General features: G+C 37.6%; 1 protein-coding gene and 1 pseudogene across 3 annotated transcripts; one reads left to right on the top strand and one right to left on the bottom strand.

The window, feature by feature from the left end:
• The first annotated feature begins 18302 nt into the window (after positions 1-18302).
• LOC122226038 lies at positions 18303-19075 on the top strand (annotated as a pseudogene).
• Positions 19076-26407: 7332 nt separating this feature from the next.
• On the bottom strand, positions 26408-142523 carry ITGAV (integrin subunit alpha V). 3 transcript variants are annotated; one of them, XM_042949391.1, is made up of 30 exons: positions 142354-142523; positions 108708-108835; positions 83339-83430; positions 80821-80935; positions 75686-75747; positions 73237-73282; positions 70059-70184; positions 68001-68045; positions 67168-67211; positions 67020-67076; positions 63170-63222; positions 62613-62815; positions 57596-57787; positions 55029-55074; positions 53567-53674; positions 51740-51798; positions 50080-50234; positions 48225-48362; positions 44288-44355; positions 42330-42477; positions 41707-41799; positions 39292-39371; positions 38832-38912; positions 37994-38099; positions 37218-37376; positions 36411-36521; positions 31815-31928; positions 31606-31713; positions 30886-31008; positions 26408-30164 (listed from the first exon to the last, which is right to left on the bottom strand). In XM_042949391.1, exons 1-30 carry the CDS (start codon positions 142368-142370, stop codon positions 30069-30071), a joined length of 2973 nt encoding a protein of 990 aa, XP_042805325.1. In that variant the 5' UTR covers positions 142371-142523; the 3' UTR covers positions 26408-30068. The 3 variants fall into 3 exon arrangements, with proteins under 3 accessions (XP_042805325.1, XP_042805326.1, XP_042805327.1); XM_042949392.1 differs by lacking the exon at positions 142354-142523 and adding an exon at positions 119176-119375; XM_042949393.1 differs by lacking the exons at positions 75686-75747; positions 83339-83430; positions 108708-108835; positions 142354-142523 and having other exon boundaries at positions 80821-80922.
• Positions 142524-144179: the final 1656 nt, after the last annotated feature.

Below are 144179 nucleotides of genomic sequence, written 5' to 3'. Positions count from 1 at the left end.
AATTAACCATAGCAGGTTTTCTTAACATTTCTGGGGTCAAGGATTCCTTTGAAAATCTTACAGATACTCCGAATACAAGATAATTGCAAACTACATAACTAGTTTCAGGGTGTTCATAAACACCCCACACCCTTCCACTGGCTGCCTAGAACCTCTATCTTAAAAGGTAAAAAGGACAGTGAGTCCCTTATACATACAGGAAGGAAAAAACATTCACAACTTGTAAGTGCTTTTCACTCCCATGAAATTGCTTACTTGACCCCCTCTCCTACTCATCACAGTGAGCTCTATTACTTCTGACTTCTTTTCTCTTCAGCCTCAGCCTCCAGGCTTCACTTCCTACATTTTTACATCCCACACCTACCAAGCTTTATTAATTCACAAGACTTCTTCCCTACTTGAAATACTATGATTCAGAAGCAATTTTAAAATACACATCCTTTTGATTCTTCTCATTCACAAACTTGAGTCAATTGATAGAGAAAGTTTAGATTATAACAAGGATCACTCGACTTAGTCATATTTACTATGAAAGAAATCATCAAATCATTAACTATCAGTTTTTATCAGACTTTGTAACTGCCAGGTGGTACCACAACATCTAAGATGTGGAAGTCTTCTAGCTTATGTCATATACTTTTCAAACATTGCCAGGGCAAAGCACTTAGGGCAAGGTCATTTCTACCATTCTAGTTCTAAGAGCATGGGATTTCAAGAAGACTTATTATAATCTACAAAGTGAAAAATTTTTAATTTTTAATTATTACATATTTTCATAGATATTAGACACTGCTCCATTATAAACAGCACTGGAAGATCAGATTAGTTGTTTCATACATTACTATCAAATATTTTTCTTGTTTGTGATCATGAATGAGAGTTAAACTCTGATTTAGGAAGTATTAAGACAAAGCTTTTCTGCTAAAAGTCCAGAGTCTAATAGATATATATCATACACTGTACTTTGGAAGGTACTTGTTTTATGAAGAGAAGTTATCTGTCTTTAAATGTAAATACTTGGAATACACTAATTCATTTAATATAAATAAGTAGGTGGACTTTTTTTTAACTTCAGGTATATAAATTGAATTGAATATCATCCGTGTTTCATGACACACTCTCATCACTGATCCATGCCTAGTTCCTTTTACTTAGTGAAATATTTTTTAAAAATACAACTATACCCATTACTCTTGGAGGCATTTTTCCCCCTTACATAAAAAGCACAGCCTCCCTGTATTTTATTTTTACAATAAATTCATTTTACAATTCTTTTAATTGTAAAGTGTTATTGTAATCATTTTAAATTCTTGTGGTACCTTTGGTAATCTTGTCTCAGTCACCCAGACATTTACAAACAAACTCTACTCATACAAACATGCAGCATGTTTAAAGTTCTGAAGAAACATAATCCATTTAACTATATAGAGTCATATTTTGACAACTTAATTTCTACCCTTTCCAAAAACATGAGAGCAAGCATGAGCGGAATGGGTGACAAAATCCAGTAAGTCACAAACCCCGAGACACTTCTATTCAATTCCTGGTTATAGTTAACCTGGTAGGAAAAACAAATCATCCATCTATCCATCCTGTTTCTATTTCTGTTGTAATAAAAGAGAGGAATAGGTAGGTGGGAATAAAACTATGGATGGTGGCTTTATTTTAGTTTAGAAAAGCCAATCGATATAGGATTATACAATATCCCTAGAGGACTTACCCCAGAGATAACCCAGGGACCTCAACGCATGAGCTCTGTCTGGTTTGAGCTGGACATTCTACCAGCTTCCAACTAACTGGTCACCTAAAACCCAACTAGCATTTAGGTCCATAGATATGAATCGGTATTGGCTTGGCTATAGAAGTGTTTTACATTTCAACAGAGCTAACAAGTGAATTAAAACTACATACTTTTTAAGTAATTCTCTACTGAACAGAAACAAAACTGGACTAAGTACAATAACTGATAATGCGAATGAATGTTTAATTTTTCAATTATTTTCTAACTTGTTATGATATAGAAACTTACTTCAGAAAGAAAGCACACTAAATGGAAATTGAAATCTCAGTCATATATAAACGAAATTCATTTTAAATCTTAATTTCTGTGCAAGACATAGAGCCCTAACAAGGAGATCTTAACAGGCATCATCAACTGAAGCTTTCGAGAAGCGTAATACAGTATCAAGGCATGATACAGTCTGGGTTCACTAGACCAAAGAAGCAGATTCGACATGTTAGTAATGGCGGCAAATGATTACCACTTCCTTGACACACTCTACCCTACATGAAATGAAATCACACATTTCAGGGGCGCCTGGGTGGCTCAGTCGGTTGGGCGTCCGACTTCGGCTCAGGTCCTGATCTCACGGTCCATGAGTTCGAGCCCTGCATCGGGCTCTGTGCTGACAGCTCAGAGCCTGGAGCCTGTTTCAGATTCTGTGTCTCCCTCTCTCTCTGACCCTCCCCTGTTCATGCTCTGTCTCTCTCTGTCTCACAAATAAATAAACGTTAAAGAAAAAATTTTAAAAAAAAGAAAAGAAATCACACATTTCAGGCCCAAGTAAAGTGGCCTTTATACTCACAGACATCATCGGCAAGTACTTTAAGAATACTGTCTGGTCCCGATGACACAAACAGTCATAAGAGAATTTAAAACGCAAAGAATCTTGTATGTTTTAGACATATGGATTATGTGTACACAAAGGCCAATTAAAGAGACCTCTCCAAACAATCTTCAGAGCAAACAGAAGCTATTTCTTAAGCTTATGATGTATTGCATTACAACACATAGTTTTCAAAGTTTTAGAATTTTCCAGGTAACTACTATAAAGTATACTTTTTAACAATAGCAGATGGAACATATTGTATCCATTTCCAAGCTAAGGCAATTTGGACAAAAAGAAATTAAGGCACATTACACTAAGCCAAGTGAATGAATGACAATACTGTAGCTAACCTAGTCAGACAGAACATTGAAAGAGAATCCAGTTCACTATTTATACACTTGGCTGTGGAGGTGTGGCGGGAAGAGAGTTTCGTTTCAGAAAAATATTTGGTAGTTTTTGTTCAGTCACATTAAAAACATTAGAAAACCACCACTAAAACAAACTGGACTCAAATTCAACACAATGGCCTGTGTTTTTCAACCAGTAATCAACACCAAGATATAGCCTTGGTTACTAAACCCTTTGGTTTACTAAAATCCTGGAAAGAAATCATAATTACCCCATCTGGGAACATGGCCTTTAAGGCATGAGTACTTTAGATAGAACAGTCAATTTCTAATCCCATTTCTCCTACTGATTTTTAAATTCATTGGAAGAGAAAAAAGTAAATAAATGCTTTCACGGATAGATTTCCATCAGGTTGCTTAAGTCAATAAGTTTTAAATCAAGTTATTGAATTTAATAGAAAGTATATAGTAATAGTCTATATCAAAGTTCAACATTTTTAAGTTGATTGTTATTAAGTGTGAGAGTGCCTGGGTGGCTCAGTCGGTTAAGCATCTGACTTCAGGTCAGGTCATGATCTCGCGATTTGTGGGTTTGAGCCCTGCATCGGGCTCTGTGCTGACAGCTCAGAGCCTGGAGCCTGCTTTGGATTCTGTGTTTCCCCCTCTCTCTGACCCTCCCCTGCTTGCTTGCTCTCTCTCTCTCTCTCCCTCAAAAATAAACAAACATTAAAAAAAGGTTAAGTGTGGTGGGTTCCAGCTATACAGAAGTGTGCTGGGTTTCAGCAATTCCACTCTGAGGCATTTACATAAGTGATATGAAGACATACCCATACAAAGATTTGTCCAAGAATGTAGCAGCTTCATTTACAATGGCTAAAACTGGAAATAACCCAAATAGCCATCAATAGAAAGAAGCAATAAACCAAAATGGAGTAATTCATACAATGGAATAAGGCCCAGCAGTAAAAAGAAATAAGCTATTGAACATTCAACAATATGGATGAAACCGATGGAAATTAGACTGAGCTAAAAAAGCCAGATACAAAAGAGTGCCTGCTATATGACTCTGTTTTATGAAGCTCTAGAAAATGCAGAATTGATCTATAAAAATAATTAGAACAGTAGTTGTCTTGGGGTGCCTGGGTGGTGCAGTTAGTTAAGCGTCTGACTCTTGGTTTTGGCTCAGGTCATGATCTCCTGATTCATGGATTTGAGCCCCTCTAGGGCTCTGCACTGAGGGTGTGGAATCTGCTTGGAATTCTCTCCCTCTCCCTCTCTCTCTCCCACTCTCCCCACTCGTATTCTCTAAATAAATAAGCAAACAAACAAAAAAAGAACAGTAATTGTCTCTGGATAAGGGGCAGGGATTGCCTGGGAGGTGGGCAGGAGGGAACTTTCTATGGTGATGTCAAGGTTCTATATCTTCACAGGGGTGATGATGGTTACATGGGCCTATCCATATACCAAAAATACAAAATAGTACAGTTAAGGTATGTACATTTCAATGTATGTACATCCCCCCCCCCAAAAAAAAAATCCCACATAGTGGAAATGGGTGGAGGTGTGGGTGAAACAATAACAGCAGAATTCAATCACTGTTAAAGCTAGGAGACAGGTATGGGCTTTTTTTTAATGCTAGTCTGTTTACTTTCTATATATTTAACACTTTCCAAAATAAAAAAAAATGCTAGAAATATATATCAGTGAAATGTACAATCAAAATTTTATACCATGAAAATATATCTCTCAAGAAGCTTTTTCTGTATGCAGAAGACATTTATAAAAATTCACAGAGGTGCCCTGTGTCTGTGCTTCACGTGGAGAATTTGAAATGGAGCTCATTATTTTCTCCAGCTCACCTCGTCCCCACCCCCAGCATGTCTCCCATCTAATGGACCATCAGAGTGAATATGATATGGTTTCTCAGCTACCACCAGCCCCCAAATTAATTCTCCACTGGTCTCTCAAATATTTATTTCTAACAAATACTGGTGCAGATGGAGAAATTCGAGCTGCTGCATACACTGGAGAAAACAATGGATGTGACAGACCTCGACCTCAGTCTTTATTCTCACTACTCTCTGAAGATGGTGTTTCAGAAGTCAATGAGAAAATGAAAGTTCAGGTTTTTTACATCCTGATTATTTCAATCTCATATTCAACTTCTTTAACCTTACTTCCTAATTTCTCAGCAACACAAAGAGACATAAATTTTCAGAATAACAAAATCCAGAGAATACTAATCAAGGACAATGCTTAATTTCTCTATTATGGACTGACAAGGCTCAGTCATATACCAGTCACTAACTATGCCTTATTAGATTTCCAAATGTTGCCTGTAACAAGTTCTATAGTCCCAAGAATCAGAAGCACCAGAGGCAAAGAATAAACTCAAGCTCAATCACAGCTATATAAAGGTATATAAATACCCTCCTAGGTCATAAGAGGATTATAAGTGCACTTGGGTAAAGAATCTTGAGTCCTCTTATTATGTCTTGTCAAGTATTAGTATCAAACAGTTCTCTATGGTCAGAATAAGATAAACACTGAAATTAGCTAAAGATCTAAATTTCATAACCTCTACTTACAAATATTTCTACCTAACATTCCTTTATTTTTACATATCCCCTGTTAAATTCCAGTGAAGAATTTCACAAGGAAATTAAATAGCAAAACACTCAAAAGATCCTTGATGCCAGCATTTTTGTTTATTCATTAATTCATTCATTCATTCATTCATTTAACAAATTTATCTATGCCTGTGGGCAACAGATGCTCTTCCAGGTACTAGAAACGTGTATAATAATTTAATAGCAAACAAAACAAGGTTGATGCCCTCACAGAACTTATGTTCTAGTAAGAGGAGGCAAGCTTATAAGAAGGGTTGAGGGTAATAAGTGCACGGAGAAGGATCAATACAACAGGGCATGCAGATTACTACTTAATATAGCTGGTTAGGAAAGGCTTCTTTGTTACAGCGATGTGCAGCAAACCTGAGGAATGTGAAGTTCCAGAATTCCGGGCAGAGAAAATGGCAAGTGCAAAGGCCCTATCCCAGAGTGGCACTTGGAAAATGAAGAAACAGAGAGCCGGTGTGGCTACAGTGGAGTGAGTTAGGGTCAGAGATGTGAGAGATAGGAGGGGGAGGGGCACCGAGACGATCTAAGCCTTCCTGGGCCATTTTCAGGGTCTGGGCATCTAGTGTGAAAGAGATGGGAAGCCACTGGAGCACTGTGAGCAGAAAACAGTCCTATTTAATGTTTTTAAAAAGATCAGGAGTTGCGAGAGGAGAACAGGCAGTAGCGGAACAAAGGTTGAAACAGGAAGACCAGTTCGATCCAGAGATCACAACGCGCTCAGAGGAATATTTTAACTCATTTGTTTTTTGGTTGTATTTCGTTATACTCAATATTCCAGTAACTAAAACTGCAATCAACTGGACTGCTCTCTTGTTTGCCACTGGCTTTGAGGAGTTAGTTTTTGAGGGAAAAGCAAAAGTTAAAAGAGACTACTTTTCAGGCTCTCATTTGACCTACTAGTGATTCCTTTATTTCAATGGACCTAACAATAGGTAAGTAAGACAAAAACTGCTAGTTTGCAAAATAACCTTTTTCAAAAATATTTTCAAAAATATCAGGAAACAGATTTTAATTTGCAGCTACACACAAAAGTTCTCATATTATTGCAGTTTTTCATAACCTTTATCACAACATATATCATAGTAGTCAAAACCCCCTTTAACTAATTAATATTCCTGAAATAAATATATAATTTCAATAAATATATTGAAATAAAAATACGTGTCAAACCACGGAGTCCATCAACGCTTTCTCAGAATTGTTTGGTGGTTAGTTTGTGAAATGACCCTCATAATGAAGACAAGCTCTCAACTGTGCTTCTACGTCTAATTTCTGTAAGTTTAGCAAACAGCATGTTTAACAGCCTCGCCCAAACCCTGTTGGTGGCACTTTCAGTTATAAAAAGCTAGGTAGGAAAACCATCATACAATGCATACCCTTCAGGACTTCTAGCCACGCTTGAGTGTTATTAATTGGTTTAAGAGGGTGTGAGAAACACAAGCTTTCCTGCACACTTCGGTGATTTCATCCTATGTTCCCAGCACTCTGATAAATTAAATCATCCTGTCTGTCATGAATCGCAGCTGGCATGCCTGAGTATTGCTCTTTGATGATGAGCAAGCAGTACAAAATAAGATGCTGATTCCACTCTTCAAAATCTCATTTTCAGCATTTCATAGGTTACCAAGCAGGATTTTAAAAACAAAAACAAATGTCAAAATACGGTTCACTTTGGTTTTGTGGGAACCTAGGCCCACTTGCCAAAAATATCGATAGCTTTTTTCCTTTCTAAATAGCAGGCAGCATCTACAGCAGGGAAGAGCACTGGGGTGGGGGGTGGGGAGAGGCTATTAAAATGGATAATCCAGCTTTCTGTTTACCCATCGAGCTTTAATGGGGGGAAACCAGCCAGGAACTGAGGGATTGTTAGAGCCACACAAACTAGAGTGCATTTCCTCACCCTCATGAATAGTGTCAAGAATCTGCCTCCTTAAGTTCCACTAACAAGTAAGGAGATTCCCCTCTCTGGAGGCAGGCTTTGCTGTAATCACATCACTACTGACTTATCGTATCGTTCCACCTCCCCTTTACCCTTTTCCTTCAACTACAAACTCCTATTCCATTTTGTTTTATTTCATCCTAGTATATTGAAGGCATTCTTGCAAACTGACTTAAACCATTCCTGGGCTAAGAAGAGACAGAAATAATAAAATAAATCAAGATTTCTTTCTCCAGATCTAAATTTAAATAAACCAGGCGGGGCGAGATGATGAAAAGCCGTGTGGGTGTCTATTGCAAGATTTTCCCGTCTCTAGGAAAGAAAAGAATAAAGAACAGAATGCTAAATGGATTTGGGAACGGAGTGTGTGTGTGTGTGTGTGTGTGTGTGTGTGCGCGCGCGCGTGCAGTCATTCTCAGGGCAAAAGGAAGAATTCAGGAAGAAGGAAGAGAAAAGAAAAAAATCAATCGAGGCAGTCATTCACCCCTACCCCCTCCCGACCCCTCCCCACCCTACTGCAGTGCTCTGCGCTTCCCAGAAAGCTCAGCACCCCAAAGGGCAGTTTCCCGAAACCGGAGCACAGCTCGAGTCCTGGACAGACAGTCTGGGGAGATCGGGGAGGTGGGGATGGGTAGGGACAAGCGATTGGAAGTGAGCCGGCCACGGGAGAAGCGAGGAGGCCAGCGACGCCAGCTGAGATCCCCCGCGGCGATGGAAAGGCAGGGCCGGGCTACCGGGACCTACCTGGAACAGTGAGGGTGGAGGATGCCCCCGGCACCTCTGGCCTCTCCTCCTCAGCCTCCTCCCGCTGCCTTTGCTGCTGCTGCTGCTGGATGAGGCTGAGGTCGGATCGGCCGAGCTCGGCTCGAGCGGCCGCGGGGACCAGCCGCGCCTTCAGCAGCACCGCGGCCAGGCCGAGCAGCAGGGTACAAGAGACGCGCCGGCTGAGCCTCGCCATGGCCGAGAGCCAGAGGGCAGCGGCGGCATATTGCGGGGCTCCCGGCGGCGACGGACGCCAGGGCTGCGGGCTCCGGCGGCGCCCGCTCGCTCGCTCCCGCTCGCGCGGTCTGCCTCGCACGCCCTCGCCGGGAGGAGGAGGCCTGGGAGGCGGAGGGGACGGGGGTGGAGGAGGAGGGGAAGTTAGCATCCTCGCGCACGTGATGCGCAGGGCGGGGCGAGCCGGGAGCCGGCGGCCGCGGCTCAGCTGTCACCGGCGGCGGAGCAGCTCGGAGGGCCGGGGCCGCGCGCAGCGCTGGGGCTCGGGGCCGGGCGGCGGCCTCCGAGGGGAAAGGAGCGAGAAGAGCCTTTTGGGGGGCTGGTCGGCCTTCAGATCCTCCAGCCTTACGGAAACACCGGGGAATTTTGCAGAAATGGGAATAAAATTGCCCCCACCTGGACCCAAAGTAGAGGAAAAGGTGGTGTATTGATTACTCTCCTAAAACACTTAACGCAGCACCCACCCATCAATTAGCCAGGATCTGTGGCCATTCGGGCTTTGCCGCATCACAGCCATCATTGGTTATCCAACACTTAAACTACAGTTCTACCAATTTTAACTGAACTTCCTCTTTCTGCTCAAGTGGGAATTTCTTTCTTTATTACAAAATATTCCTGATTACATTTTGTGTGATTGTAGCCTACACTTCTCGCTTACTAAAAAAACATTTATTAAATAAATGCGCACTAGGTGCTTACTATGTGTCAGCATTCACTCAGGTGCTTGAAATAAGCAAGATACAGTCTTCCTTGCATTCTAAGGTTCGCTACCTGTTAGGGCAGGGGAAAATACAAGCAAATTATAATCCAAGGTGGTGGTTACCACTGGAGACGGACGTGCAGAAGGTTGCGCTGAGTTTGGAAGAAATTAACTATGTGGTATATGGAAGTCGGCTATGAAACACCAGAGGACCTGGGGTTTTAAGAAGAATAAGAGTTCCATACGTAGATGGGTACAACCAGGAAGTCTTAAAAACAACGGGGCAGAGGCGCCTGGGTGGCTCAGTCTGTTAAGTGTTGGGCTTCGGGTCAGGTCTTGATCTCATGGCTTGTGAGTCTGAGACCCCACCCGGCTCTGTGCTGACAGCTCAGAACCTGAAGCCTGCTTCGGATTCTGTGTCTCCCTCACTCTCTGCCTCTCCCCCGTTCATGCTCTGTCTCTGTCTCTCAAAAATAAATAAACGTTAAAAAAATTTTTTTTAATGGAGCACCATCTACGTGTGTGACGCCCAGAGATGTGTAATAGTACCATGTGTTTGGAAATTTGAGCAATGATTGTGACAGAGTCGCAGTGTTTTAGATTGAAAAGGAGAGTGAAGATCAGGTCATTAAAAAAAATAATAGCAGACACCTCTATAATATTTACTGTGTCCCATGCACTGTTTAAGCACTTCATATGTGCTAACTCCTGTAATAACCCTCCAGATGTACATAAGGACATTGACATACACTGCAAGTGATTAGGAAGTAGTGAAAGAAATTAATCAGGGAAGGGACTTGACACCAGTCTATCTAGCAGGGTCACTTTGGTATCAGTATGAAAGTAGGATTACTGAAGGATAGATTGAAGGAGAAGAGGCCAGTTCAGAGGTGTTTCCAAAAGCCGGTGAGGAGATGCAGAAGTCTTGTGACACTGGAAGGGAGAGGAAAGGCATGGGAGATTCAGTTCTTAGGGCTAGAATCAACAGAGTTAGTTGATTGGGTGGGGAAGGGAGATATGTTCAGTATGACACCCAGATTGTCAGACTGAGGATCTTGAGTGGCTGCTTATGTCATCATCAAGATTGACTGGTAATATAGGCTACAGAATAGATGATAGGCTGTGTGTTCAGCTGTGGTCTCTTTGCATTTGGAGATCTCCTAATATAATACAAATGTTATTTGATCGTGACATCATATCATTTTCCATCATAGTTGATTCAGCTGTTTTGGTTGATTGGATGTCCCTTTCCACCCTCACCATTTTTATGTGTCTTCCTCCTAATGTTTCCAACTTCCTGGAAAAAAAAAAAAAACAAACTCCTTGGTAGTGGAAAATTATTCTTTGCCCAAGGGCATGAAAATAATACCTGTTTAACCACAAAGATAATAATAATAATAATAATAATAATAGGCATGTTATATATATTATCTCACTGTATCTTTAGAGCAATCCTACGAATTAGTTTTCCTTATCCTGTTTATCAAATGGAAACACTGAAGATCAGAGAGGCTACTTACCGTCTTGCTCAAGGCTGTACTAATAATATGTGACTTTGTCTTTCTGCACTTTTTGAAGCTACATGAGCTGTTTAGTGATTTCTAGACAAAAATAAACTATGTGAGCTATGTAAGTTTTGGAAAACAGATGTCAAAGTGAGGTCCCTCACATTAAACACTATTGTTCCACCCCTGCTTTGCCCTGCCTGTGTGAGCAGGAGCTACTGGTGGGGGGCAGGGTGGGGGGTGGAATGCAGGGAGCCTTTATCAGCCTCATCAAGCTGTTTTTGTTGCATTTTCTTCCAAGTTACCTCTGCTCCTGGAGAGAGGAAAGGAGAAAATGGAAACGGCTCCAAAAACCTGACTGGCAGATCAGAAGGGAAGGAAGACTGCCAGGATTTCTGTCATCTGCCTTATGGTGGCCAGATCTTCTTTAATATGTTAAAAGCTGACCTTCCAGAGGCAAAGCCACTGATTTCATGGCCCCAGTAGAGGGTGGACATCAAATCCTTCAATACTGCGGAGTGTTTAAAGAAAAGCTTTGCCTATCAAGATGGTTTTTAGAGGATTTTTAAATGTTCCAATACTCATAATTTATGCCTAATTTCTGCGTAATATACAAAAACCATATTATCTCATGCGATCAGGGCTAGTATTTAGCGAATCAAAAAAAGTTGGTCAAGAGACAAATCAATAGATCTTAAATATGTTTTAAACTGTTTTATCTTAAAATAAGTAAATGTACATTTATTTACCACTCTTTTGATATAGGGCCAAGATATTTTTTAAGTATCTAACCACAACCTAGGGTTTGAAGTCATAAACCACAATTATAATGAACCTCTATGATTTGCAGTTTGAGTTTAAGTGGAAGGAGCTCTTAAAGACTCCTGACAAGCAAGCTGAGTGCCAATTCATTCTATTTAATTTTTTCCCAATTTTTTACAATTTTTTCACCTACTTCGTGTTAAACTTTGTTTTCATAGAAAAATACACTTTGCTCAAATTTATATTTCATCCATTCCTTAAAATACATAGCAAAAATAAGTTTCAGAAGAGACATAACTGAATTTTTGGCACACATGCAGAAAGCAAAACCAAGCAGACTTTCCGGAAGGTGAATCCTGCTAACTCCATGTGGGTTACTTGTCAGTCAGTGTGTTTTACAGAGGAATGGAAGCTGCCAACTGATGTAGGAAGTTATTTTCAAGTTCATAATCTAGGATACTGTTCATGCTTGATACAATGTAACTATTAGTGTTAGAAATTCTTCATTTTTATTTAAAAAAAATACTGCCAGAGCCATCAAAAAGCAAATTATACTACCATACATATATTATATAACTTTTCACTGCCTAAGATCTACTGGTACCTCCCAATTGCTCTTAGCATAAAGTCCATAATCCCTAATAGACTTACAAAGCCATTTACAATCTATCCTCTGACTACCTAGGCTCATCTCTGAATATTTGCTACATAAACACACTTTGCTAGGCACACGTGCATACACACACAGACACACACACACGCACACACACACACAGAGCGTGTACAGAGAGAGACAGATAGCACCAGCGAAGAGACAAAGCATTTCTTTTACTCCCTGAAATTAGACTTATTTGAGTTGCCCCTAGACCTTCACATGTTGATTTCTTCTGCCTGGAACTCTAGTCCTTCACATCTTTAATTGGTAAGCTCCCATAGGGCCCAAAAGGTTAGTTTAGATATTCCTTCCTCCAGAATACATTTCCTAACACCCTTAGCTTTGATTAGGTGCCCCTCATATGAGCTTTCACATCACCTCATATTTCCCCTTAGAATTCTATTATTTAAAATGGATTGCTCCTAAGAATAGGGTTAGATTCCTGTGAGTCTCTGGTTCACATTTTTATCAACTGATCAATGCATAACTTGTTTTATGTGTGTCTTTGTTTAAAGACACCTTATTTATTACATTTTGTTAGTTCATTAACATTGAGCTCACAGCCAATAATACTATAACTCATGCCTGAAAGAAGTTTTTCTAACACATGTACTTTCTCTGTAAGAAACATCACAGCCTTCTTGGGCTTAGGAACACTAGACAGCACTTCAGCACTGTAATTAAGGGCCATTTTAAACAACAGAATAAATAATGGAAAGTACAAAACTGAAAAAAAAAATTGGCACTGAGTAGACCACCAAAAGGACACTTATTATGAGAGCAGAAGGAAGAAGGAAGAGCATCACCTTGCTTGACTTCAGCTGGGAATGTGAATGCTGTGTAACTCAAATTTTTCACTGATCTGCACATTTCCGTGAATAACCATGAAAGTACTGATTTGGGGGCGACAAATACATTTCAGCAAACAGGCAAATTCAGAAATATGGAATCATGAATGAGGAGGAACTACTCCTGTGTGTGTGTAATCTATATAATACATTTCTTTTGGTGTAAGTAAGAAAGATTGGATAAAAGAAATTATAGGGAAGTCAAATGATTCTGAAAAAAAGATGAATGCTATCAAGAATTAAGAAAGAATCTGCCCCTGCAGTCCCAGAATCCAGGCATGCCCTAATGCAAGGCTAGCCCCCTATATACCAGGCCAACACCTTCAGACTCAGCGTCCAGTCTAGCTCCTATGGCCCCAAATTCCAGGCCTGCTCCACTGCCTGAATGGCCCCTATGGCCCCAGTCTCTAGCCCACCACAGCACTAGACCAGCACCCATGCACCCAGGCTCAAGTGGACTCTGTGTCCAGGACTTCCTCCTCGATTCAGGCACCACGCTTGCCTCCATCAACATCCATCAACATCCAGAAATCAGTTGTGATACACCACAGTAACAAAATGAAGGATAAAAGTTTAATAGTTTAAAAGTTCTCAATAGTTTCAGAAAAAGCATTTGACAAAACTTAACACCCTTTCATGATAAAAAACATTCTCAACAAATCAGGTTGAAGAAATGTACCTCAACATGAAGGCAGATATGACAAGACCACAGCTAACATCATGCTCAATAGTGAAAACTGAGGAGCACCGGGGTGGCTCAGTCAGTGGAGCATCCGACTTCGGCTCAGGTCATGACCTCACAGTTTGTGGGTTTCAAGCTCTGCTTTAGGCTCTGTGCTGACAGCTCGGAGCCTGGAGCCTGCTTCAGATTCTGTGTCTCTATCTCTCTCTGCCCCTCCCCAGCTCGTGCTCTCGCGCTCTCTCTCTCTCTCTCTCTCTCAAAAGTAAATAAACTTAAAAAAATCTTTTTTAAAAAGAGGGAAAACTGAAAGCTTTTCCTCCAAGATCAGGAAAAAACAAAGATTCCCACTGTTACCACTTTTAATAAATATAGTACTAGAAGTTCTAGCCAAAGCAAATAGAGAAGAAAAAGAAATAAAAAGCATCGAAGCCATAGAGTAAGAAGTAAAATTGCAGATGACGTGATCTTATATATAGAAAATCCTTAAGACTCCATCAAACCTATTAGGACTATTAACAAATTTAGTAAGGTTGTAGGATACTAAATTAACATACAAAAATCAGTTGCATTTCTATACACTAATAATGCACGATTCAAAAAAAAAATTAAGAAAACAATTCCCTTTACAATAGCATCAAAAACAAAAGCAAACAAAAAAACCTTAGGAATAAATTTAACCAAGGAGGTGAAAGACCTGTACACTGAAAACTGTAAAACACTGATAAATTAAGACACAGAATTAATGAATAGAAATCCCTTGTTCATGAATTGAAAAAATAATATTGTTAAAATGTCCAACTCCCTATAGCCATCTATAATTCAATGCAATACCTATCAAAATTCTAGTGGCATTTTTCACAGAAATAGAAAAAATAAGACAACATAAATAAAAGGCATCCAAATTGGCAAGGAGGAGGTCAAACTTTCACTGTTAGCAGATGACATGCTACTCTATGTGGAAAACCCAAAAGACTCCATCAAAAAATTGTAGAATTGATCCATGATTTCAGTGAAATAGCAGGATATAAATCAATGTACAGAAATCGGTCACATTTCTATACACCAATAATGAAGCAGCAGAAAGAGAAATCAAGGAATCGATCCCATTTACAATTGCACCAAAAACCATGAAATACCTCGGAATAAACCTAAACAAAGAGGTGAAAAATCTATATGCTGAAAACCATAGGAACCTTATGACAAAAATTGAAAACGACACAAAAAAAAATGGAAAAAACAATCCATGTTCATGGATTGAAAGAACAAATATTGTTAAAATGTTGATACCACCCAAAGCAATCTACATATCCAATGCAACTCCTATCAAAATAACACCAGTATTCTTCACAGAGCTAGAACAAACAATCCTAAAATCTGTATGGAACCGGAAAAGACCCTGAATAGCCAAAGCAATCCTGAAAAGGAAAAGCAAAGCTGGAGGCATCACAATTCAAACTTCAAGCTTTATTAAAAGTTATAATCATCAAGACAATATGGTACTGGCACAAAAACAGAAACATAGGTCAATGGAACAGAATAATGAACCCAGAAATGAACCCACATGTATATGGTCAACCTGATCTTTGACAAAGAAGGAAAGAATATCCAATGGAAAAAAGACAGACTCTTTAGCAAATAGTGTTGGGAAAACTGGACAGTGACATGCAGAAGAATGAATCTGGACCCTTTCTTATTCCATACATAAAAATAAACCCAAAATGGATGAAAGACCTAAATAGAAGACAAGAAACCATCAACATCCTAGAGGAGAACACAGGCAACAACCTCTTTGACCTTGGCCACAACAACTTCTTACTTGACATGTCTCCGGAGGCAAGGGAAACAAAAGCAAAAATGAACTATTGGGACCTCATCAAGATAAAAAGCTTCTGCTCAGCACCATCATTAGGAGCAGAAAAGAGTGAGACTACATCATTCGTAAAAGCTTCTGCACAACAAAGGAAACAACCAACAGAGACAACCTATGGAATGGGAGCAAATATTTACAAACCATACATCTTATAAGGAATTTAAGCAACTCAATCGCAAGAAAACAAATAAACCAATTTTAAAATTGGCAAGTAGAATAGAGAGCCCAGGAATAAACCCATGCAAAAACTATTTATGACAAAGAGGCAAGAATATACAATGGGGAAATGACAGTCTCTTCAATAAACGGTGCTGGGAGAACTGAACAGCCACATGCAAAAGAAATGAAACAACTACTATTTTACACCAAATACAAAAAATAACTCAAAATGGATTAAAGGCCTGAGGAGCAGCTGGCTGACTCAGTAGGCGAAGCATACAACTCCTGACCTCGGGGCTGTGAGTTCAAGCCCCACATTGGGTGTAGAGATTCCTTAAAAATAAAATCTAAAATAAAAAAAAAATGGATTAAAAACATGAGTGGAAGATTTAAGCTATAAACTTTTAGAAGAAAACATAAGCAATAAACTCCTTGACATCCACCTGGACAGTGAGTTTTTATTTTTATTTATTTTTCTCTAGAATTTTTTACTTTTGTACATTTGCCTGATTATTAATTTCCCATAATAGACTCTTAAAGACAGTGAGTTCTTAGATCAGACTCTAAAAGCAAAGGCGACAAAAGCAAAAACAAAGAAGTGCAACTACATCAAATTAAAGAGCATCAGCAAAACAAAGGAAACCATCAGCAAGATGAAAAGGCAAGCCAGCGCATCTGGGCGGCTCAGTCAGTTAAGTGTCCGACTTCAGCTCAGGTCACGATGTCACTGTTTGGTTTGTGGGTTCCAGCCCCGCATGGGGCTCTGGGTTGACAGCTCAGAACCTGGAGCTTGGAGCCTGCTTCAGATTCTCTGTCTCCCTCTCTGTCTCTCTCTCTGCCCCTCCCCTGCTTGTGCTCTGTCTCCTTCTCTCAAAAATAAATAAACATTAAAAAATTTTTTTTTCAAAAAAAATGAAAAGGCAATCCATGGAATGGGAGAACATATTTGTAAATAATATATCTGACAAGAGGTTAATATCCAAAATATATAAAGAACTCACACAACTGGACAATCTGATTAAAAACTGGGCAAAGGACTTTGGTGGGCATCTGATTGGTTCAGTCAGTTAACCATTCGACTTTTGGTTTTGACTAAGGTCATGACCTCATAATTCATGAGATTGAGCCCCAAGTCTGGCTCCGTGCTGAGAGCATGGAACCTATTTGGGATTCTCTCTCCCCCTCTCTCTCTGCCCCTCTCTCTCTCTGCCCCTCTCTGTTCATGCTCCCTTTCTCTCTCTCTAAATAGCTAAGCTTATTTTTTAAATAAACTTTTTTAAAAAATTGGGCAGAGGATCTGAAATAGACATTTTTCCAAAGAAGACATGCCAATGGTCAACAGACACATGAAAAGATGCTCAACATCACTCATCATCAGGGAAATGCAAATCAAAACCACAATGAGATACCACCTCACTCACACCTGTTACAATGACCAGAATCCAAAAACAAGAAATAACAAATGTCGATGAAGATGTGGAGAAAAGGGAACCCTTGAGTCCTGTGGTGGGAATGTAACTCTCCAGCAAGGAAAACAGTATGGAGGTTCTTCAAATAATAAAAAATATAAATTCCATACAATTTAACAATTCTTCTTCTGGATATTTATCCAAAGAAAATGAATAAACTAATTTAAAAAGGTATCTGTACTCCCATGTTCTTTGAAGTGATTTTTTAAATAGCTAAGATATAAAAACAACATAAGTGTCCTTCAGTGGATGAATGGACAAAGAAAATGTGTTACACAGACACACACACACACACACACACACACATATACACACAATGGAATACTATTTAGCCGCAAAAAAGAATGAAATCTTGCCATTAGTGACAACACGGATGGAATTGAGGACACTATGCTAAATGAAATAAGTCACACAGAGAAAAAAAATACCTATGATCTCATTTATATGTGAAATTAAACAACAACAATAACAACAAACCAAGCTCAGATACAGAGAATGGATCGGTGGTTTGCCAGAGGCAGGGAGTGGAGGGTGGTAGAAATAGGCAAAGGGTGTCAAAAGTTATAAACCTCCAGTTATAAAATAAATAAGATACAATGTGCAGCATGGTAACTAATATGAAATGCTGTATTGTATATTTAAAAGTTGCTGAAGAGACCTTAAAAGTCCTTAAAATATATATATTTATGTAAGTAAAATATATATATTTATGTAAATATATAATATCTATGTAAATTATATATATATATATATATATATATATATATATACACATATAGTAACTGTGTATGGTGACAGAAGTTAACTAGACTTAGCATGATGATCATTTTGCAATATATACAAATATCCAATCATTATGTTTTACACCTGAAACTAATATAATGTTAAATGTTAATTACACCATAATTTAAAAAATATATTTTTGAATGTTTATTTATTTTTGAGAGAGAGAGAGAGAGAAGGGCAGAGAGGGAGACACAGAATCTGAAGCAGGCTCCAGGCTCTGAAGGGTCAGTACAGATGACTACTTTGTAGAAATTGACACACTGATTCTAAAATTCATATGAAATTGCATGGGACCGCATATAGCCAAAACAATCTTGAAAAATAAGAACAAAGTAGATGGCGCTCACTGGTATCCCAGCTGGCTACTTCTCTGTAGAAAGCACAGATTTGGCCACAGCTAAGAAGGGTTTGCATAAACTTAATGGGATACTTCTCCAGGAGCCACACTTGCAAAACGTTTTAAACTAAACTATGCCACTTATGGGAAATAACCAGATAATAGCCCTGAGTACTCCCTTTTTTGAGGGGGGAGGGCTGACTCCAGATGTTGATTTTGGCAAGTTGTATGTATATGGTTGACTGTCAACATCTGCCCCTCCTGTTGAGGAGGCAAGGTGGTTTTGGACCAGGCAGGCAGGTGTGACTAAGGGTTTTGGTTTTATGGAATTCACAGATGAACTGGAACAGAAGCAAACCCTGATAGAATGCCAGGGAGCAGTGAGACTGGGGTCTAAACCAGTGCTTTTGAGCATGACAATGGCTAAAGTGAGCCATATGAAGCCAGTGGAATATAATCAGATGTGTCTTCATAGCTACAGCCAGTGTTACTAGCAGTACCAGAATTACCATGCCTAGTGGAGCTATGACCAGAGAACACAGGCAGCAACAGCTATAGTTACTCCCAATATGGCTACACCCAGAGCACCACATAGACCTATGAAGAAGTTGGAGATAGTGCACTGAATGATCCCTTGCCATAGCTGGATGTGACTAAGGCCAACAAGGAGTTCATGGAACAGAGGAAGGAGCTGTATGATGCACTAATGAACTGTCACTGGCAACCTCTGTACATGGTGTCTTCAGAGACCCCCCCCCCCCCCGCCCCATGACACAGCCAAGACAAAGGAATAGCCAGAATGAACTATGTGAGGGAGAAGACAGAATATTTTGCTTATTTTTTTTTTCTTCCAAGATTTTATTTAAATTCAAGTTAGTTAACATATAGTGTAGTACTGGTTTCAGGAGCAGAATTTAGTGATTCATCGCTTATATATAACACCCAGTGCTCATCCCAACAAGTGCCCTTCTTAATGCCCATCACCCATTTTAGCCCCCATCCACCTCCTCTCCAGCAACCCTCAGTGTGTTCTCTGTAGTTATGAGTCTCTCATGGCTTGCCTTCCTCTCTGTTTTTATCTTATTTTAATTTTCCTTCCCTTCCCCTATGTTCATGTCTTGTGTTTCTTAAATTCCACATAGGAGTGAAATCATATGGTATTTGTCTTTCTCTGACTTATTTCATTTAGCATAATGCACTCTAGTTCCATCCACATCACTGTAAAAGGCAAGATTTCATTGTTTTTGATGGCTGAGTAATATATATATATATATATATATATATATATATATATATATATATATCACTTCTTTATCCATTCATCAATCGATGAACATTTGGGCTCTTTCCATAATTTGGCTGTTGTTAATAGTGTGGCTATATACGTTAGGGTGTATATGCCCCTTCAAATCAGTATTTTTGTATCCTTTAGATAAATGCCTACTAGTACAATTGCTGGATCATAGGGTAGTTCTAGTTTCAACTTTCTGAGGAACCTCCATATTGTTTTTCCAGAGTGGCTGTACCAGTTTGCATTTCTATCAACATTGTAAGAGTGTTCCCCTTTCTTCTCATCCTCACCAACATCTGTTGTTTCCTGAGTTGTTAATTTTAGTCATTCTGATGGGTGTGAAATGGTATCTCATTGTGGTTTTGATTTGTATTTCACTGATATTGAGTGAAGTTGAGCATTTTTTCATATGTCTGTTGGCCTTTTGTATGTTTTCTTTGGAGAAATGTCTGTTTATGTCTTCTGTCCATTTCTTCTTAACTGGATTATTTTTTTGGTGTTGAGTTTGAGAAGTTCTTTATAAATTCTGGATACTAACCCCTGATCTGATATGTCATTTACAAATATCTTCTCCTGTTCCCTAAGGTGTTTTTTAGTTTTGTTGATTGTTTCCTTTGCTGTGCAGAAGTTTTTTATTTTTTTTTTTTTAATTTTTTTTTTTCAACGTTTTTTATTTATTTTTGGGACAGAGAGAGACAGACCATGAACGGGGGAGGGGCAGAGAGAGAGGGAGACACAGAATCGGAAACAGGCTCCAGGCTCTGAGCCATCAGCCCAGAGCCTGACGCGGGGCTCGAACTCACGGACCGCGAGATCGTGACCTGGCTGAAGTCGGAAGCTTAACCGACTGCGCCATCCAGGCGCCCCAGAAGTTTTTTATTTTGATGAAGTCCCAATAGTTCATGTTTGCTTGTGTTTACTAGACGTGTCTAGTAAGAAGTTGCTACAGCCAAGGTCGAATAAGTTGTTTCTGTGTTCTCCTCTAGGAATTTTGATGGTTTCCTGTCTCACATTTCAGTCATTCCTCCATTTTAAGTTTATTTTTGTGTATGTTGTAAAAAAGTGGTTCAGTTTCATTTCTCTGCATGTTGCCATCCAGTTTTCCCAACACCATTTATTGAAGAGACTTTTTCCATTGGATATTCTTTCCTGCTTTGTCAAAGATTAGTTGTAGATGTGGATTCATTTCTGGGTTTTCCATTCTGTTCCATTATTCTATGTGACTGTTTTTGTGTCAGTACCAAACTGTCTCAATGACTATAGACTTTTAAAATAGTTTGAAGTCCGGATGACTACAGGTTTGCTGTTCTTTTTCAAGATTGCTTTGGCTATTCAGGGTCTTTTCTGGTTCCATACAAATTTTAGAATTGTTTGTCCTGGCTCTGTGAAGAATGCTGGTGATATTTTGATAGGGATTGCATTAAATGTGTAGGTTGCTTTGGGTGGTATAGACATTTTAACAATATTTGTTCTTCCAATCCATGAGCATAGAATGTCTTTCCTTTTCTTTGTGTCATTTTCAATCTCCTTCATAAGTGTTCTACCGTTTTCGGAGTACAGATCTTTTACTTCTTTGGTTAGGTTTATTCCTAGGTATCTTATGGTTTTTGGTGCAATTATAAATGGGATCGATTCTTTGATTCAGAAAGAATCCTTGGGTACCTGTGTGGCTCAGTCAGTTAAGTGTCTGACTCTTGGTTTCAGCTCAGGTCATGATCTCACGGTTCATGAGTTTGAGACCTACATCTGGCTCTATGCTAACAACACGGAGCCTGCTTGAGATTCTCTCTGTTTCTCTCTCTGCTCCTCTCTTGCTCACTTATGCATGTGATCTCTCTCTCTCTCTCAAAATAAATAAATAAACTTTTAAAAATTTTTAGTTAAAAAAGACAGAATCCCTTTTAAACAAATTATTGCAAGAACTTTTACTTTTGGAAATACGATTTTTAAGATTTAGTAACCAACTATTTCCTTATATTATGAATATTCCTGCAATACTGCTGTCTTCATTTGACGGTGAACCATTTCATTTGAGTTTTAAAACCAAGGGACCAACTGTTGAAGAGGGCTGAACAAGGTTAACATTTGTATTTCTTTGAACAAACATCATTTACTCAGGTAGGTCTATCCACACTCCTGGAGATAAGGACAGTTTGGGATTATTAACCAAAGCGGATCATATGATTCAAACAGTTACTAAATCCCAGTTTTAGAGGTCTCCTTAGGTAACAGGCATGTAAGTCACTGAGATTATAGTCAGAATATGTAGATTACCTGCTGTAGGTCAAAGAGTGGGCAATTTCATCTATGGAATTTCAGGTAACCCTCTCCACCCACAAGTTTTCCCAAGTCTGGTGGCTAGGTAGAAGAGAATTCATTAGCCATTCTAGCTAGGATGGCCCAATGTGTAGTAGGAAGTGATGGAGCCAGATAAATATAGACCAAAGTCTTAAGATATGGAGTTTGTTAAAAGACCGGGTCCAGATTTTCAAAAGCCTGCATTGTTTTAGGGGCAAACCTGTTGAAGAGCATTACCGGGCCATCTATGTGAAAGCGCTCCAACCTTGACCTTAATTATATAAATTCCATTAAATAGGTACACATTTTTAAAAAAGAGAACCCAGGAAACTAGGACTTTATGGTTTGGAAAATTCTTAACATATCTAGATTGCAAAAGATGCAAAAATTAAGAGATTCACTGTCAAAAGAGTTTGCAGTAAGGAGAACACAGAGATTGTGCAAACTTCTGCTAGTATCTCAGAAAGTTTTCTTTGAAGAGATTAAGCATGTGACTCATTGATCCCCTCAAACATCTCAAAAGTAGCCAAAAATAGAGATAGGATCATTCAGCGAAGATATGTAGAGTAGCATCTGGTATGATGGAGTCTTCTTGATGTACACAGGAGATCCACAAGGTTCTTGAAAATTTTACATCAGCAGAAGCACTGCCAGATTTGTCTAAAAGGGCTGAAGTTCAGAGTGAAAAAACATATGGGGCCCACAAAGTGTTCCCAGAAGAAATAGGCTGATAACAATACAGTACTCAGCTGCAAACATGTGCTACATTTCATGGTGGTGGTTGGAGGGTGGGGCAGGGGACGGTAAGGACCACTCAGGGTGTTGGGGCCATGAGCCACAGAGAATTATTCACAGACTTTGAAACCAAATGGAGTTTCCCAGCTGGATTTTTAAGTTGCTTGGGACCAGTGACTTCTTGTTTTTCCTTCTACTTTTTTTCTTTTTTGAACCAAAATATCTCTGTTAGATGCTTGTTCCACCATGATATGTTGGGAACAGATAACTTTATTTCCTTAGTTTCACAGGCCCACACATAGGGAGAAATTGTATCCCAGGATGGACCATAACTCAAGCCTCATTCATACCTAATTTAGATGATTTAGATGACAAGATTCCGGACATTCAGGCTAATGAGATTAAGGAGGGATTGGGGACTTTGAGTTGCTGCTGTGCCAGTTTGGCTTTGGGTGACTTTGAGATGGGTTTAATGTATTTTGCATGTGAGACTGAAGTAAATCTTTGAGGCCAGAGGTGGACTGTTGTACACATAATGCAGCACTCCTCCCCACCACCCACGAAAGATGTCCGTGGCCTAATCCTTGGATGCTGTGTATATATTACCCTTCATGGCAGAAGGGCTTCACAGTAATTTAAAGCTAATTTATTGTCTAGGGCATGATAAAGGATTGATGTTCATCCAATGACCAAGATTGCATAGACCTATGAGAGGATACGGAGTGGGTAGGGTGAAGAACTAGATTTGGAAAATTAGAGGTGAGAAGAAGAGACCGTCTCTCCCATGGTGTGCAAACCAGATTCACAGGTCTGTTATTGAACCACTGCTATACTGCATGCAGCTGCTTTACGGTTCTCTCGAGAGACTAGGACTGTCCAATGGGAATAAGGTGAATTTAGTTACTGCTATGTCATGTCTGTTCCTAGGAGTCACTGAGTACCTGTGAGATGATTGAGAAAAAAGTTCATTTTTTGCTAGTAATTTAACACCACTTTGTGGTGAAATGCTTGGCTTTGGTTCAGGGGTAAAGTCAAAATCAAAAAGTCAAAGCCAAATACAGTACTCAGTATTGTACTGAGTATTATGGTTTGATGCAAAAATTAAGAGATTCACTGTCAAAAGAGTTTGCAGTAAGGAGAACACAGAGATTGTGCAAACTTCTGCTAGTATCTCAGAAAGTTTTCTTTGAAGAGATTAATTATGGATATACAAATGAAGTTATTTACCCCTAAAAGGTACATTCTACATTTTATTTCAAGCTGGGCATGAACTATTCCCTACTAGTTTTGAAATTCTTTGAAATATCTCAAAGTAACTTGGAGTATTTTGAGTATTACTCCAAGTAATTTGGTATTACTACAAAGTAGGAAATTTGCATATTCTTTAATAAACTCTTCCCTTTCGTTCCCTCACTAAAGTACACTGAGAAGTTCAAACTCATTTACTTGTCTTCTAATTAGGTGATAATCTCTCTGAATTTTGAAGGTGTTTGTGTCACTTTTAATCTCAAAAACAACTTTGCACTGCTCAAAGATGAGAAAATTTATAAACCATCAACTTTTTATCGCTCATGGGAAATTTAACACGTATCCTACACAAGATCAAGAATAATTTCTATTACCCAGGTGGAGACCATAATTCTCCAAATTAAGTACTAATAATTATATACAGCATTTAGTACTTTTTATGAATAACTTTGTAGTAACTAATTAATATTCTAACTACAAAATTGGCTAAAAAGTAATCCCTAAAGATTCCATTTTGATACCCTAATTTCTGAGAACTGGAACAGAACTTTGAAAGAAATTAGGGTTTTGTTTTGTTTTTTTAGTAACATGAAGGTAAATTACTGAGTAAAGCTCAAGTCCAAAATCTAAATGCTCCTTTTATTAAAACAACACCAATATATATTTGTTACTTTTCAGGAAATAGGGCTGATAAGGGAAGTGAAGCAGGGTGCAAAAGGAAATCTAACCATATAACTCTCTAGGCAATTCAGAAAGTTGAGAAAGTGAATAAAAATATTACTTGGAAAAGTATTGGTGTCGCACCAACTAATGTGCAGGCATCTCAGCCTATTCACTAGATAGTAACAAATCTATTTATAAGTGGTGACTAGTAATCTAGGCATTGTGGCATAGCAGAAAGCATAGGGAACTAGGAGTTTGAATATATAAACTGTAGCCCCAATCCTGCCAGTAAAAATTTGGACATGAAATCAACTCTGGGCATCGTTAACAGTACGAAAGGGTGAGGTAAACCCACTCCAGCTTGTGATTTTTAGCTGTTTGACCATGATGCACATAGTGTTTTTTTGTGATTGTACTGTTTGGGGTTCATTGAGCTTCCAGACTGTAGGTTGCTACATTTCATCAAATTTAGCAGCTTTTTGGTTTCAAGTTAGTCTACCCCATTTGCTCTCCTGACTCCTTTTCTTTCATGCCTAGATTGACTCATGGATCAGGAAGGCTATTTATTTTATAATCCCTCCTCCCACCCACTGTCCACCTGCAGTGCTTCAGTTTAGATGAATCCTATTCATCTCCAAATTCAAGGAGTCTTTCTTCTCTTTTGTCCACTTTTAATCCCCCTGATTAAAAAATCCCCCTGAAATTCTGATTTCAGATATTGCATTTTTTAGTCCTAAGATTTCCACTTGAATCTCTCGTTAATTTCCAAATCTATTTTGAAATGCCCATAAACTTTCACGTTTTTCTAGAGTCTTTAACATATTTTTTATAGTTATTTAGTCATGTCTGCTAAACTGTTTGTGGGTCTCTTTCTACCGACCCATTTTTTTTTCCTTCAAACCATGGGTACATTTTCCTTTCTTCTCATTTACACACACATGTGACATTGCAGATAAGACATGGCAGTCTTTATAGGTTATCTTCCTCTCAAAGAAACTGCCTAAATAAGCAAATAACTCACAAATGAGTCACCTCAGATTTGTGGAAGCTTGATTTTTATGCTTTGTTAGGGTCGGCCATTGGCTTTGCTCTTCCTCCTAGGGCCAATTAATCAAACTTGGGATGTAGTATTTATTCCTAAGGCATAGGAGTTTTCAATGGAAAGAATGGGTGTTTCAAAGCTCCTGTCACTGGGTAAGACATGAACTCCAATCTTGTTTCTCCTACAGCAGACAGAGCTAAAATAACTGTGTAGCTCTTTCAACCTTTTGTTTGTTGTTTCCTTTTGGGCTCCTTGGAGTTTCACTAGAGCAGGGTCAGAATCAGGGTCGGAAAAGGATTTGAAGCGTGGCTCCTTCTTTTCCTGGATTTCCCCCTGCACCTTTTAGCCATGATGGCAATACCATAATTGCAGGAAATGAGAGGGCCCTTTTCTGCTTGCATTCTACCCACACAACAGAAAGTAACTTCCAGGAAAAAGGTGGTTCCCCACTTTAAAAGTCAAATCCCCTTCACTTTCTGCCAGCATTTGGTAACTTCAGTGTTTTCAAAAAGTTTTTTTTTTTCCTTTTTCCTTTGTTCATCGTTTACCATTGTTATCTGATAAAAGCCACCCTGCCATTATTGGAATTTGAAACCCATTTTAAATGTTCAAGGTCTATGATTCTGTGATCTGTAATAGGTGTCTTTTAACATTCAGTTCCTTTTGCTCTTTTGTGTTACTTTTCTTCAAATAAATAGCACTCTTATAGAATTCAGACTTTTAGAGATGTACCTCTTTGACGTCATCTTTTTAGTGCATTATTACTGGCTTATGTGATTAAAAAACAAAACATCACAGAAGGAAAATATAAAGTCCATACACAAAAGTGGCACCATATGCTCAAGTTTATTGAACAGACACAAGTTACACATTGGAAACTAAGCAGAACACTGTACCAGTTTTCACTAACTCAAGTCAAGTCAGCAAATGACAAATTTTAGAAGACGCTCATTTTATGTCTCACCCAATGTGGGTGATCATAAGAGAAGCTTAACAAAGAAAATTACATTCTATGTTATTAGATAGCAAGTTAATTTGATATACATAGCTTCCAAGTTACTTTGAGATATTTCAAAGAATTTCAAAACTAGTAGGGAATAGTTCATGCCCAGCTTGAAATAAAATGTAGAATGTACCTTTTAGGGGTAAATAACTTCATTTGTATATCCATAGCAGAATCACTCCTTCCCACTAATCAAAAAATTACTAAGTCTCTATTTAGATTAGGTTCACTAAATTAACAATGACTCTGAAATTATCTAGGTTTGGTTACATTGTTATATTGCACTTGAGATCAATAATTCAAAAATCCAGGACTTGGTACCTCTCCCAAGAAGTTCATTATCAATCAGAAATTACAATGAAATATATGCATATACGCATGCTACATGTCGATAGGTTCATTGTTCAACCTAGCCTACCAACAAGTTAAAAGGGATACTCTCCAAAAACCAGAGCATTGAGTTATTTCATTGGCCAATTTTGATCCTTTATTCAATTTCTGAATTTTACATTTTTTAATTTACCAAACTACCCCATATACACACTACCTAAGAGCACTTACAAAGTGGCATTAAGATCGGCAATGGTCCTACACACATATTCCAAGAATGACTTATTCTTCTTCAAGCTTGGTGTTACACTCTGCAACACAGAAATCTCTATCAACTTACAGATCATTTGCTTTATAAAAAGCAGCTGAGGAATTACATACTGTACTTTTGCCACTTACATCTCTCTTAGGGTCATCATTAACCATGAAAAATCGTCCACAGTTCTCTTAAGGAAGCCATTATAAGTATAGTCTCTTTTCCTAACACTTTAATTTTCTCTTTATATGAAGTATTGATGAGAATTTACTATGAAGTAGTAGTTTCATAACACAGGTAAAATTGTGGCACTAATGTTTTAATTGTTTTACACTTCAGAATTATTAAGAAATGTATCAGAATTATTACCATAATGATTCAGCACAAGAGAAAGGGAAAGGGGAAAAAAGGAAAGGGGAAAAGAAAAAAGGAAAGAATGTCCCCCACGCAAAATGTTTCTCAAAGTATCAGTTCTAAAATAAATGCCTAAATAAGAAATCAACAACAGTATCAATATTTCTCACCAATATGAAATGCTTTAAATATCCTCTACCTCACTCATGTTTTAAAAAACTGATCAGATTATAAAAAATTTACACTCAAGATGGAAATCACAAACATAGCAGTATTTAAAATGTTTGCAAATTAAAACAGCTTTCATAGAACTATTGTTTGACACTTTAACCAAATACATTCACATGCTGCTTTAGGGTAAAAAGAATCCCAACATTTTCCCAAACATTTTCCTCGAAGAGTAAGCTTCCAAATTATACTTCTACCATATGTTTGTAAAGATATACATTTTCATTTTTTAAAATACTATTGCTTAAAACTACAATTCATAAAGGGAATTTAAAACATCATACTTCCAACAACAACATCCTTCAAGCTCCCATACAAGATTATACCTTGAGAAAGAGGCCATAAAAGGAACAGAATGTGCAAAAGTAAACAGTAACATTTTTTTTTTTTAAGAGTGAATTCCTATCCAACATATACTTTCAAGGATGACTATTATAAGGTGGGAAAACAGGTAAAGTGAAAGTTGTCACAGACCAACTTAGTGCCTGGTGGCAGACCCTAGGATAAAAATATTTTTTTCTTAAAAAACTTTAGACTTACTGGCAATAAAAATACTTACTGAATATGACTATGACCTTTTAAGCTACTAATGAAATCTATACTACAAAACCTATTAATTTTGAAATTCATTAAAGCTAAATACAGGGTCTTGTCATGTTCTAACATATATAACTCACGTACCTCTGTTTTATGAATATATTCTGGCTTAGCCACTTGTGTAGGGAATTGAACACAAGATAGGGCAAAGTAAACCTCAATTATATTTAAAGCATAGAAAAATATTCAATTATTTAAGGGAAATATTTATCATTGCCTAATGAAGACAGCAGTTAAAAACTTATTAAACTCACAATTTCTAAAGCACAACATGATGTAATTGCACAAAAATAGGTAAAATTAAGAGTCATTCCCAGACCTTGAGGAACTGTGAATAAATCACACATTCCTCTAGAAGAAATCATCACCCTAGAGGCATATAAAACTATAACATGCCACCTGTGCAGCTTTTATATAAAAATTCCTAGAAAAGTAATTTATGTTAATAAAACTACAAAAGTTTTAAAAGGCTCCCAATAATTTGAATTGCTTATAAAAGTAACTTTTAGAAGTCATTTCAATAGCGGAGACTGCTTTTACCCGTGATACCTTGCTTACATAAGGTAGTATCCACAGGAGTAGAATCATGCTGTTGCTAAAAGCAAACTAGTAAGCTACTTTAAGAATTTCAACTCCAAACATTTCTCACGGGGTTGGGAGTTTAGATGCAGGTTCCTGCAAACTGTAAAAATCCCTCATTAATCTCAACCTATTCTTAGTAACAGTTTGGGAAATATAAGGAAAAATACATATATAGGAAGAAAATAAATTAATCCCAACTAAAAATTCTTGCTCTAAAAGCGTACCATTAATAAGTAACTCTACCAGAGAACTACAAACAGAATCTTATAATTTAAATGCTTTCTTTTGTTGTTGTATTGTAAATATCCAGGCATATACATTGGAACACATGTACTTTGGAAAGGATTCCCAACTGCATATGGCTTTAAGCATCATAAGATCAGGGACAATTAAACTATTACACAAAAGAGGCATTTTTGATTATAAACTTTTTAGTACAGATTGGCTTAAAGGATCTGAAATAGAACCTAAACTTCAACAAATTCAAATGTACTGAAATGGACTGTGGAATAAAACAAAAATAAAAATGTAATAGCATCTACCCAACTGTCATATTAAAATACTACACTTTTGCTATTCCAGGAAAGAATTTTGATGGATCTGCTTTTTTTTTATTAAAGTTTATCATGTAGGTTTAATATTTTAAAATCCAAGTTCATGCAGTTATAAAGTTAGAAGCTTAAAAACTCAACTGTAGTGTAATGTATATTAACATTAAGTTCCTGCACAAAAGATGTGGATCCGAAGGTCCAAATATGGATTGCTTTGAAACAACAAAAACAACAACAAACAAAACCCAACATACAAAATCAGAAACAGTAATTGTAGGAGGTACTATTTTGTATAAAGTGGTAACTCAGGCACTACCTGTCTTATGTACACAGAAGAAGAACTATCACTTGAAATTTTATTATTTAAATACCTAAAAAACACAAGTCAGTGGATGTGCATTAAATGTATGTCTGAACTTAATTATTAGAAAAAGGTTGACAAATATTGCTCTTGTTTTGTGGTTAATACCAACAGGCACCATCAGCAGTACAGTCTTGGAATTTTATTCCTTGTGAAGGAAACTGAAACCTATGATGAAGGTGGTAATTCTCATGGGTCAGGATGTAGCATAACTTAAAAATCACAGTTAAGTTTCTGAGTTTCCTTCACCATTTTCATGAGGTTGAAGCTGTTCCCTTTCTTGCTCTTCCTGAGGTGGCCGGACACGTTTAAAAAAGCCCATCTGTCAATTGAGGAAAAACTAACATTACTGCCACATCAGTGAAGAATATTACAAGTATTCTGAGTGACTATATTATCACCAAGAAAACTTAAATGGCACGTCGTACAACTTCCTTAAGATATGCGGTGCTCCTCTCAACAATAGCCAAATTATGGAAAGAGCCTAAATGTCCCATCAACTGATGAATGGATAAAGAAATTGTGGTTTATATACACAATGGAGTACTACATGGCAATGAGAAAGAATGAAATATGGCCCTTTGTAGCAACGTGGATGGAACTGGAGAGTGTGATGCTAAGGGAAATAAGCCATACCGAGAAAGACAGATACCATATGTTTTCACTCTTATGTGGATCCTGAGAAACTTAACAGAAACCCATGGGGGAGGGGAAGGGGAAAAAAAAAAAAAGAGGTTAGAGTGGGAGAGAGCCAAAGCACAAGAGACTCTTAAAAACTGAGAACAAACTGAGGGTTGATGGGGGGTGGGAGGGCGGGGAGGGTGGGTGATGGGTATTGAGGAGGGCACCTTTTGGGATGAGCACTGGGTGTTGTATGGAAACCAATTTGACAATAAATTTCATATACTGAAAAAAAAAAAAAAGATATGCGGTGCTCCTTATGTATCATTAAAGTTCCTTCTCTATTCTTCCTTCTTTCCCTTCTCCCTTGCCCTTTTCTTCTGCTTCTCCCCGCTCCTGCTCTTCCTAAGTCCATTACTTACCCTGTACATTACAAACACCAAAACAGCCAGCAACAGCAATCCTGCTAACACTGCTAAAATGATCACCCACACAGGCACGGGCATGGGTGCGGGCTGAATGCCCCACGTGACGTTAGTGGTAACCTGGTGGGGGCAAAGAGGTTTTGAGTTTTAAAAATAATTCACCGAATCATTCAACAAATGTCTAAATGCCTACTACATTTTGTTTTAATGATACTCACATTATTTTCTTTTGTTGTATATGATAATTTGTGATTGATTACATATTTGGTATCAGTAGCATGCACATACACACATAAAATTCCCAACAACAGGTTAACTTCAGAAGTGATAAAGTGATTTTTAAATAGTTAAATCCATCTTTGATATATTAGTCCCATTTTTAATCCTTAAATTAAAGATCTTTATAATATTTAGCCTTCACCTATTATAGTTAATTTCCGACTTTCTAACTTTGTGGGGAAAAATTCCCCAAATTTCCACCCATGAGATTTGTATAAGGTAAGAATCTCTTACACAGGACAAGATGCTAAAGTAAAAGGTCAACCTTTAATGTTCTGGGGTGAGGGAGTAAAATAATATTTAACTAGGTTATAGACCTATCAACCAACTTTTAAATCACCAAAACAGTGAAGGTGCCAATATTTAAAATAAAATAAAAAATATCTATGGCATTGGACTGGGTGCACTTAATTGCATTTCCCCAAATCGATGACTTACTAATGTGGAGTTGAAGATATCCTCAATTGGAAGGTTCTTATAAGGAAACTCAATGACATTAAAAGAAGCAGATGACTTCAGAGAGTATGAATGATTCTGGTTTTCTTTCTGTATGGAAATAACAATGAAATGATTTCCTAGATGGGAGGCCTTTTTCATGTCTTTGAGAAAATGGATAAACTGGCTGAATGCTGCATCTGTCCACTTACATTCATAAAGGTCTCAGTCCACAGCAGGGACTTTACATACAGGATTGCACTCTTTCCTCTGTCTAGTCGTCCAACCTGGCAGACAATCTTCAAGCACTCAGCAATTCCACAGCCCTGCCAAAACAAATTCTTTACTTATAAAAAAATGCCTATCATTTCTTCAGCATATGAAAATTGGACATTTTAGTTGTTTTATGTGAAAGCCAAAGAGATAATCCAGATTCTTTTGCATTATAAGAAAAATGTTTAAAATGCATAGGCTAATAGTGGAGTCTATGAATGCTTTTGCTAAAGGGGTTGGTTTACAGGACACCTGGGTGGCTTCGTCAGTTAAGCGACCAACTCTTGATTTCAGCTCAGGTCATGATCTCATGGTTTGTGAGTCTAAGCCCTGCATCGGTTTCTGCGCTGACAGCATGGAGCCTGCTTGGGATTCTCCCTCTCCCTCTCTGTCTGTTCCTCCCCTGCTCCTTCTCGCTCTCTCCCTCCTTCTCAAAAATAAATAACAAACAAACAAACACAAACAAACAAACAAATACAGGGGTTGGTTTTAGTGCAATGTGGTATAAAAGGATAAGACCTACAATATTATTAAAATATATATTTTTTATGGCTAGTATTCAACATCCTTTAGGTAAACCCAGAGCATGATCATTTTAGTAAGACATGAAAATCAGATTAACAATACACCTGTAGAAAAGAAAAAGAAACGGAATGAATCTTGAGCAGCTATTCCACGTTTCTGCTACATTCAGTGTTTTTATCAGTAACTTGAAGGCAGGCAGTCAAAGATAGCAAATATTCACCACCTTCCATGTGCTGGTCAAATTGCATTAGACATGTCACACGCATAGTCACAACGCTACCCAGCAAGTGAACTTGCAGTCTATGACAAGGAATAGCTTCTTTGATCTGAGGAAGGACATCCGTGAAAAGCCTGTAACTCACATCACACTTAATGGGGAAAGAACAAATGCTTTCCCCTTAAGGTGACAAATAAGACAACAATGCCCACTCATTGACACTTTTATGAAAGTTGTTCAGAAGGTTCTAGCCAGTATAATTAAGCAAGAAAACAATCAAATAAAAGGCATCCAAATTGGAAAAAAAGAAGTAAACCTCTCTCTTTTCAAGATGACAGGATCTTGTATACAGAAAACACTAAAGAATCGACAATAAAATGATTATAGCTAATAAACAAGTACAGAAAAAGAACAGAATACAAGATTGACAATTAAGTTGCATTTCTATATACCAGTAATGAAAAATCTTAAAATGAAATGAAGAGAACAATTTTATTCAAAAGACCACCCCGAAAGAATAGAATACACAAAAGTAATTTAACCAGGAAAGTGCAACACTTAAACACTTACAAGTACAAAGTATTTTGAAAGAAATTAAACATTTAACTAAATGGAAAGATATCTCATGTCCAAGAACTGAGAGACTTAATATTATTAACATGGCAATACTCCTATATTGATACAGATCCAATAAAATTGCTATCAAAATTCCAACTACCTTTTCTGTAGAAATCATCAAACTGATCTTAAAATTCATATGAAATTATAGAGGACCCTACATAGCTAAAACAATCTTCAAAAAGAAGAAACTGTTGGAGGGCTCACACTTCCAATTTCAAAACTTACTGAAGAGCTATAATAAACAATTTGGTACCGGCATAAGAATATGTATACAGACCAATATTAAGAGTCGAGAGTATAAAATTTAGAAAACCAAAAAACTTAGGTGTAAATTTTCAGGATGTCAGGTTTGGCAATGGTTTCTTGACTGTGACAGCAAAAGTACAGGTAATAAAAGAAGAAAGACTTGACAAATCTGAACTTCTTCAAATTTGAATACTTTTCACATCACAGGGATACTATCAAGAAAGTGAAAAGACAACTAACAGAACGAGAAAATATGTGCAATAACAGCTCTGAAAAGGGAAGTATCCTGAATATATAACGAACTCTTCATGACCTAACAACAAAGGCAAACAACCCAATTTAAAAATGGGCAAAGGATTTGAATAGACATCTCTCGAAAGAAGATATACAACAGAAAAGATGCTTGACATCATTAGTGATTATTGGGAAGTACAAATAAAACCACGATGAGATACCACTTCACATTGACAAGGATGACCATAAAAAAAAAAAAAAAAAAAAAAAAATTAAGGCAATAGTAAGTGATGGCAAACGTGGAGAAGTTGAAAAATTCATATGTTGCTGGTTGGGAATGTAAAATGGCACAACGACTTTGGAAAAGTTTGGTAGTTTCTGAAAAGTTAAACAGAGTCCCCGTATGACCCAGTAATGGCATCTCTAGATTTACTCCCAAGAGAACTAAAAATATATGTTCACACAAAAATGTGTACAAGAATGTGCACAATGGCACTATTCAAAATAAACAAAAGGCAGAAATAATCTAAATGTTCATCAACTAATGAGGAAACAAACAAAATGCCCTATACCCATAGAACGGAGTATTATTCAGGCATAAAAAATGACTGAAGTATTACTGCATGCTGTACCATGGCGAACCTTAAAAACATTATGCTGAGTCAAAGAAGCCAGACACCAAGGCCACATATTTTATGACTGTCCAGAACAGACAAATCTTTAGACACACAAAGCAGATTAGTGGTTTCCAGAGACTGATAGCAGGGAAGAATACGTAGTGACTGTATAATGGGTACAGTATTTCTTTCTGAAAGTGATGAAAATATTCTGGAATTAGATAATGGTGGTGGTTGCACAATGTTGTGAGTATACCAAAAATCACTCTGTTGCATACTTTAAAATGGTTAAAATGGTGACTTTTATGTAAGTTTTATCATAAAGTTTTTTAATGTCGTTCTGTAGGAGGATAGAACACACAGGATCAAAAGTAGGGTGGGGGTTAAAAGTAATTTCTATTTCACATGGGTTGGTCAGGGAAGTCCTGTCATAATCTGACATTTAAAGACATAGAAGGAGATGGGGAAATAAGCCACAGGGAAATCTGGACAAGGAGCATTCCAGGAAGATGGGAGAACAATTTTCAAAGCTTGGATGTAGAAACATGCTTGGGGATGTCTATTCAATGAAAAGCAAGGTAGCAAAAACAGGAGGTAGAGAATTAGGAGAGGAAATGCAAATAGCAAGGCAGAAGGGCCTACATTTTGTTGGGCCTAAAGGCTTTACATGCTCAGGCTTCCTCTCTGACTTAGCTGGGAAGGCACTGGAGTAACATGACCTGATCTCCATTTAAAAGGATCACTATGGCTCCTGTGTGGCTAACTGTAGTGGGGGAAAAGGCAGAAATATGGAGTCCAGCTAGAGGTTTGGCAACAGTCCATGTGAGACACAAAGGTGGCCTAGGTGAGGCTGTGGCAGAGGTAAAGTTGCTGAGAAAGGACCAAATTCAGGGTCTTTTGATAACAGATACTGAAAGAATTTGCTGATACCCAGGATGTGAGGTTTGAGAGAAAAAGAGGAGTCAAGGTGTCCAGGTTTGGGACAAAGAAGGGAGTTGACACACTGTAGAAAGAGTAGAGTTGGGAAAACATTCTTAGAATTAAGTTTAAGATTCTTACTAACTATTTAAGAGAAATTCCAGTAGGCAGTTAGATAATGGAGCTTGGAGTTCAATGCATAGGATCAGCTTTGAAATGTAAATCAAAGTCATCCAGAGATAGTATTTATAGCCACAAGAGTGAATAACATCTCTCGTATAGCACTATCTGATTCGAACTTCCTACGATGATAGAAATGAGCAGTAATGGACATATCTCTACGTCCCAAAGTAGAGTAAAATGTGGCTGATGTCTATAATATTAGACAGCACAGATCTAATCAATGAATACATGCAGAGCAGACAAGAAATCTGAGGTGTAAGCCCTGGAATACTCTACAGAGGTAAAGGTCTGGAAACAGAGATTAGGAAGTAGCCAGTTGATGTAGGTGAAGTACTAAGAGAGCAGAGTCCTAGAAGAGAATGAGGAGTGTTCCACAAAGGAGGAAGTGATAAATTATGCCAAAAGCCACTGAACAGTTGAGGCGGATGAGAACTAAGAAGAACTATGGAATTTGCTGATGTAAAAGTAACTGGTGTTCGCTATTGAACATAAACACTATACAAGGTTCTCTGCTAGTGGATGGTTTGAAGATCTGTTAAACTTCAAAAATTTAAATGATTAGCCCTTTATAACCTTATAGTCATTATACTGGCTGACTCAACAAAAGTTAATCATAGCGCTAATTATTCTTGTAATATATTTTTGTTGATGCCTCCTGGGTTCTTCTTCCAATATTGCATGAAAGCCTCCAAGATCAGGATGAGGTCAAGAAGGAGGTCAGTTAAAGGAGTAAGCCAGAAAAATAAGCTGGAACATGAAATATTTTTATTAGCAATTTATAAAGATAGATCATTTGAAGAAACTCTGGTGTTAATTTGAATAGGAACATGGAAAGTAAGAGGAGTGAATAGTATAAAAATATATGTAGTTCTTCCAAGCACAGCTGTTGTTATTTTTGAAATGTTCTTTGGCATCAGTTCTATAATCACATATTTTTAAATGTTTAAAGTGCTTGTTGTTGAAATGGCGCTTACCAAAGTGTGAACATCTCCTTCACTGAGGGTGAGATCCCGCTTAGTGATGAGATGGTTCCGGTCACCTTGCCCAGCAATTGTGTCATTCTTTTCAGTTTGTGAACTTGAGATCTAGGGTTACAGAGAAACTGGTGGTACATAATATTGGAAAACATTCTGCACTGACATTTTGGCATAAACTGCTACATGTGATTAAAACATGATGACTAAAAATGTGGCATGACAAATTCACCACTTAATATATGGTGGAAAGTAAGCACAAAGAATAAAGACCAGAGATTCCCTAATATGTGGGAAAACGTTATCTCCACCGAGCAGTGATTTTCTCCCTTGCACAGCTAGAGGGGAAACTGATAAGACACATGGAAACAGCCTGAAATGTCACGGTACATATCTGTGATAAGTGTCAATCATGAGTATATATTTTTTTTGTTCTGTTTTCTAGTTAAGAAAAGAGCCAGGGTAATTAAAATGTTAGATCTTTCTCCAAAGACAAAAATTTCAACAACAAAACACCCCTGACACAATATTGTATGTGGATAAACCACAGTGCAATGGAACCACAGTCAAATTAGGTCACTACATAAATAGATGACTCATTAGGACTTCACAGAGGAATGAATCAATCCTTTCTCATTATACAAATAAACAATTTAATCCTTAGTATACTGGTTATGAGGTAAATTATTTCTGTGGAGTAGGTGTGTGTATTAAAATGGTTGTTTTATTTCATGCATTTCTTTCACAGATTTAGAAAGGAAAGCTTTAAATATCATCATAATAAAGAGTTGCTATTAAGCACATTACCTTAATTCTCAAAGGGTTGATCTCCATATCTGAAGTACAGTTCATAGGTCCATCAATATCGTATTGAAGGATGTATAACAGAGTGTTATTGTTATATTTGTAAGGCCACTGAAGATTTAGCATTGCCTTGCTGAATGAACTTGGACCATTGTTTCTCAGCTAATGGGGAAAAGAAAATGTAAATACTTTGAGCAAAAATCAATTCCATAATCCCCCTCCTACATCAACCTTAGAAATCATTAGTGATAGGATTTGAATAACGGCAGAGTTTCCAGTTATTCTGACGTTACAACATGATCATTACGAGGCAAAGGAGATCAAACTCAACATTTACCTCTAGTGTAGTGCAGTATGTGTCAGAATGAAAATATAAACAAAAGAGGAACGTATGGAAAAGTTTTTGATGAAAGATGGCATAGAAAATCTTGATGATCTGCTACAGGCACTTTCAATTTTTAGGTAGAGCTGCAAACTGTCCATATGCAAATACTCAGCAATGACCTAACGGCTGTTATTCAAGTAGAAAATAATTGGTTTTGGACAACAATTTGTATGAAGTGCATTCTTTAATCACTTGAAGCTACTTGTCTTAAAAAGAGGAACTTCTGAATAGGGAACAAATTCAAATAAATCTCTGGTACATCCTTAAACTATGCAGAGTTTACATAAACAGTAAACAAACTTGTTTTGTTTTGTTTTGTTTTAACAAGTAGCCTATCTGTTCTTCTCTTTAAAGGCTCTCCACCAGGTATCAGTTAAAGTCAACAACCGCAAACCTCATAGATGTGCTGGACAACTGGCCCAACATCTTCTTCAGTCTCTGGGTTCTCCTTATGCTCCCAGTTTGGAATTGGAAGAAAGATATGATCGGGACTTGAGACTCTAAACAATGACCAAAGAAAACCTACCATGAATACCAAAATGATATGGTCAGTTCATTTTCAAAAGTACCCTGTATCCACGTGAATAAAATCAGAATCAACAAAATATATATATTTAAAAGGAAGAAAAAGCTGTATGTATGTGAACACACACATCCACCTACACATAAACTTCTCTGTATTGAATCTAATGTAACAGGTGTATTGATAAGTCAATCTGCATGCAAGTTCAATACACTTATTTTGCGCCTGCTATTGCCATGTCTGATTTATTTCCAGAGGGTTACCAAGTAAATATTTGGAGCTTTGGAATAATACAGCTAGGTCCTTCTTTCTACAGAAGCTCCAGCTCTAGTAAAAGTATCATGAAATATGAGTGCTACTCCCCAAAAGAAGTTACTGGGCCTATTAGTTGCTTTTTAAAAGTAACTGCATTTTAAAGCAGTTTAGGGGCACCTGGGTGGCTAAGTCGCTTAAGTGTCTGACTTCAGCTCAGGTCATGATCCCACAGTTTGGGGGTTTGAGCCCCGCATAGGGCTCTGTGCTGAGAGCTCAGAGCCGGGAGCCTTCTTCAGATTCTGTGTCTCTCACTCTCTCTGCCCCTCCCCTGCTGTGCTCTGTCTCTCTCTCTCTCTCTCTCTCTCTCTCTCAAAAAATAAATAAACATAAAAAAAAATTTAAGGCAGTTTAAATCTCGTAAAAATATGACACTCAACTTGGTAATCATACTGACCCTCTTATCTCAACAGCAGCTAAGACAGCGAGGTCAACCTTGTAAGATACAACTGGGCTTACTTTGTCAAAGAGATTGGAGCTGAAAAAGAAAAAAATATAGATATATTTAGGCCTGAACTGAGCATAATTTTCATCTAAGACGTACAGGGGCAAATGCAGTGAAACTAAAAATGAACATATTAAAAGTAAGAAAGAAAAAAACGTACAAAAATAATTTTCATTAGCATTTAATTCCAAAAAGATGATCAAATTTTACTTCTTTTACTTCTGTTTCACAAGCTCAAAACTAACAAAATTATTGTTGTGATAGGAATATTTATTTAAAAAATGGTATAGTCAAGTACTGGAATTTTAGCCAGTTTTATTCCATAACATTTAGAATATCTTACATAACATATTTATGACAAAGAATATTTCCTCAATAGTTAATATGAACTGAAAACAAGTTGTTTTCATACCTTTGGATTTGTAAATCAAATTTCACGGAAGTATCCATCTCTGATTGCTGGTGTACATTGAAACGAAGACCAGCTAGGAGCTGGAGGGGGAGGAAGGGATAGTAACGTTAATCAAAACAATGTCTCATCAGTGAAATTTAAATTCCAATGTCCAAATCAACGAGTTTTTCTAAAATAGGGTTTTTCTGAGCTTATAATAAAACTGAAAGTACTCTAACAAAGATAATTAAATCTGATCTTCTATTAAACCTTTTATTTCATATACATGGGCCAATCCACAAAGGAGCCTATTAAACAATTACTAACATAATTCTATCTCCTCATAATACCTGATATTAACTTCATAAAAATGCCAAAGTAAATATCTGTTGATTCAATGAAAATACACTGACTTGGTGACAGGAAGTTAACAACTGAACTTGTAATGGATCAGGAAGCAAGAAGTGAATGGGTTTTAAAGAGCAAGAAAACCTGGCCACCAAAGGCATGAGGGGCGGGGCCGGACCCAGAATTTCCCCACCTCTCTCACAACTCCATTGCAACAATTATCCTAAGTTTCGCAGGGGGGAAGCTGTTACCTTAAAGAAAACAACGGAGCTAATAAGGTAAGAGAAAGCAGACTTCTTAGGGAATCATTTATCATACATAAAAACAAGACTGGGGGACTTCCATCAAGCTGCCTTTCACTTTACAAAGCCTGATGCTGGCCACCTGAAATAACCTGAACTTATCCACACTGCATGAGCTGTGAGTGAGAAGGCCAGAGAGAGTGAGAACATAGAAAAATAAACACAGAAAGCACAGAAATAAACACAGAAAAATAAGCAAAGAAAAATAAAAAGCATTTCACTTGTTAAACATCATTATATACATGTGGAAAAACGCAACTCAGGGTACTTTGTTCGAGGCGTCTTCCCTAAGAGACCATATATTTAGAAATAATAATGACTTTTAATGTTAAATATTCTTAAAGAAATGTGGAACTTTTATTAAAATATATTTGACATATAACATTGTGTAAGTGTAAGGTGTACAACATGTTGACTTGATACATTTATAAACTGTAATATGATTGCCACTGTAGCTATAGTTAGCATCTCTCCATGTCCCATAATTCCCATTCCTATTTTATGGTTATAAGGATCTAGTCTCTTAGCAAGGTTGATGATTATAATACAATATTGGGTTTTTTTTTTTTTTTTTTTTTTTTTAATGTTTATTTATTTTTGAGAAAGAGAGTGAGTGCACGAGTTGGGGAGGGACAGAGAGAGGGAGACAAAGGACTGGAAGCAAGCTCTGCACTGACAGCAGAGAGCCCCATGCGGGGCTCGAACTCATGAACCTGCAAGATCAAGACCTGACCCAAAGTTGAATACTTAACTGACTGAGCCACCCAGCATTGTTTATACAATATTGTTTATATTCACTATGCTGTGCATTAGATCTCTAAGACTTATTTACCACTAGATGCAAGTCTGTACCCTTATACAACATCTCTCCTGTTAGATGTTGTTTAAGGATAAATATGGAATATGTAGCCCCATATTATCAGAGCTCTTCAAATTACCAAAGTCTTCGTGCTATTAAAGTAAATCCTATTGAAAAAGTAACATGAAATACATTCCCATTTTCCTTTGATACTAAGAATTCTACAAGACACATTTTTGTTTACTTTTTACAGCATTTGGGAAGCGACCCATTGAGCGCATCTTTTCAAGCTCCTGGGCTCCCTTCTCTACCACCTCAAGGGGAGCCTGATCCAACACTAAGGGCTTCTTTGATTCTATTCAGTTCAAAGATATAGGCTTCCAAATTCATGAGATAATTCTATCTCACGTAATAATGACAGTCTTAGTATTTGTCAGAGTAGTTCTAAAGATTCGTTAGGTTATGGGGGCGCCTGAGTGGCTCAGTCGGTTAAGCATCCGACTTCAGCTCAAGTCATGATCTGACAGTTCATGAGTTTGAGCCCCGCATCGGGCTCTGGGCTGACAGCTCAGAGCCTGGAGCCTGCTTCAGATTTTGTGTCTCCCTCTGTCCGCCCCTCCGTTGCTTGCACTCTGTCTCTTGCATGGTCTCAAAAATAAATAAACATTAAAAAAAAAAAAATTAAAGATCCGTTAGGTTAAAACACCAGAGTTACAATTTGAGTCCTTAGTTATTAACCCATGTTCTCATCCATTTAGCAAACTGAAGGCACTGTAAACACGGCTTACTGACTACAGTGTAGCAGCACAATCCATTATTTTATTATCTTGCTCAAAACCCGACAAAACTCTGCTAATCATTACATTCTAAATCAAAACCAGTTTAAAGATATTATTCTGAAATATTTATTAAAAATGTACTATGAACAAACCCATTTTGCTATTTTCTTTAAAGAAAAATAAAATCCATTTAGCTAAATCATCTTACTTGAGTTCCAGCCTTCATTGGGTTTCCAAGGTCACATACCACCTGGCGGGTTTGGTTTTCTGTTTTAAATGCACAGGAAAGTCTAGCTAAGGCCTTTGATAGGTCAAAGAAAAAAAAAAAAAAAAGATTGGAAAGATTATAAATTAGTGACCAAAACAAACAACAAAAAAAGCAGAAGCCATAGACTATGGAGTTCCTAGATGACATCATACAATTGGATAGTTAAGTTTCTTGTTTCAAAAATATATCCATTTGAGCAAATGGGGGGTAGGTATTGTGTACAATTGCCACAGATGCATGTAAAGATGTTTCTGAAGGATCCCTAGAGGATTTAGATACATAACCTTATTACCCCTAGCAAATTATTTGATGAACAGTCTTAGATACTTTATCTATCTGACCTTGTTTCAGGCCTTTCGCTAGCAATTCTAAAAATGTCCTATCAGTGCCTTATGCAAAGTACTGGGCTTGAAAGGAATTATGTAAGACAGGCACTCTATTGCCTAGCAATGTAGCCTTAAGTAGAATGGCTAAGCTCATACTACACTAAACAGGAGAGTAACTTATTAATGTTAATGAGACCTATGAGTGCATTTCGATTTTTAAAGAGGCAGTTTGCTTACTTCACTATTACGGACAACCCCGATGAAATCAGCCTGGGGTGGGATGGAAACGATGAGCTCAGCTTCATAGGCACCTTCTCCTTGATTCTGAGCCTTAACAATCAATGTCAGAGGATTGTCGTCTCCAATATAGATCTTCTTTTGATCACTACAAGTTAATACAAATATAGACAATGAAAAAAGACTGCACGGGGAGAATATGATTGTTCCAAGAAACAAGAGAAACACAAGACAGCACTGACATGTTCAACAGTGTCTCAAGATATTTTAAGACTCTTTCACAGCTCAATAGGAAACTGGAAATAGCACATTGGGTGCAAATCCAATGCTTCTCTCAGTAAAAGAAAGCATTAATGTCACTAGCATATTGCTACCAGTCATATCTATTACTGAGGTAACTTTGTATCTCTTTGTAGTACTTTTTAATTCCCTGATTTTTTTTCCTTAAAAGCTGAATAAGGGCCACTTGGATGGCTCAGTCAGCTAAGCATCCAATTCTTGATCTCCACCCAGGTCATGATCTCACGGTTCATGAGGTTGAACCCTGTGTTGGGCCTGAGGTGACAGCACAAAGCCTGTCTGGGATTCTCTTCCTCTCTCTCTGCCCCTCCTCAGCTCACTCACACACACTCTCTCAAAATAAATAAACTTAATAAATAAATAAATAAATAAAGCCGAATTAATCACTGTCATGATTCTCACAATATTCTTTAAAATTCTGGGGCGCCTGGGTGGCTCAGTCGGTTAAACGTCCGACTTCGGCTCAGGTCGCGATCTCGCGGTCCGTGAGTTCGAGCCCCGTGTCGGGCTCTGTGCTGACAGCTCAGAGCCTGGAGCCTGTTTCAGATTCTGTGTCTCCCTCTCTCTGACCCTCCCCCGTTCATGCTCTGTCTCTCTCTGTCTCAAAAATAAATAAACATTAAAAAAAAATTAAAAAAAATAAAATTTATATATCATTGGGGTGCCTGGGTGGTTCATTCAGTTGGCCATCCGACTTCTGCTCAGGTCATGATCTCATAGCTTATGAGTTTGAGCCCCGCATCAGGCTCTGTGCTGATGGCTCAGGGCCTGGAGCTGCTTCAGATTCCGTGTCTCCCTCTCTCTCTGCCCCTCTCCCACTTGCACTCTGTCTCTCTCAAAAATAAACATTAAAAAATTAAAATATAATAATAAAAAAATAAAATGTATATATCATTTAAAATACTAATCAGAGGGGCATCTGGTGGCTCAGTTAGTTGAGCATCTGACTTCGGCTCAGATAGATCTCACGGTTCGTGAGTTCGAACCCCGCATCAATTGGGCTCACTGCTGTCAGTGCAGAGCCTCCTCAGATCCTCTGTCCTCCTCTCTCTCTACCCCTCCCCTGCTCACACTCTCACTCTCTTTCTTTCTCTCTCTCAAAAATAAAATAAAACGTTTTTTTAATGTTTGTTTACTTTTGAGAGAGATACACAGAGTGCAAGTGGGGGAGGGGCAGAGAGAGGGAAGGAGATACAGAATCTGAAACAGGCTCCAGGCTCTGAGCTGTCAGTATGAACTGAGAGATCATGACCTGAGTTGAAGTCAGATGCTTAACCTACTGAGCCACCCAGGTGCCCCCAAAATAAAATAAAACATTTAGAAACGTAATAATAATTTTTTTTACTAATAATCAGAATCCTTTAGTTAACAGGGTATTTACAATGAAATATATCTTTAAGAAGATATACTGCTACCTTGTAACACTTCTCATGCTGAATGGAAATAGATCTGTCAACCAAGGCAAGTAGTGAAAACAGTGCATATCTTTTTAAAGTTCAATACTGATAGTTTTACTATTAAAGAAAATCGTGAATTATCCTTCAACATAACTAGTTCATGTTAAAATATAGAATAGGATATTCTATATTTGGATAGAAGAGTGTGTTCGTCCATTTAAATTTCTTGTTAGGCTCTTTATTGTTTGGAGTAACACTTACCTATCTACAGAAACTTCCAACTTGGGTTTGCAGACATTGTCTTCCCCACAGTCAAGCAAAATATGGGCCTAGAAAAAAGCATTTTATTTTTTCTATGTGAAAAAACACCAATACAGGATACATCTGCAGTGTAGATCAATATACGTGGATGTATGTGAATATACACATACACACATATATTTATATACACTCATCAAGTTATTTGCATAAAAGGTGTCATGGCTGCTTATTTTTAAACAGGTTGGTGTAGGTAGTCAAAAATGAAAAAGAAGAAAAACATTCATAGGATATAATACAATTAGCTGGAACCTTTCAGTTCTATCTCAACTGAAGCTGTTATGGTGTGGGAAGGAAGTGTCGTGTAGAGAGAAAGTAACAGTCAAGAAGTGAGGATTCAAAAAAATGAGAAAGAAATGAAGATTCAGCGTGAACCTGCTGCTACTAGCTAACTTGTGTGATCGTGGGCAAAACAAATTTCCCTTTTAGAACTTCTTGTTGCAGACTATGCCTCTGCCAGCATCCTGGAAATATGGGGGCAGAGTGTCAAAGAATAAGGAGCTACGGGTGCATGGCAGCAATTCTGACAGGCAGATCAAAGGGAACAGAAACTGGACAAAATGAGGCCAGAATATATGTGGCCACTTGGAAGGAGGTGAAGGAGAAGGGACTAGAAGCACTGAAGCCAATCCAGGAGGGGTGACATAAGCAAAAACTGAATTTTCTCCTTTCAGATCTGGCTGTGAGAGTGTGGAGGCTAGAGCTGTACGGAACGGCACGGAACACCCAAAACACAAAAACAGTGGGAAGTAGCAGAAGAGACTGGGTAGAGTGTGAATGAAGGAAATATAAAAACTGTAAAAAGAAGAAAGAGAAAAAGATGAAGCCATTCTTGGTTTGTCTAGTGTTAATATTCAAAGAGCTTCAAGCCCAGGGGCAGACAAAAAGAAGAGAGAAAATGACTTAAAGGGGGAAAATAATGAGAGGCTTCCTCTTCCAAGTCACAAGGGATAAACAGCCACACAGAATAAAATTACATGATACAGATCTTAACTGCCAATTTAATTGGAATGAAACAACAATATACGTGAATTAATTAAATGACACAGACGTAAGCAACTGCTATGCGCTTCAACAAAGGGGAAAAGGGGGAAGGGCTGGGACTATTACAAGAACTTTGTGGTGATTCCATAAGTCATACCAGATACAGTCATTGCCAAACTCGTTTAGGAATAAAAAGTAGATTTTGTAGATAATAACAGTAACTAGTGATATGGTGAGTATTAAGAGACCCAGTCAAAATGATGAGTATGTTAGGTCTGGAATAAGAAATATGTATGAAATATTAATAATACTGTGGCAAAGGGATATTTGCCTAACTGCTACCATACACTGAAGAGAAAGGATTTAGCTGGCATTGGTGTAACCACAGTATTAAAGCTATTAGAAAAATAAGTTTCAGAAATGGAAAAGCACACAGCAATGCCTTCCATTCATAGAGAACTAAATCTCTCTATATTTAACATCTTGCACAGGGTAAGAACGTAATCTACAATTGCACAAATAAATGGAGGGCAGGAAAAAAAAAAAAAGCCACTCTTCCTACAGAAAGCACTCTGGTCTCTTAACTGCAAAGGATTAGGCTACAGAAAGGGAAACTCAGCAGCTGCCCTGTCCATTACAATAGCCACCAGTGAGCCACATGTGGCCTCTGAGCACTTGAAAGGGGTCTCGGGGGAGCTGAGAATTGATTTTCAAATTTTATTCAATTTTAATTAATTTAAATTTAAATTTAAAAACTGATACTTGATTCCATTACTGGAAAACTGTTAGTATGTTAAAACAACTTGGGTATGTGAATCTACTTCTTCAACTATAAACCATATGAATTCCAAATACAGAAAAAATATTTAGCATCTGAATTGAGATGTGCTATAATCATATAATACATTCTGGATTTTGAAGACAGCAAAAAATAGAATATAAAATATTTCACTAACAATTTTTAAATGGATTATGTGCTCGAATGACAATAACTTGGATATTGTTACGGGCTGATCTGTGTCCCCCCCCAAAAATTCACATGCTGAAGTCCTGAGTGTGATTTTACCTGGAGATACGGTATTTAAAGAGGTAATTAACGTAAAATGATACCATCAGGGTGGACCCTAATGCAACACAATGTATAAGGAGATTGGGACAAGACACACGCAGAGGGAAGACCGTGTAAAGACGAAAGGAGAAGGTAACCATTTATAAGCTGATGAGAGAGACCTCAGAAGAAACCAACCCTGCCAGACACCTTGGTCTCAGACTTTAAGCCTCTAGAACCATCAGAAAATAAATTTCTATTGTTTAAAACAAGCCACCCAATCTGTGGTTTTTCATGACAGCAGTGCTAGCAAACTTTATATTATTAAGTTTAATTTCATCTGTTTTCTACCTTAAGAAAATGTTGCCAACTAACAAATTTAAAACCACAAATGTGGCTCATGTTAGTATTTGTATGGAACAGTAGTACTCTATGGAGAAAGTGTGGTAAAACAAGTCTGTAATATGACCAGTGAAATGAAGGACCCATCTTAGAAAGAAGTAAATAATGGGAACAAAGGATGGATAATTAACATAGAAACAAGATTATATAATAAAGCTAAGCATGCATAGAGAGCATGCCTCTCTTGTGTACACAGGCACTGCTGAAACATACGTAGGACGCAAAGGACACAACAATGAAGGAGAGCAGGAAGAGAAGGAAAGGAAGCTAAATATTATTAAAGTTATTATTTCTCTCCAAGGGTTTTCAAAAGTTATCCTACTTACTTAGGTAACTTTAAAACTGGATTGGTATTAAAGAGACTGGTGATCTCAGTAAGCTACTCAAAAGTAATGTTAATGCTAACAATTCTATAATTATAAAGAGAAAATAATCATAACTCCTATATCAAAACACATAATGTAAAAGGTCAAGTCACAACTTTTTCAAAAAGTATAAAACTGAATGACAGATCCTAAAAGGCTGAGATGTTCATTATTAAATTGTTAATTAACAAAATACTGTATATCCATTAAAAATAAGAAATATACACAATATGAACTAATAAAGAACTACATTTTCAAGTTCTATATTGCTGGTGGCAGAAAGTATATATATACATTATATATGATACAATGTGTACAAAGTAAAAAATATAAATTGTTAAAATATAAAAATAATTGTTAAAATATAAAATATAATAAAAAATAAATATAAATATATAAAAATTGTTAAATAATAAAGACTTAAAATATATTTTAATTCGCTTTATGTTGCCTTACACAGTCTTCTCAAATTACAAATAAAAAAAAAGCATGAGACCTTAGTAACTTAGACAAAGAAGATATAACAACCTAAATTTAGGGTAAAGTATTCTGTGGGAGTAGAACTATTAATCTAACAGTATAAATATGCAATAAAAAAGCGGAAGAAATAGGAAATGCAATATCTGAATACATGGGTTTTACACAGGACTTTCTTAAAAATATTGTAATATAGTTTTTAAGAAATTTTGTTTGATTTGATGAAAAGAATGACTTCCATACTACATATACATATGTGTATACATATGCTATTTTTTACAATTAAAATGTAAATCAGAGAAAACATATATATAAAACTTACTCAGCAAAATGCTAAAAGAGTATGTAAATACATTGGCACTTTGTTTTCCTTGAACTATTTTACTGTTTTATGAATATGACCCTGTCTTTCTCTGCATATAACTAAGTTCTGAGTGGCTTCAAATATCTCTGACCTGAAAATTCAGATACCTTCCCCTCTGACTCTGACTAGAAACCAACATTTAAAAAGCCATCCCTTATGATATTTAAAAATATGAAGTGTAAGACTTTAAAAAAATTAAAGTATAAAATTAGTGATAAGTGGAGACAGTACATACAGTACCTGTCGACTAATGTTGGCAGGAGTGAACTGGTTAAGGATAGGTTGCAAGCCTGTCACATCAGCAGCTGTTCTGTAATCCAACCGATACTCCATAAAAACAGTAATCGGAGTGAGTTTGTCTCTAAATTCAGATTCATCCTAGAAACAGAAAAGCTTCCAATCAACGATAACATCAGTCTACAACATCAAAGTATCTGGAAAAATCTGTTAAGTGCACAGTACAAAGGCAGCCATGTCCGACCTTGATCCAATTCTACCAAAACTCTGAAAAACTACAAATATATAAGAGTAAGAATAGAATGTCCAAAAAGACTGGTTATTCAGCAAGGACGCTTAATCAATTTTTGTTTATAATACTTGATTCATACAAAAATATACAAGGGCATGTTAATAAAACAGGCACTCCACAGCCAATAGAATTAGAACATTACTAATAATTTTTCTAAGTTTATTTATTTATTTTGAGACAGAGAGGATGAGAAAGGAGGGAGAGAATCCCAGGCAGGCTCCACATGGCCAGTGCAGAGCCCAACACAGGGATCGAATCCATAAACCAGGAGATCGTGACCTGAGCCGAAACGAAGGGTCGCATGCTTAACTGCCTGGGCCACTCAAGGTGCCCCAAATATTACCAATAATTTTTAAGTTACCCATGTACTCCCTTCTCATTTCTTCCCTCGGCCTTTCTTCTCAGAGGTAACCACCATTCTAAATTTTAAGTACACCATTCTCATTTATTTTCAGTAGTTTTACTACACTGTATATGTCCTTAAACAATATGTTCTTCTGTTTGCTTTTCCTTTTTTGTTCACTTAAAAGTGAGGTCATATGCATTTTTCTGTAACTTGCTTTCTTTTTAATAAATTTTTTAAATGTTTTTATTTATTTTTGACACAGAGAGAGAGACACAGAGAGAGACAGAGCATGACTGGGGGAGGAGCAGAGAGAGAAGGAGACACAGAATTCAAGGCAGGCTCCAGGCTCTGAGCTGTCAGCACAGAGCCCGACACGGGGCTTGAACTCACGAACCGCGAGATCATGACCTGGGCCGAAGTCGGACATTTAACCGACTGAGCCACCCAGGCGCCCCTCTGTAATGTGCTTTCTATTCAACATTCTTGTTAAGGTTTATCCATCCTGTTGCAAGTAGCTGAGGTTAATTTTTACTGTTGAGTAATATTCATCATATGATAATAAAACCATAATGTATTTATCTATTCTCCTATCAAAGGTTATTTGGATTGTTTTTGTTTTTGCTTTTACCAAAAAAACAATGAATATATATAGATATAGTCACATATACGTGTGTGTGTGTGTGTGTGTGTGTGTGTGTGTGTGTGTGTGTGTGTGTGTTCTTCTATATAATGGCAAGTAGGAGGCTCAAGTCAGACCCCTGGCTTGCAAAAGTCCCAGATGAGTCTGAATTCCTGTGCCAGCGGTATCCGCAATTACTGTTCATCCTTCCCCAGACACTCTGGCTCACGTATCTGCACACAAGTCACAAGTCAAATTTTGCCAATGTAGTTTTTTAACTGATTTTTTATTTTTTTTTTTTTTGGACCGTGGAGATTTATTTTATGTTTTGAGAGTCTAGCAACATTTAAGAAATAGGTTTGTTATAATTTATTCAGTAGCAATGTCGCAGAAAGACCAGTTGAAATATCCAGTTTGTCAGGAACAAAAATCCATTACTCAGGTTTGATACATTAAAAAGCTAAACTTCCTCAAGTGTATTCTTCTGTGTTTTCCTTTCGATTTAATACCCAAAAATTCACACAAAGTGAGAATCATTTAGATGAAAAGGAAAAAAATTAGTAAAAAGTAAAAGACGATGAAGGAGAAAAGTATCTCTTACCCGCAGATATGCTATTAGTTCCTCACACTGCATCTGTCCCCCCCTTGAAATAGTCATGTTCTTGGAGTGACCTGGGGACCGGTTATGGAGAAATAGTGCTCGTCGAATTGCTCCTTTTTGCTTGAGTTTATCCAAAAGAAGCTCCACCTGGAAATCTATACAAAGGATTTATAACTAATATAATCGTTATGAACACCTATCTGTCCTAGATAGAGTTTTCATGTAAACAAAGATATTTATTCCTTAAGAAGCAATTTCCTTGTAATTCACTAAAAATGTGTATACATTGTAGTGAGACTACAACATATTAATCCTGAATATTTGCTAATTAATAATTAATCCAACTATCCCCAAAGTAAAGCCACATATTAATTCATACAATAGATAATGATGGTAGTAAAATAACTATCAGATGCAAGGGGAATTTTTTCTTTTAATTTAGGCAGAGAGGAAGAAGTTCAGAGCACGAAATATATGTGAATTACGACTCCCGCCATTAACACAAGTAGCAGCAATTTCCCACTGACTGCGATTAATATTTACTAATATGCACCCATATTATTCTATTAAACACTATGACAAATAAACAGTTTGAATCACCTGCAACTACTACTTTTAATGAAGCTACCATATCAGACTGTCAGATAAATATGTCCCTCGTGAAGCAGGTGACCTAATATAGTTAACTAGATCAAGAATTCTATTAAAGCAAACATGCAACCAATAGCCTGAAGCACGGTATTAGGGTGACTTCCTTCTAAGATTCAGCTCTTCTTTAAGTAGTTTCTTCAACGTCAAAACCAAGTTTCTAAGTTTCTCTAAATGTTGAACCTCATGTTAACTTTGGGTTAAAACGCAAGGTGATTTTGCTTCCAATTCTGTTCTACCCACCCACACCACTCTCCTTGTGTCTCTCAAACACACTAAGCATGCTCTTGCCTCAGGCCTCTTGAAATTGCCATTTCCTCTGTGCAAAATACCCCTCCAGACATTCCCTACAGGTCTTTAGTCATCTTCCAGGGACCCCACCTTGCCACTCTATGTGAACTTCCATGCACACACACACACCCAGCAAACTCAGTCCTCTTCCTCTGCTTTGCGGTGGCTTCTCAGCACTTGTCACTAACAATGACCAATCTTGGCTACAATTACTTAGCTCTCCTGCCTTGCTCTCCAGACCATATAAACCATATGTTGGAAAGGAAGAGTCAAGTTAGGAATTTGCCGTGTGGGTAAATTGGATGGCCCAAACTTTTTCTCCGTCTTCCACTGTATCTAAAGCATTTCTGCTGCTTAGATTGCTGGGGGTTTCTCTGAGACATAAAATACGAACTTTTCAGTAGATCATCTACTTATATACAATGATACCTATTTCCCCTAGAATTCATTTATCTCTCATTGGTAAGTGTTTAACTTTCTGAAGGCCATCTTTACCATTCAATGGGCTATTCTGTTCACAATGTCAACAAATAAATATGTATTTATATCTGAATTAAGAGTCAACAAGGTAATCATGTTGCAATGCTAGGTGCCTTTAAGCATACATATTCAAATAAAGAACAAAGATAACAACTATTTGAGTAACTATTCAAATATCCTGAAACATTTTTAAGTGCTGTATATGCAGAATCATTCTGTAATTTTTCCATAGAATACTTACTAATTTTCGTGGGAAGTGCTCCTTTGCCATCTGCCTTTAAGCAGAACTTGACATTAAAACTGTAGAGAAATAAAAATATATACAAATCCTGTAATCCAGTTTAAACACATTGCTGAGTATCGCCCCCAAATCTCATATTTCTAATGCACAGTTTATATAGTGAAGCCTTTTATATCTTTCTTCATGTCATAATAACATTCTTGAAACATGAAACACAAAATACACAGAATGTCCTAACTCATCCTTCAGTAATTTAAGTACCTTTCCTTTCATGGTATCTTCATTTCAAAAAAAAAAAAAAAAAAAGAATCTCCGAACCTCCTCTCAAGTTTATAGAACCTGTTGATAAATCTAAGTGAGAGAAAGGATGGGCCAGACATAAAATAATCTCATTTTTTTTTTAAAAAGCCCCCACCAAGCTTCCTTTAATTAGAAAGCTCCTCTAGAACAGTGTTCTTCATGATTTCTTAATGGGTCATGAAATCAGTTCAGTGGGTTGTGTCAACCAATATCTTAAAAAAATAAATCAAATAAATAAAACTGACTGAAGGGTAAGATTTCATGGAACTTTTGTTTTAATTACACACATGTATTTACTGGATTATGATGCAAAATGTATTTCATACAATGTGCCATAACCAAAAAGATACAAAAGCTACTGCTCTGGTTAGTATATTCAAAGCTTTACAGTTATCAGCATACTTTTAAATATATTACTAGCAATTTCACAGGGGCAGGCAGGGTGAGTGAAGGGAAGGCCATAAAACTTAAAGCTAAAATCTTGAAAACTTCACTGCCAATCAATATAAGATAAAATGTTACTAAATTTTTAATGCAATCCAATGAAAGAAATAAAATTTTGAAAAATGTTTTCTAATAACTATAATAATTTGAAAACAAAATCAGAATGATTTTTTCATTAGCCTCTTAGAAGTAAAATTTTCCCAGCTTCTAATCATTCCTCACCGCATCTGTAAAAGTTCTTTGATTTTTGAGTAACCAAGGAACTTAAAGAACAGTGTTCCCCAAAGTGAGGTACTCTTGGTGATTTTACTAGTATATGGGCCAAGGTTTTTCTTAATTTTATATTTATTTTGACATGTATGAGAAAGGTACTGGGGTTTCTCCATATTATTTTTAAATATTTTTAAGTAAAACATGAATTGATTTAAAGAAAAAAATTCTTTTAATTATAAATACAGGTAGAATGAAAGTATAGCAAAAATCATACACTAGCAGAAAATAGCGTACAAATAATGAAGACTTGAGAAACACTGGACTAGAGAAGAATTCCGATATTAAACTTACAAAAAATTATATTTTTCTTTAGAAACTAGTTAGGGGACAAGTAGAAGAACAAGAAGAACAAGAAGAATATTATATTGGTAATATACTACTTATAGATTTAATATTATTTAACATTTAATAATATTTCATAATAATAATTAAATAATGTATTTTTCATACAACTATTCACAGATATTAAATCTGGAAAAGATCATCTCCTTTAAAAATAAAAATGTTCATGGGTCTGTTTAGAATCAAATAATGAGTTCTGAGATCTAATTAGCTTTTTCGTCTTTTTGAATATATTCATTGAGCATGCATCATTTTTTTTAATGAAGTTTATAGTAGTTTGTAGCATATTTTTAGAGCCTTCTACATATCTACTCTGGAACAACATTTCTATAATCCAATCTATGAAAAGAGAGTAATACACATAGAAACTGTTCTGCAATATTTCAGCCCCCCCTTCATTTTCAATTGTTTTCATAATGACTGTACCAATAATCACAATAGTAAATATTATTAAACTAATGCCCTTACCAGGAAACTTTGAGATCTGTCCCAGGCAATGGGCAGGTTTTATTGTCTTGATTTAAAATGCTAGGGTACACTTCAAGGCCAGCATTTACAGTTATAACTGGTCTGGCCCTGGTTTAAAAAAAAAAGAAGAAAGAAAGAAAAAGAAAAGAAAGCAAAAAGTTATTTACAATATTAGATTGATCTAAGCATTTTAGGTTTACATTTTTTGTATATATAACATTTTCTAAAGCATTGTTTATAACAGCAAAAGGAATAAAAACAATCTAAACACAGAATGACAAACTGTCCCTGTTTGCTGAAGACCATCCTGACTTTAGCACTGACAGTCCCACATCCTGGTAAATCCCGCAGTTCCAGGCAAAGCGGGACAAGTGGCCATCCTATCTGAACTCAGTCCACGAAAGCAGAATGGTTAACCACGTTGTGGGGTATCTACCTAACGCAATGCAATACAGTAGGGGAAATGAGTGACATAAATCCATCTGTGTGGATACGAGATGATCTCTATGATATATCCAATATAATTTTTATATGACAGGAAAAAAACCCACCATGTACAAAGGATGCATACGCAAACACATACACATAATTTTTTAATGCACAGAATAATTCTGGTAGGGTATACTCAAACAAGTAACTGGCGTGAAAGGAAGTATGTTATTTTTGTTTATGTCCTTTCTGATTGAGTTTTTACTACATGCATTTTACTATATGTATTACCTTTTAATAGCAATTTTAAAAACTGAAATAATAAATTAAAATAAATAGTTTTCCAAAGTTCAGATGTACAGGTTTAAGCCCTGTATAAAAATATAGTAGGCTCACGGCACTGTGCCTACTCAGTCATGATAAATGATTGGGCACACGTGGCCCCAAGAGCCACAATCAAGTTGACCCAACATAAATTCCATTACACAGAACTCAGGTTAGTTATTCTGGCATGTATAAACATAGCCCATAAAAGTGTAAGCATCTTCATCTACTTGGGATGCCAGATGATAGTCTAAAGCATGAGGAGTTGATTAAATATAGAGAATAACTGAGAATATGGATGAAGCTGAGAAATACAGATTATGTGGATTTACATATATTGCTCTAATAAAAATATTGATTTGGGAAGTCATTACATACTGCCCTGTGGTCACAGAATGCTGTGGCATAAACATCAAGTTAACTTCTTGCCTTTTAGAGGAAAATGTAAACTCACATAAATTTTAAAGAGAGATTTAAAACACAGAAGAACATCTTTGAACATAATTTAAACAACAAAGAGAGAAAATTCTGAATGCGTTTCTAAATAAAAAAATCTACACCTTCTTCTGCTTTGGGATTTCCTTGTATAAATGCTGACTGAGCAAGGCTTGACTAGAAAGAACAAATTTTATCATTACTTCAAGAAAATTAAACTGAAATTCAAACAGTGGTAATATTCCTATATTACAGGATATGGAAACGTGCTCACCTGTATAATACAGCTCTATCTACACCAAAAGCTCCTACAATTAAGTCTTAAAAGAGAGTAGAAAAACATGTAAATAATAATAATAATAATATTTTTAACTCATATACCATTCTATAAAACTTTCAGTGCATGTGATAAAGATTTAGACATAGTCTCAAAACTATTCTTCATTAAATGGTTGTAAGATAGTATCTCAAAGGCAAAAACATATGAAAACTCTAAATAAGGTATCAAATGGCATACACTCCACATGAAACTAATCTTTCATCCAGGGAGACAAGCATATTTTTAATGGATACTTTGTAAAGATGAGAATCTTTTTAAAGGGTACTTTATAAAAATTAGCAATAATAAGGAAGTGTATATCACCCAAATGCATATACCCCTCAAAGGAAAAAGTTTTATAAGTGCCTGTGGATTTTACAATTTCATTGCAAAGTTTCATTACAAGTCTAAATTTCATTATAAATTTTCCCCTTTGTTACAAAAACAAAACAAAACAAAGCACATTACATATACATAGAATACTTAGAAGGACAGCAGATAGCATTCAAATTAACAAGAACAGAATGCATTAATTTTTATATGCAGCTGGTACAATGGGTTCGTGATTAAGAAAATATGAAATAAGAGCTCTATTTCACAATATATCCAAGGTAAATCTGAGGAAACCCTTTCTAAGCAGACAAGTACATAAGGAACCAGAAAGATGGGTAGATTGGATTACCTAAAAATTAAGAACTTCTTTATGCCCAAAAAGCAAATACGACAAACTGAGATGTGTGTGTGTGTGTGTGTGTGTGTGTGTGTGTGTGTGTGTGTGTGTGTGTGTTAAGGGGTTACTATCCACAATATTTAAGACACTGTCCTAAGGAAAAAAAAAAAAGAAAGGAAAACAACATCCCAATAGAAACAGAGCAAAAAAAAAAAAAAAAGTAAAAAGGGAATTCACAAAAGTAAATACATATAAACAAAAATGCTTACCCTCCCTGATAATTAAAAACTATAAAGTAGAACAAAGTAACATTTCTACCTATCATATAGTTTAATATTATTTTTACAAAAACAACAGATGACCCTCAGTGTAGGCACCCATGTGGGTAAATGATTGCTCATTCTGGTGAATGCTTAAAAAGAGCTGCAAAACCTTCTTTTTGAGGGCATGGGATTATAATTTGATGACATGTATCAACAGATTTCTTTTTTTTTAAAGTGCCGTATCTTTGACACAGCAATTATAGAATTTTGTCCTGGGGCGCCTGGTGGCTTGGTCGGTTAAGTGGCCAACTTCGGCTCAGGTCATGATCTCACGGTCAGTGAGTTCAAGCCCCGCGTTGGGCTCTGTGCTGACAGCTCGGAGCCTGGAGCCTGTTTCAGATTCTGTGTCTCCCTCTCTCTGACCCTCCCCCGTTCATGCTCTGTCTCTCTCTGCCTCAAAAATAAATAAACGTTAAAAATTAAAAAAAAAATAAAAATAAAAATAAAAAAAATAAAGAGAAAAAAAAAAAAAAAGAATTTTGTCCTAAGGAAATAATCAGAGGTATGCACCAGAATTATATGCAAGGATATAAATGCCGCAAAATAAACTTAAGTAAGATCTGATACAGACATTTGATAGAATGGGAAAAATATAATTCATATTTAGAAGAATAATTAGTAATATGGGGAAACATTTCTGATACTTTGAGTGAATAAAAAAATATGCTATTAACAGTGCCTAAAGTATAATTCTGTTTTGTTAAAGAACTATATATGAACGCATTGGAAAAATGATTGAAAGATATGCTTTGCTGTATTTTCTAAAAGTTCTATAACAAATATATTGCATTTATAACCAAAAAATCTCCTGAAATAACAGTAACAGACAAGAATCACATTCCTGTCCTATTTCCAAAAGCACTTCAACACACTTGTATATTGGGCTCATACGAACTGTTTCAATAATAAAGGTAAACCAAGTCTTCTGCATTATGTCTCATTTAAAGAATGGACCCATTATGACCAGATCCATTATAATACTCCAAGTATATAACTGCTAGAAAAAGGCCTCTGTTCCTGTCCTGGTTCAAACCAAAAGGCGACCTCAGGCAAATTACCTTTCTCAATCTTTTCTCATCCATAAAAATGGCATAATAACAACCTAAGCTAGCCTATATGCTTCACCAGCCTTACTGGGAGAATTAAATGAGATAATGTATCTTTTAACAATCACAATGATTAGTCAAGTCCATAAAAATGTTAGATGATTAAAAAATACAGGAGACATTTAAAATGCTAGAATGAACATTCAAAGTTTTGTCTGACATTTCATTACAGAGTTCAGGACAACAAAAGAAGAAACTCAGAGTATATGTTTTATATTGGAAGCTCCCAGGAAATACAGCTGTCTTTGTCTCATATCCCCTTCGGTGATGAGAACAGTGCCTTAAAGTACATAGCAGGGGTATGAACAATAACTGAAGTACTGAACTGAAATAACTTATGACATAAATCAAGAGAGCAGTAACAAACTATTCGCTATTAGGACTGAACAACCTAAGAAATTGTATGTATTTCTAGGAAAGCACCTGGATATCCATTTCTGTCTATATCCGTGGCTCCTTTCATTGAATAGCCAAAGCTTGGTGGCATGCTTCGGGCAGCCCACTTCCCTTCAAGGATTTGAGACGGTACTGCATTCAAGCCTGTTAATCTTCCATTGAAAATATAAACAATTCCTTTTTTATCTTCGCCCCCATAGGGAGCAGCAATGGCAATATCTGTGGGGAGGAAGGAAGGGAGGGGGGAGTTTGGAGAGAAACAAGAAGGAAGAGAAGGAGGAGGAGGAGGAAGGGAGAAGGAAAGGAGAGGAGGAGAACAAGGGCAGAGAGAGGGAAGTCTTAGTGTTACTATTTATATGGCAAAGATCTTAATGCAGTTATCTTCCTTTCAAAAGTTCCCCTTACAGCACTTTGCTTTTAGGGAAGACCTACATTAGTACCTGTTTTTGCCAACTGAAAAAAATCTGAAGAGGATTCGCTTTTACAAAGAAAAGCAAAACTAGCATTCAGCGTTTGTTTTACAATGAACCGTTCTAAGAGTTGCCTGCTCCCCGAGCAGCAGGAGGCGCACCCTGAGCTCCTTCCCTGGGAACCACAGCCCACTTCTCAGCATCAAGCTGCCCGTAGTGCTCAATGGTGCCTATGAGCATCTATGCTTTATCTCAACTTATTCTTTGCATCCATTAGCAAGATGTGTCCTAAGGTATCACAAAACCCTGAGAGTGGTTACTTTTTGGGTCTGGGAAATTTGGGGGGTTTGGAAAAATTTTCCATATACATCACATTAATGATAATTGCTTCTTTGCTTGAATACCACTTCTGCTAATGAAAGTTTTCATGGGAAGGCTCCACTTTCGGACAGCAGGGCGAAACCTGTATTCATACAACCCACTTACCACAATAAATACTGATTCAAAGTTTAGCAGAATACTCTTTATTCCAAAGCAATGATCTAATTCAAGGAGATTCAAGCAAAACTATGTCAAAATGACATTAACTTGGAGCCAGATATTCTGGGTATGACCTTGAACAAATCACTTAACCTTTCTGGACCTCAAAATACTTCATCCTTAAAATGGAAGGGAGGGGACACGTCAAAAGATTCATCTAAGGTTCATTCCAGCTCTCAAGACTCTAATTTAGGTGGGCATGGTTTTTGTTTTTTGAAACTGCAGTCTGGCTCAGAAATTTGAAACTTATGACTTCATCTCCACCTTGCTCAACTTATATTAAGATAACACAAGCAAATAAGAAGTTTGAAATTCTTCCAAAAAAGAAAACAGAGAGAAAAATGGTCACTATCACCTTTTGAAACTCTGAAATACATTACAAATATGCTCACTTCCCTGTCTCTGCTGGTAGCATCCTAGACAAGCCATTCTCATCCTTTCCCTGGAGCCCTAAAGCAGCCTGAGTGGCTCCCACTTCTGTTCTTGCCCCTAAAATCTACTCTCCTCAAAACGGCCAAAGGTTAATATGCCACCTTCGTTCTTAAAATCCTTCATTTCCCAAAGCATTTAAACACTACCTGATTTGTGTAGTCATTCCACCAGTGCTCCCCACCCTCCCCTACCACCCCAGTTCTAGCCCTCACTCACCCTTCCTATCAATCCTGACCTTTTCCTCTGTTCCTTAAACACACCAAGCTAGTACCCATCTTTGCATTTACACTTGCTGCTCCCTGTGCCTTAACAGCTCTTGCTCCAGGGTTTTCAAGCTCTGCTCCTTCTGTTTATCCAAATCATAGATCAAATGTCATCGTATCAGAGAGGTTCTTTTTCCCTGACAACAAAGTCATGCACTCTCCCTTCTCACTGACACTGTCTAGGCACTATCACGTTAACCTGCCTTTTTTTGTTTTAACCCACAGCCTTTATCACTACCTGAATTCCCCCCATTATGTATTTACTTTGTGGGTCTTCCATGAAACATAGGCTTCACAAGAGCAAGGATGTGTCCATCTTGCCTGTCACAGCCACTATGCGCCAGTCATTCCAAACTGCCTCGGTTATACCTTCCCATACACAAACTGCTTCCAGCCTCCGTGATGCTGCATCTCCTGAGACACCAGAGACCTTGATCATTTATCTTTAATGTAAGAGCATTATGCCCAGCATTATCCCAAACACGGTGATGATTGCCTTCTAATGTTTACATAAAAGTTGCCCCTATTGATGCTAAATTCCTTAAGGACATGGATGGGCTCTAATTTATCCTGTCATTTTTAGCACTTGGAATAGGGCATGGTGTGCAGTAAGGACCAACTAAGAATTTGTTATTCTTCAAAAAAACAGTAGTATTTAAATTATATAAGAGTCCTTCTTTTCTCTTTTTTAAGTTTCAAAGGTAGGCATAACTTCTAAATTGACACAGGCATTAAGAACGCATTTATCAAAGCACCTGGGTGGCTCAGTTGGTTGAGCGTCCGACTTTAGCTCAGGTCATGATCTCATGGCTTGTAAGTTCGAGCCCCGTGTTGGGCTCTGTGCTGACAACTCGGAGCCTGAAGCCTGCTTCAGATTCTGTGTCTCCCTCTCTCTCTGCCCCTCCCCACACATGCTCTGTCTCTGTCTCTCAAAAATGAGTAAACGTTCAAAAAAATTTTTTTTAAATATATATTTATCAAAATATAATTTCCCAACAGAAGACAACTCTAGTGTTGAAAAACCATTTAACAAAAATTATCTTTAACTTTTCCAAACTTCTCATTATTTTATATATCCTAATTATCTTCTTGTTTTCTTGGCTGGCATCTGTCCAGTCTGGAAAGCCCTACTTTTTCACACAACTGATTTCTTCCTTTAATCATTTTAGTTGCTCTTTTCTGTGTTTTCTTCCCCTCTTTCTGGAGGAGTATTGACAAAAACTGCACCTTATACATAACGTATACAAAACATAACTTCACTGTTTTGTTTTCAGTGTCCCTCTTAATGATACCTAAGGTTTTCACAGTGGGTGTAGGTAGAAATGGGGGAATATAGGATGAACAGCTTAACAAAGGGTTAATGTCATCAGGCTTACACAAAGAAAAGATCCAGGTTATAACTAACAGTTCATATTATATATATAAAATATAGATACATATAAACTGTAAGTATATATAAATAGTTGCATAAATACAGATCAGATCATTTTCCACTCAAGATACCATCATTCACAAGCCACTATTTGAGGCAATAAGACTCCAGGAGAAACTTGGGGAGAACAAAATCATCCTTTCTGGTATCCATTTCTAGAAGTAAAATCTGTTTGTCAAATCTCTGTAAAACTTCATTATTTTTTATCTGTTGTTTATAATTATTGTATTCACTGGTAACAGTTTGATAAAAATATAGAAAATGGAATGAGCTGTTGGCCAGATCATAATACTGAGGAAACTTCCTTTTAAGTGGCTGGATTACCCTTAAGACAAGGTGATGGCAAACATGCCAGGCTCTCCCCGAAACCCCAGAGACAGCGGCCCTGCTATAGCAAGGCAGAACCTCAAATTTGGCCCTGTGTTTTCTAAGTCGTTTTGCTATCAATAAGTAATAGCTTGCTCTGTTCTACAGTATTCTTTTCAAGTTCTATTTTAAACTTTATACCAGAGTTCCTTTGATTTAAGTTCTCTTGGTAGTACAAATCTTTAGGACTCTATTTTAGGCAGCAAGATGTTTCTGTGAACAGTTCTTACTAACACTGAAAACATCTAGAGCTAAGGTTAGAAATGACACTCCCAGTCATGACACAGAACTACCCATGAGGTAGGAGTAGAGTAGTCTTGAAGCCTAAAAGGTGTTTTCTTTTTCCACCACAACTTGGAAGATATAAAATTCAACTGTATTTTCGAAGTTTTCTCTTTAACTTATAACTTTAAATTTTAAGGGGCATATCCCTATATATGATCGATTATTCAAAAAACCAAAAGTTCAACTTTCTAATCTGAGAGTTTTGTACCAGTATTTCTTTTTTTAAGGGGCGCCTGAGTGACTTAGTCAGTTAAGCGTCCAATTTCAGCTCAGGTCATGATCTCACGGTTTGTGAGTTTGAGCCCCATGTCGGACTCTGGGCTGACAGCTCAGAGGCTGGAGTCCGCTTCAGATTCTGGGTCTCTCTCTGTCTGCCCCTCTGCTGCTTGCACTCTGTCTCTCGCATTGTCTCAAAAATAAATAAACATTAAAAAAAATTTTTTTTTAAATCTTGATAATTTATAATCTATATTTTACTCTAGGTTCAAAGCCACTTTGATTTTTAAAGATATCTACAGATATTGGAGTGCCTGGATGGCTCAGTTGGTTAAGCAACCAACTCTTGATTTCAGCTCGGGTCATGATCTCACGGTTTGTGAGATAGAGCCTTATTTTGGGCTCGGAGCTGACGGCGTGGAGCCTGCTTGGGATTCTTTCTCCCTCTCCCTCTTCCCCTGTCCCATTCTCACACATGCCCATGTGCACACATGTTCTCTCTCTATATATAAATAAACTTAAAAAAAAATAAAGAAATTATTAAATGGGACTATTATAAAACAATGAGCTTATATTTTTTACTTGCCCTCAAGAAGGGAGTTATAACATCCTTCAGAACTCTCAGAACTTCTCAGATAGCCACAACAAAGTTATGGCTTTAAAAATATTAAAGGCAAATCGTACCTCTAAGGGATGCAATTAGAATCCACATTGCCTTGACAATGTGCCTGGGTGCGTTTTTTACATTTGTATCCAAATGGACAGTAGAGGGCACTGCTGCTAAGCAGGACAGAGACAACAAATCACCAGCTTACTCTGGGCTCCCTGGGAATGCAAATTTCCTTCAGAATTTAACCATTCCAAAATTCTAATTTGAGGCTGTATGAATAATAACTTATGAGAATAATTTTTTTTAAAGTTTGCTCAGATTTTTAAGGAAGAAGAGCAACTGTCGTTTAACCTGGAGTCACTATCAATCCAGTGCTTCCTTCCAGGAAGGAGGTTTGCTCGTATGAACAACCACAGAGGAAGGTACAAGACTTTTCCAGGTAGACACAGAAAATTATGGACCCACAATTACTGAACTTTGTTGATCTTACCATTGAAGCCATCCTGGTCCAGATCCCCCAAAGGTGCTATGGCACTGCCGAACCTCGCAAAGACCTCAAACCCATTCAGCTTGGTCGTCTGGAAGTCTCCTGAAGGTCTTTGCAGGGACACTGAAACCTGTCCCACCTCTTGGAGTTTGCCATCTGAGCCACGATCCATGAAGAGAGGGGCTCCAATAAACACATCTGCGTAACTAAAAGAGCAGAACCTCTTTCACCAACGCAAGATCAAATTCCACCTGTTAATAAAAAACTCAATTTCCCTCTTTCCACATCTCTCATAACCAAACTGAAGCAAAAAATCATTTCAAATTCAAATCTTCCTTCAACTCTTTTAAGAAACTATGAGTAATTCATAAAAATTACTTTATTCCTTCATATCATAAAAGCTACTGAAAGAAATTATGAACATCATGGAGGTTTTCTCATATTCACGAGAAACAGATTAGAAAGGGGACAGAGAAACAGAAGAAAAAATGTTTAATTTTGGCAAAGCATTCATAAACATGAGAGGAAAACTGTTTCTGGAAACATCTTTTTAAACTTACTCATCCCCATTAATGTCAGTGGCAGCGACAGAAAATCCAAAATATGCAGCCATCTGGATAACAAAAAGAAAATGAAATGTTTACTTTCATCCAACTAGCTTTGACAGTTAATATTTATTGTATATTTAATCAAACGGAAAAGGTTTTTTTTTTTTTCTCTCTGCACATAGTTTCAATCTAAATTTCTTCTCTTTTGGGGGCACCTGGGTGGCTCAGTCGGTTAAGCGTCTGACTTTGGCTCAGGTCATGACCTCACAGTTTGTGAGTTTGAGCCCAGTGTCAGGCTCTGTGCTGACAGCGTGGAGCCTGGAGCCTGCTTCGGATTCTGTGTCTTCCTCTCTCTGCCCCTCCTCTGCTCATGCGTGCACATGCACGCACTCTCTCTCTCTCTCTCAAAAGTAAACATTAAAATTAAAAAATAAATAAGTAAATAAATAAATTTCTTCTCTTTTGTTTATTCTACCCTAAGTCTAAGCATAACTAATGCTCCTTCCCAGGCCTAACCTATTATCACCCTTCTTCTCCACTGCCCCAAAAATGTCATACATACACCATCAGAAAGATAGTCACAGACAGAAGTTTTAATTGAGCCCAAGAAGTTATCAGTGGGAGTCTATGCAGTAAAGATAATAGATAATAATTATTAATAGATCATAACTGGCTCTCCCTATGTGACCACTGCTACTCTCAAGAAATTACTGTTTAGAAAGATATTGGAATGACTTTGTTCTTGTCTCACATCTCATCTGATTACTTGCCAATAGCTTTGCTTTTGAGTTATACACAGTACAACTAGTTTTGGGTTTATTACAGGATTATGTGAAGGGAGAAGGAATGTCCTTTCCTCTACTACAGAAGACTGCTAGACATCACAGACAGAGCAGACTGGCTGGAAATAAACCTGAAAAGAAAAGTTCTAAACACAGCCCAACATGCAAAGCAAAACTAGGAGAGATGACATTTTAAAGATGAACTAAGGTGAGGAATGAGTCAACAAACCACAGACAGGAAAGTTAGCAAAAGCTTCCAAATTTTGACTGGTGGAGATATCAGGAAGGAATGATATGGGAGATTCCTGCATCATCTATTTTGGGTTGACAGAGTATAAGTGAAGAAAATGAAAGGTGCAGTCTGTATCCAATTGCAAGACCAGAGCATGTGTAATAAAATGTATTGTATTTACAGTGCAATTTAAGAGAATACTATTTTGGGGTCTTAACCTTGCAAGGCGCTTGGCCTGAAAGTGTAAAGAAAGGGCATTTACTTAGACAAGTTTTTTCCTGGGCACTAGGATTAAAATGTTTTCATTTGATTTGTTACTACAACCCCATAAGAAAGTTACCAGTACCCCTATTTTTACAAATGACCCACCAGATTTACAGTGGCATATACCTTGTCCAATGCAGTTAAGACTGAGAATGAAGAGCCCAGGTCTGTCCTAAAGCAAAGCCCATGTTCCTCCCGCCCCACAGCAATAAAGAAAGCATCATGGACTGCGTACGTGATCCAGAGACATACACAGGCATCTAACAGGAGAAGGTGCTTGAGGTCAAGAAGTCAAAACCTCACAAAGGGATAACCACCCCCTGCCACGACTCTAACGGGCTGTCAACTGCGGGCCGTTTGTTCCGTGCTGTGAACCAACACTGACCGCTACACGTGGGATGAGGTTTCTGGGGGCTGAAAGTCTACTTCCTCATCCTATCAATCCTCTTGCAAAGCCCAAAAATCTCTACTGAATAAGAAGTGGGCTTGAATCCCAGATCTGCCACCTGGGATATAATTATTTTTTCTGTAGCTACTGATTTTTCCCTTGCCATTACTAACTGGGCATTGAATTCTCTGAGATATACGAAACAAAATGTTATAAAATGCCTGTACCTGCAGAGAATGTCTAGTGCCTAATAGTACTACTTTTTAACTGAAGAATGTTTTATTTCTTGAACTACAAATGAAGTTTACTGATGACATCTATAATATACACATCTGTGCCATGCTTCGTTTTGCATCGAAAAAAAAAAAAAAATGAAAGGGCATAGATCATTCCTTAAAGGAGAATTTAATGTCATCAGCAAAGAAAAAGGAAGTTTTTGTGGTTTTGTGTTTTTGACATGTATGTGTGCAGTTTGTGGATTTCCTTAAAAAACAAGCCATCACAGACACATAGACCAATGGAATAGAATAGAAACCCCAGAACTAGACCCACAAACGTATGGCCAACTCATCTTTGACAAAGCAGGAAAGAACATCCAATGGAAAAAAGACAGTCTCTTTAACAAATGGTGCTGGGAGAACTGGACAGCAACATGCAGAAGGTTGAAACTAGACCACTTTCTCACACCATTCACAAAAATAAACTCAAAATGGATAAAGGACCTGAATGTGAGACAGGAAACCATCAAAACCTTAGAGGAGAAAGCAGGAAAAGACCTCTCTGACCTCAGCCGTAGCAATCTCTTACTCGGCACATCCCCAAAGGCAAGGGAATTAAAAGCAAAAGTGAATTACTGGGACCTTATGAAGATAAAAAGCTTCTGCACAGCAAAGGAAACAACCAACAAAACTAAAAGGCAACCAACGGAATGGGAAAAGATATTTGCAAATGACACATCGGACAAAGGGCTAGTATCCAAAATCTATAAAGAGCTCATCAAACTCCACACCCGAAAAACAAATAACCCAGTGAAGAAATGGGCAGAAAACATGAATAGACACTTCTCTAAAGAAGACATCCGGATGGCCAACAGGCACATGAAAAGATGTTCAACGTCGCTCCTTATCAGGGAAATACAAATCAAAACCACACTCAGATACCACCTCACGCCAGTCAGAGTGGCCAAAATGAAGAAATCAGGAGACTATAGATGCTGGAGAGGATGTGGAGAAACAGGAACCCTCTTGCACTGTTGGTGGGAATGCAAATTGGTACAGCCGCTCTGGAAAGCAGTGTGGAGGTTCCTCAGAAAATTAAAAATAGACCTACCCTATGACCCAGCAATAGCACTGCTAGGAATTTATCCAAGGGATACAGGAGTACTGATGCATAGGGGCACCTGTACCCCAATGTTTATAGCGGCACTCTCAACAATAGCCAAATTATGGAAAGAGCCTAAATGTCCATCAACTGATGAATGGATAAAGAAATTGTGGTTTATATACACAATGGAATACTACGTGGCAATGAGAAAAAATGAAATATGGCCTTTTGTAGCAACATGGATGGAACTGGAGAGTGTGATGCTAAGTGAAATAAGCCATACAGAGAAAGACAGATACCATATGGTTTCACTCTTATGTGGATCCTGAGAAACATAACAGAAGCCCATGGGGGAGGGGAAGGAAAAAAAAAAAAAAAAAAAAGAGGTTAGAGTGGGAGAGAGCCAAAGCATTAGAGACTGTTAAAAACTGAGAACAAACTGAGGGTTGATGGGGGGTGGGAGGGAGGGCAGGGTGGGAGGGAGGGCAGGGTGGGTGATGGGTATTGAGGAGGGCACCTTTTGGGATGAGCACTGGGTGTTGTATGGAAACCAATTTGACAGTAAATTTCATATATTAAAAAAAAAAAATAAATAAAAAAATAAATAAATAAATAAATAAACTCTAATTAAAAAAAAAAAAACAAAAACAAGCCATCATGTGCAATTACAAAAGGCTTTGTATACACAAATTACTCTGGTTGAAACAAAGGTGAATTCTTTAAAGCCTATTTTACATTTACAACATTGAATATTAAACCAATATTCATTACATATTCAATGTAAACCATTACGATACTTACAAGAAAAGTTTTAAGACATTGTTACAAAATGCTGATGTGGGGAAAAAAAAAAAAAACATTTTAAAAGCATACCTGCTCACCAGTAAAATTGTGTAAGGAGGACATGTTTTTCCCATCATAAATATAAACCTGTGGAGGAAAAACAAAAGCATATGAAATATAGTAAAATATAAGATAACCTAGAGATTTTTTTTTTTTAGATTCCTTTTAATTTTCCTACCATTCCCAAAGTCCTTGCTGCTCTTGGAACGCCTGAAACAAAGTCTGAAACAAAACAAAACAAAACAAAACATAATAACTCATATTTAAGACCAATACTGAAAACTGCAGGAGGAAATGGATATCTCAGAAAGCTTTAAGTTCTGTCTTGTTATTTCAGTAGAAAACAACAACAACAAAAATTCTTTAATGGTACTCCATAATAAATGACCATAGTATTTTTTAACAAGATCAAATCCTTACAAAATACAGAAAGATTCTTGAGAACCCTCAAAGAAATGCATGTGGGCCCTCAGGAATTTGTAATCTTATTAAAAAGAGAACAGCTAAGATCAAGTGACCTAAGAACAAAGGAAAGGCAGTGACACCGAAATGTGGTCAAAATCAGGTGAAGTCTGTGATTCATAAATTGAGCTCTGAAGGGAGATGGATGGACAGACAGAGGATGAGGTAACAATCTTATATACAGAGCCCAGAAAGTTACAAGTTATGTCTACAGGAAGAAGGAACTAAGACCCTCCAAGAGGACCAAATCTGCTGAAATGCAAGAAGGAAGGAGCTGAAGAAAAACTGAAACGCCAAGGGCGGGAAAGGAGTGGATGGGGGAAAACACAGGGGCACTCAGCAACTGGCTGGTTCAACTTTCAGCAGCTGCAGAGAAAGTTTAATGTAGACCAACCTTACATCAATGTACTAACATCTCCCCATTTCTGTTACATTCTATAACAATGGTTTCAAAACCCTTTAACTGCTGAGGTTTTTCAATGTCACCTGTTTTGAATGTTTAGTCTATATTTTTTAAGAAGGGGTAAATATAATTCAAGTGCATCATACCATCGATGCCATCACCATTGAAATCTCCGACAGCCACGGAATAACCTGAATAGGAAGAACAAAATGTGAAACTCCATCAAGGCACAGTCACCTACGGCATACTTGCTGAGTAGGCTTCCCTTGAAAATATTTTCAAGAAGGATTGACCCTTGAACAATGGGTTTGAGCTACACAGGTACACTAATACACAGGTTTTTTTCAATAAATATAGTGCAGTACTGTAAATGTATATTCTTTTCCTTATGGTTTTCTTAACATTTTCTTTTCTCTAGCTTACTTTGTTGTAAGAATACAGTATATAATACACATGACATACAAAATACGTCTTAATTCACTATGTCATTACTAAGGCTTCCAGTCAACAGTAGGCTATTAGATTTGGGGGGAGTCAAAAGTTATATGTGGGGCTCCTGAATGGCTCAGTTGGTTAAGCGTCTGACTCTTGGTTTCGGCTCAGGTCATGATCTCATGATTTGTGAGATCAAGCTCCACACCAAGCTCTGTGCTGACAACACGGAGCCTGCTTGGGATTCTCTCCTCCCCCGCCCCACGCTCCTCCCTTGCTCGGTCTCACTCTCAAAATAAATAAATACATAAACATTTTTTAAAAAGTTACATGCAGGGCGCCTGGGTGGCGCAGTCGGTTAAGCGTCCGACTTCAGCCAGGTCACGATCTCGCGGTCCGTGAGTTCGAGCCCCGCGTCAGGCTCTGGGCTGATGGCTCGGAGCCTGGAGCCTGTTTCCGATTCTGTGTCTCCCTCTCTCTCTGCCCCTCCCCCGTTCATGCTCTGTCTCTCTCTGTCCCAAAAATCAATAAAAAACGTTGAAAAAAAAATTATAAAAAAAAAAAAAAAAGTTACATGCAGATTTTCGACTGTGCAAGGGATTGGTGCACCTAAGTCATACAGTGTTCAAGGGTCAACACAATTCCTTTAGTTATGCAGTATTTTGTTCTCTAGAGGTAATAGATGCATATGTACATGCTAAATGAATCTAAAGGAAATAGTTAAACCCTAAAATAGTATTTTTCTATTAGAAAAATAAGACGTTAATCAACTTTACAAAGGAGTCAGTTAAAAATGGTAAATTTCTCATAGATACAGAGTAGAGATTGGAGGTTAGCAGAGGCAGGGGATAAAAGGTGGGCAAAAGGTACAAACGTGCACTTATAAATAAGTCATGTGATATAACCTAGAGGATGGTGACTGTAACTAATACAACTATGTTGTATATTGAAAGAGTAGAATTTAAACGTTCCCATTACAAGAAAAACATCTGTAGCTGTGTGTGATAATGAATATTAACTACACTTATTGTGAGCATCATTTCACAGTATATAAAAGTATCAAATCATTATGTTGTATACCTAAAAGTAATATAATATTACAAGTCAACTGTATCTCAATTTTAGAAAAACAGGGTAAATCTGTAATTTATCTTAAAGGAGCAAAAAATAACATATTTTTTTTAATCAGCAAACTACTACTGCTGTCCTAAGTCCTTGGTTTAAAGAGTAAGAGAAACCTAAAGGGAGAAAACAAAACTTAATAAACTTTAAAGACCAAAGTTTAACACAGTGAATAACACAGAGAATAGAAGCTTAGGAGTCAGACTGCCTGGGTTTGAATATTAGAACAGCAAGTTACTAAGTGAGTGACTTCAGGCAAGTTATTTTGCCTTTTTTTCTTTACCCACAAAGTGCCTGAATTTCTTTACCTACAAAATAGGGATAATAGCAGTACACTGTCACAGACCTGTTGTAAGGATTAAATAAATTAATACAGATAAAGCATACTTAGAACAATGCCTAGAATACATAAGCATACTTTAAAAGTTATCTATTACTATTAATTGTTGTATAAATAATCACTCTTAAATTTCAACTACTGAAATATAACATAACCTAAGTATTCATTAACAATTTGAAGTTATGTTCCTGTTCCTTATATTTAAAAAAAATTCAACATAAAAGATTGTCCTGCTTAAAGCAGCATATGCAAATACAGGGCAAATACACTGCAACTCCATATAATGAATCCATATTTTGGTTTTACTTACCCAAGTAACTGTCATCAAAAATAGCTTGAGCAGTCCGAGTTGCCAACTGGTTATTATACTGGATGCTGTAAACTTTGGGGTCATATTTAGATACAATTTCTGCCACTTGATCCGAAATGAGCTGACCTGAAAAATATATATATAATAACTTTCTAATGGGAATTTATGATGCAGATGATGGATGGCACCAGCACAAGAGTAAATAGCATTCAAGGGGTGCCCAGCTGGCTCAGTCGGTGGAGCATGTGACCCTTGGCCTCAGCATCGTGAGTTTGAGCCCCACACTGGGTGTAGAGATTACTTAAAAACAAATATAAAATCTTTAAAAAAAGAGAGATTGGTATTTCTAATTATTAGCCTTAAATAACTCTCCATAATGCTCAATCTGAAAGTTGATGTTCTGTTCAAGCTAGTTCTTAAAATTAGTCACTGCTAGGAGTGCCTGGGTGGCTCAGTGGGTTAAGCATCCAACTTCAGTTCAGGTCATAATCTCAAGGTCTGAGAGTTCAAGCTCAGCGTCAGGCTCTATGCTGACAGCTCAGAACTCGGAGCCTACTTCACTTCAGATTCTGTCTCCCTCTCTCTGCCCCTCCCTCACTCACCCTCTGTCTCTCTCTCAAAAATAAATAAACATTAAAAAAATTTTAAAAAAAGAGTTTGAAAATCTACTGAAATAATTACCTTTACTGTTATAAGAAGAATGAATCGATTGTTTTTTTCCACAAATTATTTGGATACCTTTATGAAGAGGCGTGAATGGGTGAGTTCACTTTTCTTCACAACCTTAAGGTAGACAAGAAATCTAAAGCACTACACAAAACTCAGATTGTTCCTGACCCCAAGAAAAGTTGGCTGACTTATCAAAATGCCATCTCCATACATGAAGAACATAATCTCCTCATTTCTGCTGTTTCAGAAAAAAACCTCATAGCCAACATTTATCAGTCTGTTCCAATCTGTCCAGTCACAAAGGTTTAGTTTAAAGGTAGGAACACTTTCTGTTTGGGTCAATAATTTATCCTCTGTGCCTAAACAGACCTAACACATAGCAGGAATTCAATAAATATTTCTTGAATCAAAGAACACAGGAAAATTCTATCATCTCTTTTGAGTAAAACATTACAATTTTCTCTATTCGTATAGAGATAATTCTGAGATCTGTGGAAAAATTCATTCTGACATACCTATTAATTCAGGGTAAAACTGGATGATTTTAATCTCATTAGAACAAAATATTCTCTGCCCAGCTACTGAGTCTTTCAGTCACATTTCCTAGACCATTTACTAATAAAACTCAAATCAACATGGTATTGATTGTATCTGTCCTAATTTTTAAATAGGAATGAATACAGACCCTGTATAATACTCAAGGTATTAAAAAAAGTCGTCATTTAAACATGTTCACAGCTGTGTCTCTTAAAAAGGCAGAGATAACTATCAGTCCTGACTGAGAATTACAAAATCAGTCTCTGGTTCCCAGGCATCCCAGCAGACACTTCCCTCCCCTCCACCGAATTACATAACTAGCAATGGAGAAGAAAAATAATTCCATGTTTTTTCTCTTACTAGAAAGTATTAATCTCATATGCGATTAGAGTTATTTTTGTGTTCATTTTAAAACTCAAAAACTCTGTTTTAATCTCATATGCGATTAGAATTATTTCTGTGTTCACTTTAAACCTCTAAAACTCAATTAGAATCTTCCTAAATCATTTCATTTTTCAATAAATGCATACAGTTCACAGGAATCCAAATTCTTTCATTTAGTGTGTCTCACATGCTGATCCATCTTTCCCCGATTTTTCTCTTTTCTTCATTCCCTCCTTTGTCATCCCTTTCAACTTTTCATTTATTCCTATTTCTCATTCCTTCTTATTGTTTTTCTATCCTATTTTCCCCTTCAGTAAATCTCTTTCTTGAGTTTCCCTTTCTGTGAAACAAAAGCAAGTGTGGGTTTTCCTATGGAAAAGCAAGTAAGGAAAGCACAGTGTAGAATACAGAAGTAAAATTCAGAATTAGAAAGTAACTTGCACATCCATGCAGTCACAGGTTTTTCCAGTTCTTCCAAATACTGATAATGCTTAAATGTCAGAATGCCAAGAAACAAAAGTTCTGACTCTGTGAATAGCATTTGTTAGCAGAAAACAAACGTGAATAAATTAAATATATAATTGTGTGTATATAATCATAAATGAAACATAAAGCAAGTAAGCAAATTTAGGTACCTGTTTTCAAACTTCCAGCAAATAATGATGTTATGCATTTGTTCAAATAGTAATTTTATTGGGCCTCCCAGAATGACTGAAGAATGCAGTGTTTTATCTATGTATTGACACCAGTTTAATTACATTCTTTTGAAACTTCCTAAGACCCACTATTTTAAAAGCTCCCCAAAACGAAGAAGTCATTCATGATGTCAATGGTTAATGAGAAAATAACCATTTAAATATTCTAATGAACAAATTGGAAATACTTTAAAACCATGAGCTTTCAGAATACCACAATTTGCCTGCATAGATCAGTTCCACACACTTCCTAATGTTTACACCATAGACGCTAGAGTACAGAGACAAGAAAGCATGTATCACAAACAATAAAAATAAATTGTTTTAAATTACTTTGTAGATTTACTTTATAATTTACTTTAAAAATATTGTTTACTTTCTACTAAAAATATATATAATATATATTATGTATTATAATATGCCACAAATTTTCTATATATTATATTATATATAGGATGTTACAGTGCTTTTTTTAAAAAAAATACTGTGAAACAGATAGCAATTACACATTTAAATTGTATTTCTCAATTTCTTTCTTTAAAATAATTCGAAAAATCGTATAGGCACATGGTAAGCCAAGCAAGCATTAAACACAATCATTACTGAGTAATTTAAAAAATATTATCCTAGGGGTGCTTGGGTGGCTCAGTCGACTAAGCATATGACTCTTCACTACTGATTTCTGCTCAGGTCATGATCTCATGGTTAGTGAGATCGAGTCCCATGTAGGGCTCTGCACTGACCATATGGAGCCTGCTTGGGATGTTCTCTCTCCTCTCTCTCTGCCCCTCTCCCTACTCATGCTCGCTCCCTCTCTCTCTCGCTCTCTTTCTCTCTCTCTCCCTCTCTCTCTCAAAATAAATAAATAACTTTTAAAAAATATATCAACCTACCTTGCCAATAAAAGCTACCAGGACCACCAAGAAGTACTCTGTCAGCCTAGATTAAATCAAACAACAAAAAAATACATATTTAAAAATAGGTAGATTTAAAAACTGAAAGCAATGTAATACCCACAAAAGCCATATATATATATATATATATATGATATTTAATACACACAAAAGCTATATAAACATAAAACAAAATCACAAATCTCAAACTCTCCTAACTCATTTTCAGTAAATTTTCATTGTACTTTTCTAAAATACAATAAAAATGTTTTAAAAGTTATGACTATTAATATATGAAAATATACAAATATATACACACATTGGTTCTATAGATCTGGCTGGTTCGCAACTTGTTAGGAAGTACTACTATAAAATATTTTTGAGTTATAGTAAAACAAAAAGTCATTAATTTTGTATATTACATTTGTGACTATATAGGCAAATTTTCTTTCTAGTAATCATTAAAATTTTTTTGGCTAGAGATGCCTCGGGAAGCTCGGTCAAGTATGTGACACTTGGTTTTGGCTCGGGTCATGATCCCAGGGTTGTGGGATCGAGCACCATGTTGGGCTCTGTGCTGGGGATGGAGCCTGCTTGGGATTCTCAATCTCTCTCTCTCTCTCTTCCTCTGCCCTCCCCTGCTCACACACTCTCTCTCTCTAAAATAAAATTAAAAAAAAATTTTTTTTTAATGCTTTGAGAGCACCTGAGTGGCTCAGTCAGTTAGGCATCTGACTCTTGATTTCGGTTCAGGTCATGATCTCACAGTTCATGAGTTTGAGCCTCGCATCCAGCTCTGTGCTGACAGTGTGGACCCTGCTTGGGATTCTCTCTCTCTCACTCTCTCTCTGCCCCTTCTCTCAAAATAAATAAACTTAAAAAAAATAAAAATAAATAAAAGAAAAAAATTTTAAATTCTTTGGCTAATGAAAAATTCTTTTTAGTGTCTTGCAGATCTAAACAGGAATGAAGTTAGAAGGTAAATTTTTCAGGGTATACAATATATACAGTTTACACTTGACTAGCATTTCTTGTATCTGTAACCAACTATAAGTATCTAATTCAAAATAACTGTATTTAGTGTTTGAGCATAATGTTTTGGACATTTCTTCCCCCCTGCAGACAAAAAACTAATTCTTCCCCTCCAAACATACATATAGTCCTTTCAAGCTTTCAACAGACAATTTTCTGTCCTGGCTATGTAAAAGGTACTTCTAAGTTGTCTGTTGTAAAATGACACCTTTTTTCCAGAAATGAGTTAAAGAAAGTAAATAACTAATTTAGTAGTGAATGGTTGCTATATGAGAGTATTTCTGGGGTTATAGTTGCATAAGCATAGGTACAGAAAACATAGGGACTTTTTAAAATATAACACCTCTTTGAAAATATATCATGGAAGTTTCACCTAATATTATTAATATACTTTACCTCTCTTTGTTTTGCTTCCTCAAATTTTGAATTATGAGTAATTATGAGTAAATTTTGAATTATGAGTTTCAAATTGAATGACTTAAATCAATTATGTAATAAGGAAAGTTAACTATAATTATAGTCCCAGTCTAGAAAAAAAATTTTTTTAAATAAAGATAAAATATAAATTAAAAAAACAAGAAAATGCTTTACTAATTTTCTGAATTACACGATTGTAGTTTATATCATTTTAATAAATTTATGGCATTTGTTGCTCACACTTTCTAAGAAAGCCATATTAAGGTTTCTAAGGCAGCTCTATTTTTAATTAATATATTTGAGACTTCTATCTCAAATAGAGAAATTAATATTCTCAATTTGATATTCAATATTTTCACATATCTCACCAAAAAATTCCCCACATACACAAAAGAAAATGACATAAGGAAAAGTATTTAAGAAAAATTTCCTTTGAAAACATAAACTGAATTGTTATTTCAGGAAAACAGATAAAAACTGTCAACTCTGGAGAGCATGCTCGCTTAGTTAAAAATACAGAGTCACGCATCTGAGATGTTTCACAATAATTAAGCTGCTTCAGCTTTACTTGGTGCCTGTAGGCACATAATAGATGGCAAGCATGCATGTTTCTGAGCTTTTATGTAACTAAACTCTAATTCTGTAATCAAGCTCCCAGTGACAGCTTTTGTGAATTTCAATCAAAAAGACAAAACTTTAGTACTATATAAATTTATCTAATTAGAAATTTTAATATAAAGTCGTAATAGTTATCTGTCATCTACTGAGATCTTTTAAGTGTCCCCCACTCTCATTTTGATGTCTATTTCAAATAGGCAACGTCCACTAGGGAGAGAATATGAGGCAAAGAATATCAAAATGCATGGGACATTTTTATTAGGTGTTTTCATAGAACAGGTAATAATTATAAAGAAGCTGAAGTATTGAGCAAGTAATTTTTAACAGTGGTTTAGATAATGAGGTAGATCTGAATCTCATTCAATCTTAAATGAGAACTTACTTTGGTAAAATCAATGCTGAATCCTCCTTGACAAAATCCCTGTCCATCAGCATCAATATTTTCTAAAATAAAAAGATTGGAAATATACACAAACCCAAAAACAAACAAATGACATAAAACAAAACATGAGAAAAATCTGTATCACTGTAATCATAAGATAATGTATTGTTGAACTGGGAGTGTTCATTCAATGTGGCATTTAATGAGTTATCACACTCTAAAAAAGTTACTATGCATTTTTATCAGCACCATTTTCTCAGATAATGGCAACAGAGAGAGATCAATGTATCTGGAATGGTCACCAGGAAATAGAAACATCACCTAAGATGGTAGGTTTCAAACTTATTTTTAACCATAACCCACAGCAAGACTGTATTTTATACCACAGTCCATATAACCCAACATATATGTTATTGTATGTGTGTATAACAGATACATGAATCAGACCAAATTCCATAAAACTATCACTATTACCATGGACAATATATTCTAATACTTTCTATTTTATTTCATTCCTTTTAAAAAAGAATTACTGGTTATGATCCACTATTCTGATTTCATGAAACAAAGATGAGTTGTGATCTACAAGTAAAATTCCAGTTTGAATTTGAAATTCCAGTTAACACTCTAGAAATTTATTATGAATACCAGTAAAGAGATACATACACTCCTAATACATACTGACTACACATACATTTTACAGGCAACAACAACAACAACAACAACAACAACAACAAATCTATTAAAAACGTACTTCAGGATTTTGGGAGAGGGCCAGACCCTAACTTAATATTCAGCAAAGAGCAAAATACAAAACTATCTTCACAACATATTTAGAACTGCAGTCTAATGAAAGTGAACATCTTTAAACACGACACTGATTATTTTCCAAATGACAACAGATTCAACAGTTTGACTCTTTTGTAGTTACCCTTTATTTTGTAGTTCTCACAAGGGGACAATTTCTGGACAAGTAGCCAGTTCATTTAGATTAACTCTAATCATGAGTAAAACTGGACCTAGAGCACAGGTAAGGATGAATCTGAAGGCTCTCCCTTGTTTTATTTCGAGGATAACAAGGAACAAAAATACTGCTCTTTAGTTATCAAGCATTTCCTATAGACAATTACAATATGTAAATAATTATGCTTTCGTATTACTAAACTTGCCACCCAAACACAGGAACCAAAAATGTCTATTTTCAGTATAACTGAAAGGACAATTTCCAAATATTCCCATCAAAATTTTTGAACCCATTTTAAAACCTGGGAACTGCCCCAAGATTACACACTTAATAACTAAATTTAGAAGTTGTTTTATTAAAGGCCTCAAGAGTGTAATGCTGCCCCAATGTGAATTTTTTTTAACAGGAGGGAATGGGAGAATGTGGGGCTGGGGTTTCCAGTGTCTAGTGAATCATACTGAGGAAGTCTGCTCCGACCTCAAGTTGGCTCTTTATTTCCTTTCTTCAAGTTGTATTTAGGGAACTATTTCAGGCTATTTTTAGAGACATCCCTTTTTGATTATCATACTGTACAGTTATCTCCTTTATTTGGTTTCTCAGAACATCCCAGCAAGAAAACATGACTGTCCTTTAAAATTTTATTAACAGGTACATATTAAACTGAATGTTTATGACAATGTGAAGAATTTTATGTTAACTACAACTATTTCCGTGAAGGCTTTTGTTTTTATTTCTACAGATGAATAATATTTCTCCCATTCATCAAGCCTGACAGCATTATAAATAATATTACTGATTATGACAGTAAGAGCAGTTAATGTTCACAAAGCCCCTTCTGTGAGCCAGGTACTGTATGAAAGCATTTTCCAAGGTATGATTGTTTAAATCCTACAGCAATCCTATGAGAGATACTAGTATTATGCACAATTTACAGATAAGGAAACTAAGACTTACAGAAACTTAAGTAACTTGACCCCAGTCAACCAGCTAGTAAATAAGAAAGCAAGGATCTGAGCCCAGGTGTGTCCACACCACTAAACTGCACTATCTCAAATCAGCAATGTGCTTGTAATTTCCTGAGTTAACAATCAAGGGGAAAGAAAAGCCAGCTCATTATCATTACTGAGAAAAATCTATGTACACATGTCATCAGAAAGCAGAAGGAACAAAGGACTCAGTCCGATCACGGAATTAAGAGCATGTAAGTTAAATGATTTGTGGGTCAGGCACTTTTGGAACAGAAAGTCATCTGGCCTATTGTATAAAGCCATTAGGTCACAGATAGTTATGAAAAGCCAAAAGCAAACATAATCAGGAACAAGGAAAATTTTTCACAGACAATGAAGTTTCATGTCCAGCGTGCCCACACAGGTCATGTTGAAAACAAAAGCAAACAAACAACAACCCCCCCACAAACTACCACTACCAAAACAAGCAAAGTTACCAAGAAGTTAGCAACTTAGCCCTTCAAAACTGGCACCCCCATGCAAAATCAATCACTGGTTGAACAATCTATGGAAACACGAAGAAGATACAAAATACAAAAACTCTATCTCTGAAGTCTTTTAACCAAATTAGTGTTTTACTAATAGTGAAAACAAAGGCCCAGAGTGGTTAAGTGTACCACCAATAGCTATCGCCAGGTTGCTGACAAAATGCTAGAATAAACCCAGGTTCTCAGATTCCCACTCCTGAGCATTTCTTCACCTCTCGTCAAGTTGCTCTTTGTAATTTGGGTCTGTACATAGCTTCATATTTCAAAGTTTGAGCCAAAAAACATGTACAGTGGTCAATGGATACTGAAAGCCAGATTTATTAGGATGAAAGGCACTCACTTTGATGTTTTAAGGTTATTCTTTTGCTTTTTCTAAGATTTTAGGTTTTATTATTTGATTAACGATCAGCAAACTTTCTGTGAAGGACCATATGGCAAATATTTCAGACTTAGGGGCCAGCCAGTCTCTGTGGCAACTATTTAATTCTCCCTTTATAAACAACATGTAAACAAATGGGTGTGGCTGCTTTCCAATAAAATTTTATTTACAAAAAGAGGCTCACAAACCAGTTTGCTGACCTGATTTGGATGTTAAATAATTTAGAAAATAAGGGTTAAAATGAGTTTATAATTTTTGTGCCTATATTTACAATTTCTGTGCCTAAACCAAATAAGCAAAAGCATTATGTAACAGATACATCATGCAAATACTGCCTTCATCCTTTAAATACATGTTGAGAAAAAAAAAATGGTCATTATAGAAAAGTCAAAATGAAAAAACAACACTAGCCTAATCTAACAGTATATCCACATGAATGGATCATTTCTAGAATGCTTGCTTTCAGAAGGGTACCAAGTATTTCACATACCCAGAATTATCCAAACCTGTATTCGTGAAAGCACAACGTATTCTTTAAGGAAAAGCTGTGGTTAACCCTGAGGCAATTGAAATGGAAAACATATTCCATTGTTAGTATTTACAAGGGAAGGGCTCGTTTGGAATAAGACAGAACTGGGTTCAAGTCCTCATCAGATCATTCACTACTAAAAGATGTAGGAAAAAATTACTTCCAACAATCTGAATCTCAGTTCCCACATCTATCATGTGAGAATAGGGTGATTTTTACCTTTATGTCCATCACATAAATGGTAAGTTACAAACCTGGCGGGCAAGAGTTAGCTCATTCCTCATAGCTATAAAATTACCTTCTCACAATAGCAACATTTTTGCAATACAGAAATTGCAAACACAAATTTAATCCTCACATTTTCCACATACCAAAAAGACGACAGGACTCTAACCCAAACAGCAACATAAAGGTGGTGATACAGCTGGCGTCAAACACGGAGTATAAACCTGCCAGCCTCCTCTGTGCTGTGATGCGTTGTGCTTTCTGACCAACCCAAATAAACAATGCACTTCTAGGGAGGTACCATTCTTTTGATGTTTACTTCTCACAACATGCAGGGTCAAGTTGGTGGGTGAAGAAATAAGTGTTAATAAAACCATCTGCAGCTTCTTGGAAGTTCAACTGCTTAAAATTTTAAGGACTGAACAGTTCCTTTGGCCTGGTGTCCCAAGTCACCTAACACAGATGGAAAGAATCTAGCAGTTAACAGTCTTACATGTTAGACTTCTGTTCCTGATTCTCTCTACTAAAGTATCTGGTGACCAATGGAACATAAAAAAAGAAACAGCCTAAAAAGTGCTCTAGATATAAATACCATAAGGCACTTCAGTAAGCTATTTTTACATTTCTTGTAGAAAGAGGATCTGGAGTGGTGGCCACTGACCAAAGACGGGAAGGCAAAAGAACTGGAATCTCCTTTGGAAAAGCACGATCAAAACTGTAAGGACTCAAAATCACCTGTAGTCACCACATGAATTTCATTTGAAATTTCAAATAGTGTGAGACAACAAAGTGAGATCTTTTGGATCATCAAAAGAAGAGTAAGGTTGATAATAGACCGACAAAGAAACTGACTTAAGAGGAGTGCCTGGCTGGCTCAGTTGGTGGAGTGTGTGACTCTTGATTTCAAAGCTGTGAGTTCAAGCCTCATGTTGGGTGTGGAGATTACTTCAAAATAAAATCTTAAAACAAAATTTTTTTAATTAAAAAAATAATAAAAGGAGGCAAATTCAGACTCAGAGTCCTGAGCTCAATGTTTTACCTTCCTATATAAACTCTGGCTGTTTAAGACATATATATGTCTTAAAGACATACATACATATATATATAATATGTGTGTGTGTGTGTGTGTATATATATATATTTTAAACATTATACATACATACATATATATATACACATATATATGTATATATATATATATACATATATATGTGTATATATATATATATATTTTTTTTTTTTTAAACATTATTAATATAAAGCTCTAGTTCTTAAACTCTGGTATCCATCAAATCGCCTTGAGGAGTTTTCCTAAAAATGCGGGTACACAGGCCTGAGGTAGACCCACTGCATCAGCTTCTTTTGTTTTAGGAAGTCCCGCATCTGTGTTAGAGAAGGTCAATGGAACATCTTTTGACTAACACAACATGTCTACAATTTTTAGACACACACGCGCGCGTGTGCGCGCGCACACACACACACACTTTTAACAAATTAGGCTTCCCAACCCTCATTTAAAAGTTGGTACGCTTCTTATACATACTTGATCTGCATGGAGCATACTCTACAGTCTTTGCTCCATCCTGAAGAAAGCATGTTCCAACTGGCTCTCTCTCCTGTTTCATTTCAGTCCTCCAGTGGTACAGTGGGGCACAGGCCTGAAATCAAAGGTGGTGGTCCACAACATAAAAATTCCCTGAAAAGATTAGTGTTTCAGACAATCTACACTACCCCAGAATTGAACAACACTTTCTAAGCATTAATAGAAAGTAACCACACCTATCCTATACTATGAATTCCATATCACAACAGTGATAAGTACCTTTTTCACATATTTCATTTTCAAAATGGCAAAATTATTTCATGTAGCACTTTTTTGATCAGCACTAAGCTGATCGAATCAACATTGTAACTAAATAACATTCTTACACACGTAGACTACACCCCAAATTATAAAGCAAATAATTTATTATTAAGAAAAAAGTAAAAGACTTTGCAGTGCTCATTTGATCTACTTTCCAAATAAATTGTGACCCTTCTGTTTTCAGAGTTATGGATTTTAACGCCATGCACGAGCAGTAGAATAATGTATGCTTTAATAACATAGTAATCTACCAAAATGTAACAGTTTAACTTGCTGGCAAAAAAGTTCAATGAACTTTCTGTAATACTTTTTGAAGCAAAACATTAACACAAATGTTGCAGACTTCAACAGTGGGTTACTCTATATTTACCCTGAAAAAAGTGAAAGGAGATGATTGTTGCTACTTCTCTATATGTACTTGATGTTTCGTGTACAAGGACTATTTGCACCTGCTTACTTCTGCTTCTTTGCTTTGTGCCTAGAATGACCCACTCTCAACCCCATCCTTGACCTCCAATTAGACACATCCTGTAGAGTTCCTTTGAAATTTCAGCTCCTAAACAAATTCATCTCTAATGCCCCACCATCATATTTTAAAAAACAGCAATAAATACTATGCAGGTAATTACAACAGGGAAGGGCTTTCTGGGGAAAAGAAATGAAAGCTGAAGTCAGAATGACAAGGAGCTAGCCAAGTGAAAATCAACAAGGTGAGCATAAATCAGGGACAGGGAACAAACACACTAAGGTACTAACTGCAGTGACCTGGCACATGGAAGGGATGAAGATTAGTGTGGTTAAAGGCTGCAAGACGGAGTGAGATGATGCCAAAGAGACAAGAGCCAGTGACCTGGTTGTGGGGATGCTTATAAGCCAGGATAAGCAGGGATTTGAACTCTATGAGTGATGGAAAACCACCTGACGGTTTTAATTAAGAAGATGAAATGCTCTGGTTCACTCTGGGCCTCCTCTGGAAAAAGGATTGCAGAGGAGGAACCACAGAGGATGGACTGCAGGAGAGGAAGCAGAAAGAGGAGATGCGCCACTGCAGGAACCCGGGGAGGTTACAATAGTGGCTGGGTACAGGGTGGAAACAGTGCAGGTGATGATTTCTAGATGGATGTGGGATACATTCTGGAGGCAGAACTGATAGGGCTTGCTGGTGGAGGGGATAGAGAGTCACGGCTGTAAACAGGCTGGGGAAGTTTCATATGGAGAGCATTAACTTTGTGTTTTTTCCTTTCTGATGAAGGGTAACAAGAGTTCTATTTTGGCTATGTTCATTTTGAGTAACACAGGAGATATCCAAATGGAAATGCCATATAGCTAGTTTGGAAACACTCTGAAAATCCAGGGAGAATTAAGAAATAGAGATATAGCTTTAGGGATTATGACATATAGACTGTATTTACAGCCATGGGACAGGATAGGAACAGCCAGGTAAAAGGTGTAGTTAGAGAAGATGGTGGCCCAGAACCCAGCCTAGGACACTCAACGCTTAGAAACTGAGCGAAGAGGAGCTGCTCAAAAAGACAGTGAGGATCAGGCAGGGAGATGGGAGAAAACCAAGAAAGTACAGTGTTCCAGAAGCCAAGGGAAGAAAAGCAGTTCAAAAAGAATGGGCTAACTGACCTCGTTGAATGGTGCTGAGTGGCAAGAAACATTCAACAAGTACCAGTGATTTCAGTGACCTGAAAGCCAAGGGTGACTTTAGCCATGCCTACCTGAGCTTGACTGTGGTTGGGAAAAGAACAGGCAGTGAAGAAGTAGAGGGGATAACTGAAGAAAACACTGAAAAAGTTTCTGAAAAGAGGAGCAAGGAATGTGGCATAGCAGGGGAAAGAGGCAAAGGGAAGGCTGCTGTGTTTTTAAAAAGAGGTATTAGTGCCTGTGATTAATCACAGGCACACTCATCCTGAACCCGGCTGGACAGAAACACCCTGAGGGGAAGGATCAACAAGAGTGGAGAAGGTAACAAGGCAGGAATGAAGGTGGAAAGTATCAGAAAGCAAGTCTGTGAAGGGCAGGACAGAGAAGATCTTTGATAGGACGGCCTTTGATCAGGGCTATCTTATCTCATCTTGTCCTGTACTCCTGAGCACACTGAGTTTTACTACTAGCTTTCAAGCAGAAACTTTTCTGTGTTTCCACATAAATTGACAAAACTCACCTACAAGTAAATATCCAAAAGACTTACCAAAATTTTATCCTGTTTTGATCTCACAGATGCTCCAAACCACTGGTGGGACTTAAACTCCAATGGATCATCCTTGGCATAATCTCTGTTGCCTAAGAAAAAAATATATTCTTAGTATAACAGAGTTTATTTCAATCCAGACACACAAAGAGTATGCCTTTGATTAACCAAATTTGATTAATCAAATGCCACATTAGCTATTTATCTCGTGTACTTGATGAATATCAGGAACTTTCAACTAACCAAATAAATAAAATACAGGATGACTAGAAGTGTCCCAGGGTTGTTATTAACCCCCATTAACTGTAATGCAGATGTGAAAAGGTAATACTAAGTAAAGTTTCCCAGTGGCTAAATTATAAGATAACTATTAAACACTTATAATTACCTACTGTGCTCCTGAAAGTTCTATGATATAAATGTATTTATGAAAACAAAAGGCCTTTGTAAAACACGAGTAGTAAAAGACTAAAGTAAAAGACAAAGATAGCGCAAGTGGCATTATAACACAGGGGTTAGAATCTAGGAGACATGATCTGGCTGGTGGGAAAAAGAATCAGATTTGGTACACTACATGCAAATATTTATTTTCAGTTTACACTTTCGAGAAAATGATTCCCAATGTACTAGCCACCCACGTAAAGTATTGCAAATTAAAAAGAAAGAAAGAAAGAAAGAAAGAAGAAAAGAAAAGAGAAAAAAAAGAAAAGAAAAGAAAAGAAAAGAAAAGAAAAGAAAAGAAAAGAAAAGAAAAGAAAAGAAAAGAAAAAAAAGAAAAGAAAAGAAAAGGAAAGAAAAGGAAAGAAAAGAAAAATCCTTTCCATGAGGGGTGCCTGGGTAGCTCAGTCAGTTAAACGTCTGACTCTTGATGTTGGCTCAGGTCATGATCTCACTGTCCACAACATTGAGTCCCACATCCAGCTCCATGCTGACAGCACAGAGCCTGCTTGGGATTCTCTCTCTACCTCTCTCTCTGCCTCTCCCTGCTCACACTCTCTTTCACATGCACATCTCTCTCTCTCTCTCTCTCTCTGTCTCTCTCTCAAAAATAAATAAATAAACATTAAAAAAAAATCCTTTCCATGGAAAAGCTCTTAAATTGATCAAGGAAAGAATTATGGAAACATATCCATAAAGCATTTGGGGAAGGAGAGACTATTTTTCTTGAGAGACTAAAGTCTAGTATGTTCCTCTTAAAATCTATTTATAATAATCATTCTTTACAAACATATATTTCAAGAACTATACTGGACAAAATATAGCAGACAAGGATCAATTTTAAGACTGCCAGCCAATATGTAAATAGTCATCACAAGGTTCATGTTAAATCTATTTCCTAAATCTCACTCATCTAAGGTAGTACTTATGGTTATTCAGTTCCATTCTGGAGACTTAAAACCAACTGAAGATTGAGATTAACCTTGAGATTAATTGAGAATTTCAATAATTCTAGATGTAATACAGACAAGGTAAAGGATATAATACTGTTCACTATACTATTCTTCTTTTTCATTATTTTAAAAAAGTTTTCTTTAATGTGTGAATCTCCAAAGGCCTCTTTCTGTACTCTTAATACAGCTGATTTTTGTCAGTGGTCACAAAAACACATTTTTATAAGTAGGGGGAAGGAGAAATGGAACTTAGCCAGTATATGCCCTTCACCATGAAAACCAAAGTTTCCCAACGGTATGGTTGGCTTGCCTCTGAAGCCTGTGTTCACCAAGCCATCATCACTGGGAACACTACATGTCAGTGACACACAGGTCACTAATCAGTCCATGGACTCACTTACATTTCCCATCCTCCCACAGTTACGTTAAAGCCACATAACTAGTTCTTGCCACGAAGCTAAGAGCAAAAGTGGCAGATGTTGCTTCCTGTTCAAGTAAAAGTGGATATGAGCTCACTAATCACTAAGCAAATGCAAATCAAAACCACAATAAGATATCATCTCACACCAGTTAGGATGGCAATTATCCAAACAAAACAAAACAAAACCCCTAAGATAACAAGTGTTGGTAAGGATGTGGAGAAAAGGGAATCCCTGTACACTGTGGGTAGAAATGTAATTGATACAGCTATTAAACACTATGGAGGTTACTCAAGAAATTAAATGTGGAACCACTGCATGACCCAGGAATCCAACTTCTGGGTATATATCCAAAGGAATGAAATTATTATCCTCTAAGGGGTATCTGCACTCCCATGTTCACTGTAGCATTACTCATAATAGTCAAGACATGAAAGCAACCTAAATATCTATTGAAAGATGAATAAAAAAAGGGGCGCCTGGGTGGCTCAGTCGGTTGAGCGTGACTTCGGCTCAGGTCATGATCTCATGTTCTGTGAGTTCGAGCCCCGCATTGGACTCTGTGCTGACAGCTCAGAGCCTGGAGCCTACTTCGGATTCTGTGTCTCCCTCTCTCTCTGCCCCTCCCCGGCTCGTGATCTGTCTCTCTCCCTCTCTCTCTGTCAAAAATAAATAAACATTAAAAAAAAACTTAAAAAAAAAAAAAAGATGAATAAAAAAGAAAATGTGGCATATTCATACAATAGATTATTCAGCCATAAAAAAGAAGAAGATCCTGCCAGTTGAGACAACATGGATGGATCTAGAGACTTAGGCTAAGTAAAATAAGTTAAGACACAGAAAGACAAATACTTCATTATATCACTTATTTGTGCAATCTAAAATAATCAACTCATTAAAAAACAAAACAAAAAAAATAGATATGAATACTTTGTGTTTTCTCTCTCTCATCCGTAAGTCTGTAATAGATGGTGGAATCACATGGTACAAAAAACTTCAGCCAAAGGTTTTTTTTGGTTTTTTTTTTTAAGTTTATTTATTTTTGAGACAGAGAGAGACAGAGCATGAATGGGGGAGGGGCAGAGAGAGAGGGAGACACAGAATCAGAAGCAGGCTCCAGGCTCTGAGCCATCAGCCCAGAGCCCGACGCGGGGCTTGAACTCACGGACCCCGAGATCGTGACCTGAGCCGAAGTCGGACGCTTAACCGACTGAGCCACCCAGGCGCCCCTCAGCCAAGGGTTTTAAAATGTAAGAACAGCCAAATTCCCCATACTCAATGATGACATGAGCAAGAAATAGTCTTCTTTTTAAGTGAGTGAGATGTGGGATTTTGTTTATAAAGCATGTTGTTACTGAAGTATATAGCCTAGCACAGCTTGAGTAATATACATTCTGCTATTTCCAAAAGGGCCTGACCAAAAACTACAAAGCTTAGCCGCTAGGCAGACTGGGTTCACCTGATAATTTTTCAAGGATTTAAACCATAAAATGTATGGTTACAAGTTACTTAATATAAACTTTTTATTCCACTGCAAGCTACCTGTTCTCTTACTGTGCTGCAGACTCTATTCTATTCCTTTCTACAAAGGAAAATGAAGTTATTTTCCTCCTTATATTAATGCAGCAGGAGAAATACACTACAACTGTGAAAGAAACAGCTGGTGCTCAGAAAGATTCACTTCCACTCACTGTCCCTTGAGGCCACAGATAAACTCAGGTAATCTTAGCCTAAGGGAATTGAGTTTATGAGCTAATAATGCATGTGAACTGAAAAGTGCAACATTCTCAGAACTGCTACTTCCTGCTTCTGCTTTCAGGTAAGACAAAGCCTTTTCAGCAAGACCCTAAACTATGTCCAACTAGAACCAAAGCTTTTCTTTTTTTATATATTTTGTTAATGTTTATTTTTGAGAGAGAGAGAGAGAGCACTTGAGCAGGGGAGAGGCAGAGAGAGAAGAAGACACAGAATCCAAAGCAGGCTCCAGGCTCTGAGCTGTCAGCACAGAGCCAGACACAGGGCTCAAACCCATGAAGTGGGAGATCATGACCTGAGCTAAAGTTGGATGCTTAACCAACTGAGCTACGCAGGCACCCCACAAAGCTTTCCTTTATTAGAGGAAATCTTAGGCTGTACCACATCAGAAAGATTCAAATTAAGGCTCCATATAATTTCTCATAATCTTTAAAACTGACATTTACAAAAACAAAATGATGCAGAACCAAAATCATGATATTCTTAATGCAATTTTTCCTGCCTACAAGACCTAATACAGATTCCTCAAAAATGTCAATGTCATAAAAAACAAAATAGTAGGGAAGATTCAATATTAAAAGAGAACAATGAGGGGCTAATTGCTAAATTAACTGATGAACCCTCCAGAAAATGGTGTGTAATATATATATTGATTATTTAGTTAGTTGGTAATCATGATCCTGAGATCAAGACCTATGCTGAGATCAAGAACCAGATGCTTAATCAACTGAACCACCCAGGGACCCCTAAGATATATTTATTTTTTATGTAAGAGTTCCCTTCCCCTCAGCCCCCAGTCTCTTGAACAAGTCACATTCATTCCCATTTGCAAGCCTTTGTTACCATGGGCCCCTAACCTTAAAAACTTTTATTCCTTTCACTATTGATTCAAACCCTTCAGTTGTAGGGCTCCTGCGTGGCTCAGTGGTTGAGCATCCAACTTCAGCTTAGGTCATGATCTCACGGTTCATGAGTTCAAGCCCTATATCGGGCTCTGTGCTGACAGCTTCGAGCCTGGAACCTACTTTGGATTCTGTGTCTCCCTCTCTCTCTCTGCCCCTCCCCGCTAGTAGTGCTCTGTCTCTCTGTCAAACACAAATAAACATTAAAAATTTAAAATTTAAAATTAAAAAAAAAAAAAACCTTCAGTTGTAGCTGTCTATTCATGATGCTAAGGCATGATGAAACAGGGAGTCTGACCCTAAGGAAATACCTAACAAGGAGACAATCATAGGAACAAGCCCTTATGGTAGAACAATGGCAGAGGAATGTGTGAAATGTTACGGGAGGAGGGTGGCAGAGTACAAGGAAGAGAAAGCTTTCTGGGCCAAGGGAAAATCTTGTGGCCAGAGATTAAAGAGTGGATATACTTGGATTTTTTACAAAACTGTGAGTTGTTGGCTATGACCAGAAAGAAGGATCAGGAGGGGAGTGGTTGTCAAGAGCTTTGCTGCCATGCTAAGAACGGGCTGCATGGGGTTTTTGAATTGCCCTCTATGCCCAGCAATTGTTCTTTAACTGTATTCCTGAAGGCTGAAGAGAAGTTTCCTCTTTATATAGTATTATCCAGTTTTCCATTGAAAAACTGTCACCATGATTCCTTTTTTTCTGAAGAAATAGACTCTTCTCCAAATCTGCATGTGGTAGCAACATGGTAGGATACTGCTCTGCGCTAACACCATGTGCTTCTCATTCGCTACCACGTTTTATTTCTTATTTTAAACAATCAAAAACATTCACTGCTATAATGATTAGGATACCTGCCTTTGCAGATAAACAGGTTTAGCTTAAGCTAGAAAAGGTCATGAAACAGAATTACAAATTTTACAATTTTCTGTTTTGTTTTCATCATCACATATTGTGGAGCACAAAAATCCATAGCTCTCTCCATTTGGCAAGCTATTTCCCCCAAAAGTTTTTAATGAGAGTGAAGGACCACCAATCAAATGTGAAAAAAAATCAGGCAATGCGGCTTTTTTTGATAACACAAAATGCATTTGAAACACCTGGAGCTTTACTAAAACTTTGGTACGGCCAAAAACCAAACAGCCATGTCTTAAGTAACATATGATTAAATGTGTTTTCAATTATATTACCAAACAAAAGGAGTAAAATATATTTGGTTATAATGCATTGGCATACATCGGCATCCAAAACTTAGGCAAGAGTCCTCAAGGAAACATGTATTACCCGTTGCTTTAAGTGTCTTGAGTTTCAACAGGGTCACAACCTCCGATTACCCAATTTTTGAGAAGTTTCCTAAACAGGAAGTATTCCTTTATCAATCTTAACTCTTTTCCCAGAGACCAAGTCTTAAAATGCTTGACTCAGGCAGAAGTTTTGCTCAGAGGAAGTGTGAACAAAGAAGGGGGTGAGGAGAAAAAAAAGAAAAGTGTGCTCTCTGAACTGACAAGGAGTTCATTCATAATCTGGCTAAAACTGGCAGCTATTCTGGGGCCTCAGTGAAGTAAACATTTTGAGTCACAGCCCTGAAGTCACCATTTCAAGTGATGCTGGAACATCACAGGCTGCTTGGCCCATGCCACCAACCTCAGAAGGGAAATTAGACCCAGAGAACTATAGATACTGCAGTGATGAAAGAAATGTCTCCTCAGGCAACAGTTAAGAAAGCACAAAGATTTCTACCCATAGTTCTGTGAAATACCTTGGAAGACTAGCTTGCTCTCCCAAGTAAATCAAAGGGGAAAAGAGTGTCTCACACATAGTGAAAATGAGAAGAAACCACCCTGAATTAAAAAAAGTGGCATGAAACTAACTCTCTATTAGTCACTTTCAAAAATACACAGGGGAAAATGTTGCAGAGAAACTTGACATTATTTAGCAAGTAAATCAGTAGAGGCTTGAAAATTTAATATCTTTTTGTGCCAGCTTTTAAATCTGTCAATGGCATTTTATCAGACTCCCGTGATTGAAGACTTGAGGACAGAAGCATATTGAGCAGAGCAAACTTTAGACTCTGTCCCCTGCTTAATGGTCAGCTCTTCTCATTTCCTCTCATTCCCTCAGGGTGTTTCAGAAGACACTGTCAACATTCAGCTTGCTCTGGAGGGGATGCTTTTTTAAGACAAAGTTACCTTATCACCCTAGAGTCAATTTTGTTTTTTGTTTCTTCCTTTCACACCTAAAGAATACCCTTTGGAGCAACAAGATTATGTCATCTTTTGTGAAAAGGCCAAAGTGAAAAATAAAGCCAAAGCATAAGAAAAGCAAGGCAATAAACCTCTATTTGGAAGTTACTTCTGTTTTTAATCATTTGGTTCCTATTTATAATTATAGGACTCTATGAATAATGAAATTATTTAGGTCCCTCAGAGAGCTTATTCTTTGCTCAAGAAAGTGACTATGAACACAATGTAACATATAGCATCATGATACCTATAGTTAATAATACTGTAGTGTACAGAAGTGCTAATCCATAGGGGCACATGTACCCCAATATTTATAGCAGCACTATCAACAATAACCAAATTATGGAAAGAGCCAAAATGTCCATCAACTGATGAATAGATAAAGAAGATGTGGTTTATATATACAATGGAATACTACTTGGCAATGAGAAAGAATGAGATCTGGCCATTTGCGGCAACGTGGATGGAACTGGAGGGTATTATGCTGAGTGAAATAAGTCAGCAGAGAAACACAGATATCATATGTTTTCATTCATATGTGGATCTTGAGAAACTTAACAGAAGACCATGGAGGAAGGGAAGGGGAAAAAAATAGTTTTAAACAGAGAGGGAGGGAGGCAAAACCGTTAACAGGCTCCTAAATACAGAGAACAAACTGAGGGTTGATGAGGGGCGGGGAGAGGGGAAAATGGGTGATGGGCACTGAGGAGGGCACTTGTTGGGATGAGCACTGGGTGTTATATGTAAGCGGCAAATCATGGGAATCTACTCCCAAAGCTAGGAGCACATTGTATACACTGCATGTTAGCTAACTTACATTAAAATAATAAATAAATAAATAAATAAATAAATAAAATAAAAATAAAAATAAAAATAAAAATAAAAATAAAAATAAAATAATACTGTATTGTGTATTTTAAAGTTACTCAGAGAGTAGATCTTAAAAGCTCTCAGAATAAGAAAAAAAGGTTCTGTAACTATGTATGGTGACAGATGTTAATTAATCCTATTGCAGTGATCATTTTGCAATATATACATTATGTTGCATATATCATTATATTGTATACCTGAAACTAATATATCAATTATACTTCAATAAAAACAAAATGAAACAGTGCCACCCCACTGCCATCCTTTAATAAAATAGACAATTTACAGGCTTCTTTAAGCAGCTTTTTACCTCAACCATCACTTTTTGCTCAGTTGTACTTCATGCAACAAATTTGCCTCAAAGAAAACTCTGCCAATATTGTTTGCTTATTTATGTGAAAATCAACAGGCCGGAGGAAATCTCTTTGATCATTCATTTAAAGAAATAGATCATGTACCTCTTATGTATACATGCAAGGAATATAGCAGTAAATGAGACAGATAAGGTCCCTGCTTTCAAGGAGAGACATAATAAACAAATAATTATATAAGATACTTCCAGAAAGTCACAAATGCTATAAAAGAAATCTGAGAGAAAACAATGAAGAGGTGGTCAGACAGTGCTGGTATTTGTAACCTAATGCTATTGTAAAATAATGTATTGTACTGATTTGGAACTGCAAATATTAAGATACGATTAACATCTTTGAAATCTGAGTGTGTATTATAGCCAATGGTGACTTAAAATGAGCAGCGTGTTTTAATAATACATATAGCACCGTTTAACATCAATGGCACTATTACATTTATAGTCAACTGATTTTTTTAAAGGTGCCAAGAAAATTCAATGGGAAAGAAATAGTATTTTTCAACAAATGGTGCTGGGACAATTGGATAGCCTTATATAGGCAAAAAGATTCATGAGGAACCCTATCTTAAACCTTACCAAAGCAAAACAAACACAAATAGATCACAGACTTAAAGTAAGAGAGCTAAACCTATAAAATGCTATAAGAAAACAGGAATAAACCTTCAAATTTACATAAGGCAAGATCTAGAAAACCAAAGTCCAAGAGATAAAAGGTTGATAAATTAGACTTAACAAAATTTTAAACTTTTGACCTTCAAAAAATATCATACAGAAAAGTGAAAAGACAACCCACAGAATGAGAAAATATCAACAAAGCCTATTTTCAAAAGGAGACTTGTATCCACAATGAACACTCATACACACACACACACACACACACACACACACACACACACACACAAACCCCTTCTCCTTGCAACTAAAGGTTTTTTTTAAAACCCAGTTAAAAATAGACAAGCAACCTGAATAGATATTTCTCCAAAGGAGATAAACAGATGCCCATCAAGTACCTGAAAAGATGTTCTACATCATTAGCTGTCAGGCCAACACAAATCAAAATCACAATGAAATGCCACTTTCATACTCACTAGGATGGCTGGAATTAAAAAAAGATAAAATAACACGTCCATACCAATGTGGAGAAACTGGAATCCTCACACACTGCTAGCAGGAATGTAAAATTGGTGTGGTCAATTTTTGAAATAGTTTGGCAGCTTCTTGAAAAGTTAAACACAGAGTTACTATATGACCTAACAATTCCACTCATACGTATTCATCCAAGAGAAACAAAAACATATGCCCAAAGACTCGTACGTGAATGTTCATAGCAGCATTGTTTACAGGAACCAAAAAGTAGAAACAACCCAAATGTACATTTACTGGTGACAGGATAAACAAGGAAGGGATCAAGGAATGCTTCTGGGCAATAGAACAGGAAACGAGCATTTACACATGTGGATGAACCGCCAGACGCAAAAGACCACATAGTGTATCATTCTATTTATATGAAATATCCAGAGAAGGGATATATACAGACACAGAAAGTAGATTTGTGACTACTTAGGGTTAGGGGTGCAAATGCGAGAGTGGCTGATAATGAACATGAGGTGTTTCTTTTCAAGGTGAGATACATGCTCTGGAATTACATTGTATCTATAAAACTATATAGTAAAATTCATTGAATTGTACACTTAAAAATGGTACACAGGTGAATTTTATGGTAAATTATATCTCAATAAAGCTGTTTTAAAAAGCAATGACAGGGGCACCTGGGTGGCTCAGTTGGTTAAGCATCCGGCTTCGGCTCAGGTCATGATCTCACAGTTTGTGAGTTCGAGCCCTGCATCAGGCTCTGTGCTGACAGCTTAGAGCCTGGAGCCTGCTTCGAATTCTGTGTCTCCTTCTCTCTCTGCTCCTACCCCATTCATGCTCTGTCTCTCTCTCTCTCTATCCCCTTCAAAAATAAATAAAAACATTTAAAAAAATTTTTTTAAAAAAGCAAATGACAAACTTGTCAAGTGCAAAGACAGCTGCAACACTAAGCAAAAATGTATATATAATAAAGACCTCTTTTCAAAATGGACAGAAATAAACAGATGCATTAGTCGGGTAACAGATCAAGAATAAGAACAGGGGAGACTGGGTGGTTCAGTCAGTTGAGCTACAGACCTCGGCTTAGGTCATGATCTCATGGCTTGTGGATTTGAGCACCACATCGGGCTGTGCTGACAGCTCACAGCCTGGAGCCTGCTTTGGATTCTGTATCTCCTTCTCTTTGCTCTTCCCCGACTCATACTCTCTCTCTCACAAAAATTAAAAAAAAAAACATTAAAAAAATTATTTAAAAAAAGAGTAAGAACAGATAATACAAAAAAAAAAAAAAATACCAAGAGCTAATAAACATGAGGAAAGACTTAACCTCACTAGAAATCAGAAATATAAATTAAAACAAATGTTTCACCTGTGGGACTAAGAAAGCCTAGGAACATCTGGTTCAGGGATAGGTTGTTATCATTTTTTTCCTACTTAGCAAATATGTATCAGAAGTATGTTAAAAAACACATTTATTTCATTGGCTTCTAAGTCTCATTTCTAAAAATCCTAAATAAAAATACCAACAAGCCTTAATAAGCATGTTTGCTTTGTTAACAATAGTTTTCAAAAGCAGCAAAATGTCCAATAGTAGACTGACCAAGTTATAATTTTATGTATTTGTGTACACACACACACATACACACACACACAAAGTATATACATAGGCCACAAGATACATACACAAACATGCTATACACACACATACAAATATATCTTATGGACACTAGTTTCCTGGGTGGTTGGGATTTTTTTACCTCTTGATGTTTTCTTAATTATTCAATCAATGAATATGAATTATTTGTATGTTTCAAAGGTGACGAAAAAAGTAGTGTGGATATATATCCACTAATCTTCACATATAAAGCTTTAGTTATGAGCTTCTACATCCCCTCCTAATCGACTTTATTATGGTCACACTTTCATCTCCCACACATTAAAGCAGTTTTAGCTCACAAAATTCAAGAAAATTTAGTAAACTGAATAAACCTTACTATTCTTATTCCTCTATTCTGTTTTAGAGTCAAACTATAGAGCAGAATATTGCAAAATATAATTCATCAAAAAAAATAAAAATCAAAATTCTAGAAATTACTGAAGACCAAAATGGAGGTTAATGATTTGACTTAGTAACAAAATACAGTTTCTTTTTTTTTTTTTTTAATGCTTATTTATTTTTGAGAGAGAGAGAAAGAGACAGAGTGCGAGTGGAGGAGGGCAGAGAGAGAGGGAGACACAGAATCCAAAGCAGGCTCCAGGCGTCGATCTGTCAGCACAGAGCCTGACATGGGGCTCGAACTCAAGAACTGCAAAATCATGACCTGAGTCAAAGTCAGGTGCTTAACCAACTGAGCTACCCAGGTGTCCCTACAGTTTCTTAATTTAAGAAATTCTGATAGATAATATGCAGCAGTTAGATATTAGTATTAATGGAAGGGTGATTTGCTTTATAAACTTCAAAATGTCTTTAAAAGTCTCTAGAAGCATAATTGTATTGACTCAAAACACGAGAGAAAAATCCCTAACCTCAAAGTGTTTGGAGTTACAGACAACTGAAAAACTAATTATTTGTGAACATAAAAATAAGTTCTGAAATCACAATCTATGAACATGAGAAACTGTTACTAATTCTAACACAGAGGTGTCAAGAAACATCTTTTGCATAAAATTAAATGTAATTGTTTTCCAAAAGCAAACAAGAAGAGAGTCAAAAGTAGAGCCAGAAGAAAACATGATGAAGCTTGTTTCTCTGGGGTTGGTATTTATTTATTTACTGAGTTATGACTACCACAAGGAACAAAGAATCAAAATCTCCTTCTCCTTCCATGAGTAATTCTGATGGCTCTGCTGGAGCCAGCACAAAGAATACAGGCCCTTTGAAAACATCCATTGCTTTATCAATGCTGGTTTGTTTTTTCCTAGAGATGAGAAGGAATGATCCTGAAAGCATTTAACAGTTTTAAACACCAAGTCTTTACTGAAGATTTAAAAAAAAAAAAAAAAAAAGCCGAGTCAAGTTAAGTCTTAAAATAATGAGTCAGGTCAAAGAGAGCCAGGGAAAAGATGGATTTTAAGGGACCCTATGAATCTACTTTTGGTGAAACACTTAAAGTGTTACTAACTGCATGAGTATTAGTTGACTAGTAATAAAAGAATTAGATTAATTGATTTTTAGGTTGCCTCCCAGCTGTCCCGTTAATAGAATTCTGCACCAAGGGATGACAGGTTATACCAAGAGAAACAGTTTCATTCACGAAACACAAATTCCTGGGGGTGTCTGGCTGGCTCAGTGGGCACAGCATGCGACCCTTAATATTGGGGTCATGAGTTCAAGCCCCACGTTGGGCCTAGAGCCTACTTTGAAAAAAAAAATTCCTTAGATTTATTTTGTATTAACAAGGATAGGGACTCTATTTTTCTTTGTGTTTTTAACTTCCAAATCTGTAGTCCTGTCACAACTGTAGAAAGACCTAGACGCAACACTGAAAGAAAATGTACAAAGTCAAACTTAAGCTGTTTTTGAGACGGCCTGATTATTTTTATTGCAATGAATGCGAAATTGAATGGCACAGAGGCCAGAGAGCAGCTGAAAGTTTTCTATTTGCTATTAAATACAAAGTGTAGTAATAACATCTAGAAAATATTCCACAGCGTTTTCTTTACCAGAGAACCAGCAAGGCCAGTTTGTGGGTTTGCCCACAGCCTACAGCCAGGCCCTTCTGGGAATAAGTGCTGAGTGTTCCAGCAAACTGTTTTGGGTAGACAGGGGAGTAACCTGACTTGTGACCTTCTCTAGGACAGATACTGTTAATGAGAGGTGACACTCATTCACTGAATTTGGAACACAAATGTAGAAGCTTCTCCTGTTTTTAAGAGACATGTTTAACAATCATGCAGGGAAGCCGTATTTCTAAAGAGACTTTGGCCAGGTTTTCCTGTCAGTGCTGATCATCAGTGCAATCTTTTCGGAAAAGACTCATCACTGAGGAAACGGGGCAGTAGTCAGTCTGTTCATAACATCCGCTTCATAGAAAAGGAAAGCAAGAAGAGGATTTTCCCAAATGTCACCATAACAGGTTAAAATGCAAACCCAGATATAACCCACTTAAGAATATCTACAATTATCTTTATTTCTTTCATTTTCCATAATTACTCACTTCCCCACAACTGTTGTCTGGGCACGATATAAACAACCTTTTCTTTACTTGTATACCTCTTCTTTCTTTAAAATACCTTCAGGCATCTCACTTGCTCTCCATGACAACCCTTAGGGGTAGGTATTACCCCTGGCAAACTTAAGTCACTTGCCCAAGGTCGTATCTAATGAGTGTCAGAGCCAGACCCTGGGCTTACCTCTTCTAAGTCAAATTTGCATTCCTTATACCCACAGAGCCAACGCAAAAAAGGATAAGAGGGAACAAGACCTACTTATGTAAGCATGCCCCTTGCCCCAAAGTAGCTTGCAGTGTAACCAGTATCAAACAACAAAATATATAAAAGGGCACTGTGGTAACAGAATAATGCTCCCATGCCCAAAGATGTCCGTGTCCTAATCCCCAGAACTTTACATGTGAACGTGTCCTTGCATGGCAAAAGTGACTTTGCAGATGTGATTAGATTAAGGAACTCGGAAGTGGAAGATTACCCTGGATTATTTTAGCAGGCCCAATGTAATCACAAGAGGAGGCAGAAGAGTCAGTGTCAGATGATGTAGCCTGAGAAAGACCAGATTAGCCACTGCTGGCATTTACGATGGAGGAAGGAACCACAAACCAAGGATGCAGGAGGCCTCTAGAAGCTAGAAAGGTACCAAAACAGATTCTTCCCTAGAGCCTCTAGAAGGAACGCAGCACTGATAAAAACACTGATTTAACGCAAATCCCATTTGGACATCTGACCTCCAGAACTAAAGATAATAAAATTGTGCTATTTTAAGCCACCAAGTTTAATGTAAGTTGTTACGACAACAAGAAATCAATTCAGGCATGAAGACAAAATAGAGAAAACAGACCACATCTATCCTGCTACATGAATATTCTTGATGTTGTTTTGCATCTCAATATAATACATTTTAGAATATTTTTACTTCTAAAATATATTAAAGTATACGTTAATTTTTTCTTAAGTCTTAGTTTTCCACATCCTTATTCAGATAAATTAACTGTGTTTTCTACGTTATCAGTCATCTTCATACCCTAAATGACCTTTTGTTTCATTAATTCCACAATGGTTCAAAGTTCATACTATTCTGTCAAATAGGGAAAAATCAGTTTCAGCCATTATGCAGACCTTGGTTAAAACCTACTAATGATGTGCAGTCACTAGATCAAAGGGTTTAAAAAATTCAAGAGGGCAGGGCGCCTGGGCGGCTTAGTTGGTTGAGCATCTGACTCTTGATTTTAGCTCAGACCCAGGGTTGGGGGATGGAGCCCCACATTGATCTTAAACCCTGCTTAAGATTCGCTCTCTCTCTCCCTCTACCCCTCTCCCCCGCTTGTGTTCTGTCTCAAAAAAACAAACAAAAAAATTAGTTTAAAAAAATCCAATTGTACTATTTCAATCACTACAAAAGTATGTAAAATATTTGAAAGACACTAGGCTTTCCCTTTTACATTCTAGCTTTGGCTCCATTTACATATAAAGTCAAGAAAACCAGCAGGAAAAAGAAAAATAAAAAGTCACACAAAAAAATACAACTAGAAATGAAATAAAGGTTATGTTTAAAGTTAACAACAACAACAAAAAGATGAGAAGCAGAAGTCAATAGCTTGAAAGAAAGTCCTCAACAACATATGTGAGAGCAAAACTTCACAAATCTAAGAAATAAGAAATTTTAGACTGAGGTTTCCTTTTGTTCCTGCAGGCTCTGTAATACATAAATATCATTCAAAAATCAATTAAGCTTGCCACCTTGCACTGAGTTTTCTACTAAATTAAACTTTTAATCACAGAACCCTCCATTTTCCCTTATTGTTTGAAAGGCATATGTATAATATTTTGAAGATATTCAGGGCAATATTCATTATTTCATATAACATAAAATTCTACTGAAAATAATGACTAGTAAAATTGCTGAAAGTGTTATTTTCTAGGTAACGTTCATGTCAAGTGTACTTAGTTGGGCAAGGAACCAAGGTCTACCCACTGAGATCTAGATATTTTCATTTTTAATACAGTGTTCTACGTGTGTTAGGCTTTACAGTCAATGGATTTGGGTTGACTGCTAGGGTACTTTTTAAAAGTTTTTGTATTTATTTTGAGAGAGAGAGGGAGCGAGGGGGAGGGACAGAGAGCATGGGAGAGAGAGAATCCCAAGCAAGCTCCACACAGTCAGTGTGGAGCACAATGCAGTGCTTGAACTCAAGAACCATGAGATCATGACCTGAACCAAAATCAGATGTTTAACTGACTGAGACACCCAGGTGCCCCTAGAGTGCCTTCATTTAGATGTCTCCTCAGCTTACTTCCACTTTCATTTCTCATCATGCCCTCAATGCCCTCACACTACACATAGAAACTTTATACTCACATACAGATTCCACGTATGTGGGTCACACAGAATTACTTTTCATTCATAAACATCTTTTACTAATCTATGCACATACTGTTTCCTCTACTTGGAACCCTCTTCTATATGTAGTGAATTCCATTTCCTTTTTCATTAGCTAGATCATATGTCACCAAGTGACCTGGGAAGCCTTCCTCAAAGGCACCAGGCAGAGTTCGATACTTCCCAGTTATGCCTTCTTTATTTCGGTATAAATGTATTTGTGTCTACCACTCAGAATTCAAATAAAATAAATGTAGATTGGTCTTCCAAAAATATTTTTGAAATCTTCCCTCCTCTCCACCTACCCAAAATCATGCCCTGGAGTAGGAAGGAAAGCACACTAAGCATATTTATCTTTTTGTTTAAGAGCTTCTTTAGTTTCTTTAAGTGCTATGCTGTCTTTAAGACAAAATCCAGACTTCCTTCCTTAGCTACTACTATGTGTCTTAATGTATGTGACCAGCTACAGTGAAATCACCTTCCAACAAATTTATACACTGTCTAAGCATCCAGTTACATCTTTGGTAAACACAAAATAAAATTAGCCCATAAATTATCACTCAGTAATAGATACACCATGTATTCTTTAATTTACTTATTTTTTAATTTACATCCAAGTTAGTTTGAATATAGTGCAACAGTGATTTCGGAAGTAGATTCCTTAATGCCCCTTACCCATTTAGCCCCTCCCCCTCCCACAACCCCACCAACCACCCTGTTTGCTCTCCATATTTAAGAGTCTCTTAGATTTTTGTCCCCCTCCCTGTTTTTATATTATTTCTGCTTTCCTTCCCTTATATCCATCTGTTTTGTATCTTAAAGTCCTCATATGAGTGAAGTCATATGATATTTGTCTTTCTCTGACTAATTTCACTTAGCATAATACCCTCTAGTTCCATCCATGTAGTTGTAAATGGCAAGATTTCATTCTTTTGATTGCCGAGTAATATGTACACACACACACACACACACACACACACACACACACACACACACCACATCTTCTTTATCCATTCATCCATTGATGGACATTTGGGCTCTTTCCATACTTTGGCTATTGTTGATAGTGCTGCTACAAACATTGGGGTGTATGTGCTCCTTCAAAACAGCATACTGGTATCCCTTAGATAAATACCTAGTAGTGCAATTGCTGGTTTGTAGGGTAGTTCTATTTTTAATTTTTTGAGGAACCTCCATACTATTTTCCAGAGTGGCTGCACCAGTTTGCATTCCCACCAGCAGTGCAAAAGAGATCCTCTTTCTCCACATCCTCGCCAACATCTGTTGTTGCCTGAGTTGTTACTGTTAGCCATTCTGACAGGTGTGAGATGGTATTGATTTGCATTTCCCTGATGATGAGTGATGTTGAACATTTTTTCATGTGTCAGCTGGCCATTTGGATGTCTTCTTTGGAGAAGTGTCTATTCACGTCTTTTGCCCATTTCTTCACTGGATGATTTGTTTTTTGGGTGTTGAGTTTTGTAAGTTCTTTATAGATTTTGGATACTAACCTTTTATCTGATATGTCATTTGCAAGTATCTTCTCCCATTCTGTCGGTTGCCTTTTAGTTTTGCTGATTGTTTCCTTCACTGTGTAGAAGCTTTTCATCTTGATGAGATCCCAACAGTTCATTTTTGCTTTTGTTTCCTTGCCTCCGAAGAGGTGTTGAGTAAGAAGTTGCTGTGGCCAACGTCAAAGAGGTTTCTGCCTGCTTTCTCCTCAAGGATTTTCATGGTTTCCTGTCTCACGTTTAGGTCTTTCATCCATTTTGAGTTTAGTTTTGTGAAGATACACTATTTATTCTTAAACGATGTTTTCTTTCTATTACCTTATTTTCCAACCAAAAAGAAAAAAAGGCACCCTCTTGCTTCTATACTTTTTCTTCTTTTGAAGGACGCTAAGTTTTGTTTCCTGACACAAGCTTATAATCTATCTTTTCTTAGTTGTGTGAGAGAAGCCAGGCTTTTCCTGACTTTCACAGGCAGGAGACATAGACTCAGGCCTTCAGATACTACCACAAAAGCTTTGAATCTCTAGCAAGTGATGCATAGAGACAGGGATGTGTAAGAAATTATTCTCCTGCTGCTGTTCCATGCTCAGCAACAGTGATTCCAGCAGCAGTGAAACACAGGATCAATGGTTCCTCTGCTAGCTTCTGTGGCCCATTTTTTAGAAAACTAGTGAGTTATCAATATCCTTCTAATAACTTCCTGTTCAGCTAAATTTAGCCAAAGTCAATTTTTATTGCTTTTCACAAAGAACCCAAACCTATATGCAAAATACACACACATGCATTCTACCATATATACCTGTATCTATATACCCTACCTCTCCATACACTACTAGCATACAATGGTGAGCAGAAACAAATTTGTTCCCTGCTTTGAAGAGCTTAGTCTAGCCAGGAAAACAAACACATCATAACATAACCAGGAAAAAAAATCAATGTAAATTTTAGCTCAATGAAGAAAAAGAGCTTCAGTTAGGGCACTAAGACTGTCTGTATAGCAGAACCTGATGGAACAGAGGAGGAGGGAAATTGGTAAAGGCTGTTCACAATATACTATTTAACACCAAGCATTTCTAGATCGGCAAAAAGCACCCTATTGTGGAGCTGGCTGAGGTCTGTTCTTTTTACAGGAAGGGCTAAAAGTCACTATTGTTTTCTTAAACAGTCCATGAAACAAAGGAGCCTAAAATACTTCATGCAGTTAGTTACCAATGTCAAACGTTGTGGCAAAAATCATCAGGGAGCCTTCTCAAGGCTCAACTGAAGTTTCAGACTCACAAAACTGCCAAAGGCCACACACAGCACCAGTCTATTTAGAGGATATAGGACAGAAGCAGACATCCCTCCCTGATCAGAGTGCTTACGTGACTTTCCCCGTGCAGTAGTGCATACATACGGATATTTAGAGCTCTTCTCTTCGCCTCACTAGGTAACAGCTCACACAGGAAGAAACAAGATATGGTGGGCAGAAAGGACCTACCCCAGCTTCAAAGCTTCATGCCCCAAAGGAATGGTACCTCTTATACTTCACAGCCATTGCTTTCAGAATTCCCACAAAGGACTGCCATTTATAAATCATTGTACTCAGGGAACCCTAGAGCTGCGTACAGCATCCCTATCATGTATTTTCAGTCTATTTACAATTTCTCCCAGTCTAAATGCAGTTACTGACCCAGGACCATTTTTAGCATAAGCAATGATATCTAGTCACTTAACCACTCAGGATCCAGTAAAATAGAACAAAAAGACAAGATCAAATTGGCATGCAGATAGGAAAGGGTTTCAGTAACCATTTTCCAACAGCCAACTACTGATAACATTCAATGTCACTGTCCCTGTATGTATTAATTCAGTTAGGCTGCATTATGCTGTAATAACAAGCGTCCCTAAAATCCATTAGTTAAAAATAACAAAGAATTATTTTGTACATGTACATCATAGATTAGTAAAGCGTCTATGCTTCACGTCTTCCTCACTCAGTGACCCAGGCTGATGGAGGCTCTATCATTTAAACTATCACTACTTACTATGGCATCTGGTAAGAGGAGAGGAAGAATAACTCCTAATCCTTCTACTCACAATTGATACACTTCTACTCATGTTTAATTGGCTAGAAAAAAGTCACATGGGCATATTTAAATTCAAGGTTTTGCCACAGTTTTAGAAACACGATACTGATGGACAGTCGTGATATCTACCACATCATATAAACCAGATATAATTTAAAAAAATGATTTTATGAATTTTATTTCCAAAGTATTAGAATCAGCATGGAGCCCTTTTAAGCATTAAAGTCTCTTCTGCACCCAGAAACACAATAAAGTAGCAGATAAACTACCTAATTTAAATTCTTCATGATCACCCCAGCAATGTATTACAAAATGTAGAAAGGTAGGTAATTTTCCCAACTAACATTGGAAAAATGACAAAGCTAGACAAGCTTGTCTGACTCCAAGGCCTATTTCCTTTTCAAGACATCACAATGTACAGCAAATATAAAGTCAGTGAAGAAAGAAGAGTCACAGGGCAAAATGTACCACAGCATTAAGAAGGTTAGGAACAATAAGGGGACATGAGAGTTCCAGTCAAAGAGCAGACACTTTAAAATAAGGAAGGAATGGTCAGTGGAGCAAACTGTAAAAAGTCCAGTAAGATGAGGGGTCCAAAGTGTCCACTGAAGCAGGTGGCTACTAACGATTTCATTTAGAGCCACTGCTGAGTTGCCAGACTGAAGTGACTAAACATGGAAAGTGATGAAGTGGATTCAATTATCCTGGATGTGAAGAGACAGAGAAAGGAAAATGACTGAGAGGAGATAATGTTCAAGGGGAAGCTGTTTTGATTAGTTTTTCAGGTAGAAACAATTTAAACATGTTTGAAAGTCAGGAAAGGAAAAGTCAGAGGAAGGGAAGGGAACAGAAGGGAGAAAAGAGAAGGAAAGAAAAGAAAAGGAAATGAAAGAAAAGGAAAGGAAAAAAGAAAAAAATAGGGGCGCGCGGGTGGCTAGGTCGGTTACGCATCTGATTCTTAGGCTCAGGTCATGATCTCACAGTTCAGGTTCATGAGATTAAGCCCTGCGTTGGGCTCTGTGTTGACAGCAAGGACCCTCCTTAGGATTCTTTCTCTCTCTCTCTGTCCCTCCCCAGCTCGTACTTTCTCCCTCATTCTCTCTCTCAAGTAAATATTAAAAAATAAAAAGGGAAAGAGAGAGAGAATGAAAGAAAAAGGGCAAATGCGGAGCAGGGACAGAGAGAAATGAAAGAACAGGCAGTGTCCATGAGAAAGCAGAGGGAGTAAGTGGTAACAATACAAAGCAGCTTGTATTTACTGAGCCACCGCAATGTGCCAGTCCCTGTACTAAGCACATTACATGTCTGAACTCACACACACATTAACTCATTCAGCTGAACACATACCCAGGAGCAAGTCTGATGAGGACAATGCATCGGGCAGCTGGCAGTAACAGACAGTGCAAGTTAAATAGCTGTAAATGCAGAACCAGGGTTTGAGCCCAGGTAGTTCGCCTCCACAAACCACACTAATATGCTCGGCTATTGTCTCCCTTGACATGCGACTGAGATGAGGGAAAGATAGACAGAAAAGCCACTACCTCCCTTGAGATGCTGAAAAAGATAAAAAAGATATTTGTGGTGCAGAGATGTTTATATGTTTGGGCTTGGATGGAATGAGCTCCTCAGGAGAGGTGTAAGGCAAGTTTGGGGGATGCTTAAACGTAAGCATTTCTTCCACAGTCAAGACACAGTCTGACAGTGTCTTTCTAGATACACGTTATTCTGACTAGCTTATTGCAATCTATATTATCGTCTTTTCTTAACAAAACAAAACAAAACCTATTTGGACAAAAATTCTAATTGTAAAAAATGAAGTCTTAATTTATATATTCCTTTTATGAGGGAAGTCTCAGAAGTTATACAACATGATTACAAAAATATCATCAGGAAAAAAGAACAGACCAAAAAATACTTATCTGTACACCTATAACTAAAACTTTATTTCTTCACTATAGGAAAGGCTCTTATGATCCATTCATTCACTCACCTATTCAATCTGCTGAGCACCAACTTGTACTAGGCACCAGGCATTGCTGTAGGCCCTAGGGCTACAGCAGTGAACAAAACAGATTAAAACACACACACACACGCAACTGTTCTCATAGAACATACAAACTAATTGAAAGAAGGAGACATTAACTACCTTACATAAATACCTTATGTAGCAATGTGAGTATTCCAGGGAAAAATAAAGCAGAAAAGAGGACAGAGCACAAAGTGGGAAAGGGGCAATTGCAATTTTAAACAAATGGTCAGGGAATGACTGAGAAGATGGTATTTGAGCTATTCTTGAAGGTAGGGGTGGAGGGGGCACCCAATGGACATTTGAGAAAACAATGTTCCAGGCAGAGAGAAGAGCCCAAGCAAGGGTGAGGTGGAAATGTGTCTTTTGTTTATGAGCCACTGCAAAGAGACCCAATGAGGCTGGAAAAGAATGGAGAGGAGAATAGCAGAAGATGAAGTTAAAGATAAAAATAGTGGACTGAGGGGCGCCTGGGTGGCGCAGTCGGTTAAGCGTCCGACTTCAGCCAGGTCACGATCTCGCGGTCCGTGAGTTCGAGCCGCGCGTCAGGCTCTGGGCTGATGGCTCAGAGCCTGGAGCCTGTTTCCGATTCTGTGTCTCCCTCTCTCTCTGCCCCTCCCCCGTTCATGCTCTGTCTCTCTCTGTCCCAAAAATAAATTAAAAAAAAAAAAAAAAATCTATAAAAATAGTGGACTGAAACTCAGGGACCTCTCGGCTACTATAAGACAGATGGTAAGGTATTAGTGAAATCTGAACAGGAGTGTTATAATCGGAATGTTTTAAAAGAATCACTCTGGCTGCTGTAGAGAACAGTCTGGGAGTATCCAGGGCAGAAGTGGGGAAAACAGTGACACATACCAGCTCTCTTCCAACTGCTCCTCCAGGTTTCCTATCCACCCTGCTCTTGGCCCAGGATGTTGACCAGGATGAACTCACGGACTGCCGTGTCCCCTGGCTCCCATGTGGATTCCACCAGTGGGGAGCACACACAGGATCAAAGGGAGGGAAGAGAGTGAGTCAGGGTGGTTTTTTTCCCCTGCTCCTCCCTTCCAGTTACTCTGGACTGGCTACTGCCCTTGGACAAAAGCCACAGCTCCTGTCCTGTGGCTTTCTCCACCTAATCCTCTGAATTCTAGTACCCACTCCCTTCCCGATCTACCTTCAGGCCAAGGGGTCCAATTGTAATGAGACCTTGCACAGTACTCTTTTAAAATAGTTCTTTTACTAAAAGCTCCTCAAACTATCCCAATTTAAGCATACCATCTCTTTCCTGGCAGTACCCTTGCTAACTCAGGAGTCCAGGGCAACAGTGCAGGTGGGAGACAATGGTGGCTTAGACCAGGATGTTAGCAGCAGAATGACAAGAAGCAGTTAGATTTTGATTTTCTCATAGATGTAATGTCACGCATAACTCCAGATTTTGGCATAAGCAACTAAAAGGATAGAATGCCATCAACTGAAATTCATTTCTTAAAATCACAAATCAATAGAAAATATAAGTAAATATAGTAAATAGTGGTGCACAAGAAAAGGAATGCTATGGCTTACAAACAAATGCAAAGATGATTAATCTTACCATTAAAGGAATGTAAATTAACATAATCATATAAAATATACATAAATAAATACATAATATGGATAGGATAATTACAATATAAAGTTGACAAAGGTAAATGTATGATGATAAATGGTGTTGTCATGGATGTCAGAAAAGGAGGAATTGTAAAATTCTTCCCATTGTAAAATTGGGGGAATGTAAACCTCTGTGAAGAATAATTTGCCACACCTATCAAAACTTCAAATGTACATATTTAAAAATGCTCTGCTAGGACTTTATCCTACACACATACTCACACATTTGCATAAATACATACATATAAGATTTTTCACTACTGCAGTGTTTATAATTACAAAAGATTAGAAACAATCTAAATGTCCAGCAACAGGAAATACAAGTTAAATAAATTAGGCTATATACACTAAAGAATAAATACCATCAGTATTTTGCAAAGAACAAGATAAACTCTTGCTTATATACACATATGGAAAGGAAAACTCTACAAAAGATTTATATTGTTGGGAGGGGTGGGGAGGAGTCAAGTGCTTAACAGAAATATTGAGTATATTCTTATTTGTGAGTCTTTTAAGGATATACACATATGTGGGAGTAAGAAAATTCTAAAGCGATCAAAGAAATTGTTTAGAACAACTGCCTCTAAGCAGGTTGATGTGAGAGACTCCTTTTTTTCATTGTATACCCTTTTTGGACTGTTTGAAATTTTTTTTTTACCAAGTGCATATACTAATTTGTTAATAAACAGAACAGTATATAAAGCTAAATTTAAAAAAAGCAATAAATAATCTTGTGTTCCATAAAAACCTATGGTGTTGAGTACAGAAATATATCTGAAAAGTACAACCTATCAAAACTAAAGTATGGTTTCATTTTATTATTTTCTTATTTTGTTAGAAGATATAAATGCCCTGACCCGTATTATTTTGAATCACTGGTGTTTCTCCATTTGTAGTCAAATAGAGCCTATTGACATACTGTTGGGGTTTTCCAAATGTCAGCCATATATGGAAAATACAACAGGGCTTAATGTAGATGATTTCAAATGGAAAAAAACAAATATGTGACCTGATTTCTATTAAGAGTTAACTTAATGACAGACACTCATTTTGGCACTGACCAGAATGCCAAATGGAACAGCCTACACCATGATTCCTGTTTCACTAATATTATAATTCCCAGAACTAATATATTTTAGAACTAGCAGGAAACAACAATATGGAAAAAAAATTAGTTGTCTTTAGGCTTATCTTAAAATATTCTCTCAAAGCCAGAAAATCAAAATTGTTAAAAAAAATTTTGTAAAACTATTTTACCAAAAGAATGCCACATTATTTCTTTGAAGATTCTCTAAGTTTGCCCAAATGTAGACAAATATACCAACACAAATGTGTACAGGATTCTATATATTTTATTTCACTGATGTAAATGTAAAACTCAACTTTTTTCTTCCCATCTTCCTCATGCTATTTTTCTCCTTTCCACCACAGTCTTGTCTGACACAGAAATTTGTCCCTATAGAGAAGATTTTAATGTTATCCAAACCATAATGCATAATTTATCCAAGAAATTTTGGGTAAGAATTTTTTTTTTAAGTCAACCAAATCTACTTGAATACAAAAATTCCTCAACTGGTTTTGGTAGCACCACTCAAGGTTTTAGATTATTTCATGATTAGGGACTTGATGTATAATTGTCAATAAGTCGCACTTCAATTTTGCTGACAAAGAAAAAGACAAAAAGCCTTGTTCCTTCTTCTCAGAAGAGACAGAAAAACACTTTAATATACTTCCCCAGATTTCTGCAAATTCACACAGTTTGAAACTGAAGACATCCAAAGCAGTGAAAATACAATGTATTTTTAAGACTTTTATACATATATGACAAAATTGTAGGAAAAATGTTAAGTCTTTTGTCTTCATGTAACCTTCCTAGGGATCTGAAGTGCTTATATAAATTGTTTTATTAAGTTGTTACATTTAAGCTAAAGTAAGTTCTTTTAAAAATTAAATGATACTAAATAAATATCTAATGGGGGGAATGAAGGGGTTTCGGGACAGCACCCACACCCCCCCCCCCCCAATGTGCCATTTTGGCATATGGATTATTTTGAGCTGAAGGCACTTGAGATCCTGTGGACTCAAGAGACTTTTGTCACTCCCTTAACCACACAGATGAAACTAAATTGAGTATTTTTCTCAGAATACGGGTTATTAACAGAGACAAACTTTATCTGAGTGACCCATCTGTATGGCAGGGCAAACATCTAATTATCAAACATCTGCTTCTCTTATTATCACTCCATGAAATGCATTTCTTTCCTCTGAAATCCCAGACCCCTAACACCTTTCTCCTTAGTTCAGGATGACATATTATACCTCATTCTGCCTGTCTTCAGAATTTTCATGTCTATATGGATTCCCCATGCATACATGCACCTATTAATTTTGATTTTCTACTGTTAATCTGTCTCCTGTCAACTTGATTCTTAGCCCAGCTAGAAGGGCCTTTAATGGAAACAGAAATTCTTGCTCCCCAACAGGAGGGAAGGGAAGAGAGGGTAAAGGAAAAGGGGCCACTGTTGCAATATTTACCTGTGGCATCGAATTCGATTGGCTGGCACCCGCGGTGAGAAGACCAGTCACACTTGAGGACTTGCCCTCCTTCCACAATCCCAGGCTGGGTAGTGTTTGCTTTGGGTGCTCCCACCAGAAGAAACATCCTGATAAAATACAAAAGGGAAGATAAGATTTTAAATGGCACAAAGCATAAACAGTAACCTATGATTTAGAAAGAACAATCATTCTTTTGCTATTATACACAATTATTTTTAACCATTCACTGAGGGCATAATCTATCTTCTATATTCATTTGATGCTCTTACATACATACATTATTCAATACAGTTTATCCATGCTAATAACATCTTATAAGGCAACTTCAGAGTGACATGTCATTTAAAAATCTGTGCTGGTCAAACTGTACACTTTAAACATATACAGTTTATTATATATCAACTGCATCTCAAAAAAGCTGTTAAAAATGTGTGCTGGCTAGAATCTGGGACAGATGTTTTGATTTAGGGTTTTTTGAATGGTTTTTTGTGTGTGGTCTGCCATAGACTTTCTATATCCTGAACGCTAAGCAAAAATGAATAAATAAATAATTCTAAAGTATTGTAATTCTACATACTATCATTTTTTTCTTTTTGAAAACATATCTTGTTTTGGAACTACTGTACTTCAGTAATTTTTTTTTTAATGACTAATAAATTTATCTTTTCAGAGGATTAATCTAGTCAATCCTGGCCAAAGAATAGGATCGCTATTCAATTTCTTATCAGGATAAAATAAGCAGGAGACAAAATAATACAGAGTCCAGTTTTTAAGCAAAAGAGACCTTTTCATTAGTTTTTTCTATTCATTCAGAAAAAGAAACAGCTTGAGTGTCTTGTCTACATAGAGCACAGTGCTGGGCACTGGGGACAACACCATGAATAAAACAACCTCGTTTCCTGCTCTCGGTGGTGTTTACATTCCCTTTGGGAAGAAATAGAGAACCTGACCAAGAAAATCAGTCATGCTTACAAATGCTGTGAAGGAAAAACTTCTTTACATAAAGGAAAGTAATCTTGAAGGAATGGAGGGGAAAGACTTACTTTACATAAGGAGAAGTCAAAGGAAGTTTTCTGTAAAGAAGGAAGAGGAAAGACCTCATTTAGATAAAGTAGCAAGGAAACTTATTTTTAAATAAACCGAGATGTACAGGATTAGATGGTCACCAAGGAGTGTTTGTGTGTTGGGGTGGGGGGGAGGGGTTGGGGGGGAAGGCAAGGTGAGAAAGGTGGGATAAGGGTGTGGCATGAAGAAGTAGATGGGAGCACCCCGGGCAGAGGGACAAAGACCCTCAGCAAGAAAAAGATCAGTGTTGGAGAGTTTGAAGAAAAAGGTGTGGCTGAGGCAAAAGAGCAAGCTAAGAGTGACACATGATAAAGGTGGGGAGCTTGGCAAGAACTAAATCAAGCAGGGCCGTTCAACTAATGTAATACTCTTGGATTTTATCATAAGGTCCATGTGAAGCCTTTGCATTTTTTTTAAGCAAAAGAATGACACGATCTAATAGAGAAAACTATATTTGGTGCCTTCTGGGGAAAGGATTAAGGAGGGAGGGGAACAAAATGGAACAAGGAAAGTAAGAGACTTTCAGCAGGGAAGGGAGGAGATAATAGTGACCTAGATTGGGAAGGCGGGTGGAGAAGGAGATGGGTGGGCAGACTTTGGAAATAATCTGGAATAGAATGAACAGGAATAGCTGGTGGCTGTAATATGGGGGAAAGCGAAGATTAAAAAATGTCACCCAGGTTTCATTCTGAAGTGCATGGATGGGACAACAATTTACTGCACAAAAAGAAAAAAGCCTGAAGAGTAAGGAAGCAGAAGGCAGATTAAATATTTACAGGAAAACCAAGAATTCAGTTCTCAATGTTACTCTGAAGTATCTGTTAGACACCAATTGGTAGTCCGGAGCTCTGAGGAGAGTTTTGCTTCAGAGATCATGTATTGAGAATGTCAACTTAGAGTAGATGGGTTCATGCCGGGAAGCTTCAGAAAGAAGAGAGGCAAACAGTGAGCTCTGGGGAGCAAGAGCCTTTAGGAGTCAGGTAAAGAAAGAGGATATAGTAAAAGAGAATGAAAAGAAACTGATTGAAGTATAAAAGAAAACAGGATATAGTTATACACGGAAGGCCCTCAATAAATGCTACCACCATTATTATTTCACTTCCTCATTAAACATTTAGTCACTTAAATTGTAGCATAGAAAATACTTCACTGCCTTTCCTTTTTTTTAAAGTTATGAACAAAGCTACATTTTAATATGAAATGTGCTCATTTTAACTTTTACTTATCAATTTCAATTTCATTTCTTCCCGGTGGTATCTGCTAAATCATACTTAGACTCGTCAAGAGCTGGCTGCATCACTGACTGGCTGGTTTACAGGAATCCTGCTTTCTGATATTCATCTTAAAACTCCATACTCGGGGCGCCTGGGTGGCTCAGTCGGTTAAGCGTCCGACTTCAGCTCAGGTCACGATCTCGGGGTCTGTGAGTTCGAGCCCCGCGTCGGGCTCTGGGCTGATGGCTCAGAGCCTGGAGCCTGCTTCGGATTCTGTGTCTCCCTCTCTCTCTGCCCCTCCCCCGTTCATGCTCTGTCTCTCTCTGTCTCAAAAATAAATAAAAACGTTAAAAAAAAAAATTAAAAAAAAACAAAAAACTCCATACTCAATAAAAAAAAAAAAATAAATAAACACTCCATACTCAAAATAAAGGCAAAACTCCCAACCGAACCACACCCTGTTTAATAAAGCTTTATGCAGTCATATTTGGCATCAGTAAAACCTCAATGCTGGCTCCTTCTCATCACAACCAACTTAGTTTTCACTCAGCAGGAAAAAAAAAAAAGGCTATGAGTAGGAGAGGCCGTACCCCCATGAATAAGAGGGCACTCAATGTCATCCAGACTCCTTTACTGCAGGGGAGCTGGTTAATAGCTAAAATATTTATGTAAATAAATATAATTTTATATTATAAATATAAAGAATTTTCCATTTCAAAAGGTCAAAAATTTGGCCATACACATCATAAAACTTCCCCTATTCATCTGGATTAAATGCTTTTTTTTTAAATTTTCTTTCAATGTTTATTTATTTTGAGAGAGAGAGAGAGAGCATGAGCGGGGCAGAGGCAGGAGAGAGGGAATCCCAAGCAGGCTCCACACTGTCAGCACAGAGCCCCACGCGGGGCTCCATCTCATGTGACCAAACTGTGAGACCATGATCTGAGCTGAATTCAAGTGTCAGACACTTAACCGACTAAGCCACCCAGGTGCCCCTGGATGCAATGAGTTTTGAGTGCGTGATAGGGAAAAGAACATTTCAGACAAGTATACTTTTCAGGGTCTACACCTGAAAAGGCTGGGGTCAAGTCCTGCAATAGTCCTAATAACCATAATACAATCACAGGTATACATATGATTTCAGTGCTGGGTAACAGCCAGGTTCCAGATGAGGACCAAGGAGGTGGTTCTCAGAATTTGCCTAGAAATTTCCAAGAAAAACTCATTTCCTGACCATCACCACATTGCACATTATAGAATCTTTTATAATTATTTTTAATCAAAGCTATTCTTCCTACCTTATAATAAATTGCTTCCTTGAGGGGTACCTGGGTGACTCAGTCGGTTAAGTGTCCGACTTCAGCTCAGGTCATGATCTCAGTTAGAGCCCCTCATCCGGCTCTGTGCTGATAGATTGTGTGTCTCCCTCTCTCTCTCTGCCCCTCCCCCAGCTCACACACTCCCTGTCTCTCTCTTTCTGTCTCTCTCTCTCTTTCTCTCTCAAAGGTAAATAAATATTAAAAATAATAAAAATAAATAAATAAATTGCTTTCTTGAAAGTAGGAGACTCTAATTTATCTTTGGGCCTGGCACATAACAAGCACTCAAGAAAAGTTTTTTTAATTGACAGGTAGGTAGCAAGTAAATTCGATAGTTACAGGTTTCAATCTTAAGAAAGCCCTATGTAAATAGCCATTTCCACTACCACCAAAAATCATCCTCTATTAAACATCCAATTATTTAAATTACCCTTACAACAATTTCTTTACATACATATTTCTTCTTAATTTTGGATTTCAGACACTTTCTTTACTTGGGCACTATGAGAGAGGGCTGGAAAGTTACCCGCAGTAAGGGACTTCAGCAAAGACACAAAAAAGGACGTGGTAGGAGGGTTCTGAAAGAAAACTGTACTCCACTGGCAGCACAAAGTTCGCATTCCTTGGATAAGACCATGAACATGGCTGCTGCTTTTCATCCGGCCATTTGCACATTGTAGGCATGAAATGATGGGTAATTAGATGTACTAACATGGGTGTTCGTTAGGTTTTCCTAAGCATACTTTCATGTGCAGTCTTGCACATTGGTGAAATGCCACAGAAATGGTAGAATAATATAAAAGGAATGTGTGAACACTGTTAATTTCTAAATGCTAGGTTAATGGGGGAGAAAAAAAAGCTGAGGAATAAAAGTACTTTGTCCAAAGTGTCAACATGATATTTACTTTTAAAGAATATTACAGAAAGTTTTTAAAAAAGAAAAATGGGGAGATGGAGACAGTAAACTGCCTTAGACAAATGTTAAGTCCTAAGAAGGAGCTATATAAAGAGAAATTAAATATTTATAGAGAATAAAAAGTAAAGGATGATAAAAGATGATATTTGAGAAAATTAAGGAATATAAAAGCAACACAGACAGAAAACAAAAACAAAAACAGACAGAAAACAGAAAACAAAAGCCCCGTTGATGTATTAGGAAGATGAATTTTACATCACGTATTTTTTTACTAGAATAACAAAATAGCCTGCTAATGAAATGCTTTATAAGAATTAAGTAATTATTGAAGTTCATCTAAGAATGTCTAACTAATGTCTGTAACAGCTTAATTAGGGTAAGAGAAGTGACAGAGCTGAAAAAATTTGGCAATATAAACAGCACTGTCTAATAAGCAGTTTGATACTATAGGTTACAATTACCCGATATAAATCAACTGGGAAAGTCACTTGTTCAATATTTGAGCCTCAGCTTCCTGTATAACAATGCCCACTGTGATTACTTCTAAAAAGATTTCTGAATGTGGACAGTAGACAAAAACAAACTTAGAAAATCTGAAGGCATCATAAAAATATAAGATGATGGCCCCAGAATTAAAAACAATTAATAAACTATTCTCTCTAATAAAGTAGAAAAAAGCTATTTTCAAAAAGGCTTTCCTTTCCTCAGTTTCCTCAAAGGATCATTAATTAACTTAAATGCAAGACCTCAAGAGGAAAAAAAAGGAAGAAGGGTACAAAGTAGGGGACTTGCAACACTTCCTGACAAGAGTGGGGAGCTGGGGAAGACACTTGGGGTTAGCTGGAGCTGACAGAGATTTCGCTGATTAGCAGTGAAAATCTGAAGCTGAGCAACTCTGTTTCACATGCCTGCCGCCTTCTGCTGGCAGACTCCATCTCCTCCCAAAAGTTTACCCAAGAACAGAATCAGGATCCTTATCCTCACTATTCTGGTCAAATGACTCAAGACATGTCCATCATTATGGTTTACATACACGGGCAGACTATTAATCAACATCATGCCACAAGAAATTCTGAAAGATAAAGAGCAGAGTGTGTTGGTGGGGTAGGAGGGGTAGAAGAAACAGGGAGTGAAGAGAAAGTGCAGGAGAAGGGGGGTGGGGGAAGACAGGATGGAAAACAAAAAAGGGGGAGGAGAGGTACAGGAGGAGTGGGGAGGAGAAAAAAAGAATAGATGGGGAGGGAGAAGGAAGAGGAAGAGAGAGGGAGACAAGAGGATCAGAGAAACCAACCAGGAGGATGCCTTTCGGATGCACTTCCTATCCAAAGTGGACTTTAAGGGCAGTTGCTTCAGGGAATGTGACCTTCACTACCAAGGAGAGGCAACCAGCCAAACAATGACAAGTACATTTTTTAAACCCTCCAAATGAACTAAGTTATTTGGCTGTTTCAGCACTGACTTCTCCAAGATAAAGCATGTCTAATATATCTGGCTGACTCCGGGCTGACCAGTGAATGAGCCTTCATCAAAAGCAACTTTCGAAAAATTACCACACCCGTATATAGAAAAAAATGTGTATAAAATAGCATGAATGTTTTTTCAGAGAGGTAATTCCAGTCTCAGATTTACTTTTCATTTTAAAAAAAGTGCTGCAGGGTCAATATTTATATGACATGAAACAAGCACAGTAACTGTAAATTCTAGATATTTTCTCTTTTCTTTTATAATGTCCTATAAACCCCGGGGGGCTTAATCAGGAGTAATCAACACAGAGCTTGCCTTTTAAATTATAAGGGTATAGTCTATATATGTATATTATTTATGACAAGAATAAACAACCAATATAGCCAGAGCCACACAAAGTTCACAAAAATGAGCTGGCATCACTATGAGAAGGGTTATGAACATGGTTACAACGCTGAGGTGAGAAACTGTGCGTCAACATTGAAAAGTACATGCAAGTTGTGTCAGGAAAAGGGGCTTCATCCAGGTTAAGCAGTCTGGACTTTCTCTCTGGCCATGGACGTACTGTTGAGGAAATTTTAGTAGAGTACCAGATCAAAAAGATGCTTCAGAAAGATAAAACTATTAGAAACGTGTAAGATCTAAGAGCCAAAGGATGGGGAGAGGGATGAGGATCTGAGTGCCACAGACCACCCTTCTGACTAAGCTGAAATCAAGGAAGCTGAAGTCAGGTGCAGAGCAGAGATGAATGCAAGAAATATTAACAAGGAAGAATTTCTAGGACCTTCTGTCTGGTGACTAATCACTGACTAATATTAGGGGACTACAGTAGGAGAGACAAAGAAAAATAGAAAATGAGAGGGAGGAATATGAAATTATTTCCAGGGCAACAGAGAAAATGATGGCGCCATTATTAGAAACAAAGGTGCAACTGACATCACCACTTGGTGAAAATGAGTGGAGGTAAGATGGGCTGGTCAAGGAGGAGAGATCCACAGGCTGTGGGATTATGAAGTTGAAGCTCTATTTTTAAATCCAAGATGCTGCCAGGGCAGCAGTTTTATTTTAAAAGTTTTCCAGGTGCTGCAAACAGGAAGTCAGAATTGAGAACTACTGAATGTGCTGTAGGACCTTCTGTGACCAGGGCAAACTCACCCACACCTCTTCTTGGGGTCACAGGAACATGAAGCAACTGTAAACAAGGCTTCATTAGTATTTAAGAGATGTGAGAGATGTGAGAACTGTATACCTTATATTTGAAGAATAAATAAGAAAATTGTCCAGTTACTTTCTTCTTAAAAATTTAAAATTTGTGGGACACCTAGGTGGCTCAGTTGGTTACGGGTCTGACTTCAGCTCAGGTCATGATCTCAGGGTCCACAGGTTCAAGCTCCACATGAGGCTCTCTGCTGTCAGTGCACAGCCACCTTCAGATCCTCTGTCTCCCTCTCTCTGGTCCTCCCCCACTAGCACTTTCTCTCAAAAATAAGTAAACTTAAAATTTTTTTTTTTTTAATTTGAATCCTAAAATTAAATGGACTTTAATTTCATACCCTGTCTTTTGATCCCAACTTGCCCCTGACCTCACACTAATCCACTCTAACAAATAAAGACTGAAAACCTTTCTGGCCTCAGTGTCCTCATCTGTAGCAATGTAGCATCTGTAGCAACAAATAAAGACTGAAAACCTTTCTGGCCTCAGTGTCCTCATCTGTAACTCATTGCTTCCCTACTTCTCCTGGTGCTTTGTGCTATAGAGTGAAGTGAGATACCATAAGTAAAAGTGCTTTGTGAGTTATAAAATAGGCTAATCAACACAAGATATCATTATCCTAATTAAACCTAAGGTGCAATTTTCAATTTCTCCAATTATTCCCCCAAGAAAAATGTGACTTTACTTCATGGCCTGTATATGATCTTTAAATTTTACGTAAGTTTGGCAATATAGTCACTGTAAATTAATGTATATAGGGGGAAAAATGCAGAATGCTGACTTATTATTTTTCACAATTTTAAATCACAATTTTTTTGACCTTTCACTTTAAACCTAGGACTCATGATTGAAGGGATTTCTTGAGGAGTCACCTTAATATTTGTCCTTAGTATTTTTCCTTTTCTTTAATAGTGACTCATTAGTTTTCACAACAATATGGAAATTAACTCAGTAACAATTTTTTATAACAACAAAAATGAAACATAAAATAATTCTACAGCTTGCTAGGAGTATTTAGATACCAAAAGAAACTGAAGCAACGGAAAGAGACTTCATTACTGTTGCTTCCTCGTTGATCAAGGGATTCTTCTTTTAGGAGAAAGGAGTCTTTAATAAACACTTTGTTATTTGTGGATTTTTTTTTATTTTAGAAGTTTATAATCACACCAAATAACAACAACAATAAGTGCAGCTGTTAATATAAATCACATCCTCATGTACCTTGGATCCAATGCTTGTTAAATTTAAAAGTATCTTTTACAAAATTAAGCATAATTTTACACTAAGCTTTGTTAAATCTGAACAGCTAAGAAGAAGCCTTTGTTTGTATGTGTTTTTTTTTTTTTAATCTCAAAATTGATGTCTGTTTACGGTAGACTACATCTAGAACTCACTAGTCTATCAGTAACAAAGTCACTGATGAAGATTTCAAAATATTATATGGAATCAAAGCAAGTTCAATTTTACCTTACCATTGAAGGCCCACATGAGAGGTCATGCAACCTGTGTATTCATAATATATTCAATAACTACAATGATTAGTCAAAGATAAGCCATCCAGGCTGGCAATCAAAGATGGTAAACCTCTCATGACAACAGTTCGATATTACTGCATTTTCCATAGTAACAACACTTAAAGTTTATCATCTTGTCATTATCTTTACACTGCTAAACTCAGAGGGTTTCAACTTATACCATTTACAAAACATTCCATCAGCTCTGAAGTATTTAAGCGCTAACTCTTGCTAATTTAAGTACCTACTCTTGTCAAAAGACAATATATTTTCTCAAAACTACTAGAATTTCTGCACCAATTAAAGCTAAAAGAGCACCTCTGATGACAACTAAAATCTGTACTATCAAGGCATACCCTTGAAGCTATCTGGAAACAAAAGAACTTTCAAATAACAGATAAGGCTGGCAGAATGATTAAATCAAATGAGGAGGGAGTAAATGTTGCCCAAACTTAGTGATCATTTTTTTATCATTTTGGAAAATCTGTGCTTAGGTCTGGATAGATAGAAAGCGCTGAAACAGAAGACAACAAACAAAACTGAGTTCGCCACATAAAACAATGCCTAGTTTCCACTAATTGCTTCCATACTATTTACTGCTGCAAGGTCGTCACCTTTGATGAATCAACACTCAGACAATCATCAACACCTTTGATGATCAACGCTCAGACAGTATGAATAAATCATTGAAAAATATTTAGATCACCCTCAAATTAGGCACACACGAGTTGGAAAAATGGTCCTATCAAAGTACTGGCCATCAAAATTATTCCCCTTCTACCGCCTCAAAAATAGTACCTTCAATACAGAAAAAAGAGAAGGGAAAAAATGTTAGAATTTCCAAGAGCCCTAAGAATAGTCTTCCTTCTTGAAAACAGGACTTAAACGTCAGAAGGCATCCAGTGAACACCTATCAAATCAGCATTTCTAACGCTAATATGGGGGTGAGGTGGTGAGAACGATGATGTCAGGTTCGGTCAAGTCAGAGACAACTTTGAATCCAATAGTGACATTAACTCTGTTACAAATCCTGACGGCCTTTGCAACGCGAAAACGTTAGCAGTTTGAAAACATAACTGAATTCTTAAATACCGCAGTATTCAAATGACCCGCAGTGAATGAAAAGTCAGCAAACACCCTTGTTCTTTGTGAACAATGACCTAAATAATGAATCACTATAAAAAGAACACATGATACATTCAGTTCGTCCGTTCGCCCTCAAATGTGCAAAGGTCTGACAGTATCAGAGATAAGACACAATGAGTTTACTACGACGGTATGGTCATTTTAGTCATCAGAATGTCTGGAAAAGGAGCGAACGAGAAACGGAATCAGCCCGCGAGGCGGAAAGTGTGGGGGAGGGCTTTTTAAGTCTGCGAAGCAGGCTACGGGGAAGGCGAACTGGTACCGGAGAAAAAAGAAGTTCGGGAATGAGCCTGACCTAGCCCGAGACGCTAGCAGGGGCGGCGCGGAGTCCGGCGGGACCAGCCTTTGTTGCTTTCCCACTTGCCCCGAATTTGAAGCGCACGTCTGCTTCAAAGCTGTCCGTCCGGGGAGAGGCGAGGGGGGCACTGAGAGGAGGCGGTGGGTGCCGCGGGGGTTCGCCTCCCCAGACCGTCCATCCGCCCAGAACCTAAACCCCCGGTGGGGGTGGGGGGACGGACAGTCTCCCCCGGGGAACGCAGGGTGGGCGCGCGCGGTGGGGGAGGGGGCTGACTCCCCTTCCAAGTGCGGCCACTTACGAAGACGCGCTGGGCACGAAGAAATCCACCGCGAAGCCGAAGTAACTTCCTTCGGGGCCGGAGTACTCGGCAGGACTGTCCACGTCGAGGTTGAAGGCGCCGCAAAGAGGCAGCAGGAATCCGGGAAGAAGGAGCAGGAGGCGGCGCGGGCGAAGGCGCAGCCGCCGCCGCGGCGGAGAAGCCATCGCCGGAGCGCGCGCGGGGCGCCGAGGCCGGAGCCGCGGCCACCCCTCCCGGAGCGCACGGTGCCCGCGGCCCGCCGCCGCCTGCGCGCGCCGAAACTGGCCGGCCGCTCGCTTCGCGGCGAGTCCCCGACAGCGCCCGGGGAGGCGGGAGGGCTGAACCACCGAGCGGCCGCCCGGGAAGTGGGGCGCAGGGCGCGCGGGGCGGGGACAGCGGCGCCGGCGGCCCCCGACCTCCCTCCCGCTCGGCCGCCCCGCGCCTGGGCTCCCGCTCGGGACTGCGCGGGTGAGCGCCGCACCCCCCGCCTGAGTGCTGCCGCGGGCGGTGGAAGGAGGTAGAGAAGGGGGAGGAGCCGGCCCGGGAGGCCTGGCAGCGGCGCTGGAGGAAGTGAAGGAGGAGGAGAGCCGTCCTCCGACTGGAGAGAGCCGGGTGCACTTCCGTGCGCGCGGTCGCCTCCCGTCCCGAGAGCGAGGTGCCAATGCCGAAGCCCCAGTCCCTCAGAGCCCCGGGCCGCGGCAGCGCTGTTGGACGAGGGCCTCGGACCCAGCTCCAGGGGGACAGTGGTGCACGTAGGGATGGCCAAGGGTCCCAACCCGCCCGCGTCCAGGGGCACCCCACGCTCCCGGGTCCCGCCAGGAACTCCTGTGCTACTTTTGTTTAAAAATGAGGACAGCTTTATCCGCCTCTCGGTTTCTACTCCTAAAACCCTGGCAGGCTCTCACAAACGAAACTCTGTAATTAATGGTCGTTTTCCTCCCCCACTCTATCCCACACACACACTGAACTTAATTATAAACTTTCAGAATGCTAGCACAGCCCCTTCCAGGAGTCGTGTTAAAGCTGAACTTGAAGGATTGGCAGGGCAAAGAATTGGCAGTAATCGTTTCAAATCAAGTCAGACTAGTAGAAACCTTATTCCTAGTTTATTAGCTGAAGTTGGGTGATTGCGAATAACTAACGCATTGATTTAGGACGCGTGAGTAGAAATAGAATTTTAGAGTTGGAAGAAGGAATATACACCATTGAAGTAAGGCCTCTGTGAACCTGTTGCTGTTAGGGTTTCCACGGCCTCCAGGCTCCTGACAGTTCCCCGGACTTACTTGAGAACTGGAACCTTGACCTCTTTCTTTATATTCTGTAGTCTTACCACCTGGCCAGGCAGATAGTGAGAAATCGTTAAAATGTTGGAGATGAAATGATGAGTAAACTTTGTCCAGAGAGGGGACTTTCCTATATTGTGTATCATGTGTGAAGGAATTTGGTGAACAAGACTGAGAGTATAAATGCACTGCATAGACCTTAAAAACCTACAAGTACTGGAACAGTAATTTTGGATTGTTTTCCCAAAGTAGGTATTAAAACTGAATCACAATGCACACTAATCTCCTAGCTTTTAATTAATCTTGTGAAGGAGCATGTATTTAAGTGGAAATAAAATGTCTAATTTGAATTTTTAGTACTTAGTTGCATTATATATTTTGATTCTTAAATTTGACTCCAAGATATGTCCCCAAACCTTGGCCATCTTTCACACACCATGGCCCAGCACTTGTCTGAAGGAAATTACCTCGTGAGGCAGGTGATCCTGGACAAATACGTAGAAATACAAATGTTATCTTTCCCCTCACTCTGTTCCAGATGCACTGAAGAGGCAAAAACTCGAAGGGTCTTTTATTCCTTAAAAGCCTGATAACCAATCCCTTTGGAAATCTGTCCAGCCAGGAATAGCAGAAGATTATATGGAGATTTAAACTCTAGCTGAAATCAGTAAGCCTTCCCACTCCCCAACTTCTGATCCAGGACAGAGATCCAGTAGGCCAGAGGAGGGAAGAACACCAGGAAAAGGAAGAATACAAAGCAATGGCAACACGTATGTGCCCACCGAAATTGAGTGAACTCAGGTCCCCATTTCTGTTAGGAGACCGTGAACCAAACTAACCCAGTATCTTAAGGCACTCTTGAATAATAAATGCAGGCATCTTTGTAACAGAGTTATCATGCTTGAGCAGTCACCTACCCAACACCTTGCAAATTCAGGGAGTTTATTATAGTACGTATCAATTCAGCCAGCACTTATTCGGAATCCACAGTGTACCAAGGCATTGTGTCCATGGGAGAGGGAGAAGCATATTTTATTCTATGGAAGAAAAGCTGTGCCTCTCACCCAGTCCAATGACGCTACTCTTCACATCCTAACAATTTCCCCACTTCAAAGAGCTGGATAATAATATATCTACATTAAGTACAATCACTTTCTTACAGAGGAAATAAAATATTAGGTAGTAAAAGGAATTTTGACTTTGAATTTTATCCTCTGCCAAGGCTGTCCTTTAATTAGAATCTTGATTCCATTGGTTTCTATAAATTCAAATGCCTGAGTTCAATTGCTCAGTTCACCCAGTACTAGTTAATGACCCTGGTCATATTACTTCAACCATTCTGTGCCTCGATTTTCTTATCTATAAAATGGGAAGGATGATAACACCTACTTCTAGAATTGAACAGTACCTGTTGCCATCAATACTTTTACTACTGTTAGTTTAGTACAGTGGTAATAGTAAATTTGTATGACATGAAATTTGTATTATTATACTCTCTTAGTTCTAGTACCTATCCAACAATTCCTTCAATAACCACAATCAAACTAGAACTCCACTTGGCTTTGTCTCTGCACACACAAAAGCACAGTCCAGTTACTCCAAAATAATTTTTAAAAAATTTCAAATTTTTATCTCTCAATATCAAGGTGGATTCAGTTCATAACTCATGGAAGCCCTTCTGCAACCCCCTTCTTCTACTCTCCATTTCTCTAGAGACTTTAATCCACTAAACTCAACCCTACAATGTTGCTGTTGCTTTTTTTGTCTGACTCTCTCCTGCCTCTCCTCTCCCAAGTATTAACGAGGGAGATTTACTTGGCCTCTCAGGCTTCATCCCCATTCCCAACCCCAGTGCTGTCTTTTCCTATCTGAAAAGATATGAAAAGATGCCAAGCCAGCACCCGGTGCTCCTTGGGTGGCTGGGAAGGCAACAAAAGTAGAAAACTTACCTCCTTTTTAGGTTTGCTTCCTAATCTACCCCTACAATGTTAGGATTATTCAAGTCTCTGCCTTGGTTCACTGCACTTCTTGTTCTACACATCCCCTGCATGATCTTATTCATCACCACATTCTTGCCACGCCCCACCTCCCAAAGTGGCTTTAGCCATATTAAATTAATTACTTACAGTTTCTACAGAATGACATCTTGGTTCACAGGGCTCTGTCTTCCTAGAAAACACTAGCCTTTCTCTTCGACCACTTCCCCCAGTCTTCTTCCTTCTGCCACATGCAAACATACACAAGGTCCTCTATCTAGCTATTTCCTACCCTTCTTTCAAAATGTGTATCAGGCATCATTTACATCCTCCATGAAGCCTTCTATAAAGAACCATGCCTTCTTGTTTTTGTATCCTTTGTGCTCACCACTGAGCTCAACAATGGAATTAATTCTACTCCCCAGAGACTTACTAATAACTAACAATTTTATTAAGCTTACTCATTATGTGCTAGACTCTGTGTGGAGCATTTTGATGTGTATTAAGTCATTTAGTAATCATAAAATCCTATCAGATAGATTCTATTAGTAGCCCAAATTTAAAGGTGAAGAAACTGATTCTCTAGGAGATTGAATAATTTTTCCAAGGTCACATATCCCTGTGGGTAAGGAAGGGAGCTAGTAATGATCTCCAAGGCCTTCCCCATTCCTGAGAACCTGAGGCTTCAGTGACCTCCCCAGGCTAACTAGGATGGTTGTTCATAACACCCATGAAATGAACCCATCTGGTCTTGCTCAAATACTTTCCCCCTACACTAGGCAGAATAAAGATGCCTACTGAGGATAAACTGGCTCGTATCCACGAACACTGAAAATGAAAAGGGGAAATGTGTCTTGTCCTCATCTATACGTCTAACCCTCATCGTAAAATTTTCATAACAGCAGGAACTCAATCATTTGTTGCCTTTAGATCAGACACTCCTTCCATATAATAGGAAAAGTTAGTTACAAACTTAAGGTTCAGATAAATGCTGGGGAAAATGTGGAAATATCTTAGTTCCCTTGTTAAAAGAACAAGACAAGGTAACTAGTCTTTCGAAGTTTCAAAAACAAATATGCAACTCTCCTGACTTGTTTTTGTTTTTGTCTTTAAACGGGTTTAACTTATATACATTACTGTTAAATTGAAATATTTGCTATGAAGGTAGTTCCTTTCGATTTTTCCCCTGAGGACTGAATATGTTGATAAGCCAAAGAAAATATATACTGTCTTTTCTTCTCTAGCTTGATGCATAGATAATATTTCACCATCTAAATATCTCTTTTCTCTCCAAAACGCTTTCAGTTTACTCATTTCACCTGGTTTTTAAATGTTCATCTTTTCTCTTTAATACCAATGGACTTAATGGTCCAAACGGAAATAACCATATTGATTACTTTTGTATAAAAATCCTAAGAACATGACATGTATACATGTAAATATTGAAACTTAATAATGATATCACTACATAACTTCAAGGGTGAAGAGAAAGTGAGTGGATTAAGAAATTATATATAAAACATATTGCTTCCATTAAGTCAAACTTAGATTTTAAATATCGAGCCATATTTCCTCCTGGAGATGTACGATTATTGAGCACCTTCCTTGTGGTCCTATTGCCATGAGTCCTTTTTTAAACAGTCTTTCAGGGTTTGGATAACCCATGATAGAAGATATCCTAGAAAACTGAGATTCAAAGACCAAATTAGAAATCACAACACAGAGTAACTTTAATAGCCATGAATAGAAAAAACAAGCACTTGGAATTCTGTGCCTCAAGGGAGCAGAGAGCACAGTGGGCAGGTAAAAGTGTCTGTGTGGTCTCCTCACGTCTGCAAATCTGCTGTGCTCACCACTTCCTCTGTTCCTGAGGTTCGCTTTCTTTCTTTTCTTTCTTTCTCTCTTTCTCTCTTTCTCTCTTTCTCTCTTTCTTTCTCTCTCTTTCTTTCCTTCCTTCCTTTCTTTCTTTCTTTCTTTCTTTCTTTCTTTCTTTCCTTCTTCTTTCTTTCTTCATTTTTTTTTCAATATGTAATATCTTCTTTCACCTGGTCTCCCACCCCAATTCCACCCAAACTTTAGCATTCAGTTCAAGACTCCTCTTTTCCAGAAAATGTTACATAGTTTCAGTTTCTCCCTTCTCTTTAAAATGACTTGTGTTTCCAAGTCTAATCCACTCACAACTCAACATTTAATTGTTGTATTTATTTCCTGGAGTTTTTGACAGTATTTGAATAAAATTTTATTTAATATTAATTCTTGGTATTCCCAGGCATCTCAGGATTTTTTTCCTAGTGAAATTATCAGTTCCTTATAAATAGGAGCTATGTTTTCTAATTTATATATTCTCCCATAGCATTGAATACAGTGCTGAATTTATATTTCAAAAAATCACTAATAACTTATTGAAGAATGGGGTGCTTGGGTGGCTTAGTCAGTTAAGTGTCCGACTCTTGGTTTGGGCTCCGGTCATGATCTCACAGTTTTCTCAGTTTGAGCATCATCAGGCTCTGCGCTGGCAGCACGGAGCTGCTTGGGATTATTTCTCTCTCCTTCTCTCTCCTTCTCTCTCTGCCCCACCCCAGCTCACTCTGTCACTGTGTCTCTCTAAATAAATAAACTCATGAGAGAAGCAAACATGTTGATCTCGAGGCCCCCAGCTTTATTGAGTCATAACTGACAAAACTGTAGTGAACATGTTGCTCTTACTCATAATTAAATGTTCAGTGCCCAGCACAGTTCTTACTGAATATCAAGAAACTAAGAAGTATTTGCTGAAGGATAAATGGATGAATGTATGAATAAAAAAGCAATTGTTACTTTTATAAATTGAACACATGAAGTCAGTAACTCAAAAAACATTCTTACATAAATGAATGAATGAATATATATTTTTCAAGAAGTAGAAAAGCCCAAGAATATCTAGTAAATTCATTTTATAACTAGCAAAGAAATAGGATCAAACTACTCACTTTATCTAGAATAGTGTTTCTAAGTTTTGTAGCTGTTTTTCATTCCTGGTTGTAATTTGGGATTAGGTTTTGGGAATGAAGGAGATAAAAATTAATCACAAATGGCAAGAAATGTCCTGTGCATTCCTGGAGTTCTCTGCATCTCATTGTGAAAAACCACTCTGCTCTCAAGATAGGCATTTTTTTGTTTTAAGTTATTTATTTAAGTTAAGCTCTACACCCGACGTGGGGCTTGAACTCACAACCCTGCGATCAAGAGTTGCATGTTCTTCCAACTGAGCCAGCCAGGTGCCCCTAGGTATCCGTTACTTCAAGGACATGTCTGGTAGTTTTCAGAATTTCCCTTCAAATAACCAACATGTTGTAAAAATGTAAAAGGGAAATCGTGTATATTATTTTATTTAAAGTAATTAAAAATTACAGCATCCTCTTACACTGCAACTACTTAAGAGGATTTAATTTGTTTTAAAGGCTTGGAGTGTTGATGTGTGCCAAGACATAGACCGCATTTCTCAGTACAGCACTTATCATACAAAAAAAAAAAATCCATGTTTGAAAGAGGGTAATGCTGTCCAAATTACTGTTCTATCACTGAAAAGTCAAATTAGAGGCTTAGGTAAAGAAAGCAAAGTGTTTGTGGTATGTACAGAATTAGCAAACACATTTTTAAAAATAATCCATTGAAAAAAATGGAATTTCAAAAGAACACTATGTTTTATTTATATCATGAGTCATAAAAGGAAGCACGGTATAATTTAAAATGTCCCTGGCACTTGATAAATGATTGCTAATACTTTCCTCCTACTAATCATTTTGTATAAATGTAGCCTTGCTGTAACTGGAGACTATAACCCAAACTTCTAATTCCTTTTTCCTTCAGATTATGATAAACATAAAGTCATAATCAGAAGATCTTTAAGAACTATAATCTGCAATGTTTTACATATATTTATTTTTTCCCTGAAGAAAATGTGTCATTAATGACAAAACACACCATTTTTATATTGTACATGTATGTATATTATATGTGTATAGTTCTTGAAATCTTTCCCTTAGATACATGCTTTAATCCTACTATTGTTTAGTAATATGCCATCTATATTATTATTGAAATTTTTTTAGTCAATAAAAATAAACTCCATATTTCAAAAATACATAGCTAGACATGTCTACAGAACACAATTTTTCGGAGAAATTTTAATATCAAGAACATAAGAAGGTGATATTATTGTAGCTATATAATACTATTATACTGTGCTACTATATAATACCTTATAGTATTATATACCAGTGGATGGTATTGAAGTTATATAACTTAGTGTACATTACATATGTATTCACTTTTTCATGCTCTATCATATAAAAAGAGCTATGTAAACCTACTTTTAACACAAATAAAACATAAATTTATTCACATGACTATTGAATTGTTTTTCTTTCCACTCACTCCTCCTAAACTGGTCTTATTAAAGAATATGTTACTCATTCATTTATTCATTGGATATTTATTATTAAGTGTCCTTTATATGCCCAACACTGCAATTAGAGCTTGAATTACCAAGACAAATCAGATATGATCCCTGCCAGGAGCTTAAAGTTTAATTAGACAAATACGTAAGTAAATAGTGCTCATTTACATTTATTAAGGGACATATTTTACTATTACCAAGTGCTCTATTAAAATGCTGTATATGGATTATGCCTCTTCATAAAATACAATTACTGCATGTGGGTAATTTTAACCCATTTTACAGATGAGAACAATAAGTGTGGTACTGTTAAGATACGTCCCCTTTGGGGGGGTGCCTGGCTGGTTCAGTTGGTAGAGCATGTGACTCTTGATCTCAGGATCATGAGTTCAAACCCCATGTTATGTATGAAGCCTACTTTTAAGAAAATGTTTAAAGTATTCTCCCTTCAAGATGTGGAGCTAAATCCCTCACCTCTTGAGCTTGGACTGGATTTCATGAATGACTTTTAATGAATAGAAGAAGTGACTGTGCAATTTTGTTGACGAGGACATAAAAGCCACAGGGCTTCCTTTTGCTCTATCACATGGGAAGCCAGATGCCATCTGGTAAGAACATACAAGGTGCCCAGGGAGAGGCCCAAATGACAAAAACCTGAGGTCTCCTTCTAACAGCCACCTGAGTGAGTGGATTCTTCAAAGTGGATTCTTCTTCCCACTCTGGCCTTCAGATGATTGCAACTCTTGCCAACATTTAAACTCAAGAGAGAGTCTGAGCTAGAAACCATCCCTTTAAGCTGCCCTTTAACTACTAATGCACTGAAACTGTGACATAATAAATATTTGTTGCTTTGAGCCAATACATTCTGGGGATAATTTGTTATTGAGTAACAGATAACTAACACAATGAGTTTAGAGAAGTTATGTCATTTTTCATTAGGGTCACAGAGCTAGAAAGTGTTAGAGATTTTTACACACAGTCTATATAGCTAAAGTGACCATATAATTTATCGTCCAATTGGGGCACTGTAGCGAGTAACAGGGATGTGGATAATAATTATACTGATACAACAGTATATGCAGGAACCATCTAGGGGAAACTGGGGCATAGGATCACTCTAATTACACCCTGCTTTTTATTGTTGCACTACTCTGTCTCCTATATAAGTAAGTGTATACAACGTGACTAGTCCAACACTGGAAATAAAAGTACAAGGAAAGGATAATCCATCTGCTCTCACAGAGACTGCTAGCTACCTACCCAATATTCATTGTCCCCTTCTTGTTTGGTAATAAAATCCTTATATTGTGTGGTGGCAATAATATGTCTAGATGGAAAACAAAAACAAAAACCCCTGCATTTCCCAGCTCCCTTACAGATGACGAGAAGGTGTTGGTAGACATTGTCAGGTAGAGCTACCAGCCTCTTAGAAGAGGGCTAGTTTAACTATCAGGAGCCCTTTTTCCTCAGCAATGTCTCTACAGCTGATGCCTGGGACACAGATGTGATGGTTAGAGCTGAAGCAGCCTCTGTGAGAACATAAAGAAGTATACTTGGCAAAAGAGGGCATGGTCTAAGAATTACAGAGCAGAAAGTCTGGGTTTCTGAAAACCATGGACCTATCATTCTGGTCTTGGATAATAAACATGCAGATTATATTCTATCAGAAGAAAATATACCTCTTTGTTTAATCAGCTATTGCTAGAATTTTCAGTTACACCTTGACTACCCTAATCCTAACTGATATACCCACCTTAATTCCTCAAACAATAGTTTTAAATTTTTAGTACCAAACATTTATATTTCTACCCTATTTTAATAGAAATTATTCTAGATATATTGACCACTCTTCCTACTTTTTCAAGTAGCTAGAACAGAAGCATTGTATGACAGTTTTCTTAATGATATAAAGTTCTTATTTACAGAAAGCAGAATCAGTTCACTTTTTAGTGTCTAATAGAGTTTAATTTGCTCTATGGAAGCTGTTTCAGTTGTTGGTGTTAAAGAAACAAATATGAGTTAAGTTCTTATGAGCCATACTCTTTTAGATCAGCTGGTGCCTTCATCAATTTTGTTCCTTTTAAATGATTCATTTGGGGGGTTTTCTAAACTCTCCACTCTTACTTCCTCTAAAAGCTTGAACACTAATTAAGGATTTCCACCTTTCAGTCATTATGGAAATGTGCCAGGGGATTTTCATGAAATGTTAAATATTTGGATTTAATAGAAAATGATTACATTCATAAAGGTGTTAGATACAGAGCTCTTAATCACATAATTGCATTAGGTCTAGCTCATAGGAACATAAAATAATTAAATAAAAGGCTTGGTTCATGTTCAGCATTTTTGTGAAGCTTAAAGGTATTTCTACAGTTAGTTTTCTTTTTCTTTTGAGTTTTAAAAAGATAATTACATTATGGGATGTTTACACTAATGCTACTCTTTAGGCATAAGTGAGATCCTTTAAGAAACCAAGTTAACTTTTTTACTCTAATTATTTCAAATTAGTTAATCTATTTCAGTTTAGAATACACTTATCATTAACAATATTTTTAAACAGTTATTGTAATAATGTGCTTCCTATAGAGAATAAATCGTTTCATACATCTAAAAAATCTAGGATAAGGATATAGAAGAAAACTTCAAGAACCATCTAACAATTATGTCTGACCCAAAACATAATGGTGAATGACATTTATTAAAAGTAATTTAGGGGCACCTGGGTGGCTCAGTCGGTTGAGCTTCTGACTTCGGCTCAGGTCATGATCTCACGGTCTGTGAGTTCGAGCCCCGCGTCAGGCTGTTTGCTGACAGCTCGGAGCCTGGAGCCTTCTTTGGATTCTGTGTCTCCCTCTCTCTTTGACCCTCCCCCATTCATGCTCTGTCTCACTCTGTCTCAAAAATAAACCTTAAAAAAAAAAGTAATTTAAACTGGGGCTCCTGGGAAGCTCAGTCAGTTAAGAGTCCAACTCTTGATTTTGGCTCATGTCATGATCTCACAGTTCATGAGTTCAAGCCCCATGTTGGGCTCTGCGCTGAGAGTGGGGAGCCTGCTTGGGATTCTCTGTCTCCCCCACCCCTCTCTCAAAATAAATAAACTTTTTTAAAAAAGGAATTTAAACTAAGGCTGAATGATAGAGATGATTTGATAGAGATATGATAGATCCATGTTGTCAAATAGAACTTTCTGCAACAATGGAAATATTCTGTATCTATACTGTCTCAAATACTTGTATCAGCCACATGTGGCTATGGAGCACTTGAAATGTGGCTAGTGTGACTCAGAAATTAAATTTCAAATTCTACTTAATTTTAATTGCCATGTGTGGCTAGTGGCTAGATGGTATTCATACAGAGATGAAAGAATGAGATTTGCTGGGATTCTACAGTCTTTCCCAACTTCATATTACATTACCACAGCTACAAAAATGAGTGGTTAAACTTTATTTTCCCATGTTCTCTATTCTGCACATTTTCCCTGTTTCTAATACCTATAATTAAATCACTCATTAATTTAGTCATCACAGAACCACAATGTGTCAAGCACAGTAAAAAATCAAAATCTGTTCTGGCGTTAACATTTCTAACCTTTCTGATTTTCCCTCTTCCTGCCTTCATTAGCCCTTCCTCTCTGGGACAGATTTCTCATCTTCAACTGTGATAACTAGGTAGCAGGCTGTGAAGACCATACCCAAATACTGGAACTTTCAGGTTCACCAGAGATCTCTCTGCTTGGGTAGAGCAAAGCCATAGCAATTGATGGGCTCCTGCAGGAGCACTAAGGGTTCTGAGTCAGATTCCAGTTGCTTTTAAAGTAAATAATATGATTTAGTTGCACATCTGAGATGTGCTTCTGGTGGGTTGGAATTCCCACTCCTGCCAGCAACCTTCCTGATGATTCTCAGGATTCTCAAAGGGGCTTCAGCCTACATGGAGCTCTCCATCTCACTTGCACCTCATTTCTGCACCTGGTCTGTTCACTCAACACTGCACGTACCCTAGCTCAACCCAACATGGAACATGGTCCCTTTTACATAGAATCTACAAAGCAACCTAAATGCAAGGTAGTCACATGTAACAGAATTCTGCAGAAAGTCTGAGGGCAGTGGTGGATACGGTATGTTGCAGGTGAATATTAGACCTATTCTTTTTTTTTTTTTTAAGTTTGTTTGTTTATTTTGAGAGAGACAGAGAGAGAGAGAGAGAATGAGTGGGAGAGAGGCAGAGAGAGGGAGAGACAGAATCCAAAGCAGACTCCATGCCGTCAACACAGAGCTTGACTTAGGGCTTGGTCTCACAAACCGTGGGATCATGACCTGAGCAAAACCAAGAGTCAGATGCTTAGCTGAGCCACCCAGGTGCTCCAATTGACCTGCTCTTTAAAGCCCTCCCCAGGGGCGCCTGGGTGGCTCAGTCGGTTAAGCGTCCAACTTCGGCTCAGGTCGTGATCTCACAGTCCGTGAGTTCAAGCCCCACGTCGGGCTCTGTGCTGACAGTTCAGAGCCTGGAGCCTGTTTCGGATTCTGTGTCTCCCTCTCTCTCTGCCCCTCCCCTATTCATGCTCTGTCTCTCTCTGTCTCAAAAATAAATAAACGTTAAAAAATAAATAAATAAATAAAATAAATAAATAAAGCCCTCCCCATTCCCTCTGTGGGAACCTCCCCTGCTTGTGACTCCTTCTCAGACTCCTAACTGCCCATCGCGTCGCATCCACCTCCAGCAGACACTCTTGTCTCTTATCCTCACTCTCAAGCCCCCATTTCTCCTCTCTGGGCTGAGACTGTGTCTAAATCTCTCTAACTTTTATAACCTGAGCAATTCAGGCTTCTCTTTGTTTAGCCCTCAAAACCATGGGACTTACATTGTCAGACTCCATTTTTCAAATAAAAAACTAAGTAAAATGTATCTTCTTACCCTAAAAAACATTCTGGTTCCAAATTTTGAAATAAAATTGTCTGTTTTTCATATAACTATATATGCTATATAACTACATATTACTCTAAAGTAGTTTCAGAGAAGGCTTGTTATAAAATTAATAAAGTGTTATGGAGACTGGAAGGCAGAACAGGCATTTATTTATGTTTCTATTTTAGTATAGCCACAACCAATATGGATTACATAAGATTTCGTAAACATGTCTGAGAATCTTACAACCTACTTACAATATTGTCTTCAATAGGAAATATTTCATGAGCACTAGAAAATGGCATGACAGATACTTGAAAAACAAATCATGAAAATGAATTATTTTTTTTCTTAGAGTTGACTTACAGAAGCAAGTGGGCAATAATAATTATTTTGACAAAACTATGCCGTGTCACCTATAACACCTTTCAACAATGCATAAGATAGGTCCATGTATACTTTCACTAAGTGAAAACACTTACTGAGTCAGTACTACGGGTAAGATACCATGGCACTGTGGCAGATCCTACAGGGCTTTCAAGAATGGAGCGTTTGTTAGGACTCTTTCAAAAGCAAATGACAATAACCCAACTCACATTAGCGTAACTAAAAAGAGAATTTCCTGGTTTCACATAACCAGGAAACTCGGGCTGCTTCTGGCTTCAAACACAGCCCAATACCCAAGGAATATAGTTCCCACCCTCATCCTCATTTTCCTGTCTTTTCCAGCTCTGTTTCCTTCTCTGGTTTAGTCTCACCCTCTCCTACTGCTTCAGATTCCTCAGTTGAACAGGGAAGATAGTTATCTACAATCTCAGGTTATTTGTCATAGTTTGGCAATTCCATCCTAGCTGAAAAATCTGTCTTCCTCTCAAATCAATATATCAATTCCAGGCAATGATTCTTACTGGCTCTATTTATAATAATTGCTTACCGTTGAACCAATTACTATGTTCAGAGGAGTGAGATATTTTGATTGGTCATACCTCAGTCAGGTGATCACTCCTGTGGCACATTACTGTAGTAAATAGGATGCTCTTAACAATTCAGGATGGAGTAAAGATGAAGCCAGACATACAAACATAATATATGCCCACTGTGAATTGATAAGTAACATGCCTTGTCCTCAAGGACTTTTTCTTATATAAATCTTAGTAGTTATGGAGGACAAAAAATGCCCCATATGTGCCCAAAATTTCTAATTTCAGTATAAACCAGTTGTCTCCATTATAAAACATTTAAATATCCCCAGCATCCTTCTTACTATTATGTAAATCTGGTTTTATTAATTTTAAACTAAGTGTGAAAACTATTTGATCATTAGCATAATATTTTTGTGGTTGAAATGCTATGTTGGCTTAGAACTTTTTCTGAATGATAAATTTATCTTTAAATATTGTGAAAACTATGTCAAATCTAATAAGTCATTTCCTCAGTTAACTCTGGTTTTGTGGCTATAATGGTTTGAAAATTGTTCCTTGGTTTAACCATACTTTGGTTGCTACCATATTTAGAGACAATTTATTTTAGGGTTGACAGAAAAAGCTATTATTTTTATAGGAATTTTATTGGGTAGAAAGTATAATTTGTGTTATTTTCTACTCATGCTGTCATGGTATATAGAAAGAATTTTAAAAACCTGATGTTTGCATCATATATTTTTACTAAATGTGTCTCACATGCAATTGAGTGAAATACAAGCTTTTGTTGCCCTAAGCCACTTAGATTTTTGAGTTAATTTTATACTCTAATATAATCCTAAGTAATCCTGACAAATATAGATGTGTTCAGTGGTAAGTTATCATAATTTATAAATGAAAAGATTCTCACCATAATTCTGTAAATATTGTAACTTTTCCCTTATTGCATTATGTACAGTTTATATTCTAGGCAAAAACACACATACATTTGAATGATTCCCCTAACAGGGAATTATTTCCACCTTTTTCCCCAGAGAAGGGGAAAAAATCATAATTGGGGGAGTGTCAGAGATTCTTCAATGCCAACTATCTGTGCATACCGATGGTTTTTTTTCTTACTCTATTTCAGCAACTAAACTTCCACAAACAGCTCCTGAAAAGGAAGGTTTCTGGGTAGAAGTTATACTACTACACGAGAAATCAGGGTTTTTATAAGTTATTTCACTTTCACTGTGGCAAAGAGAATTGACCTCCCCAAACTACTTGGGGAGAGGCAACTATTGAGAGTTTTCTGGGTTCTCATCTCCTCCTGAGAGCAAACAGGAACCACGAGAAGACTAAGTTTAACTTGTCATCTGCCACTGGGAAGCGGCCATCTCTGCTTCTAAAATACCACTTTATCTTTCTCTTAAGTAACACTTCCTTCATGCTTTAACTCCCTCTCGTTCAAATGTCTCTTGGCAATGAATGGAACCTTTTCTTCCAATGGCATATTAGCAGAATTCACATAAATAAAACAGACAAAAGCAGGACCCAGACACTTCAAGTAAGTATCACCACACAGCACAGCCAAGAGCCACGGTGTTACATTCTCAAACTGGATTAGTTATGACGCCCCAGCACGGGGATAGGAGCAAGGTGGACACATGAGTAAAAGCCCGAGTCATTTCTTTCTAGCAGATTCCCCTTAATCTTTCTATCATGACTTCAGGATATTCACCTGCAGTTCATATTGCTCTCCACTCAGCTAAACCTTCCCGGGGAATCTGCCTTCCCTGTTGGCCCTTCTCCTCCTTTCATGATGTTCAAGACAATCCACACACTCTTTTTCTGCTTCTGCCTCAACTCTGCCACATTTCTTATACCTGACCTCTTACTTCAAGACTCTAGCCATATCATGTTTCTAAATCTTTGTTTCCCCAGGAGGACGGTTACTGTTACTTCATTCAACCCCCTCCCCAGTGAACCCATATTAGAGGAAGAGGAGGAATAGGGACCTGGGATCTGCTTTATTTATTTTTTTAAATAATTTTTTAAGTTTATTTATTTTGAGAGAGAGAGAGAGAGAGAGAGAGCACAAGTGGGGAAGGGGCAGAGAGAGAGGGAGAGAGCGAGAGAGACGGAGAGAGAGAGAGAGAGAGAGACAGGATCCCAAGAAGGCTCAGTGCTGCCAGCACAGAGCCCGATGGGGGGGCTCAAACTCATGAACAGCAAGATCATGACCTGAGCTGAAACTAAGAGTCAGATCCTAAACTGATTGAGCCACCCAGGTGCCCCAGACCTGCTTTTCTAAAACAAACAAACAAACAAACAAACAAACAAACAATTTCCTCTGGGGAGTTTTAGTTACCTATTGCTAAATAACAGTCCTCCCCCCACCCCTAAATCGAGTGACTTAAAGCGATTATTTCTCATGATTCTATGTGGGTTGACTAGCCGTTTCTCCTGGTCTCACTCAGGCAGCACCACTCTGGTGGACGCACAGCTGGAATGGAAGGTCCCAAGTGGTCTCACTCACATATTTGACCATTAGCGCTGGCTGTCAGCTCTCAGTGGGGTGCCTCAGTTCTCCTTTCTGTGACTTCTCACCTTCCATTTGACCCCTGAAACTAAGAGCAGCTTCCTTACATGGCATTCTCAAGGCAATGTTCCACAAAGGTGGAAGCTGCAAGTTCTCCTGAGGCCTAGGCTTTCCTGGCACAACGTCATTTCTGCCACATTCTATTGATCAATAGCAAGTTACAAGGACAGACCAGGTCCAAAGTATGTGAAATAGACTGCATTTCTGGATAGTCAGTGGCAAAGCCTTTGTGGCTGTATTCCCCAACACACCATAGAGCATTTCTAAGTATATATTAGGTACTTAATACTTTTAGACTTCATCATCATGTCTGCAGGGATTGAAGTGGTTATGAATCTCCTGGAATATGGGATTTGTGGGCTTTTATTTTTTCATGCCCAACGTGGGGCTTGAACTCATGACCCCAAGACCAAGAGCTGCATGTTCTACCAACTAAGCCAGCCAAGCGTCCCTTGTGGGCTTTGCTTTTAAATGGAAGTTTCTGCCTGTATTTGCTAGAAACAAGCTAATTTATTTTCAGGTCCTGAAAACAGGATTGCCAGTATCATGATTTTTTAAATAAAAGGGCCTGACCTCAGCAGACAAGATGTAGAAGCTCAGAAAAAGAGTTGGTATCTATCTACACTTCCATTTTCAACCTACTCAAAAGCAACTATGGAATTATTTAAGGAAAGTCATTAATATACAAAATTGAAAATTTTTCGCAACTATTTTACTCAGATTTTTCTCTCTTTTTTAAGTTTTTAAATTTATTTTTAAGAAAGAGAGCGAGTGTGAGCAGGGGAGGAGAAGAGAGAGAAGGACACAGAATCCCAAGCAGACTCCACACGTCAGCACAGAGCCCAAAGTGGGGCTGGAACTCACAAACCATGGGATCATGATCTGAACCAAAATCGGACACTTAATCAACTGAACCACCCAGGCACCCCCAGATTTTTCTGATAAAATTTTCCAAGTTAAAAAAGTTCAGAATTGGCTAATGTAAATTTGTTTTCCTCTTTTACCATAGCTTTATGCTTTAGTGATTTTGATAAAATGGTGAAACTGTAGGACAGAGTAAAGGATTGAAGCCAGCCTGAGAAGCGAGGTAGAAAGTTTAAGATTAAACAAACATTCTAGGAGAAAGGACTGAGAGATCAGATTGCTTGTTGTTGCAAAGCCTGCTGTGAGTCAGTGACAAAGGGAGGGTGGCCGTCCAATCTGCACCCACATCTCTGCTAAAAAATGTACTACTTTATTGCAAACTACATGCAGTATTGAGAAAATGGATCTAAAATGTATTTTTGGAAAGTGGCCTCTGAAGAACTTAAATAGCAGTAATTCTTAAGAAAAATGCCTCTGCGTGCAATGTGGAACAAACCGTGAAAACATCTTTTAGTCGACTAATAGAAAACATGTGATTATAAGCCCTTGTGTTTGCCTGCAGCCTAAGGTTATAGCATTTTATATATTGTATTATATCTAACATTTGCTTTGGAATTTTCTTTCTTTTGGTTTAGACTGAAGGAAAAGTTTACCAAGGTTTATGTCTTCCTGAGTCAGCAAGTAAATTTCCCATTACTCTCCCAGTTGGGTGAGTCACCAGCCTGGTTTAGGAAAGTCACAGAGGCCTGGCTGTCTGTGCCGGATGAGAAACTTTACAGTCAATCAGTCTAGACAGATTAGGGGACAGCCACTTGGCCATTTATGGTATCATTTCCTCTTTTTTACTGGGACAGCCTAGAGAGCAAAGAGACACTCCTGGGAATATAACCAGGGTTACTAGATTTCACAAATAAAAGTACAGGATGCCTGGTTAAATTTGGATTTCAGACAAACAATGAACTATTTTTAGCATACATATGCTCCATGCAATATTTCTGACACTCTTTTACTTAAAAAAACAATCGCCGCTTATCTGAAATTCCCATTTAACTAGGCATCCTATATTCTATCTGGTACCCCTGAATATAAGGATCTTACTTCATATCATCCACCATTTATTACTCTGTGGAATGTCACAGAGGTGGAAGTCTGTTTCCTGAATTTCAGAGAACAAAAGTTGAGCTATTTTTTCTTTCATCTTTTATTAATCATGTAATTACAGTCCAACATCAGAGAAAGACAAACTCATCAAAGACAAGAATTCTGTAGAGCAGTGATTCCCAGACTTTAATTGTACACATGTGATGCATTGGGTTCTCGGCAAAACTGACACTCTAATAAGCACCCTGGGGTGGGGCCCGAGATTATGCTTTTCTAACAAGCTCCCGGATGATAGCGATGCTGCTGGACCGTGGACCACCCTTTTCAGTAACAAGGTTAGTGTTTCTCAATCTTGGTTGCATATTAGAATCACCTGGGGAGCTCTGAAGACTCTTGATGCCCAAACTGCAACCCATCCAAATTAAATCCAAATTGCTAGAGGGGGGAGCCGGGTGTCAGCACTGTAAAAAGCTCCTCAGTTGCTTCCAGTGTACAATTAATGTGGAGAACTGCTGTCTTTGAGGAATCCACTTTGTGCTGGTTAATGTTTGCTATCACTTGGCTGGGAAGCAAAGCCTTTCAAAAAAATTGGCAGGGCAGTCATTCCACATGAACTGCAATCTTGAGAGATTGAAATGGGGAGAATTGCCACCACTGTCTTTTCAATGTGTCCACTTCCAGTTATACTTTCTAAGTAATTGAGGACAGCAATAGATTTTATTATTTTAACCGTTAGATAACTAAATATTGTCCAAATTTGGAAACTTTATGTCTGTAACACACATTTTCCCGTGAGTCTCAAATAATTTATTTCTCTTAACGTTTCTAATAGAAACCAAGCCACCACCTCAGAGTGAGTCTGGCTTGGAAAACCCTGGAATGTATCATCTGTTACTCTTTGTGAAGCTTGGCTAGAGTCAAGGAATGTGACTTATGGAAGACATTCAAATCTTTAAGGTCTTATTGTTTTTCACATAAAGATATGTCAACAAAAATAAAAGTGTGTCTCCAAAGCTACTGGTAAAAATATAGCATGTTTATAACCCATGTTCACACAAAACAAGTGCTAACATAAAGTTAGCTGTGGAAAAGCTCGACAAAAGCCCTCTTAGCCAAATACGTTCCTCCTTTTTCTTCTAGTTTTGTCACTTTAGTGTCATCCATTTTAGTGCCATCTCCCCTTAAATCACAATCTTTTCTGTAGTATTGTTTAGCTCAAAGAATGCTTTCTGGGTTTCCTGTACTTTGCACTCGTGTGTTATCTTACAGATTTATTTTCTTCTTTTTAAACTTTATCTTGTTTTTTGCTTTGTTTTGTTTTTGTCCGTGTCATTCATCATGCATTCTCTTCTCATGCTCGTGCCTAGCCTCCATCACTTCCTTGCTCAATTCCCTACCTTGTGTCCAAACATTCTAGAATCGATGACTAGACTTTTCACTCACCAACTTCCCTCACCAGCTCCAGGAGTTACCATACCCTGGGAAACAACCCTAAGAAGCTCACACATGCCCCGGACCCTGGGTGGCCCCAGCAGCAGGTTGAAAGGCTGCCAACATGAACAGTTGGCTCAGAAGAGGCACAACAAGACCATTAGGGGGTGGATGGCAAATTGTTCTGCAAACATTTAACTGTGGCTTCTCTCCTTGGTGTGCCCTTTCAGAGAACTTTTGCCCAGGGGAGAGCAGAGTGGAAAGTAGCACTTAGGCAACAGAAGTTTCCCACTTCTGGAGGAGGAAGTTAACCTGATCCATCCTGCATACAAAGTAGTCACCTAGAAATGTGTTTGTTCTAAATAATGGTAGTTTACTCTTCCTGTCATGAGAGGCTTAAAACTTAGCCCACAGTATAGCAGTGTACAATAAAATAAAACAGTAACTAAGCTAATATTTATGAAGCATTATGTGTTTTGATATGTATTAGACCTTTAAATCTTTGTAACAACACCAATTACTATGGCTACTCTGAATTTTTTTAAATTTTTTTATGTTTATTTATTTTTGAGGGTGGAGGGAAGGAGAGAGAGAGAGCACACGTGTCAGTAGAGGAGGGGCAGAGAGAGAGGGGGACAGAGGATCCAAAGTGGGCACTGTGCTGTCAGTGCAGACAACTCGGGGCTTGAACTCATGAACCGTGAGATCATGACCTGAGCCAAAGTCAGACACTTAACCAACTGAGCCGCAGGTGCCCCAGTTACTGTGATTTTAAAGATGAAAAAACTGAAGGGCTGCCTGACTGGCTCAGTTAGTAGAGCACGTGACTCTTGATCTCAGGGTTGTGAATTCAAGTCCCTGGCTGGGCGTGGAGCCTACTTTAAATACATAAATAGATATGGAACCACAAAAGACCCTGAATAGCCAAAGCATCTTGAAAAAGAAAAGCAAAGTGGGAGGCATCACAATTCTAGACTTCAAGTTCTATTACAAAGCTGTAGTGATCAAGACAGTAAGGCACAAAAACAGACACAGATCAAGGCAACAGAAGAAAAAACCCAGAAATGAATCCAAACTATATGGCCAAATAATCTCTGACAAAACAGGAAAGAATATCAGTGGAGAAAAGACAGTCTTTTCAACAAATGGTATTGGGAAAACTGGACAGCAACATGCAAAAGAGTGAAACTGGACCACTTTCTTATACCATACACAAAAACAAACTCAAAATGGATGAAAGACCTAAATGTGAGACAGGAAACCATTAAAATCCTGAAGGAGAACGCAGGCAGTAACCTCTTTGACACTGGCCACAGCAACTTCTTACTAGATATGTCTTCTGAGGCAAGGGAAAGAAAAATAAAAATGAACTATTCTTTATTAGAGAAGAAAACAATCAACAAAACTAAAAGGTGATATTTGCAAATGACATGTCTGATAAAGGGTTAGTATATTTATCCAAAATACATGAAGAACTAACAGAACTCAACACCCAAAACCCAAAATGATCCAGTTAAAAATGGGCAAAAGACACCCAGATGGCTAACAGACACATGAAAAAATACTCAACATAACTGAACATCAAAGAGATACAAATCAGGAGCACCTGGGTGGCTCAGTCAGTTGAGGGGCTGACTCTTGGTTTCATCTCAGGTCAGGATCTCACGGTTTGTGAATTCAGGCCCCAAGTCCAGCTCTGCACTGATGGCACGGAGCCTGCTTTGGATTCTCTGTCTCCCTCTCTCTCTGACTCTCTCTGTCTCTCCAAAAATAAATACACAAACTTTTTTTTAAAAAAAGTTAAAAATTGGAACTACCCTATGATCCAGCAAAATTGCACTCCTAGGTGTTTACCCAAAGGATACAAAAATACTGATTCGTAGGGATACATACACCCCGATGTTCATAGCAGCATTATCAACAATAGCCAAATTATGGAAAGAGCCCAAATATTCATCAACTGACAAATGGATTAAGAAGATTGGCATAGGGGTGCCTGGGTGGCTCAGTCGGTTAAGCGTCCGACTTCGGCTCAGGTCATGATCTCACAGTTCGTGAGTTCGAGCCCCGTGTCGGGCTCTGTGCTGACAGCTCAGAGCCTGGAGCCTGCTTCACATTCTGTGTCTCTGCCCCTTCCCTGCTCATGCTGTGTCTCTCTCTGTCTCAAAAATAAATAAACATTAACAACAACAACAAAAAGATTGGCATACACACACACACACACACACACACATACACAGATTAGTCATCAGAAGGAATGGAATCTTGTCATTTGCAGCAACATGGATGGAGTTAGAGCGTATGATACTAAGCGAAGTAAGTTAGTCAGAGAAAGACAAATACCATATGATTTCACTCATATGTGTAATTTAAGAAACAAAACAAATGAACATAGAAAAGAAAAACAAAAGAGAAGAAAACCAAGAAACAGACTCTTAACTATAGAGAACAAACTGATGGTTCCAGGAGGGAAGATGGGCAGGGGGATGGGTTAAACAGGTGATGGATATTAAGGATGAGCACTGGTGCTGTATGTGAGTGATGAATCACTAAATTCCACACCTGAAATTAATATTGCACTGTATGTTAACTATCTGGAATTTAAATTAGGACTTGGAGGAAGAAAAAAAAGAGGCTCATGGGGGGGGAGGTGGAGGCAATAAATAGAAGGAAGGAAGGAGGGAAGAAGGGAAAGAAGGAAGGAAGGAGGGGAGAAGGAACTGAAGCTTAGACAATGATGACTTTCCCCACAGTCACACAGATAATTTGTAGTGTACCCACGACGTGAATCCAAAAAAATCAAGTTATTGGTGAAACCCCAAGTATAGTTTAGCTACCATGCGTATGTCCAAGCCTTCAGCTATGCTATACCACCTCTTTCAGTTCTTGCAGGAAATAACAGGATCCTAAAGGACTTTAAATATTTATGGTAGTAAATGCATTAACTGTAGTAGTTTTCTCCAAACTGAACCAGTGGTTAAAGAGGTTACTAGAAGTGTTAAAGAAGTGAATCACAGTAATAATTTTCTTCCCTTTTCAATTTTCTTTTAGTTTTTCTGATTATAACAAAAATGAAATCTCAGATTGGTGCTAACGTGTATTAACATCCCCACTCACATTTGCTGATCTTCCTTTTTAACAAAGAAGGGCAGGCCTTGGAGTAGGGATATTTAGCAGACAATACTATCTACTGAAAAGTTAGTAACATTGTTTTATATTCATTCTAAGGTTACCTTCAATCTATGGCAAATGATTCTATTTTGTTTTGTTTATGGCAGGAATGTATATGCTCTTAAAACTTAAATACCTTTTTTTAAAAAAGTACATCATAGAGTAGATATGCAAATGTGTGAAAAATCACACCATTGGTACTTCAATGGCTGAAGTCTGGAATATCTAAACAAAATAAGAAAAAAAAATACACAAATACATTCTGCAGTCTTATTTCCACTAGCTACATGAAAATGTTTGTTAATTCCTAGACTTAAAGAAGACAGAATGTTATCTGGCTTTGAATTCCCCTAATCTCTAGACTTTAGGGTTGGCTCTAAACTACAAAAAAAAAAAAAAAAAAAAAAATCAATTATTCTTCATTCCCTACTACGTGGCGTTGGAGTAGGAAAAGAGCTTTTGACTCACTTTCAGAGGCTACAGGTTGGATCCAAGCTCTGCCACTAACCTTAGGTAGGTCCTCATACCTTCTTTGAAATCAGTTTCTCCATCAAGAAATAAAGGCCCAAATTGAATTGTTTCTTCTAACCTTTTAATCTGTGACGCTGCAAGTCAAGGAGTTTTCAGTGCTCCGCACACTGTGAAAATCAAGGGAAACCTCACTAAAGTGAGGTGAGAAGGGGAGCTATTCTACCCAACTGTCAATTACAGTTAGAATTGTCAGTTGCAGACTCGTGGACAGGGAAGAATCACCAATTACACCCAAACAGGCAAATGTACACATTGAATCTTCTACAAGAAATCCACCAGTTCAGCAATTCAGATAACAAGAAACCACCAACCGACTTTCATTCACAACAACCCCTCCCAACTTCTTCCTTCTCCCTAACAATCCTCTCCTTTGTGTGTTGGGCTTGCTTATGGTTTTGCCATAGCTTTCACGTCCCAAATTGCCATTCTATACTATTCCCAAATAAAACCTTTTTTTTTTTTTTTTGCTGGTAAAATAACTTTTATTTTTAAGGTTAACAGTTTCAAAATGCTTATCTAGATGGATCTTTGTGTAGGTCTGCACAAATAACTTATGTTTATTGAGAGGATATAAACAAATTAATGCTTTATTTTGTCAAGGCTCGGTTTTTGTCAAAAGTCACTAAACTTAAAGATTCATTTGGGGGTATGAGGAGCGTACTCTTACGGGTCAGCTGCCTGTTACAACCCATATTATTCTGGGAGGAAGGGAGGCTTTCACTTCCTTTACACGGTTCAAAGAAAGTAGCCTAAATTCCAAGAATGCCAGCAGCACTTACCAGACACTGCACTTTTCCCTGTGTTTATTCTTACGTGGGGCACAAAGTACAATTAATTACCACTGGTCACTGGAATAGAACGTAATTATGGCCTGAAAGGATGACCAAGCTGCCTCTTTCAGAATGACTAACTGCAGAGAGACACTTGTCCAGAGCTGCTCATCTACGTGATCAGCTCAGCGAGTTGTTGACCATGTTCTGGATGCGATGGCCCAATTTTAGTCAGTGCCCGTAAACCTGCAAGGTTCGGGTTGCCTGATAAAAACTAAAATCAAATTATATATTGAAAATACAAAAAGGCAGAAACCCAAGACCGGTCCTTGTTGGCTGTATGAGATCATAAACCCCAAGTTGTACAATGCAGATTTTAATAAACACCTTTTCAAAGGTTATAGCATAGTTGGAAGAGAAGAGACACAATCTACTCCATAATCAGGCATTCGTTAGAAAGAGGGATACGTTATGTTTATTTCATTCCAGTTTACCACCTGGCATCAACCACATAATTCTCCCATTCTGCTCTTTTTTATGTTCACAACATCTTGAGCACTTTATGCATGAGATGGCTCTCATAAGACAAAATGGAAAGTGTGGAAAGAGTGAGACTTAACTGCATTGAGATCGTGGGAATGCAGAGATAAACACCTGCAAAATAATGACTTTCCCATTAACAATAACCATTACAGTTCCTGCATTGGAGTCCATTTTACTTGAAAATAATAATGTATTTGTAAAATGTCCCATACAACAAACCTCCTAAGAAAAGTTTTATATAAAAAAATCTAGCTCTGTGGTGCCTGGGTGACTCAGTTGGTTGAGCGTGGAGCCTGCTTGGAAATCTCCCTTTGCCAATCTCTCTCTAACCCTTCCTCCCTCGCGGTCTCTCTCACTCTCTCTCAAAATAAATAAATAAACATTAAAAAAAAAAACCTAGCGGGGTGTCTGGGTGGCTCAGTCGGTTAAGCATCCGACTTTGGCTCAGGTCATGATCTCGCAGTTCATGATGGGTTTGAGCCCTGCATCG

The sequence above is a fragment of the Panthera leo genome, chromosome C1 (genome assembly GCF_018350215.1).
Source record: "Panthera leo isolate Ple1 chromosome C1, P.leo_Ple1_pat1.1, whole genome shotgun sequence".
In the NCBI taxonomy this organism is placed as follows: domain Eukaryota; kingdom Metazoa; phylum Chordata; class Mammalia; order Carnivora; family Felidae; genus Panthera; species Panthera leo.
This window is presented reverse-complemented; position numbering and strand designations above follow the sequence as displayed.

Coding starts and splice junctions, on each gene's coding strand:
- ITGAV (XM_042949392.1), bottom strand. CDS start 119,360: ATGGCTTCTCCGCCGCGGCGGCGGCTGCGCCTTCGCCCGCGCCGCCTC. Junction 44,356..48,224: donor CTGCCAACATTAGTCGACAG/GTACTGTATGTA, acceptor GCTTTTTTCTAG/GCCCATATTTTGCTTGACTG. Junction 37,377..37,993: donor TTGTCCAGCACATCTATGAG/GTTTGCGGTTGT, acceptor TTTCCCCATTAG/CTGAGAAACAATGGTCCAAG.